Consider the following 143,737-nt stretch of genomic DNA (forward strand, 5'->3'; position numbering starts at 1 on the left):
AAAGTGATATGTCAAAAAATGAATGGAAGAGTGAATTTAATAAGTTTGATTTTTTGTTTTACTCTTCTATTCATTTTTTGTCACTTCACTTTATATGAAAATTTTTGTAAGATTTCTTTATAAGTATAATATTATTGTTCAAATATTATGTATAGAAGAATTGCATTACAATTACCATTCTTAACAACCTTCAAGAATTAATATGAAGGATATATTTGTTCAACATAATTACTGTTAACACGTTTCAAATCAATAAGGTTTTTTAAACAAGCTCATTTAAATTCCTTTTAACGCCATTCAAACTTGAATTTTCATCAACAATCATGGATTATGGAAGAAATGGATGCCGAAGAAAAATGAAATTGTAGAAAGATTTGGAGTGTGGTGGAGTGTAGGGGTGTCAAAGGAGTTGAGTTGCAAGACGAGCGACTCAGCTCATGCAGGCGAGCTGAGTTTGAACAGTCAATGCTCAGCTTGAAAAGCTCGTACGTTTCAGGGAGTTCGAGGGTATATGTGATTTTTGAAACTAATAGGGGACGATAGTTATTTTATAGTTTTGAAAATTGACAAACACACCCTGAACAATCAACACTAAAACCTAAACCCATCTGTCTTTTACGCCAAGCCATTGCTCCAATCCTCTTCTCCTTCATGCCGTGAAGCCTCGTGATTGTGCGACCAGCTGCACCTAGCCACCCCACCATCTATTGCCACCTCCATTTACCCCCAATCATCCATCACTTGTCGATCCCCACCATCTCTGTTCTAGGTTTAGAAGCTACAACGGTTTTTTATCTTATTAATCAACTTACACAAATCGCGTGATTGTCCTTTTTGTGCCCATCGACAGATTCTGGAATTGTTGCGACCCCCCGTCACCATCATGTGCTTCCTTGATCTTCCCTTACCAAACCCCCTCTTCCATCGTTCTCATTGAACCCACAAATCGTCAACAATCGAGTAATTACTGGAACGAGCGGCCGTTCCTCTCAAGTCAGATTCTGACCAACTGCTACCACCAAATTCCAACCTGCCACCACCAAAAGATTCATTGGCCTCCCCTTTTCAAAATCCTAATAGCCAGGACCCAGTTTGCTCTTCGATCGTCGTTGGCTACTTCTAGAAGTCTTGTGTGATTTTGTGTTTGGGTTTTGATTGGAGTAATTTTGAAGTTGTTGGGGCGAAACAGTTTGTTTCTTTGGAGTGTTTGGTTGAATTGAAGCGTTTTTGTGTTGATTGAATGATTTTTTTTGACCTTTTTTCCTACTGCTTTGTGCACACTAGGTGTTTTAAGAATTGCCCCAACGAACACCCAACTTTATGCATGCACGAGCTTTTGCTGAGCTCGAGCCCCCTCGATCTAGAGCTTGCTTTTACTGTGTCGAGCTCAACAATGTGGGAGCTGAGATGAGTTTGAACAACCAAAGCTCAGCTTGGCTCGTTTCCACCCCTAGTGGAATGTGGTTTTGAGCTTAAAATGCGTACAATTGAAAACACAGGTTTTTTTTTCCCATTTCTTTGCACTTTAATGCACTGTTTTAAAACCTGGACTAGAGGGCAACCCATTCTGCTACCCGGGTCATGGGTCAATCGGTCGAACCAGTTGGACCAGTGATGCCAGCAATAATTTTATTTTTAAAAAATTGCATATCAATCCCTTAAATTTTAGTATATTGCAAAAATACCTCTAAAATTTTTCAAATTAGTCCCTAAATTTTTTATTTATTTCAAAGTATCCCAAAAAATTACCAAGTAATCCCTAACTTTTGACATATCTCCAAAACACCCCTAAAAATTACAATTAGTCCCTATAATTTTGAAACATTACAAAAAATCCCCTAAAACCTGAACCGGACCAGAGAAGCAATTGGGTCCCGGTCGGACCAATCGGTCTTATGCGGGTTTTAAAACATAGCTTTAATGTTAAAGACTCGAGAGTAAAGTGAATTTTTTTTTTTTTAGGAACAAAAAATGTTAAAGACTGCCATACAAAGATGTGCTCACTAAAACTTTTGATAAATGAGCCAATGTTTTAAAACCCGGCCTGACCTGGCCGGTTTAGCCTATTCAACTGAGACCTGGAAGCTTCAACGGGCCAGGTTTACATTTTTCCTATTCACCCAAAACCCTAGGATTTTGGAAGATGATCGGCGAACAATTGACGATCGGGATGTTGGGGCTTTTGAAGAGAAAGTGCCGGTGAATGCAATGGTGGTGACAAAGTTGATTTCTGGTGAGTAAATCGATCAAAAATCGAACAAAACTGGCAGCAATAACAACCGGATTTTGCCGGCAATTGGCAAGGCTAACAAGGGGTGAGGTGGGTTTTGGTGGGGAGGAAGAGAGGAGTAATTTCTGGGTGATGGGGAGGGTTGTTAACGCCGGCGTCGATGAGATCTGGCCCTCTGTTTTAAAACCTGGACCGGATCAGTCGGTTTGACCGGGACCCGACCTTAACTCTGGTATGAGTTAACATGAAAACCGTAAAAGGCATAAAACCCGCTTTAGACCGATGGAACAGTACAAAACTGTGGGTAAAACTGGTCTGGATCTAAAAACTGTTCACTATTTTGGGGTAATCTGTGTAAACTCTTAATAATTTAGCAGAAGGATGAAATATCTTTGGCTTGGCTAACACACTCAAGCCGTGGTTTTTCATTATATTTATATCTGGACATTTGAGCTATCATGCGTATAATAAGGAAATCAATCTAATTCAAAATGAGGAAACAATCATATACAGATTTGTAGGAGAAGGTTACGCCAACAGCTGGATCATTTTGAATCAGTAACAGAATGGATGGAGTGAAGACTGGGTGCAGATGCTCTTGGATTTTCTGCTGAAGATTCTGAAGATGTTGATAGTCTAACACCCCCCTCGAATTAATGGGATTTTGACAGACCATTAATTTGCTCTTTAGATATTGAAAACGTTGTGCAGTTTGGTCTTTGGTGAAGACATCCGCTATTTGATCCACGGCTGAGACATGTTGGACTTTAATATCATTGTTGCGAACTTTTTCCCGAATAAAATGATAGTCAACTTCTACGTGCTTCGTTCTAGCATGGAACACCAGATTTGAAGCGAGTGCAATTACCCTAATGTTATCGCACCATATAGTTGGTGTGTGAACTAGACCAATAGCCAATTCTTTGAAAAGCATTATGAGCCAGTATACTTCAGCTGTAGTAAGTGCCATTGATCTGTACTCCGCTTTGGTACTCGAACGAGAGACCACATTTTGTTTCTTGGAGCTCCAAGAAACCAAATTTCTGCCCAGAAAAACGCCATAGCCGCTAGTAAACCTTCTGTCGTCTGCATTGTCTGCCCAGTCCGAGTGGTAGTAGGTATGTAAGTGTAGAGGAGATGGTGTGTAGAATAGCCCATGATTTACAGTGCCCTTTAAGTAGCGAAGAACTCGCTTCATAGCCTGCCACTGTGGAGTTCTTGGCTGGTGCATATGTTGACATAGTTGATTAACAGCATAAGAAATAGCAGGACATGTTATTGTGCAGTATTGTAGTGCCCCAATGATGTGTCGATAAGTAGAAGGATCAGATATTAAGTCTCCTTCTATACTGGACAGTTTGGCACTGGCCACTGTAGGCGATGCAAGTAGCTTGGCACCAGTCATTTGAGTCCAGTATAAAAGATCACAAATATACTTGGTTTGATGTAAATGTAGTCCTTGTGAGCTCCTATCAGCCTCCACACCTAAAAATAAGACAGAGAACCAAGATCCTTGACATGAAAAATACTCTGCAGATGTCGAATGAGTTTGGTAATTTCTGAGACGTTAGATCCTGTCACCAAAATATCATCTACATATATTAAGACAAAAATTATGACATCATCAGTATGTAGAGTAAACAGAGAGTAGTCATTGACAGATTCTTGAAAACCAACCTCAATAATTTGCTGTGATAATCTGCAAAACCAAGCTCTAGGGGCTTGTTTAAGACCATAAAGAGACTTGTGTAATTTGCAAACATAGTTTGGGTTGGTTTCATCAACAAAACCTCTTGGTTGTTCCATAAACACCTCTTCATCTAGAAGCCCATGTAGAAATGCATTCGACACATGCAATTGTCGGATGGGCCAATGAAAATGAACTGCAATAGCCAAAACTAGTCGAATCGTAGTTGGCTTAATCACTGGTGAAAAAGTTTCATGATAGTCCACACCACTCTTTTGATCATACCCTTTGGCCACGAGTCTGGACTTATAACGTTCAATACTGCCATCTGATCTCCTCTTAATTTTGTATACCCATTTGTTCCTGACAATGTGTTTATTAAGTGGGTGAGGGCATAGAGACCACGTCCCATTTTTCATCAACGCATCAAATTCCCTTCCCATTGCAGCACGCCATTGTGGATCTGAAACTGCTTGAGTGTAGGATGTTGGTTCAGGAGTATCCAAGAATGCAGAAAAAGCTTGCAAAGGATGTCGGGTATTGTAGAATAATTTGATATCAGGAAATGATTTTGGGCGAGAGTGACCTTTTTTTGAACGGGTTTGAATTTGAGTGGAGGTAGGCTGGACACTTGGATTGTTGGAGGTATTATTGGGTTCTAGCCGTACCGATGGAGAAGGAGATATTGGTGGAATGACAATTTCTAGTTCAATGGGATTCTCAAAATTTAAAGTGGGAGGAGGATGAGAATTATCATTGGATGCACGAGGTGGAGATTGTTGGGTAGAGTTGGATGCCATAAGAATTGGCATTTGAACTGAAGGGGGAGAGAGATCATTTGGAGATAGCACATCTGCAGAAATGTTAGATAATAAGTTACTAGATAAAACTGAACTAGGAATTATCAGTGGGTCACCTACAGGAGGATTTGTTCTTCGAGATGTGGTGGACTCGGCTAGTTCCTTAGCTGGGAAAGATTTCTCATCAAAGATGACATGTCGTGAGATGTATACCCGTTTAGTGGCTAAGTCAAGACACATATATCCTTTTTGACAGTTGGAATAGCCTAGGAAGAGACACTTTTTACTTCGGAATGCCAGTTTATGGTCGTTATATGGTCGAAGGAGTGGATAGCAAGCGCATCCAAAAACACGTAAGAACTCATAAGTTGGCTCAGTTTTATGAAGTAAAAAAGTAAGGTGTCATATTACCTAAGACTTGGGTAGGAAACCTGTTTATTAAAAACACTGAAGTAAGGAACGCATCAACCCAATATTGGGGGGACAAACTTGATTGAGGTAGAAGTGTTAGTCCTATTTCTTGGATGTGTCTATGTTTCCGCTCGGCAATTCCATTTTGTTGAGAAGTGCGTGGGCAAGTCAACCTATGAAATATTCCTTGTGCAGTCAGAAAATTTTTAAATTGGTTGGAAGTAAACTCTCCACCGTTATCTGTTTGTATTTGCTTGATGGATGAGGAGAAAATTTTTTCTGCAATGGTTTTAAATTTAACAAAATTTGCAAACACATCAAATTTTCTGTGCAAAGGATATAGCCAGGAATATCTCGAATAATCATCAATAAATAAAACATAATAGGAACAACCACCAGTTGATCGTACAGGGGAAACCCATACATCAAAGCGGATTAATGCAAGAGGAACAGAAGACTTACGACTAGACTCTGGGAAAGGTAGTTGCTTAGCTTTGCCAAGTTGACAAGCGGAGCAAAACTCTAATTTATTTGAAGGACCTTTGACAGAAAGTTTATTTAAATGAAACAAATGTTCTAAAATCACACTAGAGGGATGCCCTAGTCTTGAGTGCCAAGTGTCTGCATGAGGTCGAACCCCTATTGTTGCTGAAAGACATGTGAGGTTCTTATGAGAAATTTTGCACCCAGCTAGTGGATATAAGCTGTTTTCAACCACACCTTGAAGTAATATTTTGCCTGTCAGGTTCTCCTTCACGATAAAATCATTAGCAGTTAAGATAAAGTAACAATTATTATCTAAACAAAATTGATTGATAGAGATAAGATTGGAAGCTGCTTATGGGCAATGGAGAATTTTATCTAGATGAAAATGGGATTGGCCGAAGTTAAAGGTGGTAGAACCAGTAGTTAGAACTTGCAAACTTGAACCATTTCCGACAGTTACAGTTTCTGATGCACGAAAGGGTTGCTGATGAGTGAGATTAGTTGCATCTGATGTAATATGGGCATTAGTGCCGCTGTCCATGTACCAAACTTGATGATCAAATGTGGCATTAGTCTCAGCCACCATTGCTGCGAGATCTTGAGGAGGAAACCAACCCTGATATGAATAATCAAAACGATGAAAACAATTAATAGCAGTATGGCCAGATTTACCACAAATTTGACAAATCGGGCGATTGTTGGGGAGCTGTGTAGGAGTAGATCTGGTCTGCTGGTGTGGCCGATAATTAGAGGAAGCTGCATTCTGCGTTTTGGTGGGAGGGAGTGGAGGTCCTTTCTTTTTCACATAAGTAGGGGCCTTAGACTTGTTTGCAGCAAACGCAAAATGAGTACTATCCGTGCCAGGAACAGAATGATGAACATCCAAAAGATTTTCATAGTCCAGCAATTCGGCTTGAAAGTCTTCGAATGTGAAGTCAGTTTCAAGGGATGCAAAATTAAAAGAAGTGATAAAGGGTGTGTAGGATGATTGCAGTCCACCAAGAAGAAAGGAGATCAAGTCTTGATCATCAACAGGCTTACTAGCTGCTGCCAATTGATCTACAAGACTTTTGGCATTTTCAAGATACTCGGAACAGGAATTGTTACCTTGAGTCAATGTCTGAAGTTGACGCTTAAGATGGGATATGCGGGAATGTGATTGAGAAGAAAAACGAGTTTGCAGGGCAGTCCAGACTTGCTTAGATGTTTCCAAACCATAAACAGTGGAAACAAGTTTTTCTGAAAGAGATGCAAGGATCCATCCAAGGAGACAAACATCTTTCTTCTGCCAAACAACATAGGCTTTTAATGAACTAGAGGCAATATTTTTTGGAGGATAGGCTGCAGTACCATCAATGAAGCCAACTAAGTCGTGACCTCGGAGGAAATTAAGGAATTGCATTTTCCATGCCAAATAATTATGGGATCTGGCTAGTTTAACAGAAATAGTGGTGGTAGATGGTGGTAGGATAGGTTCAGGGATGGGGGTGTCGTTGGTGTTGGTGTCGGTGTTGGCCATTTGGATGATGCGGAAGTTGGAGAAAGGATCTTTTTAAAAGCGTGAGCTTATAGGATGTTAGGCTGATACCATGTAAACTCTTAATAATTTAGCAGAAGGATGAAATATCTTTGGCTTGGCTAACACACTCAAGCCGTGGTTTTTCATTATATTTATATTTGTACATTTGAGCTGTCATGCGTATAATAAGGAAATCAATCTAATTCAAAATGAGGAAACAATCATATATAGATTTGTAGGAGAAGGTTACGCCAACAGCTGGATCATTTTGAATCAGTAACAGAATGGATGGTGTGAAGACTGGGTGCAGATGCTCCTAGATTTTCTGCTGAAGATTCTGAAGATGCTGATAGTCTAACAATCTGATCCCTAATTCCTAAACCAGATTTGCAGCACCGTTTCATTCTCTATTTCATTGCGCCAGCAAGAATTCTCCATTTTATTCCAATATCATTTTCATCTCCAAAGACCAAAGTGCATCTTCTATTTTCATCTTCTATTATTCTTCACTTACTCTAAAATATGTCGTGTAAAGAAGAAGTAAGAGGAGGGGAAGGAAAAAGAAAGAGAAGAGGAGACGAAGAAGAATAGAGGAAGGAAGAAGATTAGAAGAAAGAGAAGAGGAGACGAAGAGAAAGAGGAAGGGAGGAGAAAAAAAAAATTACGAGAAAAAGGGGAAAGGGATAGAAGAAAGAAAGAAGTGTCGGGAAGAGAAAAAAAATGAGAAAGAAGAAATTGATGGGGAGAGAGAAAAAAGGACAAAGGTGAAAGTGATGGGGAGAGAGAAGAGAATAATTAGTAATAAAAGTTGCAGGTTATTTCATACATACAGAAACTCATGCGCCAATTTTAAGGGTATATTTACAGGTTTTCAAACTTATAAGGGCTGAAAAATCATTTAGAGATGTGTCTGTTGTATACTGATCAGACTGGCCGGTCCAACCGGTTGGACTAATCAACCCGAGAATCAACCCCTTGACCTGGTTAAGGAGCTGTCTGATTTTTAAAACAATAATCTAGCTTGGAATGCCGACGCTGGCGTCGATGAGATGAGATTTAGTCGAAATCAAATCTATTTCGGTTAGATCTTAGGTATATTTTAAGAGAAATAGACTCAAGAAATGATTGGGATTACATCTGGGATGTTGCCGCTGCCAACCAATCACTGACTGATTTGTATTTAGAGTATGTTTACTAAATTTCAAACTTTTAGAAGCTTAATTATAATTTTTAGAAGTGTATTTGCTAAATTTTAAAAGTTTTTGTCAACTGGTTTAACCAGTCAACCCAAGACCCAACAACTTTGCCGAGTTTCACCCCAGGTTGGGTTTTAAACCATTGAAATGAGCATGCCTTCAGGTAATGACCAAATACAGTTTAAGACTAAATTATTCCCTTGCCCTTCAGGTTTTCAGTACTACATTTATAAATTATGTACAAAAGCCCACTGGGTGCAAACTGATCTAGTGTTGGGACTCAAAAAATTTATATTATCTGTTTTGGGAATAAATATTACATGCGTTACAAATAAAAAATAGGTCAAATCCAACTCAAAATTTCTCCTATAAAACTTTCAAAGCAGGTGGATTACTCAAGAGGTTACTTTGCTTTTCCTCCTATTCCTTTTTGTTCCACAAAACTGGACTAAAATGACACCCAAAGAATTTGATCGATTGGATTGGTCTTTCATCTGGATGCTCCAGCAGCAGCATGCCTATCGTATTCACCTTGCTCTTCTTTGGCAAACTCTTCAATCAATTGACGTTGTCTCTGGGTCAGATTCCTACATGGAAACGCTTACAAAATAAGACATTGACACACAAGCAAATATGGTGTCCAGCTAAATTTGGGGATGGGTACAGATACTATCAGAGTGTAAAATACTGTCTGAAAACATAGACTTACGTTGGAATGCTGACATTGTAGTGCACATATTGATCGCCAAATGCAAAAGAGTTTCTTGTTTTAATCCCTGAAAGATAAAACAATCATACATATAGTCAGATAATTGGCGTATTGCATTTGCTATAACATCCTAAAGCAGAGAAAATAAACACATTATCAGAAATGATCTGCAAAAGGAAAAAATACACATGAGAAACCATGTAAAGAAATAAATAATAAAAGGAAGCATTAATGTAATATTCAAACCTTTGCTCTTCAGAACCACCTTCTGACCTGGTTGGGTGCCAGGGCGTACCTGCAGATATAATATAAATTTTATTTTACCGAAACAGATGGAAGAAAAAAGTATCTACAGAAACCAGTCATATAAGATAGTCAATACATAAGATTTCAACAAACCTTAAGTACAACATCTCCGGTTAGAGTTGGGACCTGAATGGTTCCTCCCAAAATTGCCTGTACATTAACAATCCAATGGACTTCAATAAATATTAAAGAGATTATAGAACACATAATTAAAAAAACAAAAAGCACACTGTTTTAAGTTAAGAAGGAAATCCCGCAGGCTTCAGTACAAGAAGGAAGACAAAATTTTATGAAGAACTAGATATCACACACTCTTGAGATCTTCATAGATTAGCATCTCATTCTTTGTAAAGCCAAGAAAAATACAAGAAAACAGTTTACCTGAGTGACACTCAAAACAGCATCTACATGAATGTTAGCACCTTCTCTACGGAAAACAGGATCTTCCCTGACCTGCAGGATTAAAAAGAATACAACAAAGGTTTGCAATTTAAGGAGTAACAAAATAAACTCACTCTAACTGTATGACATAATAAATAACATAAGAAGCTAAGAGATTAACCTTGATGGTAACATAAAGATCCCCAGGTTGATTTCCATCAGGATCTGCTCCACCGCTTCTGAAGACCTTTAAAGTTTCGTTGTTGTCAACTCCTGAAGATACATTCAAGTAAACTCGCATAACCAAAGTAAGAAAAGAACAGAAAACATTCCAGGATGCATTGCACACTCAGATCTCTGACATAAAACTCACAACAGAAAAAACTTGGGTGTATATTAGACAATCATGCATAAGAAGATGCAGATACAAACATTCGTTTGCAAGCAGGCAAGAGATGGACCCAGTATCTAAACGTATTGAAACAAAAATGATGAACTTCTAGGCTCTAGTAAAGCAACCATCAGTGCTTCAAGATTTAAAAAGTACCCGGCATAATATCCAATTTCACTGCCTTTGATCCTTTCACCACTCTAGTTCCTTTGCAAGCTTTACACAAGCTCTGATACCAACAACAATAATAGAGTTAAAAAGATGCGGATAAAGGGCATAAAGAAAACACTTACACTAATGTCTTACAAGAATAGATGTTGTTCAGGATAGTATTTGACCCATTTGATGTGGAAAATTAGTTTTTCACACAGCAACCACCTTATCATAATTAAATTATCAATTTTAAAACTCTCTATAATCTTAAAAAGTAAGTTTAATCCATAAAGCAGTCTCCAGCACAATATGCACAGTTAAGCCACAAGCTTCAATTAAGTAACTGATTAGCATAACAAGATTGCAATATACAATGCTAAATATATTAAATATGCAATTAACCAAATCTTTTAAAATGGTTACTTACCATTAAAAGCATTAATTTTCCAAATCAGTAATATGTATCACACTGCTTTCTACATTAATTGCTTAGCCCAGTGGATTAATTTTTTTTTTTTTTTTTTCACCCACACATGTATATGAGTATAGGTTTCCTTTAATTCCAACACCATTTACCCTTCTCAGATTAAGACATGATGTACTTTATTTTACAAAAATCTGATCCAAAATGATAAATGTCACCTCTAACCCGCATTTATGAGATAGGCAAGTGGCAAATAACTAACAAGATAACTACTGCTCCTCATGTACCAAATAGCAGCATCAAATAATTTATGCAATCATGCCAAGAAAACAAAACCAGTTTAATTGATGGTCACATGGAGGCAGATCATATTTGTTCATATATGTTTTAACAAAAAAATTTACTGAACATGAGATCACAAAGCAGGTGTAACATACCGTTACAATTTGACCCCTTCCACCACACTGTCGACAAGTTTGATTAATGGTAATAAAGCCATTTTGTATAAACTCCTGCAATGTAACAAGCATATAACAAGCAACACAAATTTGTTATATCTGCCTTAACAGTTATAATCATCATTTATAAATATTATAAAAAAAATAATACAGACAATAAATGTGAGGTGTATGCACATATGTCGGTTTGCACGTTATCTGTAACTCTAGTAAGACTCACCATGCCTGAGCCCTTACACCGCCTACATTTTTCAGGTTTAACTCCAGGAGGGACACCTTCTCCACCTGCAAAATGCCAAAACAGTATAAGAAAACAAAACTAAATTGGGAACCTTTCTTTCTAATCTAAATTAGGATCTAACAGATAATATGCATACCGCAAGCTTCACAAGGCAACTCTGTTTCAAATGTGACAGTTTTGGAACACCCCTGTACAGCTTCCATGAAAGATAGCTCAACTGCAACCTATTCATTGATGACATGTCAGTGATTCAACTTTCAAGCACAAAACAAAGCACTGAATACGGGAAAATAAATAAGAATGATCACCTTGACATCTTGGCCACTCATTCTGTTGCTGAAAAAATCTTTCATGTTGAAGATCTGGCCATTATAGACAAATAAACACCATAAGCATGAAAATCGTATTAGACTTCAACAATTTAACTCTGAACAAACGAATCATTAAATGTTAACTTCAAATAAAATATGCACAAAATATTAGGTTTCTAAGTAGAAAGAGGAAGGGAAATAATTTGACACAATAAAGAAAAAAAGCTTCAGAAGAAGTTGTTACATTCTCCATATTGAAGATGTCCTCGAACGGATTCCCAAAACCACCATTATGCCCTGGACCACCATTAGTTTCTTGGTGCACAAATGCTTCATGACCAACCTATATGACACACACACAAGCAATGCTAATAATTGCTAATAAGGTCTTTGAGTAAAGGAATACGGAAAATCATGAAATATTATAAAATCTAACATAAGAAATATAAATGAAAAAATTAGCTGAGTAACAAAGTCTATTTCTAAATTGAACTTAAGAAAAAAATATTTTAGCCAAAATGTTGTAAACAATAATTTGCAACTTAACCAAAGGTAAAACAAAAATTAAGATGAGCTACCTGATCATAGATGCCACGCTTCTCCTCATCTTTCAAAACCTAGAACAAAACAAAAATAAAGGTTTCAGTAAGTCAATCATGTAAATGCAAAATAGGCTAGGGCAATGTTTCCAATTTCCATGATCCTAATTAAGCAAACTCACCTCGTATGCCTTTGAAACTTCTTGAAACTTCTTTTCAGCTTCAGGGTCATCTTTGTTTGTATCCGGATGGAGCTTCTTTGCTAGCTGCAAATAATAACAAAATAAACAATAATTAAGTTCATGAAACACAAGAGAGTAAACTAATTGTGCAAGTCAGCCCTTAGCCTGGAAGCAAAAACATACCCCATAGTAAGCTTTCTTTATTTCAGATGCAGTTGCATTCTTGCTCACACCAAGCATATCATAATAATCTCTTGCAGACATAGAAGCTAAACAAGCACGAAAACCAGTAAAAACTTTCAGTAATTTTGTTTCTAACAATTCCATTATGCAGAATAGAAAAACAAAGACTAAACAAAAAACAATAGAAGCTACTAATTACCAGTGCCATGGATTGACCTCGTTGCACCCAAATTGCTATTCAGAAGACCAAACAGCAAGCAGTTTCGATGATTATTAACTGCAATTAGCACAAAGTCAGAAGAAAACAAAGATTACTGTTTTAACAATACTTCAATCCAACACAAGGCCTTCCTTCACCAAAAAACACACACACGCATACAACACTATACAATATTTCAACTTTCATTTAAAAAAAGAACGAAAAATTTGAAAGATAACCGTTTTTAAAAGCGGAATTTCCCGTAACCCAAACTGGGTTACAAGCACCAGTATTGAAGCTCCTGTGACTGCCGCCAATTACATTCTTCAATACCTAGAACCAATCAAAACGTTAACTTCCATATAAAAAAAAAAAATTAAAAAACAAATCTAAAACTGGAAAAGAGTGAAGAAGGGAAAGAAGGGCACATACTGAATAATTTCGAGAATCCTCAAAAAGTCTCCGAGAGAATGAGTGAAGAAGTCTAGTTCGAACCATCTGTGAATGAGTCTCTGGCACCTGTTCTCCACGTGGATGTTAAAAGATTCAGGTGTTTTTCAATGTAAACCCTAGAAAAACCCTAGCTTTATTTTGGAGAGAAAGAGAAGGTTCTAGTAAATTAATTTTAATTAAAAAAATTTATTTTAAGAAAACCCTTTCCCAATCTTGTTGGACACAGAACTCCTAATTTTTATTTTTTTTAATTATATTTTTTGTGCTTGTGTTTTTAATACATGTATGGGCCACCACAAATCTGAGGGATGACATCAATTGGGCTAACATTCTTGGCCCAATCCTTTTCATTAGTTCGCATCACAATTTTTTGGTCCCTGAGATTTGGTATAATTACATCAAACCCAGTATGATCTGAAAGTAACACTTAGGTTGTTTGGTGTTAGGGCCAAAAGTTGTCCTTGGCCTAAATCGGAGAACGGGACTGAATGAGGAAGAGACTAGGCCCAATCTTGATGCGGCCCTATCAGGATTAGACCCATTTTATACGAGATACAGTCGGTCCAAACCATCGAGTCCGGGCCTCCAAATCCCAGTGTACTTCTTGGACCTATGAGCAAGTCCAGAGCGCATGGCACCTACAGATCACTTTCCTATTCCAGATCAGTCTCCTATTTGAGGTTACCTTCCTATTCAGGTCACTTTCCTACTCGAGGTTACTTTCCTGTTCAGGATCACCTTCATATTCGAACACTGGTAAGACAACTCACCGCCGCCCTAATTCTCCAGGGTTTGTATCAGAGTCATACTAGGACTCCTACTCCCACCAGGACTGGGAGACTAAACAGTCACTAAATAAGCAGAGGTCAGCCCTCTCACAAGGGAGATGAGACTACATTACACCTTCACATCCGAAGCTCCCATTTGAGAGTTTTACATCACTACTGTAGTCATAGTCTCCTACTAAACTTCCGGTAACCTCTTTACTCTCTAGCCCTCACTATACTAGCCTCTTTCAACCTTGCTAACTTGAGCGTCGGAGTGCCTACGACAAACACCACCCCGGTATTTCTCGTTCGCTTCACGCTCATTTCTCTACATGTGCAGGTGTAGCGGATCGCTAGTGGCCTCAACCTCACGGGATCAGACCCCCTTTCGTACATATAGATTTTTACGTCTACACTTGGTATACTAGGGTTGATGATCGCCATATTCTTCTCCGTTCTCAAGTGAGAGTCGAATCCATATCTGCCCTCCATGTTGAGATATTGTAACTTGTTTCTTATTTGTTCTAAAATATAAATATAAGGGTGAGAACTAATTTAAGGTTATAAAAGAATGGAAGAACATAAAGTATATAATGTAAGAGTTATGAATTTCTCTTATCTGTAGATGTAAACAGAGTATGACAAACTATATAAATATCATATCTCTTTGTATGATATGATTTTATTCCTATATTATTAATTTCGAATGCATGTTTCTAGCTACACCATCTCATAATACTCCATTCATAAATTGGACAATTGGAAAGCCGAAGTTGATCTCTAGATGAGGATGGAAATATCCCTTAAAATTCGTTCTTGAATATTAAAAAAAAAAAAAAAAATTCTTTTAATTTTTGATATTTTGTGTTAAATAATGTGGGGTAGTCATTTACTTCATCATGTATAATTAAAAGAGTAAGCAAAATGTTTTTATTTTATAACCAAAGCTGCCCTGGTTTAAGGTGCTCTATACAAGAGATTATAAAATCAAGTAAGCTTTTTAGCTTTAAGCGATGAGGCAGTCAAGCCTGGAGAAGACTGAAGAGACTCATGATTTGGGGTTTCTTTATAACTCTCCACTTTTATGAAAAGGCTCAACTCCCTAAAGAAATATGACGATCAGAGCTGAAAATCACACAAGGGTTTTGGCAGCATAATATCAGACCAGAGGACCCATGTCAAACATTAGAAATATTGAAAACTTGTACTGTATGTTGAAATGACTTTACAATGAAATGAACTACCTAGAAGAATATGTTTACCAGTTGGTCCAAACATAATTAATAAGGTTAAAGTAACAAAGAGAATAAAGTACAGGAAAAGCATCTTTGGTAAGGTCACAGATCCTTGAGCTTTAGGCTTTGTGGATTTGCTTTCTTTTAGTTCTCTTTGTTTCTTGCTTGCTTTTATGATATTGGCATTGCTCCCCACCCAAGGAAGGGATTTCATAGACTCCCACGACCAACATGCCCCATTTTGTCTCATGAGCGGCTAAATCTAGTGTGAATGCACAACGAGTAACAGTTCTAGCTACAATGCAGCATTGTATAAAGTTTACGTTCATGTATCCATACACCAATGTACTTTAGCAAAACTATAGTGGATAATTTCTACTTTAAATAAAGCTTATACTTTCCCTCCATTTTCCTCTTGTTCATCTTTGGATTACTACAGAAGTAACAAAGAGCTTCTCCTTCAAAGCATTCCTTACTTGAACAAGAGAATAGAGAGGCTACTATTGTGAGTAAAAGAGAACCTTAATTATTCTTTCTTTTTGTTATCTCCTATCTTCTTGAGTAGAACTTCTTTGCTTCAGAATTGAGATTGAGATATCTTGTAGAGAACCACTTCCTTTTAGTTTCACATACAAAGAAAAGGAACATGAAGTTAGTGGTGGAAGTAGTGGATGCTTATAATCTTATGCCTAAAGATGGACAAGGCTCAGCCAGTCCATTTGCAGAAGTTGATTTCCTTAACCAACTAAGCAAAACCAAAACTATTCCAAAGAACCTCAATCCTGTTTGGAACCAAGAACTTTTCTTTGATTTCGACAAAACCATAAACCATAACCACCATTACATTGAATTGTCTGTTTATAACGAGAGAAGGCCAATTCCTGGAAGAAATTTCCTTGGCCGGGTGAGAATTTCTTGCTCAAATATTGTCAAGAAAGGTGAGGAAGTTTACCAAAGATTTCAGTTAGAAAAGAAATGGTTTTTCTCGTCTGTCAAAGGTGAGATTGGCCTCAAAATTTATATTTCACCAGAACCGGAAACCAAATCTCCACCAAAATCACCCACACCTGCAACAAGTAATCCTTCTCTTCCTACCTTAACTGCAACTTCCGTCCCACAAAACACTAATTCTGACTGCAGAACTTCAGTTGCTCTTCCTAACTCAGAACTAGCCGTTGTTAATGCTCCAGAAACTCTCACAGAAAAAGAAATTCCTTCAGTTGCTTTAATCCAGAACTTTCCCTCTCCGACTGAGTCTAACAGTGGAGCACCTGCTAAAAAGCCAAAAGTAGAGGCAATAGAACAGATACACAAACACCAAATTTTGCAGCGACCGAGCTTGTCTGTGGAGAAAAGACCACAAGGTGTCCCGTTCACAATGCAGCCTGTCAATCCGCAAGGACATCCTGGTGACCTAGATGACTACGATCTGAAGGACACCAATCCCCAGTTGGGGGAGCGGTGGCCAAATGGCACGGGATATGGAGGAAGAGGATGGATGAGTGCAGAAAGATTCAGTAGCACTTACGACCTTGTCGAGCAGATGTTTTATCTTTATGTTCGTGTTGAGAAAGCGAAAGACCTTCCTCCCAGCTCCATTACTGGGAGCTGTGACCCTTATGTTGAAGTAAAGCTTGGTAACTACAAAGGAAGGACAAGGCATTTTGAGAAGAAAATAAATCCTGAATGGAAACAGGTCTTTGCTTTCTCCAAAGATCGTATTCAGTCATCAATCCTTGAAGTTTTTGTCAAGGACAAAGAAATGATAGGCAGAGATGATTATCTTGGAAGAGTTGTTTTTGATTTGAATGAAGTTCCAACTAGAGTTCCACCTGACAGCCCCTTGGCTCCTCAGTGGTATAGACTAGAGGACCGACGTGGTACAGGAAAAGTAAGGGGAGAGATCATGGTTGCAGTTTGGCTGGGAACTCAAGCTGATGAAGCCTTCTCAGAGGCTTGGCATTCGGAGGCTTCGTCAGTCTATGGAGAGGGGGTTCTCAACATTCGATCAAAGGTGTATGTGTCTCCAAAGCTGTGGTACCTAAGGGTAAATGTGATTGAAGCTCAGGATGTGGTGCCAGACGACAGAAACCGCCTCCCAGAAGTTTTTGTAAAAGTTCAGGTTGGAAGCCAAGTGCTTAAAACCAAGACATGCTCAAGTCCAACTACTAACCCACTCTGGAATGAAGATTTAGTGTTTGTAGTAGCTGAGCCTTTTGAGGAGCAGCTACTCATTACAGTTGAGGATCGAATTCATCAGTCAAAAGAAGTTATGTTGGGGAAGACACTCCTACCACTGAACATATTTGAGAAACGGCTAGACCACAGGCCAGTTCATTCTCGTTGGTTCAATCTTGAAAAATATGGCTTTGGAGTCCTGGAAGCTGACAGGAGGAAAGACCTCCAGTTTTCAAGCAGAGTTCACCTTAGAGTTTGTCTTGAAGGTGGATATCATGTGTTGGATGAATCAACAATGTACATCAGTGACCAGAGGCCAACAGCAAAGCAGCTCTGGAAACAGCCAGTTGGGATACTAGAAGTGGGCATTCTAGGCGCTGAAGGTCTCCTGCCAATGAAGATGAGGGATGGAAGAGGAAGTACAGACGCCTACTGTGTTGCTAAGTATGGTCAGAAATGGGTCCGAACCAGAACAATTCTCGACACATTCAACCCCAAGTGGAATGAGCAATACACATGGGAAGTTTATGATCCCTGTACAGTGATCACAATGGGAGTCTTCGACAATTGCCACTTGGGTGGAGGTGAGAAACCAAATGCTGGCAATGGAGCAAGAGATTCACGGATAGGAAAGGTACGAATAAGGCTATCAACCCTTGAAGCTCATCGAATTTATACACATTCTTATCCACTTCTTGTTCTTCATCCACATGGAGTGAAGAAAATGGGTGAGCTTCAACTAGCAGTTAGATTCACCACTCTTTCTTTAGCTAACATGATATATGTTTATGGGCATCCCTTGCTGCCTAAAATGCATTACCTTCATCCTTTGACTGTGAATCAAGTAGACAATTTAAGGTACCAAGCCATGAATATTGTAGCGGTGAGGCTTGGCCGAGCTGAACCACCTCTGCGGAAAGAGGTGGTGGAGTATATGCTTGATGTGGACTCCCATATGTGGAGTATGAGAAGAAGCAAAGCTAACTTCTTTCGCATTATGTCTCTCCTTTCGGGTATGATATCTGTAAGCAGATGGTTCGGTGAAGTATGCAAGTGGAGAAATCCTATCACATCAGTTCTAGTTCACATTCTGTTCCTAATAATGATTTGGTATCCGGAGTTGATTCTCCCAACTGTGTTTCTGTACATGTTCCTCATTGGACTATGGAACTATAGGTTCCGGCCAAGGCACCCACCTCACATGGATACCAAACTTTCATGGGCAGAAGCAGTGCACCCAGATGAGCTAGATGAAGAATTTGATACATTTCCAACTTCCAAATCTCAAGATCTTGTTCGGATGAGGTATGATAGGCTTAGAAGTGTTGCAGGGAGGATTCAGACAGTGGTAGGTGACATAGCAACACAGGGTGAGAGATTTCAGTCACTGCTCAGCTGGAGAGACCCCAGAGCTACTGCCCTCTTCATCGTGTTCTGTCTCTGCGCAGCTGTGGTGCTCTATACAACACCATTTAAAGTGGTGGCTCTAGTTGGCGGTTTGTATTATCTACGGCACCCCAGATTCCGCAGCAAGCTGCCTTCTGTGCCCAGCAACTTTTTCAGAAGAATGCCAGCTCAAACAGACAGCTTACTGTAACACTAACTTTGAAAAACTCAATTCGCTAAATCTCACTTGTTTGGAATTATACTGTAGCTTAACCTGTTTCTTATGCTGTTTTTCATGCTAGTTCAATAAAGTGCTGTATAAATATTACTAATTACTGCAGATGTAAAATACATTTGACTATTAGAGTACTTGAAAGCCTTGTATAATACAGTCATACTGGACACAATGTTTGTCAGCGGTTTTCCTTGCACACTTTTTAATTTTTATCACGTTAATGCATCCAGCTCCAGGGCCAGGTTGGAAGAGTTTATTTGAACCCTTTGGCAAGCTGTTAGAACTCAATCAAGCACATTGCGTAACCCTTCCTCCGTTGTTACATTTGAGTTGGGTGAACTTTGCTACACAGTAGTAACACATAGAAGTGTTCAAAGGCAGCCATATATGATCAAGATGCAATACCAAGAATCAATCGTGCATCCCTAAATAAAGAATGCCTAATCTATTGACAAATCTTTTAAAGAAGGCTAGGAAACAAATATTTATGCAGCCAGGCAAGTCATCAAATTCGCACCAAGTTCTTAAGGCATCCAAACGCAAAACTACCAAATAAAAATGACTCTGATAAGAAAATGACTGATATTAGCGCACAGAAGCTAACTGAGATCATATGAAAAGAACTTGTCACATATTATATATCAGTATAATCATTTGATCATGAAAAAAGAAAAGTAATTCCTTGCACAATGCAACGCCTAACACAATACCAAAATTTAGATGTTTGATACCAATGAAACTCAGTGAGTACAACTGCTAAACTCAAGTCCAAATAAAACATAACAAGTAGGAAATGCCAAGAAATCCTAAAACTCTCCAACATGTTTCTCTCTAAAACACAAGCTCATGAGGTTTCATGCCAGCCTTGAGGGAAAACCTTGCAGCCAGATAAGACTTCAAGTCCGGAACACTCTCAATGGATTTGATCAATGCCGTATCAACTGTCTTCTGATCATCCTTTTTCTCCTGCGGAAGGGCCTTTTTCTCCTACAAATTTTAAATACGAAGAAAAAAATAATGTTAGAAAACACCCAAATATGTTGTACAAACAATACATGTTAGAAAACCTACCTCTTTCTCTGCCTCGAAGAACTCGTTCTCTCCCTTCTTTTTCTTCTTTTCAGCCTCCTTGGCAAAGTATTTGTCGTCAAACTTGTCCACATTCACCCCAGAGATGTCAACCTTGGTGGAAGTTCCAATCACATAAGATTGATTCACACGCCTTAGAGGCACACCATTGATTTTAAATGGTCCTGTACAGTAGCAAGAAAAAATAAGTCAAAATCAACAAATAAATACAACATAAACCAATTAAACTGAAAAGAGTTCTCCAAATCATGGCATCAGCAAAAACTATAATACACTGTCATAAAATTGTAAAGAAAACGACAACAATCCACATGGCCATCATTAATTAATTTCCACCACACTACACATAGTTTAAAAGAGTGCCAACCAAAACCTATTAATAAGCCCATCAAACAATGGCAAAAGTTTCAATACTCTGTAATTAGTATCACAGACTCAACAAAGCGATACAGCCCGCAAAACTCTACATTAAACTTTTTCTTTTATACGCAAAATATACTGAATTAGGACAACTCGCTGATTCAAGTAGCTTAGTTGTATGTAACCAAAAAAAAGGCGTAGATGATAACTCAGACAGAAGGCCCGTAAAGTGAGATTTTCAATACTAAAGTAGGTAAACCCTTCGTTTTTCACCAATATCAAAATTAAATTTCATCACCAATGAAACCTGGCTTATAGCTAAAACAATTGTCTAAAGTACTAGTGTGGCTATCTAGTCATGCAGCCCAACTATCCTCACACAGTGCAGATTGTCTACAATGCGGACTAACTGATTATCTAAAGAAATTCCGGTTAAAAAAAATTCATTATAACAACCCATCTACACAATACTAAAAACAAAACACTTTCACTGCACCTAATAATTTCCATTACAGATTATATAACCAATAAACATTGACAAGACAAAACACAGCAAAAAAAGACAAAACTCACCAGTAACCAAAAGCAACCCAGATGGAAGCTGCTTCAAGAACACAACCCTCTTCCCCTTGAACCTTCCAGCAAGTATAATCAACACTGTACCGGGAGTAATACTCGCTCTAACAACAAAAACAAACCAAACAAATCCATAAAAACAAAGTCTATAGCTACATTAAAAATACACAATTAATCAACAATTGTACCTAAGCTTGGTGGGTTTTGGCTTGCGCTTGTTAACGAGTGGTTTCTTGACGTCATCAGCGGGATAGAACTTGGGGGGCTTCTCAGCTGGAGAGGCAGCTTTGGGCTTGGGGTCATGGCGGGGGAAAACGCCGCCGTTTTTTGCTTTGATGGCCCAGAGACCCCTCTTGTGGTACATCTTGGAACGAGAGAATTTTCCGATTCCTCGGATCAGCTCCGGGTTACGGCTTACCTTCGGCTTCCTCTGCTTCGGTGCCATTGCTGGATTCGACTCACTTGTCTCTCTAGCTGAGTATATGTAACTGCCGAAATGGTAAAACAAACCCTAGGTACTCAAGCTATTTATACGCTGAAAATGAAAACCCTAGAAAAGAACCCCCATTAGAATTTGGGCTTTTTGGGTTTTTAAATAAATGGGCTGGAAAGAAAGCCCAATAATCCACCACTCGAATTAAATTGGACTCTTTTTATTTCATTTATCACCCGCGGGTGACTAAGAGCCTAAGCCCTCTTCACTGGATAAAGTGATAAACCCCTTCTCAAATTCCTTCACTTTCTTCTTCCGTTCTTCGCCAAACAAAAATGGCTTCAATTTCATCTCTCATAATCCCTCCACAAAATCTCTTCTCAACAAAAACCCATCTCACAATCCAATCAAAATTCCCCGCTTTGCAATTGAACTTCCCTAAACTCTCTTATTCTGTATTCCATCTCAAGTCAACCGGCAAAGACTACTCCAATTCGAGACTCTTTGCAGTAGCTGAAGAAACTTCTGTTGACACCTCTTCAGAGGCTGCCAGGAAACTCTACATAGGCAACATTCCCAGAAATATTGATAATGATGAGCTTGCAAAGATTGTTCAAGAACACGGTGCTGTTGAGAAAGCCGAGGTTTTTTCTTTAATTCTTTTTTTATTAATTTAGATTTTATTAGTAGCTTGCATTTACTCAATTTCTGAAAGTTGAAACATTGCTTTGAGTATTATGAGATTGTAATAAGGTTGAATTGTGTGGTTAATTTGTTCAGATTATTGTGTAGTCATTTATGTATTTATTTATATAAAATTATAAATTTCAAGAATGGACGAACTGCAAAATGGATTCAAATATGTTTTCAATGCTTCAAACATTGAGTACATGCTAGTCAATCTGAAGATTGCATCTTGGAACCCCAGATAGAGACTGACAAGGGGCGCCTGAATTTTTATTGACGCCAAGCTACATGAAATAGATTTCCGGAAGTGACATAGTTTTGTTTAATAAGTATATAAAAATCTGATATTAGCATTGTCTCATTTTATTTTATTCCTGCAGGTCATGTATGATAAGTACACTGGAAGGAGTCGCCGGTTTGCCTTTGTCACAATGAAAACTGTTGAGGATGCAAATGCAGCAATTGAGAAACTGAACAGCACCGTAAGACTTGATATTATATGTACTTTTACTGGAATATAGAGACATTGGCAAACTATGCTACTCTTCACTGGATTGCCTAGATCATCTGATGATGAAGGATTGATTAGTTTAATTCTTTTTTATTCTTGCTGCAGGAAATTGGTGGACGCGAGATAAAAGTAAACATCACAGAGAAACCTTTGGCAGCAGTTGATTTGTCTATCCTCCAAGCTGATGATTCTGACTTTGCTGACAGTCCCCACAAAGTTTATGTGGGAAATCTTGCAAAGACAGTAACAACAGAAACACTCAAGAACTTTTTCTCTGAGAAGGGAAAGGTTCTTAGTGCAAAAGTTCAACGGGTCCCAGGAACGTCAAAATCAAGTGGTTATGGGTTTGTTTCATTCTCTTCAGAAGAGGATGTTGAAGCTGCAATCTCGGCTCTTAACAATTCAGTAAGTAGTTTCCTGCGCTTGCTTTTTCATGGTGGATTCTTGGATTTAAAAAAGAGATTTTTGCTTGAACTGATTTCCAGATGGTTCCATGGATATATGTTTTGTCATCCATTTTTTTCTCTAGCTTCTGATTGTCATTGAATCCAGTATTTAAGCATCCTGTTGACATCTATCAATGGTTGAGCAGCCTTTTTAATTGTACTTACATTAACAAAGTGCTTGGTAAGGGATCAAATCATCTTATCAATTGTGGAATTCCTGATTTTATTGTCTGGTTTCTATTCATGAATGTTTCTACATAATTCATGAACCAATCAAGAAGCCTCAAATATATTGCCTATTTGTTAGTGATATATGCTTGCTTATATTTCACTAGTTTCCTTACTGGATTAGATGAGCTATAGCATTAACAATACATGTAAATGGGGGACACTATCTCTGCATCTTGCGTTCTTTGTTATTGATCATTCTTCGACACTTTTTGTTTGCCGCAGTTGCTGGAAGGACAACCAATTCGCGTAAACAAGGCATAGTATGGTTGACAGCGGCATATCTAGGATTTTGGAGAGTGATCAACTTGTATCAATTGTATTTGAAATGTAAAACACACTGAATTAGCATTTTAGTCTCTCAATTTTATTGTTGGATGTAGAAGCTTGTTGGTTATAAGAGAAAAGATTTGAAGAAGTCATCAGGCATATGCTGTAGAATGGTGCCTTTCAGTTCAACAAATCATGTCAAGCTTTGTTCATGAATTCATGTATCACATAGATGGCCAAGGCCATCACCTTATTAATTTAAAGCTACTTTAAAAAAAAAAAAAAAAAAAAATTGATTAGAAGATTTATATATTACATTATATGTTTACTTTAAAAATCAACCCAAATTCGGGCTGTACTTGGTTTCAACTCACAAAGTTTGATTTCTCATTGAACGTAAATGTAGTATCATTATTCATGATTTACTTGGGGTACCACAGTAGTGGATTGTTGCGTGATAATTTTCCTTAAAGACCAATCGAGATACCGCAGTAGTGGGTTGTGTGATAATTTTCCTTAAAGACCAATCGAGGTACGCATAAGCTGGTGATTACACCTCAGTTCTTAAACAAAAAAATAAAATCAAAGATAATAATAAAAGTTTATTAAACAAAAACAAATCAAATCAACGGTAATAATGAAAGTTTATGTTTTTCAGTTAGGCCAACATAGTGTAATTAATCAAAAAATATTTATTTAATTAATCAACAAATATTTATTTTAAACATTATCAATAAGATTTTCCATTTAATTAGGTGGGAAATTTAATAATTTATTGAGCATATCACAAAATTAATAAAGCTGAATGGCAGACATGGTAAATATCTTAGAAAGGAGAGGCTTTTCAATTCACAATTCATTATCTGAATTGGCGCCCTCGTTGAGTTTCCCGCGTCAATATTCCCACTCAATCCAGAAGTTAAAAAAACCGATTCATAAATAACAAATAATAAACCCTAGTAACCGAAAATCCTCTTCCTCTCCCTCTACCTCTCTCACTCGAAGTCTCGAAGAGCCGCTCAAAATGTTCTATTCGCAGACGTTTCTGGCTCGTAAAGGTCCGCTAGGCACCGTCTGGTGTGCCGCTCATCTCCAGCACCGACTCAAAAAGTCTCACTACACCTCCACCAACATCCCCTCTACCGTCGGTTTGTACTATTTTAACTATTTCAACATTTGTTTTTAAAAAGATGTAATAATTTTTTTGATGATCATTTCCTTTTTTTTTTTTTTTTTTTTTTTTTTTTTTTTACTGGTTAGATCGTATTATGTTTCCGGAAGTTCCGATTGCATTGAGATGTCGGGGCATCTTCTGTTAGGCGTGGTTCGGATCTATTCGAAGAAAGTTGATTATCTATCCTGACGTAATGTCGTTTTGATTGGGTTGAGAAAAACTTTTACTCCTGTTAATGTAATTTGCCTGAGGATGCCACGCAAGCTCAGGCTGAAACTATTATTTCTGAAAGAATGGACCTTGATGCGTGGATTTGGATGATCTTATTTATGATGATCACTATGATCATCATTTAGGAATCAGGGGAGATCACATACAGGTTAATATTCTTCGCTTTGTAATTTGGTTGTAGCGAAGTTTTAACATGTGGTCTTACGATTACACATTAAGCTCACTAAAAAGTAGAATGGATTGTACTGATGTATTTTATTGCAAAAGATAAGAAAAGAATAAATTTTCTATTTTTCCGGAAACACGTTAAGACAACTTTTGTCTGTTTCTTCGTATTCTTGTATACCCTTTGAGATGGTGAATTTGACATGCATGTTTGATAATGTTTAGATCAAATTCCGCGCGGAGAGATATTATGTTGCGATATCTTTTGATGAGGTAAATGTTGTTTTATTCTGTTTTTTTTTTTTTTTTTTTTTTTTTTTTTTTTTTTTTTTTTTTTTTTTTTAATTAGAGGTATTGAAATTGCGGTTCTACTGAGTTAAATTATGTGGTGTAGGATGTTATGATGGATTCCACGCGGGCCAGAAGAGTTCCAAATTCGGGGGTTGGACAAAGAGAGAAGTATGTATCTAGTGTTTTTTTTCATGCCTGTTAAGAATGACATTGAAGTGTTCATATTATTTGTTGAGAAACAAGTTTTATGTTTGTTGCTGTCATTGTTACAGCATTCTTCCTGTACCTCCAACGGATGCTGATGCGGGTTTTCAACCCGGTCCAAGTAATCAGACAGAAGTATTTAGTGAGACTGTGGATGATCAAAATACTGGTCTAAGTAATCAGAGAGAACCACTTAGTGAGCCTGTGGACTTGCAACATCCTGGTGTAAGTAATCAGACAGATGTTCTTGATAGAACAGAGGATTTTCGAGAACCTGGTCCAAGCAATCAGACAGATGTTCTTGATAGAACAGTGGATTTCGGAGAACCTGGTCCAAGCAATCAGACAGAAGATCTTGATCGAAGGCAAACTGATCAGATTTCTCCTCCTAGTGTTCCAGAATTTGAAGTTATGCGTGATGCTACCCATGATTTTAGCCCTGCAAACATTCCTGCATTGTTTTCAGATCATGGACATGGTGCGACTGAGCCTTTAGGATCTCCAGACAAGAATTTAAATGAGAAGGAAGTTCATACTCCAAATTTGGAGGATGTATTAGAGTCTGGAGGGGTCTCCTTACAATATCAGCAACTTACAGAACCACCAGCTTCCGCTGTTCCACAAGAAGCACCTGAGATTTTTGATACACATATTTCCCTTGGTAGGTGAATGTTTCTTATCATTTGATATATGCTTGGTGTTTTTGGGTAACCAGACTCATCTTGCTTTTCTTTGAAATGAAATATGCCTTCTTATTTAATTTCAATTTGCTGTTTCAGGGCAGTCAACTCCTGCATTGGCTATCCGATCAACTCCTCCTGTACAGCAGAAAAAACCAAAAGCACGGAAGAGAAAACTTCTCGATAAGTCCATAGTGTTGTCTAATAAGTAAGATTGATCATACAATTCATATTGATCTTTTGCTTCACTTTGTACAGCTAATCATATAAGAATTTGGACAGGTTTATGAAGAAAGCACTTGAAGATTACAGTGATTTATTAAGGAAGAAGAGAAATATGCCTGGCTCTGATTTGGGTGTGTGGAAGTTAAACAACCATGTAAGAAAGGAGCAAGTCTTTCATGAGCCATCATTAACTGGTGAGTTAGTCTTTCCATTTGCAATGCTTATTTCTGCTTGTCTTCCAGGTTAAGAAATTTGGTTTATAAAATATTGTTGTCTGTCTGCCTGTATGCAGGGTTGTGTGAAGATGTCTGCAATATCTTCAAAAAGGACTATATCTCAACCAAACCCCATTTGGTTGCTACTGAGGAAGATATCTCACAACCCATGGCTACAGATTCTCTTGCACCTGAAACAGAACCTATCCTGGAGCCCCTGATTACAGATTCTCCAGCTCCTCAGGCTGAAGCTATCCTGGATCCTGGGGTTGTGCAGTCTCCTTTGCACACAACTGAAACTATCCTGCAGCCTAGGATTGTAGAATCTCCTCATCACTCCACTGAAGCTATCCAAGAGCCTAGTGTGGCACATTCTTCTAGGCCGGTGCCTGAAAATGATATAGAAATTGAAAGATTTAGATATGAGGAAAGCAATATCGGCAATGATAATTTACCTGAATTTATGGCTTCTCCTCCTAGAAAAGATGACTTTACTCCTTTCTCAACTAATACTTTAGGATCTGAGTCGGTGCCTCAGGCAGGAACAACTGTCAGGTCTCCAACGCTATCCACACCAGATGTTGCAGCTTCAACTGGAACTCATGGATCTGAGCTTGAAACACCAAGAACACTTTTAGAGGAGCGGATAGGACTTGAGTACACTGGGCTATCTGATATTCCTGAGTTAATAAATTCTGCTGAAGCAGAAGTAAGTTTTTGTGTGTTTATTCAATCATTCCTTTGGAGCACTTTCTTACAAGATAATTTACTAGTTCATCCTTCTCTTCCAACTGGTTAATTCATTGTTCTATTAGAGTTAAAAGCTTGGATTCAGGCTGCTTAAACATGCAAGGCATGTCTGTCAGACTTGTTGCCTTATCAAGCAAACATTTTTGTGTTAGTGTAAGAGGCAATGTCTCAAGTGTGTGCTGTATGCATGATGTGCTTGCTTGAGCCTTCAAGATTCATTTGCTATATCTTGATACAATAATATATGCATTTGATAATTCTGGAATTATTTTATTGACACTGAGTCTCGGGACTCATGTGTTGAAGCTCTTTCTTGGTTCTCATCCCATTGCTGCTAAATTTGTTACACTTCTGATGGTGTGAACTCTGATGCTGTAGGACCTTAGTTTCCTGGAAGCAGAAAACAATACACCAACAGGTAAGCCAAGTCAGATTTAAGTTCTATTTTTATTGTGGATGTCTCTGTAAAATCTGGGAGGTGCTTATCATTGGTTCTTAAACGACAATGGAAAGTTATTGAATGTACAAACTCATAGACATCCCTTTTTTTTTTTGGCTAATATTTGACATGTTTGTTTATGGCAGGATCCCAAGTAAGTCAAGGAGTTGACTCACTGTCTGTGAGAACCAGGTAATTGCCGCCTATTCTTTTAAGAATAAGAAACTTTCATCGTAACGGATTATTACCTTGACTGGCCTGCTAAATTACTTTATCTTACTATTATGCAGGGCTGTGGCTCAATATCTAAAACAACATTCTCCTATTACTGCGGTCTTAGAAGACCCATCTGGGCAACTCAGTTTGAACAAGATCTTAACAGCGAAAACAAGAAAGTTGTGTGCTAGAATGTTTTTTGAGACGTTGGTAATTTCCAGAAGCTCTCTGTTTAACTGTAATTTGCATGATTCTTGTTTGGGGAAAAATGCAAGAGAAAGTGCTTTAAATATTTGGAGGTACCATATGCATATTATAGATGATATTTTCCAAACCGGCATTTTCCTTTCAAAAAGATTGTTGAACATAAAGCTTTTTTATGTTTTCATATCCTTTTGAAGTTCATGCTACTTGCTGCAAAATGCCATGTATATGTAATTTTCGTGTTCGATTACAGGTTTTGAAGACCCATGGACTTATTGATGTGCAGCAAGAAGAGCCTTATGGTGATATTACTTTAAAGTTGACTGAAACGCTCTCAAAGGCAGATATATGAGGTTATATATAAGTTATCTAACATGCTTGGGGGCCCTTCATTTGTATAAAGGTAGAAGTCAGAGTGGCAGAAAAAGGTTTTTGTAGCATTTGTAAAAATATAGACAACTAGAGGTGATGCTAATTTAATCTAGTCAAATGTAGTGTCTCAGTTATTTAGACTCCTGCTAGAGGTGAACTTAATTTGATTTAATCAACAAGGGAGTTCTAAATTAATGTAATTACTGAAATATTCCTTGGTTTTTCTGTAACTAAATGCTCCCCTTCAATAATATTATGGAATTATTTTGCTTTTTGCTTGAGTTAAACAATTCTCAAACTAGTGCATCAATTCAGAAGGGATAAGTTTCCCTGGCTCCAGTCACAAGGGGCTGCTGTGCTTTGATTTAAAGCATTGTACCGATAGATGCTTTATTTATTTGCTACTGAAGTGCACCATTACAAACCGGTAAACTGTTAATATGGAATTAAAACATATAGCATCCCATCCATCTTGCATATGTGAAAATACAGGAACTTTAATCAGCAGAAAGAAGGGCGTTGATTTTGTTTTCGATATGGGCTTCATGATCTTCAAGGCGACCTTTGATTGTGTCATTCTCCCAGCGGATGAGTGTTGGAACTCCTGTGAGCTTGAACCTAGAGTCGACCCTCCATGGGTGCTGGGGATTCCTCCATGTTGGTCTGTCTCCAACATAAGCTTGCAGAAGCACTATATCATCTGGTGATGCTTCCAGGGTTTTGTATATCACAGGTTCAGCTCTCACACAGTCTAAGACAGATTAAAAAAGAAAATATAGTTTACACCTACTAGTTGAAAAGAAAACAAATAACACCACAATCAACAGTTTAAGCAGTCATGTATCCACAATAAAGTCGGTTTTTGTAGAAGGTAAGGTTGATGATATAACCTTCTTTGCCTTAAAAACAAATGCCAGAATACGAACTGAAAAGTTCATCCAACACAAGATTGTTTGTAGCAGTTGATTATGGGTGCAAAGAAAATAGATAGGTTGTTTGCAGAACACTTTTCACACAGTATGCTTTGCAAAAATCTTTTTACACTAAAGAAATTTGAAGTAAAATTGTAATGCGTTCATTTCAATTCCCATAAATACTATACTTTTCCCCTCCAATGTATGAATTGTCCACTATGGGTATGCTCAAAACACCAAATACATGAGATTAAGAAGAAAGAAAAATAGTTTCAACTAAGTACTTCTATCCTGAGTTGCAAATTGTGTCCTCTTCAATTTTAAATCTTTGCATATAATTCCCTTTAAGTTCTAAAATGTCCTCTGTTAGTCTGTTTGAACTCTCTCCACTCTTTCCCACCTTCGGTACCCCTCCCTACCCAATCTCATCTCCACAGACAAGAAAATGAAAACAAACAGTGATAAACACTTCCTTTAGATTGCTTTCATACAAATCTTAAAGCCAGAAAATTCAATGATAGCAATAGAATCCGTGACCTGACATTGGTGTTTCAGCTGCTAATTACCAAATTGCTCTTCTAAAATCTAATGAATAGCCCAACAACCATAGAGTGCTCCCTCATTTCTCCTTGGAAATTTTTTTGACACATTTTAGCAACACGTTTTGATTCCAATGAAATCATTCCATAATAAAGCTTCCCAAAATTCTTCCATCATATAACAATCTTTCAATTAGATATATTATTACTTTATATCCATGTATCTCTATGACGCCCTTTACTGAAACTACTGGTTAATCACTAAGATTCTCCTTCACATCTAACCCCATTTTTGCACTAATCTTTTGAACCAAAACTAACAACACTCAAAGGTTCAATGCATGATTCTTTATCATAACTTAGTGGAGGACGTATGCTTCTGTATATCTAAATCATCAAAATATTTCAACTTTTGCAGCCATCAACCTACAAACTTGATAATTCAATATCTCAATACCTACAAAGACTAAAATTTATAAATTTAAACTCCCAAATGTAATTGCAAAATCTAAAACAATAAAGTCACAAAAGGTCTATTAAAGGGTATCTTTTACTGCTCCAAATATCATCTTAACATAAATATACCAATAAAAACTTTGACATGTTTGAATAAAAGAAAAACCCTTAAAAAAGGTTAAAAAAAAATACCAGGGCACCAGCTGAGAGAAGTAGAAGGGTCTTTGTCAGCCAAGAAGAGAATAAAATTAGCTTTGTGGTTGGGAGATTCCGATTTGAGCTTCTCGAATACATTATCAAAGCTTGAAACGTTTGCATCTGACAACTTGAGCGGCATTTTTCAGCTTTCTAAGGGCGAGCTTCGGTTGTATTGTTTGTTTGGATGAACAAGAAGATAACTTCAACACAAGCAATTGGGTCGTTTGGCTCGTTATTATGTGCTTTTTAGAATAATATTTTGAAAAAAATAAAGTTGGGTGGGTATTAGATGTAAGATTTGGAAATAAATAAAAATATCTCTCTTTGTTTGTTTAATACACAAACATAGGGAGATATGGCCACTTACCACCACCGGAGGGTGGCCGGAGTCAATGTATCAATGCATGATTGATTGGATCTGGTCGGTCGTGCGTCGATATGACCTTTTTTGGCCAGATCTACAGCTAGATCTAGCCATTGATGGTCAGATCTGACTGCATTGGGTTGTCAACGATGATCAAAGATACGACCGTCATTGATGGTCAATGACGACTATATCTTGGCCGTTCGTTGATGATTGGTCGGAAAAGGCTAGATCGACGCACTATCGGCCAGATTCAATTAGGAGTGCGTTATTATACCAGATTTCGGCCAGCTTCCGATGGTGGTGACCAGAATCTGGTAAATGTGGGTTGCTGTGGTGTTTTTGTCAATTTCTAAAACTTTTTTTGGGTGGTGTTTAGTTAAATTAACAAATTTAGAGGGTTTAAAGGAAATTGAATAATATAGAATAATATTTTGAAAATAAGAGAATAAATGTGTATTTTGGATAGAATAGGGAATAGAATACTAAAAAATTCTCTAACAAACGGAGCCAATACTCTTCTATAGTGAAATCTTTTGTTTAAATTCCTAAAATGCCCTTGTTTTTTTTTTTTTTGTTTTTTTAACTAATGCGTTTGAGCCGGTGTATACGCATCTCCACTAATTTTCCGAGAAGACTAGCGTAATAACCCATCGTCATGATCCTCACTTAAATCGCAGATGCTCAGATAAAAAATTGAACCCTTGGAGAAAACTAACATAACAACCCACCATCACATTCCTCGCTTAAATTGCGGATGCTCAGACAAAAAATCGAACCTAAAACCTTCTATTGTTACTTTCGAACTTTACTTTTGATATTCTAATTCCATAATTGTGGGTATCATTTTATCTCAAAAAAGAAATTAGTTCTTATGCTTACCTTTAAGAATATGATTCTTAAACAAAAATACAACCAGATAAATAGAATTTGATTATCTTTCCTTCTTATCCATTAATGTTGTACATTGACTATGATATTTAAACTCAGATAAATAGAATGAATGTTTAATTAAATAACAAAATCTGATTATCTTGTTATTTAATAGAACGCATCAAGTGCTAAGCTTCTAAACTTCAAGTATTTAAATGTTCTGCTCAATGACATCACAATGTTTTGCGTCACCTCAATTCATTTTAAAATTATATATACGTGACACAACAAAATTACATTTGCCCTTTTATTAATTAATTTTACACCAAACATATCTATATATATTGAGACAATTTAGCCCAATAATATGTCAGGTAAGCATGACCAGTTTGATGATCACATAAGACGTGCATTTTGTGATAAGAGAAAAAATAAATTGAATTAAGTGTTTTACAAGTAATTGAGCATAACAAATTAGTCTTACTAATTACTGTTAATGGTCTTCAATATGGACTGATGTAGTCAAAAGCAGAGCAGCCATGGTAAAATTTTGTCCTCCGAGAAGTCAAGGCACTCGGTGTAGAAAGTCTTTTAAACAGTCATAACGATGGTGGGGCATAAAATACCAAGCTCAGCCGTTGGACTTTTCGATCAAAAGCAGCAGCCACAACACGGGTCTACCTTGCTTGACACGTTCTTCCACTTTCATTTCTCATTCGAAGACTCTATAAATACGTTTAGCTTCTTGTCAATTCCTCATACTCATCTTATCTTCCTTGCATTAGACCGAGAGTAGTTAAACTTAATTATAGCAGCTTTAAATCATGGGTTTGTTTTCAGTCATTTTGAATTGCTTCATGCCATCCTCATCCTCCAAAGTCTCTGATGATGTTGTTAAAGTTTATTCTTCGGATAAATCCAAAAGCAAATCAAAATCATCTGGAGCTCCACTTGTAGTTCCTTACTTCCCTGTTAACTCTATGCTGTCTCGCTTGTAGTTAACCTAATAGTTTGCTTGCTTTTACTACTACTACTACTACAACAACAACAAGAAGATGTATACCAGACGGGAAAACTGATGAATTTCTATGCTGTCATGATTGCGTTATGGAGTTCACCCTGGAGATAATCAAGCAGTCAGTATTTGGCACTGAATGATGAAGCCAAATTTAAGGAGCAGTAGAAATTAAGACTCCTCTCAGATTGACGACATGACAAGAAAGTCTTTCTAGATTTGATTTATCTCAGATTATTAATTTCCATACCAGGAATGTATTGGCTTTTTATTCCAAGTTAAAATTGTATATGTCAATAAGCACTGTTTGTGTATCCAGACACCATTTCTGGATGCTTGAGAAGCATATTGTAAAACTTGTTTAAGACGAGACTTAATATTACAGTAGAACTCGTGGTTATTGTGGCAAATGTTAATTGTTGCGGCGGCTGTTTTTCGCTATAAATATTTGGAAGATGAGACCTGGTCAAAGCAACCACACAATTCTAACCTACTTGGGAAGCTGCGTGGAAAAATATTTATGAAAAGATCTGGTGCACCTTGTTCACCAAGTTAAATGACTTCAAAAATTTCAAGCTAACACCAGAGGTTTCTTGGGTTTATATGTTATATTTGGATGGATGATAATGAATTGACGGTGAAAATTCAATTAAAACTTTATTTAAATGGAAATAAAATTGTAAGAGAATGAGATGAGTCACCACTCAATACAAAACTAGGGCTTCCCTCAAATCTCCAAAAAGTGAACTTGTCGGCAGCCGACCACCTGAAAAAACTTTAACATTTGTATTTTATTTTATTTTCTTACAAAAATAATGACCTATTTAAATAGTTAAAAACTATTACTCTAAAATGGTTTTTTTTTTTTAATTTTTAACCAAGAATTATAGTATTTTTTAATAATAATGAAAATCTTAGGTTAAAGATCATAATTTGTGGGAAGAAAGATAAAAAAGGTAAAATGATGATTTATCATTAACATAAATATCCTCTTTGATAGACACGTGGGATGTCAGAACTGGCCACGTAATCACCAATCTAATGTCAGAATTCTCTTTTTTTTTTTTTTTTCTCAACGAAAGGCCAAACCCTTTTAAAGAATTCAACAAATATTTAATGTCTCATTGTCAAAAAGGCACCACATTGGGCCTGGTCAAAACACCCCACAGCACAATTACGTATTGGGGAAGATTCCTCGATATTAACCTGCTTATTCTTGGCTTGCTCGGCAAGTTCATCCATTTCTCTTCACACTATAAATACTACCATCTCATTTCTAACACTCTCATCTTTAATTTGCTATCTTTCTACTTTTAAGCAACCCAAGAGAAAAGGAGAAGACTCTTCCATCAGTTAGATCAAGCTTTAATTTTGTTTCTGGTTGAAGAAATTAATTAAGCGTAATGGCTTTGTTTTCTGCCATCTCCAATTGTTTCATGCCATCTTCAGCATCTCGAGTAGCTGATAACGATGCGGTGAAAGCTTCTAAGGATTCTTCTTCCAAAACCAAACGCAAATCATCAAAAAAATCATCTGGGGCTCCCATTGTAGTTTCTTACTTCCCCGTTAATTCCTACATGTCTCGCCTGTAAAAGCAGGATATCTATCTACCCAACGTGGCAGATAAATTTGTGGACCAATATCTCTGGTTCTGCAGCCTCACGAAGATAGAAGAAGCCCAATCATGCGAGCTATTTCAATTACTAATATTATTCGAGGCTATTGCCTTTGACGCCTGATATTTACATAGTCCTGCTGGCTGCTGTAAGCAAAACCATTCTGTAATTTCTCCCACATTTGTACTGTGTATAAAACTTATTAATATTATTGATTGTTCCTTTGTGCCAAAAAAATGAAAAGAGTGTTCTGTTGTTAAACAATGCCTGTTATGCAACGGAAACATAAACTCTAATACTAGTTATTGAATATAATAATAATAAGTAGTAAAGCATAAATAAATAGCCAAAAATAAATGTAAAAATAAAGAATACCAGGAATTAACGAGGTTCGGTATTGAAACCTACGTCCTCTGGCGCTGTAAAAGAAAATTCTATTATCTCCAAACAATATTACAAACTTTTGGGTAATACAATAAATACCCAAAACAAAGGGGAGATACAATAAAACTTGTAAACTAAAGGGTCCTTAAAGAAAGAATTCTAAACAAAAGAAGTATAATGGAATTATAACTTGGGATGCCCAATAACAATGATTTGGGTCCTCATATATAGGCCCCAAAAATTTTTACTTTTCAATCCTAATCAATGTAGGACAAACTAACTTTTTTTCGCCTATTACATATAAGTCTTTAAACCTTTCTCTATTATCATTTCTACCCTATTTGATTTTGCCAAAAGCCATTTTTCAACGATGCCTTCTTTATTTAAGACCAATTAGATCACCTGGAAACTTGCATTTGGCAACAAGAGAAATTAAGAAATAACTGAGTGTTGTACAAGTAATTGACATAGGAACTAATCAATTAATTAATCACCAGGTCAAATCAGAGGAACCGCGTGCAAACGTTTCATTTAACTTGGTCTAGCTACCTCGCATTCAAAGTGACTGTGACGTATATAGTCATGCTTATCATATTATGGTAGATGGTGAAAGACTTAACAAACAATGGATAGATATTCTACATGTGGGTTCATCTATTGGGTTCCCAGTCAAAGAAGCCACTAATTGTTGGTCTCTCAATAATGTCAAATCCTATCTGAGGATCAAGGGATGGCGTCGTTCATGCAATTTCTGCATATGACAAATTATTCAAGTTTTTGTGGCTAGCTAGCTAGTGTTCATGTCTGTTGGATGCCAGTGCTTCTTACTAAGAAGCTAAAATCCAAGAAGATGAGACCAAGGTTCCAAAGGAATCAATCCTCAGCCGTTCTGGATATGGCTCTTGTAACCATTGCTTTGTATTCTTGTATGCTGGCCATCCAATAAAATGCAGAAAAAGCCATCACATAATATATGCAAAACTTAATTCTTTATTTCATAGTCTTAAAATCTTAGCTTCTATAAAAGAGATGGACTGATAGACTAAATATTGAAAAAATAAGTTCGGACTTATCTATATACACATATTGGTGGTTGCAAACTGAACAATCCTAGATGGTAGAGGAATCAATTTAAATAACTACAATTTATATTATATAAATACATGATTCTTCTTCAATTCATAGATCATTTTAGTAACTATGGCTCTTTTCTTGACCATTTGCAGTTGCTTAATGTCTAAATCACTGTCGAGGGTAGCCAACGATTATGGAAGCTCCAGACCAGTAACAGTACAAGCTGCGCGCCCAAGAGAACCAAAATCTCCTGGAGCTCCCATCGTTGTTTTTTATTTTCAAACAAGTAATCAGCTCTTTCACGTGTAATTAAAGACAAACGAAGCCATACGCTTTTCTTTTTCTTTTTTCTTAATTGGTGGGGACATGCAAACGCAGAATGTTCTGCACTTCCCTCGTAGGAAAGTGGAAATTTCAATACGAATTCAATGACGGTAGTCTATTTAGCTCGTCTTATAGTCAAAAGTTTCTGATAAACCTCGTTGTAGAAAGAGATGTTCAACAAACATATGGTCCAAATTCAAAGAATTATAATCCAGTCAAAGTAGCCACTGCCCCACCACGAGAAGTCTTTTCTTGCCATTAACGTTTTATGGCAAAAGCTACAAGTTACCCAACTTACCATCTCCCTATAAATTTGCACAGCGTATTACCTAAAACTTCATTCATAACTAAATTAAACTGCTTGCTTCTAATTCTAATCCCCTTTGATAAAAGTGAAAAAAAATGGGAGTGTTGTCTGTGTTTGTAAGCTGTTTCATGCCTACTTCGGAGTCTTCACGAGTGTCGGATAATAACGGGGGTCTGGGGATGAAAGTTTCTTTACAGGAAAAATCTAAAAGCAAATCAAAATCATCATCTTCTGGAGCTCCATTGGTTGTGCCTTACTTCCCTTCTGCTACACAGTTCTCTCGCTTGTAGAGCATCAAGCTCAGAAATAAGCATTTGGGAAATTGAGAGAGGGGGACATTTCATTGGTTGCTTTTCAATTATTTTATTTGTGTAATTTGAGGATTTGTCTATGCCTTGAATAAAAATAATAGCATATTTTACATTTTTATTTGTAATCTTTATAGTTATGTTGTTGATTGATTATATATCATTGTATCTCCAGTCCAATAAGCTTGGGAGAAGCACTCATCTCTCCCACACGATTTTGCCTCTTGGGCCTAGCCCACTACACAGTTGAATGAGTTGGACTTTGTGATGGCTTAATCCAATGCTTGAAAGCCCACAGACACGTGTATATATATATATATATATATATAGACTAATGTGCTTGTTAAAGTAGAGATGGCTTCGTTTATGAGGTGGTTGATTGGTTTCTCAGCGAAGTTTGTCAAATTTGTGGGAGTAAACGATATATTCCCACCCAAGGTTTGACGAAATCCCAGTTGGTATCCAAGTTCCATTTATTCCAGATTCCCACCTTTAAAATAACACTGTTAATAATTTTTAGGGTAGTGAAAGTGCCATTATCATAATGCTCTTAACTTTAAATTAATAAATTATATTTTAACCCTAAATTACCAAAACTATAATTAACCATCTTATTTTAAAATTACTTCAATTACACCCTCAGTGACTACGCATCGTCTCGGTTTTCATCGGATCTAGGCTGTTTTCGATGGCGGCGAACCCCCTGGTCACCCCTATCACCTTCCCCATCGTCCATTGTCCAAAACCCATCTGGTTCCTGACTCACTAGGCCCTCCAATCGTCGGTGCTGTCAGGCTTAGGTTTTCATCATTCTTCGCTAGATTCCGATAAATTCTGGTGATGAAAATCCAATTGGACATCACCACTACAACCAATGTCTCCAAATCTACAAAACCCCTATGTCCCCAGCAACCGTTTAGTGGCCATTCGCCGGCGGAGACCAAAGAAAACCAAGGGCATGTGGCGGTTGTCGTGGCTGGCGATCGACGAGTGATGAGGGGTTGTGAAGGGTAAAGTTTTGTAGAGGGGAGGATGAGGGTTCAAATGGTGGTGACAAGGGTGATTTTGGGTGGAAGCATAGCCGGAAAAGGGTGAAAAACGTCGGCAGTGATGTTGGCTAACATGCACCGGAGCTTTGTTAGGGGCGTCGATCTGCTAATTTGCGCCTCCTCTATGAAATGACCAATTTACCCCTGAGCCGTTATATCTAATCATTTTTCGTTACTTTAAGGGTGAGAATCTAAAATAATTGGAACTTGAGGTACCAATTTGAGATTTTGTCAAACCTTGGGTGGGAATATGTCGTTTACTCAATTTGTGGACTGAAAACAGCATATGAGGCTTTGCCCTAGTGCCCTTTCTTAAAAAACAAAAAGGCACAAGCCCCGTCAAAGTCCCCAAAAGAACATGTCCCTCTTCAAACCCAAAAAGCTACACAACTCAACTCAACTAGTCTCATTGCCTCTTCATGTTCCCAAAAACACAACTCAAATCAAACTCCAACTCTCAACTCCTTCATGTATTTAGACTCATAACCATCTTTGTTCTTGTCTCTGTGACGCTCCTCCTCCCAAATTGAGATGGCTCTCGTGTACAAAGTCTCCCTTTCTTCTTCTTCTTCTTCTTCTTCTTTCTCCTTTGCAAACACCAAATCTTTTAACCCCGTCAACCCAAATACCATTTCTTGTTCTTTGCATTTCAAAAGCTCTTCTTCTTCTTCTTCGCCTTTTACTGAGAAACACTCGTTAGAAAGATACCAAAGGGACAATTGGCTTTATAATGTTAAACAACAAGAACCCACCTCATGTTCTATCTCCTCTGACCCAGAATCCATAAGACAAAACGACATCGCTTTGCAGCTGCCAGAGTTGAAGAATCTACTTCAGGTGTTGAGAGAGAAGCGAGAGGAAAAGTGTGGTGATGGTAAAGGTGAAAAATGTGGGCCAGGAAATGTGTATTTGGTGGGGACGGGGCCCGGAGACCCTGAATTGTTGACTGTTAAAGCAATGAGAGTGATACAAAACGCTGATCTTTTGTTGTATGATAGGTTAGTTTCAAATGATGTTCTTGATTTGGTGGGTCCAAATGCTAGACTTCTATATGTTGGCAAAACTGCTGGTTACCATAGCAGAACCCAGGTAAAAAAAAAAAAATCACAACTTTTTGCTTGATTTATCTGAAATTTAAATCTTTGTAGTGCTTTTATGAATTGGGAAATTGTTGTATCTTTTTATTATAATTTTGGTTTGGTATTGTGTTGGTTTCATATTGAGGGGGAAAAGAATCATTTCTGGATGGTATTGTTGCAGGAGGAAATACATCAGTTGCTTCTAAGTTTTGCTGAAGTTGGAGCTAATGTTGTGAGACTCAAAGGGGGAGATCCACTGGTAAGTTTCTGTTTAAGATGTGATAAATGATTGGAATTTAATGAAATTAGTTTCGGATTGCAATGCAATGTGCTGTTTAGTCGAGCTTTCTCTGAAGGATACTGTTGGAGTGTATAGGTATTTGGGAGGGGTGGAGAAGAGATGGATTTTCTGCAACAGCAAGGAATTCAAGTGAAGGTTATCCCAGGTATACTGAAGTACATTAGTTTCTCTAATTCTTTTGAAATTATTAAGGGTATGTTTTGCTGTCTCAATTGAAGGTGGAAAATATTGATCATCGTGGATGGAAAGACAAGCACTATAGGATTAACTGAAATTTGTCCTTAGCATTTTCATTTATATCTACTTAGAAAAAAAATTTAAGTTGATTTTAAATTTGCAAAACAGCTATCAGTTTCTGTAACATTTAAATAATATGGATTTCTGGTTAAAAGGTTCAACTTTCTGCTGATTATTGCCAAATTGCCGGCTTGGCTTTGCTGGAAACTAACAACTGTCTCATTGAGATTCATTTGGAATGTAACATTGAGGCTGCAAATAAAGGAATGCGCGAATATTGTCATGCAGAATGACAAATTTTAATGATATAATGCCCTTCTGAATTTGGTGTAAAATCTTTCCACCAAATCAAGAGTTTTCTTTCAATTTATCCTGTCTTCACTCAATGGTAATTATATGATACCATATTCAACTCCTTCCATTCTGACAGTGCCCTCCTTGTTCCGTTGCTGCTATAAGTAGCTTATTGGTCCTGTGGGGAAATAATTTTCTTAGAAGGCAGTGAAGCCTTTTTCCGGTCCAATAGTATGATTGTTGTATTGGCTGTTTTGCAGGTATCACTGCTGCCTCAGGGATTGCAGCAGAGCTAGGGATTCCATTAACACACCGAGGTGTTGCAAATAGTGTTAGATTTCTCACAGGGCACTCAAGAAAGGGTGGAGCAGATCCTCTGTTTGTAGCTGAGAATGCAGCAGACCCTGACTCAACCTTGGTTGTTTATATGGGCTTGTCAACCCTCCCTTCTCTTGCCCTGAAGTTGATGCATCATGGTCTGCCATCAAATACACCAGCTGTTGCAATTGAGAGAGGGACGACACCTCAACAACGTGTGGTAAGCATGATACCAAGTTTTGTGTGTGCATGTCTGTGTTTGTGCAATGTTCTTGGGTGTGCTTGTGTGTAGTCTTTTAAGTATGTTAGTTCTTCAATTAGAAGTCAGGTTTTTATTTACCTTATTAAAATCTGAGACTAGTTTTTAATTTCTCACCCTGAGCTTAATCCTGCTGTGTATGTTTAACTAATCCGTTTTGTTTCATACCAAACACTTTAACTAAAATGATACCAGGTTTATTTTTGTTTATAGCATTTGTAAGGTTGATTCTTAAATCTGTATGCTTGATAGTTTAACATCATTATATGAAATCCATCAAATCATCTAGCAATTAACTCATCAAGCTCTGTTGGAAAAAAAATGTATTCACATGATATGAGTAGATGTTCAAATCCTCCTAAGTGCATAACTAATGAACTATATGTGGGTATACTTGGTAAAAGTTATTACTATTCATGTTATTTAGGCATAGTGTGAAACTTGATTGAAAGTAACTAAAAAGCTTTTGAAAACACTAACTAAATAAATATATATATATAGCAAACAGTTGGAACAAGGTTCCTTTGTAAAAGATAAAGTAGAAGAGTCCCTTTTGATATGGCTTCCAAATGCTTCTTCATCGTTATGAGACATTTCATGATTGATTAGATGCAAAGGTGATACTAATTAAGTCAGCACTAGAGAAATTATATTAAGTATTGTTGCAATTATTTTCTGTTAGAACTCTTGAGCTTCAACCTGAAGCAACTATTTCAGGGATGTACCTTTTAAAGTGTTCCATATCTAGTTCTCCTGTTGTTGGTGCTGCTGGTTTACATGCATTTGCAATTGTGCAGGTTTTTGCAGAATTGAAGGATCTTGCTCATGAAATTACTTCGGCAGAATTGTTATCACCAACATTGATCATCATTGGAAATGTTGTTTCACTTTCACCATTTTGGCCACATTCTTCAAAAGAAGTACCTTGTTTTGCTGGGGCTATATAGACATATCCAAGGCACACAGATGAGTCTACTGTTGTCCGAGATTTGTTTTTGGCTAATAACTCCTTCCATTCGTTCACATTCAACCAGACAAGTTGCAATGCTGCCTGATAAGTCTTCTTGCGGTGAAGTTAGATGCTGCCCCAGATATGGATGCACACTTTGTTTTGGTATTTATTACAATTTTTATATCGAGAATGTGTTGGGAATGAGCTGCACTGGACATACAAGAATCTTGTTCAGTGCTTCGGATCAATCAGACTTTCATAGTGAAGTCTTGATTAAATTTTTCACACCAAGAAAATAAAAAGCACAGCCTTGTCATTGTCATTCCAGCCTTCTGTGTTGGCTTCCTTTGAGTTAAGGATGGGAGCTTTGAGTAGAAAGTTTTGTAGCATGAAACGGAATTTGTACCGTTGTAATTATTTTTAATAACATTATTTAAGGAATGGGCATGTCGCTATTCAATTTATTCCATAAAATCGTTTTTGATCTTTGCATGATTCTTGCTGATAAATAATTTGCTAGAAATGCAACTTTAAGTAGCAGAAAGTGACATAAAATTGCATGACGAATGTTTTACAGGCTTAGAGCTTCCAGATTCACATTGTACGCAAATGGTAAAATGTGGAAACATAAACATTTCCAATATAATCAACGTTATATTTCTGAAAAAATATAATACACACCATCTATATGGAGGTTAGATCCATTAAGGAACTAGGGTAAACTGTGGTCCCAAACGGTCCAATCAAATCAATTTCCTTGAAAGAAAATAGGATTAAGCACATTAAGTAGCATGCATTTATAGTTGGAAGTAAATGCAAAATGCTGGATGCTTTTAATGCTTTTCAACGTTTTATGAAAGGTAAAACATTACAATGAATCACCAATCCTTTTCTCTTCTCTCTAATTCCTCTCTTGTTTCTATTGGGTATATGCTTAAGCTTGACCAGGCTCTTTAAAAATATCTGCCTGTGCGGCTGCCTAATTGCTGTACACTGGCAACTACCAAAACAAACAGGACAAGAAACCTTTGCAGCAAAAGTAGAATTTGAATGTTGACAGAACATTGAAAATGAAACCAAAACCTGGCAACAGCCTGGCATTAGAGTGTCTCGGTCGCAAAGAAAGTTCTCATAATTCAAAAATCCCGGGACCTCTTTTAACTTTCTCCCAAATACAGAAATTATTTCCTTCCAGTTTAAAGGTTCACTAAAAACCATAACATAAAATTGAACTTGATAGACAAAGGTATATAAAAGATTGTAAATAAATAAAATTTCTTTATTATACTTTTATATACGTATACACCTGTGGTACATAGATATGATACAGATTGAAATGGAGGAAGAAGAATCTATTCCTTGTAGAAAAAAAAAAAGAAAGAAAGAATCCTATAAAGAATTAAAGAATGGTACCCTATAGAATTTATATGCAAGAATTAACGTGAGTGTTCTACTTGCAGAAGGAGCATGCTGGCAGAGATCAATCGTAACTCTTCGTAATGGTGCTCCAGAGAACCCTCATTGCCCTGAAAACCATAGGTACATAGTTTTCACAAGGGCTCAAATTCAAGGTATTTGCCGAAAAGTTTTGAACATTTGTAGTGAAGCAATCTGTTGTGGCGTGATCATGTTGTAATTGGAAGCCTCAAGTCTTTGAAATTAGATCACAAGTAGGTATGAGTACGTCCAGCCTTACACATACACTCTGGCACAGGATACTTTGTAACATCCCTTCCAGCTTTACTTGTTCTGAGTTCCGGCTGTCCTAAGGATTCGCTGTGCAACTCCTTTATGATCCTATTGAACTCTGTTTCAGGGAGAGAGGAGTTGAGGAAATAAGGGAGCATGTGTCTTTTGTTCGGGGTTATATACTTCTTGTGCCCTGCATATGCTCGGTGTCCCTGTATTAATAGACAAAACAAATATTAGTTTACAGTGTTGGATGCAAAGACATGAGTTAAGGTTCTAATTCAGACTTGTATCACTAACAATGCTGAAAAAAGAATGATGATGTTGACTATACCTGGATCGCGTGGCCCATATTTCCTCCGTGAGAAGGCATGAAAACATCACTATTCTCTGAAACTATATAGTCAATGGCAGCCATGAAGGAAGCTTTGTTTGCAAATGGTTCTAGTTCACCCGGCATGGCTAGATCTTCCTTATTGTAAAAATGGGGAAATTCTCTGGTTAATGGCAGTAGGGCCTCTTTCCCACCCAATGGTTGCCCTCCTGCCCAAAAGATTTTGGCACTCTTTGGAGCTCCAAGGGCCTTAAGCAACCTAAAAAATCATAACACACGATCAGAACTTCAGTCATCAAATAATTAATATACGGAATAAGGAAAAAGTTAACCAGTTGAAAATTTTGAGCTACTTATGTTAGTATACACATGTCCACATTTTAGGTTTGAATTCTCACCTGGTCACCTCCATAGCATTTAAGGGGCAGAGACCAGCAAGCTTCCGCTCATGGTAAGTCATGTTTGATTTAGCAGTTAAAAGCTCTGGCCTTTGTTTCCTCTCATTATATATTATTTCATCAAACTCGGGGCTCAAACCAGGAAGGCAACCAGTTCTCACCCATACGTCCTTTTCCATTCGTAGATGAAGAGCAAGGTAGGGTCCTTTGCTCCACATCCTCTCTGCAAGCTTGTTACCAAGTTCCAAAATTGGAGGGGCAAACCTCAATGCGTGAAAGGCCACCTGAAGTCAAACAAAGACAATATCAGTATCTTTTGATGATTTTTGAAGAACAATAGACTGAACATCTCAACTGTAAACGCGACAGAATTCTAAGAATTGCATAGAAACAGAACGAGAACTTGATACCTTGCAGCGGAGTTTCTGAAGATCAGAAGGGAGTTCTTTAGAGAGCCTTGAATCCAAACCACGCAGGAGCAAAACCCCATCCCTGTTAAGCTGCAATAACAAAGAGGAGACATGGATAAGCTCCACTGAGAAAATTGTCTAACAATTGGTCTTAACGTAGAAAATGGGCAAGAAATCCCAAAAATAAAACAAACAGGACAAATGAAACAGAGAATTCTACAAACGGCTTGTTCTAAACCAAGGTTGGTCATTAAGTTAGTTAGTTTCGGACAAGGTTTTCAGTTTATTGACAACATATTCCATTGGAATGGCCAATCCGCCCAACATTCAAAATCACTTAACATAAGTGAGACTGTATTGAATGAATCAACAAAAAATGATCTTATGTTGAGAAGTGGCCCATCACTATAAGCTGTAAACTAATTGTTGCCACATTCTTAATAAGCTTCTTCAGTTTAATGTTAAACCTGGCTTAGGAGACAATTAAAATTATCAGACTAATAACATTGTTCAGACTTCATAAACAAATTACAACGTGCAGGCCATTAGTGAATCCTAGCTATTAAATAAAATATTTTTAGTACCAAACTTGCAAGAGAACAAAACCATGTTTATTTACTTTAAAGAATAAACAGAACAAACAATCTTACCCTCCTCAGATAACGTGCACGAATCCACTGAGGAGAAACATGAAGTGGAGTTCGTTTCTCCTCCACCGGCCTTGTCATTATATGAGTTGAGGGCAATGAAGAAACTATTCTCACATCATTGGCAAGAACCTTCTTGAAATGCTCCAAATCAAATATATCAGAAAATTCACTGCAACCATCAAAAGAAAACACCAAAAAGAGCTATTCAATCAGTAACACAAATCATACATAAACCTTCTGAGTTAATGTAATGTTAGTGTTTAAATGTGCTGTTAATTTTCTTTTACCTTTCATCACCCCAAATGACATTGACTTGCAAAATGGGAACAACAAGGGCAGCACCAAGAATCCTAGCCATGACCACAGCGTCAACAATTTGATTTCTTTGCTGATTCATGCCACCTGAGACGACCACTAACAAATATTTTCTTCTGTTCTTCACAACCCCTTCAGTTTGTTTCTTATAATCTCTAGTAAATTGCAAACATGGCTTGTACCCCATGCCATCTGGTTGTTTCCAAAACTCACCGTCTTCATCTGACTCTGCATACCCTTTAGAAATCAATGCTTGTGGTTGACTTACAACCTTCGAAATCCTATCTTCCTCAATGTTTGAAACCACACTCAACTCACCATTACCATTCAAAAACTCATCTTTGAGACTGTTTTGAGCATGGTTTTCACCATTTGAAGCAAAACTTAAAAGGGGTTTTGTGTACCCTTCCGAAAACGAGTCTTGCTGTTGAGTTGTGAAACAAGGGTATGGAGAGAAAGGGATCAAATAATCAAGATCGAAGCCAAGCTTCAACATTCCAAAAAGGCCAAAAAGAAACAGAGTTAAAAACCAGAACTTAGTGCTCTTGTAAGACCTCAGAGAAAAGAACCTTTTGGTAAAGCTCGTTTTTGAAGATTTCTTAGGTGAAACAAGAAGAGTTTGAAGTGAAGAAGACGATAAAGAGTTTATTATTTGAGAAGGAACTGATATGTAGGAGAGCTTCTTTGTTTTAACCATTTTTACAAAACAAAAACAAGCAACAAAACTTTCTTCCTTAAACAAAGCTTCACTTTATGTTTTGGAGTTTGATTTGACGACGAGAAACGTTCAGAGAGAAGAGAAAACGTGTGTTTAGAGAGAGATTGGGCGGCGGGAACGCGAAGTCTAATAGCCTCTGTACGCGTTCTTAAAAAGGAGACGGTCGCTCAATGCCAGAGACTTTCCTTTACATTTTTTAATTAGATAAGTTAAACTGTTAAAGACGCTGGTTTTATTTAAGTGGGATTTATTAGTTAATTAATTAAGCTTAATGGCTACTTTTATCTGGTCAATCCACAGAGTTGAGTTTCAACAGTAAATTTTTATTTTTTTTCTTCTGGATTTGTGATTACATTTAAGACCCTTTCAGGTTCTAGAACCTTTAAGCCATTAACACAATTAATGGTACAAAGTCAATACTTGTGTATTTATTGTGCTCTAATATTCTCCTTATGCTAACTGTTGAATTTGTGCTTTAATTAGGACCCAAAATGTAATATTTTAATCTTCATGATATCTAAAAGTATTTTTCCAATCTGGATACGTACATTTTCATATAATGAATCATCAATGAGAGTATATCACATTAGCGTTTGAAATACGAAGAAGTATTTTTCGTGTTTTTTTAGATACATGGGTAAAAGAGTTGAAATTTTGAAAGTGGGTCATATGGTAAGGTTGTGGGGGGTTTGAATTTGGAAATAACTGTAGGGTTGAAATTGAAAGAAAGAAGGAATATATGAAACGACATAAATCTCGAGAAGAGGTTGTCGTATAGTGGGTAAGGCCAGCTGTACCAATAAAACAAATGGCAGTAAGTCAGCCTGTGAGCCTGCCTCCCTCCATTCCACCACTCTTGTCTATTGTATTATCCCAAGTGCCCCTAACCCTATTCCTGCTCCTACAACTTCCTACTCCTGCCAGCTGGCACCCACTGACATGCTGGCACGTCCTGCTTACGTGGTCGACAGTGACTTCTCTTCATCTGCCACGTGGGTTTGTCATTCCTTTTTCTTTTTCCGTTGCTTTTAGGCTTGTGGGCTCATTGTTTCTTCCTGCAATTGCTTCCTTGATAGGTCACAAGTACCCGGATAGGAATTATTTACCCCCAAAATATTTCAAATATATGATAATCTCCACATCTTTTGCACTTATTTGATTTTAAATTGGATATATTTTATATTTTAATCGAGAAAAAAAAAAAATCCAAAAACCCACACAACTAATCTTACGATGAAATGATAGATTTTTCTAGCATAATTAAGAAATAAGATTAATAAACCTATTGTGACGCTTATATTCTGCATTAAAAAAATGGTTTTCGGGTTGTAAGAGACTAATTCGTGGAGAATTTGATGAATATAAGTTTGAAAAAAGATCCTTAATAGTGCGTTTGTTGAAGCATGAGTAGCTAATAAGGAGATTGCAGGTGTAGAATCGCACAAAGTGAAATAGACCCACAAAATCAAAAGGTTAGATTATGATAATGAAGGTGATGAGGCTTGTTGATTAAGTGATTAATCACTCAAAAATCTTTGTAAATGGGTTAAAAAGATGATATTGAAATGAATAGTCAATATACATATAATTATATATTCATTGTGGGGATGATGACAAAGCTTCCCATTTCCAGGTTGAGGTAGCGTCTGGTACACAACAACACACTACACTCAAATACAAAGAGCTTCTCCAGGCTCCAGCCAGCTGTTAACCCTCTGAATTGTGTCAGCGATTGGTTTAATACTTTTATTCTTATTATTCACTGGCGTCCCACTCTGCCTCAAAAGTCACCACTTTCAGTCTTTCTCTCTTTCTTATTCAGTCCATCAATGGCCTCTGGGTCCCTTACCCCAACTCCTCCAATATCTTAATCTGTATTGATATTATCTCTCTTTCGTTGTTCAAATTCTTTTCTCCTTGGGGCAACTGTATGGTTTGTAATGTTTCAAACGTGTTGTTGCTGCTGAAAGAAACAAAGGCAGCTTCAAATGAACAGGACTCACCAACCGCTGTTTAATAATAATTTTCCCCTATCCTATTCCATAGGGTCCATTTGTTTTAATATTTTCTCCCATCTTATTTCTATTATTTTTAAAATACGCGTTTATTTTCCTATTTTAAAAATATTATTATATTTTATTTAATTATTTTTTAAATCTCCTAAGTTTATTAATTAAACTAAATACTCTAAAAAAAATTTAAAAATTAACAAAAATACCCCTAACACCAAGATTTGTCAAATTTTGGTCACCACCACTGAAAGATAGTCAAAATCTAGTATAGTAGCTTACTATCGACTGGATCTGATCGTTAGTATGCTGATATAGTCTTTTTCGATCAGATCGACCGTGGATCTAATCATAAAAATGTCAGATTTACGATCAAAGATCTGACCTTTGACGGCCAAATCTACAGTTATAGTTAGTCATTAAAGACGGTCAAGATATGGCCGTTGTTGACCATCGACGACAACCATATCTTTGATTGTACGTGGTTAGATCTGGCCATCAATGGCTAAATCTAGCCGTAGATCTAGCTTTTTTCAATCAGATCCACGGTGGATCTGACTGAAAAGGGTCATCTAAGTACACGATCGGTCATATCCAATCGATCGTGTGCCAATACAGCTACTTTGGTCACCCTCTAGTAGTGGTGGCCGGCTGTTAGTATTTAATGGATGGGTATAGGTGTTTTTATAATTTTTAATGTTTTTATTATAAGGGTGTTTAATAAATTAACAAACTTAGAGGGTATTTTTATTAATTTTTAAATCTTATCTCATTATTCCTACCAAACTCTTACTATTTCAAAAATAGTATTCTAAATACTAAGACAAATTCTTACACAGGTCAAATAAGTTAAGCCAACTAAAGTTGCGTAAGCAAAGAGGACTAAACCCTAAAATGTTCCCTTTCATTATCGCGTTAGGTGTTCATGCATTTACCCAAATTCAACTTCCTGTTTCTTTCCCTTAATTCTTCTTAATTTGATAACGAAATTGTAACAAATTTTCATTAATTAATTGAGATCCTTGGACTGTTGAGGTTATAATCTAATGTAACCTTGGCATTTGAAATTGTATATTATTTATGTCTAACACGCATAGAAAGATAAAATTCACATGTTTTATGAATATAAGTCTTTGATGATAATCGAGATCACATAAATTTATACCGAGTAAGATAGTTGAAAGGTTAGCATCATATGCAAATTTTAAAACCCTAATTTCTTCATTTAAAATCAAGATTGTTATAGATGACAATATCATATATAATAATATTTTTTTTTTCAAATTTTTATAATGAAGTTTATTCTCTTCTTAATTAGACAACAAAATTGCATGTAATCTTGGCATTTGAAGTTATATATTAGTGATGTCGAACATGCATAGGTTTAGTTTAGGCATTTTTATTATATTTTTCCTTGGAAAATACAAAGAGAAAAGATATGTTAATTTCTAGTTTGTTTGATACGTACTTAATATATTTCTCTTAAGATTCACATGTTTTATGAATATAAATCTTTGATGATCATCGAGATCACATAAAATTTATATTGAATAAAGCAGTTGAAAGGTTAACATCATATTAGTTTCTTCATTTAAAATCAATATTATTGTAGATGACAATATCACATATAATATTGTTTTTATTTTATTTTCTTATAACAAAATCTACTCTCTTGTGAACATAAGCTGTGCAAAGCATGTCATCACAAGAGTTTACTTTTAAAAATGAGGTATGAAACTAGTTTAAATTAAATAAAATTGATCCTCACATTACATGCCATCAATTATATTTTCATTTCAAGCAAATTGATTTATCATGTTGTCATTTTTTATAGTTGAGGTGTTGTTGTCAAGCATTTGACCCAGCAATATAGCTTATATATTACAAATACAGGTGGGACAAATTATAAAATTAATTCCAATTTTGTAATGGTACAATATTATTAAGGATTAAATTGAATAATTTTGAAAGTGGGCATTCAAAATGGAACCAAACCATCATAGCTTAACAAATTCAATTATGTTGGTGGGTTTATATTTATATTTAATTAACGATATCATATTTCTGCTAACAAACCCAGCTTAACAAATCACTAATTAATACATGGTTTATTTGGTTAGAGTAGGTGTACTAATCGTAATTAAAATAGGTTGGCTATTTTTGGCCACTTTGTGCTTGTTGGTTTTAATGAAAATGGTTTCAATGATATCATTATATTCTAAATATGATTCCATAAGTATTACTATATACATATAAATCTTAAGGGATAAGTAAGGCTGTGCAGCAGGTACAATTATTGATTTAAGTATAGCAATTAATCACCCTAATCAACCAAAGATTTGTTACGGATCAAAGCAACAAACAACAAATAATAAAACCTAATCTTAGATATATTATTATAAAGTCAAAAACTTGAGTTTGAAGCTAATCTCTTGTGGACCTGTGATCATGATAAAAGGGTTTTGCTTTTGTTTAATTTCCAGTTTATGTTACAGGATTCCCTATAGATACCTATTTTTTAAAATAGATAAAATTTATTTATCCATATATCATGTTTACGCATGCATAAGAAGTCTTTCATTTATGTTTAGGAGAAAATCACCTGTTATCAATTTATTATTATGCAATATGTTCAACACTTCAGATTTACAAAATCTAAGCAACCCTAGTCGCCATCTACTCATCTATTCGGTTGTTGAATTTTTAACTCTTGTGTTTAACCATAGCTTGTATTAGAAGTCGAAGTAGGAGGATTAAGATTGAAATGATAAGAAGTTGATAAACCACCAGAAAGAAATTATAATATATATTTTAATAAGAAGTGTTGATTTGATACAATTTTCGAGAGACTTTTTTGGCCGTTGTGGGGGATAAGATCTAAAGCCATTGGCCATGTGGGAAACTGAGATGTCTGTCAAGTTTCAGCCAAGATTTACCGAGTGAAAATCCCCAGGAATTTGCATTAACTAGGGAGAATCCAAGTGGGGTGCTCATTGTCTATGTTGAGGATGATGATGTGGTTTATTAATTGAAATTAAAATTAAAAACCCAGTTGAGTTGTGGGGAGTTTAGTGGACAGGGAAGAAGCCACAAGTTTCTTCATAGATTTAAGAGCTTTGTGTTTTGATTAGTGCCAAACTGCCAATCATGCGAAAAGACATGATTCATGTTTGTGGGAATAAGACAGAGAAGCATAAACCTTACAGTAGCTTCTTTGCTGGCACTTTTTCATATTATATCAAGTCAAATGACAATGCTATCCCTTCCAATTTCTAGCCTTTTTGTTGGTACTTCATTTTTGGGCAATTTGCATTTTCACCCCTATCCATGTGTTAAGGGCAAAACTGTCTTTAACTTTTAGTTGGGGTAAACTGGTCATTTAGTGAGAACTTTGCCAATTGCTTATTGAAACATCCAAAAGTCAATGGTACATACAAATTTGGGTTGTTATATTCTCTATATTCATATCAAGTGATAGATTTCATTACAATATCTCAATCTAATCACGTTATTAGTATTAGAAACAAAATGTATTATCATATGTAACTCATAGACAAGGGGTAAAATGTAAATGACTCTCATTTATATGGGATAATGATATATATAAATTAAATGGGTTCCATTATATTAACTTTGACTGCAAACAAGTAATTAATAGATCCAAAATAAGTTATTTTAAAGGCATCATGTGACTTGAAAATGAAGAAAAAATTATTAGTTTTATTACCTTAAGTATGAAAGAAGACAGGAGAGTTATTGTGTGTGCCCACATCCACTAATAAAAGAGTAGTTGTAACATTGAAGAATGCCACAATACTGCGTAGTCAGTCTCTATCCACACCACACAACAACATCTTTCATTAATTAAATCCATTCAATCTTCAACATAAATTTTTCTGTCAAAGTGTTTTGGGTATCACCCCATGTGAAAATTGGAATCCAATGGTGAGTTTCTGACTGAAATCCCCATGCATGACATATATTTTAAGCTATTCTAGCTGTGTTCAATCAAATTGACAAGTTATTAAAGTAGTGGTTTGTGCCCAACTTGGTGGACAAGCAATAAATCACGAATTCATGATATGCATTACATTGGGAAAAGCTCTTGTTCTTGATTATTAATAATGGCCAATAATGGATTCGACATGTTTTCATGTTTGTGCTTGCTGATAATAAGGAGAAAAATACATGAAGTGGGTCACTTTCTTGGCACTTCTTTTCATATACAAAACTTGCCAAAGCCATAGCCATGGCATTTTGTTGTAATTCACTTGCTTTTTAATGCAACTTGCGATTGAAAGCACAGCTGTGTTGATCAATAATGTAGCCAAAAAGGATAAGGAGCCAAACTTACATTATCTAGGATTGAATTTTTCGTGTATGGACATTATGTTGTTTCTGAGTTCAATGAAGGGTTTTGCTTTTTATGTAATTGGCATCATTTTGAGCACCTTGTCGTTGATAGAGAAATGTTAACCTATTCATTTTGTTATTTTCGAAGTGTAATTGAACTAGGAAATGGTGACTTGAATAAGCTTTTTAAGATCAAAGATTAACTATTACGAAAAGGTTACATAAAAAGACTCTTTATTATTGTCATTATAATCACATATCATGGCTTTCATCAGTCAATTATTTTTGGTGTACTTTAAGTTATGCTTCTAAATTCATTTTTTCCTTAAGATATCCATGACTTGAAAATCAAGTCACATAATAGTTTTTCCCTAAAGTACTAAAGAAGAAAATATCAAAATCACCTGTACGATTGGGAAACAAGCCTACTATGATACCAATTCACTTATTCCATCGAGTTGCGAGCTCACTTTGATATCAATTATCAAATCCGGGTATAATATAGTAGATATTATTTACTTTGAGCCTACGCTAGCACGAGTTTGCTTTTGGATTTCATGTAAGTGTTTTTAACCTAAAGCCTATATCCTTAATAGTTATGGGACCTAACCTTACGGATTGTAATATTTAGGTCCCCAACCCTTGCACAACATGAAATATTTCTCATATTTTCCATGCTAAGTTTGGATGATAAGTGTTGTGTTGGGCCATCACACCATGTGCTACTGCTCTGCTACCTGAAAATGTCTGTGTACACTTGTAATTTAATGTGATTGGCCAAGGTTTAGTTTGATATAAAACCTAGCTATATTAATAATAGGATAATGTTGCTAGCAAGAAATTAACTTATTGAAACCCCAATTGAGGGCCAATTCTGAAGAGAGATGCGACGGGGCACATGGTGATGCAGAGAGAGAAGAGGAAGGGCTTGCTCTTGATGAATTCCAATCATGGGATGGACCTGTTTATGATGATAAGCAAGAAGGAAGAAATAATGCAGTGGGTCAATTTGAATGGCACATTTTGATACACAAAAACCTCCACTTGTTTATCCAATGGCGCCCAAAGCCAATCCAAATTCCCTCTTTGTACATGTTCTCTTAAAACAAAGGGGGCCTCTCAATTAATGGCTCACATGAAGTAGTGAAATACAATTATTGAATAAGGAGCTAGAGTAGTGTCAGATGATCATAAAGTAATTTTGACTAAGAGAATAAGAAAAGAGAACTACAACATAAAAAAACCAAAACACAGAGTGTTTTAAATTGAGGAAGCAATGCCCATGTTTCTTTCATGTGAGTATTGTCTCCCTCCCATGTGCATTTAAATTTGTAGCGTTACTTTATCTTTAAAGAGATGTGGATAGCTTTTGTCCTTCATCTTCATATGCAATGCTACCATTGTTAAATTGAATTATTGAGAATACAACAAATAAGAAGGCTGATAAATGGTGGCATCTGCCTTTTGAAGGAAGGTTTTGAACCATAAGGCTGAGTTTTTGAGATATCTTTGTAACCCATTTGTGAAATCCACATAGGATATGCCGTATTGAATAGTGTAGCCTAATTCCCATTCGGAGTTATCGAGTAATGACCACGCATAGTATCCTCTCAAATCAACACCTTTTCTGAAAGATTAAACAAGAGATAGAGCTTATATTCAAAGATTTGAGAAGCTAGTAATGTAAATACAAGGATTTGTCTCACCATTTTCAGTGATGTAAACAGGGGGATTGTTGTATTTCCTTTTTACATATAGCAATAGATCTTAAATTGCCTTGGGATAGAAGGAATACCCTTCAAAGGAAGTCTGAAAAAACATTTAAAAATTACCAATTAATGACCTGATATTTGCTTTGTTAATGGAAAATTAAATTTGGATTATCTATAGATAGGGAAAGACAGCTTACCGGTTCGCCAATGGGAATCCCATCTTTATACCCTAAGGAAAGAAATTATATGGCCGTTAAGTATATTAAAATTGTAGTCCTTTTTGAGGGTGAAAGTCTCTATCGACCTAACATTAGCTAATTTACTTGCTCATAATTTACTGTATTTTAGGTTTCAATTTTAAATTTTACCGTTAAAAAGTACAATTTAGGGTGATGGGTTTAATGGTAATGGAGCTTACAAGTGAGATTAAATTTGGTGTCAGTTGTGTAACTTAAGTTGACATTGCTAGAATATGAAGAGTCTTCTGCATAATATCCATGATAGTAATTTATTCCCAGGAAATTTATTCCCAGGAAATCGAAGGACCCTTCAAGCATTTTCGTTTCCTCACTGACTATCTTAGTGGTGCTCATAGAACAAAGTTCTCATAAATGATCATCACAAAACTCACCATCCAAACCTCAAATGTAGAGCTCTGGAAGCAGCCCTGCGACACTTATTTGTTCTAGATTTAGGCACCATCCACTCTGTAAGCACTGTTATCCCAATTTTTCCTTTTTGAATATACAGAGTATTCAATCAGAATCCAAGTTCTCACATCCATTAATTTGTTTGGTTTATTATTGTCATGAAATTTCAGTGAAACTTGATTGGACGTTTGCACTATGTTTGAATGGTATGCATGTAAATTAACTTGGTAAGTTTCTCTGTAAAGCTTTACAGCTGCGGCGTGACAAAGAAGTAGATTGTGGACTGCAACATACGGTTCTGTGGCCGGGTTCCCAACCTTGCTATCTTCATCTATATAGCTCGAACAGCGACAAGGTGGTCCGGTACATGATGCATATCCTTTAGAACTAAACAAATTTGGTTCATTTATGTCACCCAATTCTTAACTCGATCACCAAATTCCTTGAAGCATAAGTCTGCATAGTCGCGGAAATCATTTCTACATATATTTCAGAAATTTTTTAGTGTTGTTCTAATCTAATTTTGTGTGACTTACACTATTTCAGGGCTCAAGAATCCAGTGTATTCATCTTCTAAAGCTTGTGGAGGATCATAATGTATTAACGTCACTAATGGCTTAATACCTAAAAACAACAAATAAATCATTAACATTTAACTGTATGAGCAATCAGAGATCACATCTGTGTATACAAGAGGGTGGTTTCAAACTTTTCACCATTTGAGAAAAGCTCATCAATGAGATTGTTGTAGAAGTCGACACCTTTTTGATTTACTCCCCCACTGATCTTTCCCTCTTAAGAACAAACAGAATTTCAATCACAGTTGCCAATTGACCATAAGATTCTTACTAGGTAATATTCTGGACCATGAGATTTAGAATCTGAATGAGTCCAGTCCCAGTTCCTTCAACCGTGCTACATCTTCCTGGGAATTGTTTTATTCTCTTTGAATATGTTCCAGAAGAGAATAGTTGTGTTCTAATACAGACTGAAACAGAACAATCGTACCTTAAAATGGTGATAAAAGTCCTCTGCCAAAGTCTAGTTACTATGATCCCTAATGTTATCTGCCACAAAATTATTAAATCGATTTCTTAAGAACAGCGACTCAGTAACCAACCAGTTACATAATCAACCCGAAAAATCACAAAGTAAAAACATATAATCAAACTGAAATAAGTTGATTCTGGCACCTGGGATTAGAAAGTATTAGGATGTGTAAATATTGTAAATACTGATTAGTTGTTAATCTTCATATTAGTTACAGATTAGTTAGTTAGTTAGCTTCACTAATTACACTTTATGTTATAATTAATTCATTGTAATAGTGGCTATATATACAGCCTGCTTCTATTTTGTTATTCTCAAGATAAAGAAAGCAGTTTATTCTTCCTTCTCTATCTTCTCCACAGCTCTTCTTCTTCTTCTTCTCGACCTTAATATGGTATCAGAGCGTATTTGATCCGCTGCAAATTTGCTTGTTTCTTTTTCTTTCTACGTTGATTGTTCTTGTCTTATTCAATATGGCCACTCTGTCCTCGAATGCTGATGATTCCAATTCTGAAGAGCCTACCAATTCGAATCATTCTGCCATTGATGAACCTTCGAATCCTTACTATCTTCAACATTTTGACAGCCCAGGGCAAGTGCTTGTCTCGCAATAGCTCAGTGATGAGAATTACACCAGCTGGAGTCGCGCGATGCTAATTGCCCTATATGTGAAGAACGAATTGGGATTTGTTGATGGTTCTATTTCTGAACCTAAAGGTACTGACAATAATCTACTCAATTCCTGGATTCGCAATAATAATATTTTTATATCTTGGATCTTAAATTCGGTTTCAAAGGAAATTTCTGCTAGTATTATTTTTGCTTCTTTTGCCCGAGAGATTTGGTTAGACCTTAGGGATCGTTTTCAACAGAGGAACATACCTAAAATTTTTCACCTTAAACGTGAATTGATGAATCTGCGTCAAGAACAACGCTCTGTTAGCATTTACTTCACAAAGCTGAAAACTATATGGGAAGAACTGAGTAATTACCGGCCTAATTGTTCTTGTGGAAAGTGCACTTGTGATGGAGTTAAAAATCTTAACAATCATCACCAAACGGAGTACATAATGTCCTTCTTAATGGGACTTGATGATTCTTTCTCTCAAGTTTGTGGTCAGTTGCTTCTCATGGATCTGATGCCTCCTATCAATCGTGTTTTCTCTCTTATTGTTCAAGAGGAACAACAAAGGAGGACTAATCCTTCCTTTGATAATTCTACTGGCACAATGGCGTTTGCTGTTAAAACAAATGTTGCTAAGTCTGGTGGTTCTAGTTCTCTAAATTCTCAGAATTCTAATTCCAGTGCTCCCAAGAATCAGAAAAAAGATTGGCCTTATTGCACGCATTGCAAGATTCTTGGACATACTGTGGATCGTTGCTACAAGATCCATGGATATCCTCTTGGATATAAATTCAGATCCAACAACAATTATAATGTTGCTGCTCATCAAGTTTCTACTACTGATAATAGATCAGATCACTCTAATTCTTTTGGAGGTTTTGTACAGAATCTGAACTCCAATCAATATCAGCAGCTAATGTCCATGCTTTCTACACATTTGAGTAGCTCAGCAGAGGTCACAAATGCTCCTAATCCTACTCAAACCAACTGTCTCTCAGGTATTTGCTTCTCTGTCTCTCTGAGTCCTTTATTTTCATCCAATCAATTATGGATTGTAGACTTAGGAGCTACTCGACATATTTGTTCACAAGCCAGTGCTTTTGTTTCCCTGCATTCTATTCATCACACAACAGTTACTTTGCCAAATCATTCTTAGATTTTGGTTCATTTTGCTAGTGATGTTAAATTGCATTCTGACCTTGTGCGGAAGGATGTACTGTTTGTTCCTCAATTCAAATTCAACTTGATCTTAGTTAGTGCTTTAGTAATTGGATCTGCCTTTATAGTGAGTTTCCTCCCTGATTGCTTTGTTATCCAGGATCTATCCACCAAGAGGATGATTGGCAGGGGTGACAAAGTTCAAGATCTCTATGTTCTTAATGTTCATTGTTTGAATTCTATTTCCAATGCTTTTGTCAATAATGTTTTTGCTCATATTTGGCATAACAGATTAGGACATATTTCTTTTAAGAGACTTGATTCTTTGAAAGATCAGTTGAAATGTGATGTAACTAGATTACATAAGTTGGATCTAGGCATGGCAATGTTCCCTGGGATTTCGGGGACCCGTCCCGCCCGGCCCCATATGGGGCGGGGAAGCCCCGATTTTTTTGGGGATAGGAGCGGGGGTGGGGGGTGTTTTAATCCCCGTCCTCGGGGATGGGGCAGGGGTGGATGATGCCTTTCCCCCGGCCCGCCCCGTATATAATATATAAAATAAAAAAAATGTATATATATATATACTTTTCACTAATATCTTTATATTTCACCTAATTACACAATTATCCTATCTATATAAACCCATATTTTCCTAATTTCCCTCACCCTAAACAATTGAACAAAAACAAACCCTGACCCATATTTATGTATAATTAATTATGTTTAAACGATTAATTTAAGTGTTTGTCATATAGAAAAGAATTAACTATTGTGTTTGGTAATGCTCAAATTAATTTATGTTTATATAAAATTAGCGGGATAGGGACAGGCCTCTAACATTCCCCTTTGGGGCGGGGAAGGGGAATTCCTGTCATCCCCGTAACGGGGATGGGGCGGGGGTGGGGAATGATTTTGAGGGTGGGGATGGGTACGGTGAATGAGATCCCTGCCCCGCCCCGCCCCATTGCCATGCCTAGTTGGATCCTTGTTATATTTGCCCTCTTGCTAAGCAAAGAAGGCTGCCTTTTGAATCTAATAATCATTTGTCCAAATTTCCTTTTGATCTTATGCACTGTGATATTTGGGGGGCATATCCAACTGTTTCTTATACTGGTCATCCGTTTTTCTTGACTCTTGTTGATGATTGCACTTGTTTCACTTGGGTTTATTTGTTGAAGAATAAGTCTGATGCTGTCTCTGTGATACCAAAGTTTTTTAACATGGTTTCAACTTAGTTTAATGCCAAAATCAAGGTATTTCGATCTGATAATGCACCTGAGTTATCTTTTGCTAAGTTTTTCAAGAGAAGTGCGTTTTGCAATAGTTTTCATGTGTTGAAAGGCCTCAACAAAACTCAGTTGTGGAGTGAAAACATCAGCACTTATTGAATGTGGCTCAGTCATTGTTTTTTCAATCCAGGATTCCAGTTTCTTTTTGGACATTTTGTGTTCTTACGGCGACCTTCTTGATTAACATAACTCCTTCCCCACTATTGAGGCACAACACACTTTTCATTTGCTATACAAAACAGCTCCTGATTACACTGTTTTTCGAGTCTTTGGCTTTTTAGCATTTGTTTCCACCTTAGCTGCTCATCGAAACAAGTTCCAACCTCGTGCTCGAGTTTGTGCTTTCCTTGGTTATCCGCCTAGTGTGAAAGGTTATAAGTTCTATGATGTGGAAACCAAACAACTGTTTCTTTCACGAGATGTAGTGTTTCATGAGGAAGTGTTTCCTTTTCATGCTGTTACTAGTTTTGATCAGGTTACCGATCTGTTTCCAGATTTAGTTCTGCCACATTCTTCATTACAGGCTCCTTTTATTCCAGATCTTGCTTCTTCACCTGTTCATGATCCACTTGTTCCCTCTAGTGATACTTCTACTTCAACAGCCAATATTCCAAAAAATGATATTCCAACAACTACTCATTCTTCATCTGCTGGTGTTGTTCTTCGCAAATCTACCAGGATGATTCATCAACCTCATTACTTGAAGGATTACCATTGCAATTTACTTGCTGGTTCTTTTACTTCTGCTTTCACTTTTGCATATTATCCAATCTCTAACTATATATCTTATCATGACCTTTCAGATTTCCACAAGCAGTTTGTACTCAGTGTATCTTCTCAGGTTGAGCCTCAATACTATCACTAAGCCATGAAATTTCCGTAATGGAGATTGGCTATGCATGAAGAGTTAAAAGCTATGTAGGAAAATAACACCCGGACCGTCACTTCTCTTCCTCATGACAAACATACCATTGGATGCAAATGGATTTATAAGATCAAGATTAAATCGGATGGATCTATTGAGCGACATAAGGCTCGTTTGGTAGCTAAAGGCTATACACAACAAGAAGGTTTGGACTTTATTGACACTTTTTCTCCAGTAGCAAAATTAGTGACTATAAAGGTTCTTCTTGCCCTTGTTGCCTCACATAATTGGCATCTAGCTCAACTCGATGTCAATAATGCCTTTTTAAATGGCGATCTTTTTGAGGAAGTCTATATGGATCTCCCTCTAGGCTATCCTAGACAGGGGGAAGTCTTCTCCATCTCAAGGCAAACTAGTATGCAAGCTTCACAAGTCAATTTATGGTCTCAAGCAAGCTTCGAGACAATGGTATTCAAAATTTTCTCAAGCCTTGATCAAGTTTGGCTTTCTTCAATCCAAATCTAATTATTCTCTCTTCACAAAGAGTCATAGATCCTTGTTTATTGCTCTTCTAGTTTATGTGGATGATATCATCCTTACTAGCCCTTATCTTAAGCTATTGATGAGCTCAAACAGTTTCTGCATACACAGTTTAAGCTAAAGGATCTTGGTTGTCTCAAGCACTTCCTTGGTCTTGAGATTGCTAAGTCCAAACAGGGTATTGCACTTTGTCAACATCATTACACCTTACAATTGCTTGAGGACTCATGTTACTTAGCTTGTAAACCCACTGCTGTTCCCATGGATCCAAAACTCAGTTTGACTACTACTGAAGGTGAATTGCTTCCTGAAATAACACACTATCGACGGCTTGTTGGGAAACTTCTTTACCTCACTTTGTCTCGCCCATATATCACTTTTGCAGTTCACAAGCTCACTCAATTCTTAGCCCAACCTCGCCTTCCTCATCTCAAGGCGGTGCATCATCTACTTCGTTATCTCAAGAACAGTCCTGGTCAAGGGTTGCTGTTTTCATCTAATTCTTCCTTACAGCTTAAAGCATTCTCTGATGCTGATTGGGGATCATGTCCTAATTCTCGACGCTCCGTTACAGGTTTTTGTATCTTTATTGGAGACTCTTTAGTCTCTTGGAAGGCCAAAAAGCAGACCACCATCTCTCGATTCTCAACTAAAGCTGAGTATAGACTCTTTCCTCTACTGCCAGTGAGCTTATCTGGTTGCAGCAACTTCTTCAAGATTTTCAAGTCATAGTTGATTCTCCTGCTTTGCTATATTGTGACAATCAAGCTACAATACATATTGCCTCTAATCCAACCTTTCATGAACGCACTAAGCATATCGAGATAGATTGCCGTTGTGTTTGTAAAAGAGTTGCTTCGGGAATTCTCAAATTGCTGCCCATTCGATCTCAATACCAATTGGCTGACCTGTTTACTAAACCCCTTCCCTCTGCTCAGTTTTTTTCTTTGTTGTCCAAGATGGCTGTAAAAGACATTTACTAGCCACCTTGAGGGGGAGTATTAGGATGTGTAAATATTGTAAATACTGATTAGTTGTTAATCTTTAGATTAGTTACAGATTAGTTAGTTAGTTAGCTTCACTAATTACACTTTATGTTATAATTAATTCATTGTAATAGTGACTATATATATAGCCTGCTTCTATTCTGTTATTCTCAAGATAAAGAAAGCAGTTTATTCTTCCTTCTCTCTCTTCTTCACAGCTCTTCTTCTTCTTCTTCTTCTCGAGCTTAATAGAAAGGTTTGCTTAATAAGCCAACAAGTTATTCAAAAGAGACAAAAACAACCGCATGGCAAAGAATTTTCACATACATGTATAGAGATACGATAGCAAAAAATTGTGAACAGATAAGAAAACTTGATAATTTCTTGGCATTTGCACGATCAAATCAAGTTTCTGAATGTCCATTGGTGCGTTTAAGACATGAATACTAAGAAAGAGAAAGATCTCTGAGCAATATGGACTAAAATCTACATATTTCGCATAATTTTGTGAGAGAGATTAAACCTGGACGTATTCTAGTGAAAGTATCCCACATGCTTGGTCGTTTGCCATCTATATAAGCTGCTCCTTCAAACTGATCAAAAGGGTTCAAAACAAACACAAAATGTAATTTAGTACAAATAGCTAAGTTGTTTTGAACTAATAATGTCTGTCATTAGCAAATTAAAACTGAGCATACGTGGTGCCCGCTCGATGCTATACCAAATATGAAACCTTCTGGAAAGCTACTCCGGTTTAAGCTTCCAGTTCCAGTGCAACCCCAGAAATAATTAAGGGTAAGAAGGAGGATGAGTCCTCGATATTTGATATTCATATCGATGGATGCAACTTAATTTGCTACAATAATAAATCTTAATCCTACTTTCCCATAATAAAAATCCTGACTATGGTCCATTCACGGACAAAAAAAGTTCCCAATGGGAAACTCCAGAATCCAGATATCATATCACTTTTCTCTATACAATTTTCTATTATTCATGTATTCTCTGAGACACATGCATGCTGTCTAGTTTCCAGTAAGATCATTTTTGTTCAAAAGAATTGGCCATGGTAATCATTTTGGTGTTCAAACTAACAGTCAAATTCTTACTTAAGTAGCTGCACAGCTCATCTAATAACAGACATGTTTAAATAATCTAAAATCAATATATGCATGTATTGATTATTCATATCATTGTGTTTCATTCAATTCATTCTCATGAAATTTACAATTAAGATCATGGAACATCACTGATCGGAGTACAATAAAGAAGCAGCAGCGGTGGAAACGTTAGCTTCCTTCTGAAGAAAGTTTTTGAACCATAAACCAGAGTTTTTGAGGTATCTTTTCAATCCGTTTTTGAAGTCAACATAAGTGATCCCAAACCGATAAGTATAACCAGAATCCCACTCGAAGTTATCCAGAAACGACCATACATAATATCCTCTCACATCAACTCCATCCCTGCATTTATGTAAGCCAAAGTCATATCAACTATCACTAATCAGTATCTGCTCCAATTAATTAAATGAACAGGCCAGTGTGCTCACTCGATGGCTTTTAAGAGAGATGAAAGATGTAGACGATGGTATTTTATCCTCAAAATATCATTAGTGGCTTTGTTAACTGTCCATGAACTGCTATTTGCATCAGCCAATCCTGAAAACATAAGCAAATTATAGTAATACACAGCATGAGCAAAGAGGCAACATTTTAATAAATACTCGTATAAGTAGTAGAATAATTTTACCATTCTCAGTAATGTAAATATAAGGAGGGTTGTATTTTTTCTTTATATGTAGCAAGACTCTTCGTATACCCTCTGGGTAAATATAAAGCCAGCTGCTAGAAGTCTGCAAAATTAACCACATCTTTGATGTTTATAATTGAACATTACACCATTATCTTGAACAATGATGTGTTGTGTGTGAGACAGAGAGAGACAGAAACACAGAATTTTACCGGTTCACCAAGGGGAATCCCATTTTTCTCGTCTGTGACAGCAAATTACATGTAGCATTAATGAATGTATGATAAAAAAGATGCAAAATCTTCATAGTTTTTGTCTTACGGGTGAGATTAACTCGGCTGTCCGTGGTATAACTTAGCTCGCTGCTATTATAGGATGTTAAATCTTCTCCATAATATGATGTATAGTAATTTACTCCAACAAAATCAATGGAGCCTCTCACCAGCTCAGACTCTGAATTTGTGAATTTGGGCAGTCGATCGCCTGCCAAAACTTGCATACACTCGGGATAAGTGCCGTAAGCGATTGGATGAAGAAACCTGCATTTAATTAGCATATAGTTAGTATAATCTTCATAATCATCAGTCATACATGCAAAGTAATGTTGTTCACTTGATAAAATTAAGGCCTAGAGGAAACTTGAGGTCATCAAACTCACCATCCAATCAAAAAGTCAAAAGATCTAGAGGCAGCCTTCTTACAAGAAATTGTTTGGAATTTAGGCACTGTCCACCATGTATAAACTGTAATCCCAATCGCGCCCTGCTGACTTGCCTGCAAAACATTACATATATTTTGTTCATTTCATCCCTGATATTTTCATTCTGATTATGTGTATATATACGGATTCATGTATTTGTTAATAATTAAAACAAACCTGGTAGTTTTTTTTATACAATTTGACCGCAGTTGCGTGACATAGAAGGAGGTGATGAGCCACCAGATAAGGTTCAGTACCGGAGTTCCCTTCTGGGCAGCTGCCAATATAGTTTGAACATCGACCAGGTGCATCTGTACCAGTTGCATACCCCGTCATACTAAAGAGATTCGGCTCGTTCACAGTGACCCAGTGCTTTACTCTATCTCCAAATGCTTTGAAGCAAAAATCCACATAATCAGCGTAATCATCCCTAATAAAGAATTAATTGATTGTGAATAACAAGGTAAAATAATAGTACTAAAAAAAGAGAAACGTTTCTTCGACGAAATGGATATATGAATATACGTCCATTCAATTACGATGTGCATATAGATTACACGGGTTGTTTTAACGTTATGTGATTGAACTAGCACACACATGCACCCATCTTATTAAAAAATGTCCCAAAAAAAAAAAAAAAAAAAAAAAATAGGGACAAAACGAAAATATTAACTAGTGACAAGTTAGCTTACACAACTTCAGAGCTCAAGAATCCACCATACTCATCCTGGAGAGCTTGTGGAAGATCCCAATGGAATAAAGTCACAAAGGGCTTTAAGCCTAAATAATATAGTTTTGATTAGATACTGAGGGCACATGTGAAAGCAAACTAATGAGGGGTGAGATGAAGGGAAGGCTAATGGAACTTGACCATTTGATATGAGGTCGTTGATGAGATCATTGTAGAAATCAACACCTTGCTGGTTGACTCCCCCATCAATTTTTCCCTCTACATACAAAGTTCCGATGACAATATCATATATGTATATATATAGGCAGCATGCACTTGGAAAAACGAAGTAATTTAATTTACCGGTTGTGATTATATATATAAAATTTATTGATCTGATAATGTTTCTTTTGCCAAGGATAACAGATAAACTAAGAAATTATTCAATTAATTCGTAGATTATAATTAATATATAAGACCATGATAAAGCAACTATTGTTTGAAGAAATCATCTTACGAGGTAAAATTCTGGACCATGATAAGGAGAATCTGAAAGAGTCCAGACCAACTTCCTTCATCAAAGCAATGTCCTCCTATAATATAATATTTGCAAATATATTTTCAATTAATTAATAAAAGGATAATCTATAAATTGATATTCCTTTTATCTTTCTTTAGCTTTAATCAATAAAGAAATTAATGCCGGCCATATATATAGCGAGGTCATACCTTATAATCCTCGTAAAAATTGTCAGCTACATTCCCATTACTGTGATCCAAAATTTTTTCTGTCAAGGCGCGACAGAATGTGAGTAAACTATCATGGGGAAACAGTAATATTATGTCTTTTTAGGATTATTTGCTTCTCAAACAATGCAAAGAGGCAGAATGTTGAGTTTCCTTAATTCCTTGACTAATACTACATTAACAACTCTCTCTTGCAAACTTTCTTTCATAATTTTGATATAATAATTTATAATTGGTCAGTTTGTAATTAATTAGTAGAACTCATTTAGGACCCATGTATGATCGGTTATGAACTGACCAATTATAAACTGTTACATTAGAATTGTAAGAGAAAGTTTATGAAAGAAGGATATTGATGTAGTATTATTCTTATTACTTGAATTGAGGATAAAAATTTCACAAACTACAGTTCATTCCATCTATTTTACCTTACAGTCTAGCATTAGCTAGGCATTCTTGTCCTTACCTTCATTTTTTTCTACTTATATTGATTACACTCACCTAATCTTTTATGCGCCATGTGCACTTGTCCAATAAGAAATTAAATTATACATGTCACCAAATATACTCAATATTATTTATTGGTCTTACATCATTTTCAAATAATATCTTTGTTCTTTCCATAGATTATAGCCAGTCTGTTTAGATAGCGAATGATTTAGTAGTCAAATTCTTTAATCTTTTATTTTCACTGTTTTAAGAAAGAATAAGAGACCTGACTGATTAATGGCGAATGTGTCCCATATGCTTGGTTTCCTGCCTCCTGATTCTGCTGCTCCTTCATACTAAAAGGAGAAGATGAAAGTAAAACAGATTATTAAAGGTTAATTAATGAATATAATTTTCCTTGTAAGAAACAAATTTTATAGCCTACCTGATAAGCACTTGATCCAGCTCCGAATATAAAATCAGCCGGAAAGCTACTCCGGTTGAGAATAGTAGAGCTCTGAGCCGGTATCATCATACCACCTTTAACGCATATTAATAAATATATGGAGGGTAGAAGATAATACACAAAAGGATGTTTAAGCACTTGAACTTCCATTTTCCAAATTGACCGGTAGCTCAAGACTTATCCAGAATTACTTCCTACCATATATAACATTACAAGAATAAATATATATCCCAATGACTTCAACTTTCTTATAATATATATGAATAATTAGCAGAAATTAAAGCAGCTAGGATAGGAGTCGCTCATGCATGGCAGAGATTGGCATCAGGTGAAGTTTCTATATATAATAAAGAAGATGTCAAAAGTGAATTAATTTTCACGCAAGAATTAAAGAAGAATCAAAAGTAGAACCTTCTTATTACAATTTGGCTACTATAATTAACAGGAGATATAATAAGACTTGCATACCTGCGCCTTCAATTCGCAGCTTCAAGTTAAGAGGTCACTGATTCTGAATGCCTTTGATCTTCACCTTGAACTAGAAAGAAGGAGAAATCATAAGAGAGAGAAATGCAAAAGTATGCTTTATATTGGAGCACTGTTCTCCACTAAATTGTCGTCAACATTTTTCATAATATATATAGTGGGCCTCCAGGCGATGATCTCTAGAATATACTAGCTTATAGATATGAGACTTCATTTCCTCATCAGTTTTAATTTTTATATACTTGTTATGTCTGTAATAGTTGTTTCACTTGTCACCTAATTTGGATTGCTATGATCACCTTCATTCTTATAATTAATTCAGTGAATGCGTATTGCTTGCTCCTGTATATTTCTATTTTATTATAATGCAAGAAAAGTGATCTCATCACTTGTACAAAACACATGTACAAAATTGGTATAGACTATAGAATACGACTCTTACATACTCATTTCATCTAAAGTGTATATATATATATATATATATATNTTGGGAAACTTCTTTACCTCACTTTGTCTCGCCCAGATATCACTTTTGCAGTTCACAAGCTCACTCAATTCTTGGCCCAACCTCGCCTTCCTCATCTCAAGGCGGTGCATCATCTACTTCGTTATCTCAAGAACAGTCCTGGCCAAGGGTTGCTGTTTTCATCTCATTCTTCCTTACAGCTTAAAGCATTCTCTGATGCTGATTGGGGATCATGTCCTGATTCTCGTCGCTCCGTTACAGGTTTTTGCATCTTTATTGGAGACTCTTTAGTCTCTTGGAAGGCCAAAAAGCAGACCACCATCTCTCGATCATCAGTTGAAGCTGAGTATCGAGCTCTTTCCTCTACTGCCAGTGAGCTCATCTGGTTGCAGCAACTTCTTCAAGATTTTCAAGTCACAGTTGCTTCTCCTGCTTTGCTATATTGTGACAATCAAGCTGCGATACATATTACCTCTAATCCAACCTTTCATGAACGCACTAAGCATATCGAAATAGATTGCCATTTTGTTCGTGAAAGAGTTGCTTCAGGAGTTCTCAAATTGCTGCCCATTCGTTCTCAATACCAATTGGCTGACCTGTTTACTAAACCCCTTCCCTCTACTCAGTTTTTTTCTTTGTTGTCCAAGATGGCTGTAAAAGACATTTACCAGCCACCTTGAGGGGGAGTATTAGGGTGTGTAAATATTGTAAATACTGATTAGTTGTTAATCTTCAGATTAGTTAGTTAGTTAGCTTCACTAATTACATTTTATATTATAACTAATCCATTGTAATAGTGACTATATATAGTCTGCTTGTCTGCTTCTATTTTGGTTGACTAATAATAAAGAAAGCAGTTTATTCTTCTTTCTCTCTCTCTTCTCTCGGCTCATCTTCTTCTTCTTCACGAAGCTTAATAGCAATCAAGAAGTTCAGGGTCGGACACGATCCAAGAAACGGGACCATTTGTGAAACGTCCTGCTCCCACCTGTTGAGCCACACTTCTTGCACAACAAATATCATCTCTTTCTTCTTATCCCTGTGGTTCATTTGTCTGTTCATCTGTTGCATTTTCTTCATCTTCCGCAGGATCCTCTTCTTCCTCAGAATTTTCTTCTCGGTAGTTGATTCGACGTTGACTTGCACTCCTCGATCTCCTAGGACGCTTGCTGCTACTTTGTCCTCCATCTCCTAATTTACCACTTGAGATTTTTTCCATTTCTTGTTCTCTACTCTGTTTAAAATCATGCATTATTCTCAATTGTTATATCATAGAGAGTCTCTTCATAAATGATTCATAAATTAGCAATTGAAGCAACAAATAAAAAATAATAACCGCGAAGTGATTACCAACTCAGCTAAAGCTACCATCGGTCCAAAAAGAGCAGAATGAAAATCAAGCAAACAATTGGCAAAAAAAATGGCAGATTGCTCAACTTGATGTGATCACCAAAACACCCTCGAATTTTTTGTTTTTTTTTTATTGGTTAAAAAACACCCTTGAATCGGTAGTCAATTTGTTCGGATTGGAGAGTTTCTCAAGATTCTGGGGTTGATAACGTATAAGTCCAACGATTTATATTTCATCTCCCAAAATCAATTAATCTTCCAGACAAATCGATTAAGTTCTCATTTTTTCTTTTCATGGCAGATAATATACGAAAAGTGAGGAAGACAGAGAATCAATGAAACACGTAAAGGGTCGGTCCATTTCATCTAACATAGAAATTTTCATCCAACTTTAGACACAGAAAATCGGACTTTTATTTCACAATACATAAGAAAATAAAATATTAACACATAACAAGAAAAAACTCAAAGAAGTTCATAACTTTACTGATTTCAACCAACCCTCAAAGGTTTTTTAAAATAAACATTCGTGCAATAAAGACAACATGTTTTCACAAGACAAAAAATGAACAAAACATTTTATTGAATGTGAAAAGAATTTCCATTTTAACTTTAATTGATATATTCACAATTATGTTCTATCTCAAAAATGAAAAAACAAAGAGAAGACTTTTAAGCATACATAGAAAACACACACACAGAAAGAAAAAACAAAACACTTTACCTGATGTCAAGCAAACCCACTTGGTTTTTCTAACAACCCCGCCACAAAAACAAGGTTCTTTGAAGGAGATCAAGAGAGTGGAAATTTAATAGATGAAAATGTGATTTAATGGTGGAGATCAAGAGAGTGGAAAATCCGATGCAATCACACGGCTAGAAATGAAAGAACTTGATTGAAAAATTTAGGCAAGATTATTTTTCTTATATAGAAGTGTTTTTCTATTCAGTTTAACAAGCAGAGCAGAGAGAGAAAGTTGGGTTGGGATTTGATGTTTGAGTGTGTAAGTGGAGAATATCTCTGACATGTCAACAGGGATCTGTCTTACGTCACTATCTCACCGTCCGACGCTCGTCACCAGGACTGCAGAGTCTTTCTAATTTTATGGACCCGAGTTGATTTCTCCAAACTATAGGGATGAAAATGTTATTCTGCATGTTTGGCTTAATATTTTTATTCTTATTTAGATCCTATTCTCCAAATAATGTTTGGCACATTATTCTAGAAATATTACATTATTTTTTAATTATTTGAAGTCCCATAAAGTTATTAATTTTACTAAATACCCCCTAAAAAAAAGTTTAAAAATTAATAAAAACACCCCCATCAACCCAACTTGTCAGATTCCGGCAACCACCATCGGTGATAGCCAGAATCTATACAACGGCCTAACTTTCGACCAGAAATGGCCGGAAGTTCACCGCTGTGGCCTTTTCCGACCAGATCCACCACGGATCTGGTCGAAAAAGGCCAGATCTGGCCGTCAGCGACGGCCAAAGAAATGGTCGTCGTTGACCGAAAACGACGGTTATATCTTTGGCCGTCGCTGACGGCCAAAGATGGCCCTTGTTTGGCCTTTTCCGGCCGTCGACGGCCATAACAGACCGTAGATCTGGCCAAAAAAGGCCATAACGACGTGTTACGGCACAGATCCGACCGGTCTGTGCCATAACGAAATTTTTCGATCAGATTCTGACGGTGGTGGCCGGAATCTAACACTGCAGGTGGTGGAGGTGTTTTTGTCATTTTATATGTTAGGGTCTTTAGTTAAATCAGTAAACTTAAGGGCTTTTTCACAAATTTTTAAAATTTACCTCGTAATACTCCCCTATACAATAACCTAATACTATCCCTAAAATCCTATCCAAAATATTAAACCAAACACACCCATTATCTCTTCTACTACAAGACAAGTTCTTTCAAAACTGAACAACCAATAGATCTTTGGATATAAAAGATTCATTTTCCCAACGAGGAACTTTAGAGAATATATGTAAATATTTGGATTTGTCTTATGTCACTCTTTCGCGCCCATCGTAACCAGGACGGACTGAGTATTTTCCAATTCTATGGGACCCACTGAAGTTTCCAAACTAAAGGCAATAGAAATAGTAACCCTCCGTAGTCCTGTTCAAGGCACGTTCGGAAGTTACTTTAAATGTTGCTCGAATATTAGATATGATCACTTTATATTGGAGTTTTATTATTTTAAAATAATAAAACTAATTAAATTGTTGATGAAAAGAATGACATTTGTTGATGCGTAGACACCAACTTAAACGCAGGTAAAAAAATGCTGAGCTGATTCAGAAGATACATGTGTACGAGAGTATTGAACTGAGTAAAACATAAAGAACGGTATTTAAAGTGGTTCAGATACTTAAGAAAGCGAATCCTATGTCCACTGATATTGTATTAATATATTTGAGATCAGGTCGCGTTCAGCGAGTTGAATTGTGAGAGATTACAAGAGAGAGAGAATATATATATGCTATATCAGAGAGAAATTAGCTAATCCCACAAATGAAAGATAAACCCTCTATTTATAGTGGGATGAATTGAGGTAATGATTATTAAATCAGGGAGTATGTCAGATTGCCGTGTAAATCCTTCTTTGCATCCCATTATTCACTTGCTTAAGTGATTTACTCGATTTTTGCAAGGATTGGACACGTGGATCGCCTCCAGCCTTTCACCAGCCTGGCGCTCACCTACTGCACCGGCAGGAGTATGCTGCTTACATCAGCATATGATGTGGCTTCGTCTAAATGGCTGCTAGACTTATCTAAGCTCTGACCACTTATACTGACAGGGCTCTGCGTCAACCTTACTTTTCCAAACATAACAAAATTAAATAAATATGATTTTTTTTAAAGAACTTTAAAAAATAATTTACATGGAAATGATTATAAAAAAGGGTCATTATAATGTATTAAGAAATTGAAACTGAGCCAACAAAATTAAAAAAAAAAAAAAAATTGGTATGAATATACAATCAATATACCGATGCAGATTTTCAACTTGAGCTCAGTTGTACTAAGAAAAGAAAACGATGGTGGTTCAAGAGTGTCTGAGTAGAGGCTTATCCATCCTGTTCTGAATGTTCATTGGGTGCATTCTTTTTCTTATCCTGTAACCTTCGCATGCTGCACGAGAATGGGAAGTAAAATCTCTCTTCCGTGAAGGCGTGAAGCCGCAATGCAACTTAGCTAAATTACACAACTTCAAATTTCCATGAAGCTCATTACTGTTATTGAGAGTAAATAGGACACCATCTTTCTCCTCTTGAAGGATATGGATATGTCATTGAACTTTAAGTTTATCACAAAGTCCTTATCGTACAGAAAGTGAATCGCTGAACTTTTATGATTATCACAGAAGTATTGGTATAACTCACTGGACACTGGATAAACTGCTGGACTTGCAAACTGAAAGGGGACAAGAACATGGTTTATGTAGGCTTTTTTTTCTCATGATCAATTTTCTTGCAGTAAGGGACTTTTTCTTTTTACCTATATTTTTGTTTTGGCAAACAACTTTGACACAGTCCAAAACTTTCTCAATCACATTGCACCGGTTCATACCAATAGGCAAACTGCAGGAGTGACATCTCTTATTGAATGCGGGGTCTGCGCAGCAGATAGAGCTGGTTAAGTGTCTATTTACACACTGTTCAATTACCATGCAACCACACAAAATTAAAGGCCATCAAAATAGCACGTATTAGACGTCACTAATGGGATTGAACATAATCATACACTGATCAATCGCCATACAAGCATACAAAATTAAAGCAGGTTAAGTGCCCAATTCTACATGTCAGTTGAGTGAAGCATTGTTTCGAATATTGCAGCCATACTTTGTGTTAGGGCATCTTACTTAGATTATAAAACTTTCTCAATCGCCCTGCAGCAGATATATACAACAGGCAAAATGCAGGCAGAAGATTCAATCCATTGGCTGCAGCAAAGAGACCAAACTGTATGCCCTTGATCCTCACCCTGAAATATCATTCAAGCATCAAACATAAAGTGACCTGAAATACACGATGGTCAAGGGCTAAAAGCAAATGGGGCAGTCAAGAAGTTCAGGGTATGAAAAAGTCTATAATACCCTTGTAGACATTTGAAAACATCAATATAACCTTTAAAACAGTTAATTAAACGAAAAAAAAAAAAAAAAACTTATCAGAACGGGGGTTAGGCTCGCATTTTCAAAACTAGTGAGTGTTTTTGTGAAAAGTATGGGGTTTACTTAAGCTATTATCCTATTTTATTTAATTTGGAAAGGTATTTGGGAGTACCGTAGTCTCTTCAGTCTGTGTTTTTTTGTCTCAGCAACTAATCTCATGCAGTTAGTTTTGCCTTAAGACAGCTCTTGGGACGAAACCGTTAGTTTCCAAAGGGAAATGTTAATTTTCTCAATTCCTAAACTGAAAAAAACATATTATTTTGTTTTCTATTCTTAGTAATGTTATAATAGATTCAACTTATCATGTGGTCATTTTCATTTCCCTGCCTGTTCAAAATAAAATATACATTTCAAATGATAAAGCACAGCACTTGTTTACAAAAGAGTTTCTTCAAATCAACATGATCATAATTTCTTTTACATATATATAGCCCTCCTGAAAATTAATTTCTGTTTCATCCATGATGCCTTATGCAAATCTTCAACTTGAGTTGCCTAGAATGACCAAAGGAATAAGCTGGAAGTAGAAGGATGTTAGATGAAGGTTGGTTATCAATCCGGCTTTGAATGTTCTTTGCNTGTGCAATATTCCGTGTTTATGTAAATTTAACATTGAGTGATGATATATACACTTGGTTATTCTTTTATTATTATATCATTTATCTATATATTTTTTATTTTAATATCATTTTATTTTTATCTATTATTTTTTGTTTCAGTAATTTTTATGTAAGAGTTTAATAGTTTATACAATATAAAATAAAAATAATACTAGATATACTGTGCTTCATGTTAAGTTTGACTTTACATATTAGTTTACCTATGTTCTTACCTTTCCAAGCAGCATTTTTGTACAATTTGTACTATTGTTGTCATATCAACTTTTTGTTTTTTTAATGCTTTGACACTGTAAATCACCATCAATTCTTCTTTGCTTCTTGTGACCTTGTCATGTTAGTGAAATTCGTAAATTGAGAGAAAAATAAAAAGAAAAACAAAACTTCAATTTCGTGTATTTGATTGAATGAATACAATACAGTTAGGATTTGCTACTAAAGTGAATCAGTAGCTCAGAGAGTGTGAAGAGACAAAGGGGAAAGTGAAATATAGATACAGATATTCGTTCTCTTTAAGAGAGAAACACAAAACGACAGCGTTTTTGTGTTTGCTTAGTTAAATATTTGCTAAGCCCTTAACTTCTGAATTCTGACACTTTAATCCACATGCCCACTCAAATCTAACTCCCTGGTCCAGGTTTCCATAACCTAGCATTTTAATCCACATGCCCACTCAAAACAAATTGCCTCCAAAAACAAAAAAATTTTTTTTGCAAGTTCTTCACTAAAAACACATTCAGCAGTAATCAGGAGACCAACATTCAATGTCCAGTGCTTCAATCTTCACCAGACTACATTCAGCAGCAAATTTTTGCAAGTTCTTCACTAAAAACACATTCAACAGTAATCAGGAGACCAACATTCAATGTCCAGTGCTTCAATCTTCACCAGACTACATTCAGCAGCAAATTTTTAGCAAGTTCTTCACTAAACCACATTCAGCAGTAATCAGGAACTGCAACTGCATCAGAACATTTCAGCAACTGAACACCAGTAACACACAAACTTCAGAATACATCTGTCCAATGCAACTGAACCAAAACACTGCATCAGAACTGCAATTGCATCAGAACTGCAACTGCATCAGAACATTTCGGCTCCTTCACTAAAACACATTCAGCAGTAATCAATGAACTGCAACTGCATCAGAACATTTTAGATGGACTACACTAGATTAAAACTGCATCAGAACTTCAACTTAACACCAGTGAAATTCACAAGAACAATTGCACCAGAATCCATCATCCAACAGTCACTACACTAGAATTTAACATCCAACGGTCACTGCAACTGAAGAACACCAGTAAAACACCAATCTTCAGCAAGCAACAGAACAACACACACAAACTTCAGAATACATTGCAAACTTCATCATCTATTGAAGCACATCTGCAGATTTTTCAAACAAAAAAAAAAAAAAAAAACAAACTGCAGAATTCATCAACTTCTCAAAATTCATACAAACTACAATCTGCAGGAATCATTGCAGCAGATCAGATTTCTTCAATCAGACATTTAGAAAAACTAGAAATTCCAGATTGCATTTAGAAATATTCCAGCAGACCACTGATTTCAATCAAACATTTCAGCAGAAGATAATACAGTAGAGCATTTAGCTAGAACAGGGTAACTGAATCACAGTAAGTTTTTCCTTCAATTCTTGAAACTGAACTGTAGAGAGTGCCTTTGTTAATATATCAGCAATTTGTAACTTTGTAGGAACGTATTGAACCAACAAATGTTTAGCCAATACTTGATCTCTTATATAGTGCGCATCAATCTCAATATGCTTAGTTCTGGCATGAAATACAGGATTGGCAGCCAAGGCCCCTGCACTAAGATTGTCACACCATATAACAGGTGCCTGAGGAAAAATCAGGCCTAATTCTGAAAAAATATTCTTCAACCATGCAACTTCAGTTGCTGTGTGAGCTAGTGCCCTATATTCAGCTTCGGTGGAGGACAAAGCAACTACCTTTTGTTTCCTCGAGCTCCATTGAATCAGATTGGGACCTAAGAAGATACAATATCCACTAGTAGACCTTCTATCATCAAGATTGCTGCCCCAATCCGCATCAGCATAACACTCAACGTTTAAAGAAGCTGCTGGCCTAAACTGAAGGCCATGATTCTGAGTTCCTTTGAGATATCGAAGAACTCTTTTGCATGCTTGCCATTGTATTTCTGTAGGAGCTTGCAAGTATTGACTTAATTTGTTAACGATGAAACTGATATCAGGTCTGGTGAGTGTGAGATATTGCAATGCTCCCACTGTACTTCTATACAAAGTTGGATCCTTAAAGCATTCACTGTCACCTGCAAACAGCTTGGTACCTACTGCTAATGGTGTAGAACAAGGGTGTGCATCTGCCATTCTTGTTTTCACCAACAAGTCAAGAATATATTTAGTTTGTTTAAGATGCATACCCTGATCAGTTTTAACAGCCTCTATACCAAGAAAGTAGTGAACTGAACCAAGCGTTTTAAGTGAGAATTGAGCATTAAGATCTTTGATCAAAGTGTGGATAAAAGTTGTGTTCCCTCCAGTTATCAAGATATCATCAACATATATAAGAAGATATGTCTTTTGATCACCTTCTTGAAAAATAAACAAACTAGAATCTGCCACTGAATTTTGAAAACCTTTACTCAATAAAGCTTCCTTTAACTTGTCAAACCAAGCCCTAGGTGCTTGTTTAAGACCATACAAGGATTTTTCTAACTTACAGACAAAACCAGGATACTGAGGATGCTCAAAGCCTTCAGGTTGTCGCATGAATACAGTTTCATTCAGAGTTCCATTCAGAAAAGCATTATTGATGTCTATTTGCTGAATATCCCACCCATTTGTGACAGCCAATGTAACAACTATTCTAATGGTGGAAGGTTTAACAACGGGGCTGAATGTTTCAAAATAATCAAGCCCTGGAGTCTGCTGAAACCCTTTAGCAACCAACCTAGCCTTGTACTTTTGTAGAGATCCATCTTGATTATACTTAACTCTAAATACCCATTTATTGCCTACAATATTCATATCACCAGTAGAAGGCACTAAAGACCAGGTATTGTTCTTAAGTAAGGCTGTAAATTCATTGTTCATTGCCTCTTGCCATTCAATACTTTGTAGAGCCTCTTTAACAGAGCATGGTTCAGGAACAACAGCAGAGGTAGAGGAAGATATTAAGCCAATTTTTGGTGGAGGAAGACTCTGGGATTTGGTTCTTGTTGTCATTGGATGGATATTGTGACTGACTAATGGAGGGGCAGCAGTAGACTGTGACAGTTTAGGAACTGTTTCAGGTTGGCAGTGGGAAGAGAACTGATTACTGGTAGAGTTGTGAGGAGGTAAGGTAGAGTAGGAAGTAAAATCCACAACTAAAGGACAATTTTGAGGTGAGTTTGATAACTGAGATTGAGAGTTTGAACAGGAAAAATAATCAGTTTCAAGAAAGGGCTGTAAAGAAGGTGATTTTGAGACAAGAGATGCATCAGAGATAGGAGAAGAGGATTTAACTGCTGAGGTTGAATCATGCTGATCATTTGCTGAGCAGGAATTCGAAGGACCACAAGATACAGTGGCAGGTAGAGATCCATCAGCAGAGGTTGTATCAGCAGAACTTGAGGTTTTAACAGACTCAAAAGGAAAGCTAATTATAGGTGTGGCAGTATGAGACTCTACTGAAATGTTGGAAGTAGAGGTTGATAGATTAAACTTGTCATCAAAAGGAAATTCCAGCTCATTAAACTTAACATTTGGTGTGATATAAACTCTACCACTAGAACTTAAACATTTGTACCCTTTATGAACCAAACTATATCCTAAGAAAACACATTTTTCTGAATGAAAATTGAACTTATGCTGATGATAATCTCTTAAATAAGGATAGCAAGTGCAACCAAAAACTTTTAAAGTAGAATAAAGAGGAGAATTATGAAATAAAATTTGATAAGGAGAAATAAAATTCAGAACAGAAGAAGGCATTCTGTTAATTAAAAACACTGCTGTATCAAATGCATTCCACCAATATTGCAAAGGCATTGAAGCATGAGCAAGCAAAGTTAGTCCAGTTTCCACCACATGTCTATGCTTTCTCTCACTCCTACCATTTTGTTGATGCACATAGGCACAAGAGTGTCTAAACTGAATTCCACAACTGGTTAGATAAGAAATAAGTCCTTTATACTCTCCTCCTTGATCAGAATGTAGACACTTAAGTTTGGTGTTGAATTGTCTCTCAACTAAGTGATGAAATCTAATAAAGGTGGATCTAACTTCACTTTTAGTCCTTAAAGGGAAGAGCCAGGTAAACCTACTAAAGTCATCTATAAATGCAACATAATATCGAAATCCTTCAACAGACATTATAGGGGCTGGTCCCCAAACATCACTGTGCACAAGTTCTAAGGGAGAAGTAGCTCTTGAGTGAGAGAGGGGAAAATTATTCCTATGCATTTTTCCTAGGTGACAAGCATCACAAAAAGGCAATGTAGATGATATGCTGGAGTTCTTAAAGGTGGAGGTTGACTTGGGAAGTTGTTCCATGATTTTGTGAAACACCTCAGCATGAGGGTGACCAACTCTTTTGTGCCAAAGTAAAGCAGGGTTACTGGTTTTACTAGATGTAGATACTAGGGCTGTTGGACAAGGTGCACTAAAGTCATGCAATTTAGAGTGTAATGTATCATTTATCCACAATGTTCTCTCTCAATTCTCTTTCTTTTCGCAGAAGTTGCGACCTTTTAATAAAAGTACGTATTTGATTATTTATTATCAAGAAATTTCCTATTTAAGGATATAAAGTTTTTAATCATATAATTAGATATATTAATTATTGTTAAAATAACTAAATATAATGATGCTTAATTAAAAGTGAAAGATCATTATAAACATAGAGAGGCTATCTTCACTATGGGAATATGGAAACCAATAAACATTAATAATCTTTTGTTTATATTTGTTGGCATTTATTTTATGATTGATTTCTAATTTCCACCTAAAATTTAACTTTAAAAAGAGAAACAAAGCACACCCCGCCACGTTTCCGTCATAGAAAAGCCACCACAATTGTGCAAATACATGCCCAGTAATGGTACCACATCTTCTCTTGGCTGTTGACATAGTTTCATTATTTAACAATTACCACGCAACTGCGTTTCTACGCCACTATAAATAATGGTTACTTGAGCTAGCTAGCTCCTAACCATCTTCAAGAATGGAAGCATCCAAATTCTTATCCTCCACCATTACCCTATCTCACGATCCCAGAGTTTCTTCCTTGTTGCCATGTCGAAAGAACAACTCAAAGAAGCCCTATATCATAAGCATGGGTGCGAGTAGAGGATGGAAGGGATGAGATTATGAGGGAAGGTTAGTGGATGAGAACATGATTGTGCTATGAATGTGCATTCAGGAGAAGAAACTGTTATGAACCACCTTCGAATTGGACGCAGTGGGAAAAGACATATTATGTGCATTATAATGAGGATGTTTGCGAAACAATGGGGTGGTTGCAGAATTATTTGATGAATAAAAGGCCAGGTTTTGCGTTAGGGATGATAGTTATTGTGGCGCTGAGTGTGGTTGTTTCTACTGGGTTTCTCTTGCTTCAAGCTGTAGAGATAGCTAAGATTGTCTTATTTGGGTTTCATTTGATGTAATCTTTACTATAAAATAAAGAATTATCCTTAGCCAGTACGTAGCCACTATATGGTTATGTTGAGGTGTTCCATACTTAAGTTGATACAAGTAGTATTGAGAAATCAAAACCCACCATTTCCTTTCTGACAAATCTTCTTCTTCTTTTAATTGCTTCCAACAACGTTCTCGCTATTTCCTGGTTATCTAAAGTTGTTAAGGATATGTTCACATACGTGGAATATTCATATTTGTCAAACTTATGAATTGTATATATGCAAAACAGTTATGTGAGCACACTTGTTGCCAATCTTATGATTCAACTTGTTTCCTTTGTTGTATGTGTGCACATAAGTTCTATGTATACACAAATTGTCAGACTTGAGTCTTGGCTTGTTTCGTTTAGAGTGTGTGTGCACACCAGTTTGTGCTTTCACTCTCGCTTCAAATATTCGCAATCCAACACGAGTTGCATGTCTTAAAAAGTGAAAAAAATATGGTTTATTTTTGTCTCTCACTTTTTAGGACCTTTCTACATATGTCATAACATCCTTAAGTGGCCCTAGGGAATAAAGTTCTTTTCCCGATTTGTTTTGTGGTCCAAACAAAAAGAAGGAAATTTTTCCTTATTTGTACAAACAATGGTCAATTCCCTTGTTGGCTGACTTGGCACTATATTGTTGAGCAAGAAGTCCTTTATTATATAATACCCATTCTTGCATGTATGAATCTAACCTTTTGACATTTTGTTTCATTGTATTCTAATTCTCTTAGAGTATTTTTCTCTCTTAAAGTTCAAGGTTCATTTCCATATTTTGTGCCAAAACTTCACCATATCAAACATGTTGTAGATGGCTCTTGGAAGGTAGTTCCTTTGCTGATGCTGGTGCGTTGCGTTAGTGCTTGAAGCTTGGTGGTTTACAAGCTGTTCACGAGTGTGTTCCCGGTGTGAAGAAAATCCAAAGGAATTGCTACACGTTAAAGATTCAGAGTGTGGTGCTGAGTGTAAAGTTGAACAGGGAGTTCTTTTTATTGTATTTTAGATCAACTTTGAACTATATCTTATAGTGTGTTTTTAACTTAGTGGATTGCTTCGATCTGGACAAGGTCCCATGGATGTAGGCTAGAAGTTGATTTAGCCGAACCATGTATATGACTGTGTTCTTTATTTTCCGCACTTGTATTTAATATGTTCAAACTGGAAATGTTTAATCTACTTGGTAAATATTTCGTTGCACTTAAAATGGGTACCTTTAACGTGAATTAAATCTCCAACTCTCTTCCTAACAAGTGGTATCAGAACAACTTCTAATAAGTTGCTTCAGTAGATCCTTACCCATTTTACTTGTTTTTGTGTGCATCTGAGTGGTCTGCTTGTTGGAAGAAATTTCATATGTGTTGCATTTTTGTTTTAGATCTGCTGCGTGTCTGTGTGTCCACTGCCATTTGCTGTGTTAGCATGTGTCTGATTGTTTTTCGTCGTGAGTTTCTTCACTGAAGGTGGATATGCTTATAGACAACCTCTGTTAGAAAAACCTAACTATTATACATAGAGACCTAGGATGCATGCTTTCCTTAAGTTTATAGATGAAAGAGTCTGGTCCACGGTTGTGAATGGATGGACAGCCCTGGTTGTTGTTGAAAATGAAGTGTCCAGACCAAAACCTGTTGCTAGTTGGACTTCTGATGAGATAACTTTGGCAAATTATAACTCTAAAGCCCTTCATGCTCTTTTTAATGCTATTAATGTGAACCAAATGAAAGTCATAGCTAATTGTGAGCTTACTAAAATGCTTGGTATACGCTTCAAGTCAAGAATGGGGGAACTAGCATTGTTAAAAGAAATAGACTTAGAAGACTTGTCACTGATTTTGAAAATTTAAACATGGAAAAGGATGAGACTATCACTGATTTTTATGGTAGAGTTTGTAACATTTCTAATGAGTGTTTTGCTTTGGGAAGAACATATTCTAATGATGAACTTATTAAGAAAGTGCTTTGCTCTTTACCCCGGAGGTTTATGTCAAAGGTCACCACCATTGAAGAATGCTTAGATGTGGATGCTATGGACATTGATGAACTCATTGACTCTCTCCAAACCTATGAATTGAACTACAACGTTGGGATAAATAAAAACCGAGCAAAGGTTTGGTTCTCAAACATGAGGTTGATTCTAATCCTTTTGATAATTGTGATTTAAGTTCATAGGATGATAAAAACTGTGCTTTACTTATAAAGAATTTTGTTAAATTTCATAAGAAAAACATGAAAAAGCCTCATAGTAGTGGTTATGACCGAAAACCTTTTGAGAAAAAGGCTTATGACCATCAAACCCCTGATACCTTTTCAAAGAAGTTTCTAAAAGATAAAGAAAAGAAAAATAAAGTTTTCAAGTGTTTTGAATGCGAGCGGCTTTGGGCACATACAATCTGAGTGTGTTAACACACCGGAGGTGAAACCTTTGCTTAAGTTTCGTCAACTTCGCAAAAACATACTGCTCAAGGCTAATGCTCACTGTAATTCAAAGCAGTCTAGCTAAACAAGCACAAGTATACATAGTTTTATGCATCTATTTCCAAGAGCAATATATCTAATAATTTATGTCATCACTTATAATGAAAACATAACTTGTTAGAAGATGCCTATATGCTCCACTTCATTCCAAAGCCGTCAATTGGTTAATGTACGTGCATGATTTGAGGATGATCGAAAGTTGGTTATTGATAATGAGGAAACCTCATCAGTTCAATATGAACTATCCATCTATGCTACAAAATCAGGCTCTACAATCTACATGCTTTAATTTTTATTCTTACCACCATAATTTTACAAGTACATCAATAATTGATCAGTTTAATATAGAATCCTAAGAACCATCCTAGATTAGTAAATACATAAAGAACTTAAAAACTCTTATCTTTCTACAACTATCAATACATATATCAAAGCTACACCAACATAGTAATTTGCTGAAAGGCTTGCATGGCCAAGATATCTCAGATGGAGTTGACTGAGTCACCATAACTACTTTCACTATCAGTGCTAGTACTCACACTCCCACTGCCACTGCCACTCCCACTACCACTTTCTGTCCCACTACTCTCACTCTCACTGCTGCTGCTTGAGCTTGAAGTTTGTTTCTTTCGCCATTCGGCATTTACCTGAGCTCTAAGAGCTTCAGCAGCATTAGGGCCCTTATCTGCATCGTCATCACTAATATCTACATCAGCAATTTCTTCATCCACGTCAACTTGATGCGGTAAGTTGATATCAATATCAAGACCAGTGCAGAATTCCTTTTCAGAAACATTCCCTTTATTTCCTGTTTCAAAACCGTCATCATTGTCATCAACTATTTCTACATGTTCCTCGGCTTCAAAATTCTCAGCAAATGGTGATAATGTTGATGGATTAGGAAGAGATGAACACTCCACATCCTTCTCACTTTGAGGTTCTGCATCTGAGTGGGGGGAAAATTTAGTTGCTGTAACAAAACTGAGTAAATATACACATTTAAATGAAACTAGAATTAAACACAATCACAATTGCTCCGTTGTTAAGATTCTGTTTAAAGGAAAAAGGTACCTACTTGAAATTTTGCAATCCCTATATGTTTATCACATTTCACCTATATGCAGTGAATTTTGGATCAAATATAGTAATTAAAGCAGGTCAAAATCATTTTATTTTTGAATTTTATGTATATTTACAAAATTGGTGTAATTTTCATCCAAATTGCTTACTAGGCAAAAATGGATGTGTTTCTGGTACACAAATTTGAACAGGAAAAACAAGACCAAGAATCAGAACACTCTGATGCAGAAATCAGAGAGATCGACTAAAGACCAGTGGGCTACTAGGACGGTGAAAAAACTATTTCTATGAAAGTAGAAAATCAAAGAAATTGAGTCTTTCTATTCAGATTAGCCACAGACCAATTTGACATTAACTAAAGCATATAGGTCTTCAGTGCAGTGACTAACGTTTTTACGTTATCCATTATGGCAAATTGATGAAAGAAATGAAAGGAACCATACCTAAGTTTGTTGAGTTTCCAGTGTCAATCTGTTCCACCTGAACCTGGAGATTGTATACAAAATGGCATGAACAGAAAATTCATTATAAATGTCAAAATAGAAGCAGTTGCAGACAATCTACACTTGTCATCTATAAATCTGAAGAAAGAAGAAGAAAAATTTAATATAATTCCTGCAGTATATGATACAGGCATCCAGAGAATAACTACACTAAGTGTAGTAATCACACACAAAGTTTCCAGATGTCACAACTCACATGGATGATTCCAACCAATTAAAGTATATCTTTTTTCAGTAGCTATTTCAGCACCTGATGATGGATATTAAATCTGTGTCGTGTGGAAAGAAAACCTCTAAGTTATAATGGATCTTCATGTCAAGCAATTTAAAATTATATGAACAGGATGGCAATCCTAAAATACTTAGTCTCTGTCTCACACGTCAACTCAGAGGTAAAATCAAGTAAAAGAAGCAGTCCAGTTTAGAATTGTGAAACTGAAAAAATAATCTATAGTATTCTTCAATGATATTTTCCTACAAGATGACAAATCAAGATCACTCTTCACATGATCGTATCCATAAAAAAGATATAAAAATCTGCAGGCTCACCGTTTGATGGACTATGCCTGAGCTCAAAGGCTGCAGTTTTGATCCTTTACCAACTGCAGTAGAGTGAGATTCCACCACAGGTGTGACCAAAGTAGTCATGGTTGATGCGGCTGCAGCTGAAGGCTCACCGGGTATACGAACATGCCTCAATCGCTTCACAGCTCGGTGCAACCGCTCCAATCGAAATATCTCACCATCAAAAAATAAAACTGCATCGTTGTCCTTATCCCTGTAATCTTCACCAACGCCCTCAAAAATCACCTTAAGTTTTCCCTGCTGATTGTTTTGAAATTCTACCGTAACCCTGTTATCCTTGCTCTTGTGGAGTAAGCCAGGTTGGTTACGATCAATAGAAGCTGGTTTAAATTCATCTGGGAAAAAAAAAAAAAAAGAGAAAACATATCAATAGCGTCAGAGCATCTACTATACAACAAAACCCGACTACTTAAACCCTTATGAAAATGATCCTTTGAGCTTGATTCAGACGATTCCCTCAGATGTTAGCCTACCAAAAAACCATTGAAACATAATCTTCTCTTTTTTCTCGAAAAAGCAATCTTGGCACCCAAAAAAATAAAAATACTAATATCCAATTGTCATTTTCTAAATATAAACTGTTGTAACACTTCCAAACTAACATAAATCTAAAATTTACAATGTCTACTTGCTCCCTTGAGCTCACTCTTAACGTTTTAGAAACCAAAACAACATTACACCTACAAAAAGCTCAAATTTTTTTTTTTTTTCATTTTTTACTTAGTTTTCCCCTTAACCAAATATAACCCAGAAAATATTTTGAGCTTTCTTGAAGAACACATAAGTACTTACAACGTAAAGTGCAGAACTTGGGAGATTGACCATTGTAGCGGTGGTCTCTGAAGGAGGAGCCAAGAGTAATGTTGTACCAGCAATCAGACGCTGGAGAAGAGCTTGGCTCTTCATTGTTGTTAGCCATGATTGAAAACTTTCCAATTCATGAAATAAAGGACAATTGGAGCAGAATTCAACCCTAGAATTCTAGGGTTTTTTTTTCTGGTGCGTTGCAGATGGCAGTTGCCAGTTGCCAGTTGCAGACAAGTCAGAGAAGGGAGTTTGTGGGTAGAGGGTAGTTTGGTCTTTCAGAGTAGTGGAGTTCGTTAATCAGTTGCTTCTGGCAGCGGGTTTACGTTTAATTTTTGTATTAAATTGATGGAAGCACATCATTTTATCACTTTAAAGCAAAAATATTATTTTAGTTTGGGTAAACGACCTGATCCACTCAAGGTTTGGCTAAATGGTAAGTTTCCAACCTTAGTTTCATAAATTCTTAAATTAATATAAAATTATTTAATAAAACAGTCATAGGGTAAATTGGCCATTTTTATTGTAATAAATATGAAATAAAAATAAAAATTTTAAAATAACGTTTCACATCTCAAAATCAACAAAGTGTTAGCGTCGTTATCGCCGTCAACGATCGTTTGGAATTGGTTTAGGTTGATTTTCTCACCAAAATCGATAAAAATCATCACCTTATCATTTTTCAAGTGTTTTTAAGGCTTAATAGCTCTCGATTTGGCCGATTTTTGACACCCAGCTCCATCACATGCGAAAGCCATTCCAGCCTTTTCGGCCTATACCCGGCATCGTTGGCCTTCCCCGACACCACCATCTTCCTCCCCTCAGCCCTTATACAAAAACCCCTATGACACCTTACCCGTTTACTCTGTCAATCGTCGACCACCATCGAAAATCAACCCGTCACTACCCTTTGCTTCTTCGATATCTGATCTCCAAAATCCCCCACCAACCTAACCCTTAGTCTGTCGGTCATTGTCCACCTTTTCTTAAGGTTTCGCTTTTTTTTTTTTAAATAAAAATTGAAGAAAAGGGTGTTATTGAAAGATATTTGAAAGTAAGATGATTTTTTTTCTAATTCTATTAACTTGGGGGTTAAAAAGTAATTTATTTATTTATTTATTAAGGGCAGGATGATAATAACACTTTATATACTGTGTCAAAACCCAAAAATACTAACGGGGTTAAATTTAGGGTGAGAATCTGGAATTTATGATACTATAGGCGGGAATTGTAGATTCACCAAACCTTGGGTGGGTACATGTCGTTTACTCTATTAATTTTAATTAACAATATTAACTATTAACAATATTTATTTATTTATCTATTTTTTTAATTGTCTTAATAAGTAAGAGTACAAATAAAATCTTTTCATTTGGATACATTCATACAAACATATTTATAATAGTATTTTAAATCACAACAATAATAATAATTATTATTATAGAGATATAATATAATAATAGGTTTGAAGTCCAAGTAAAAATAACCTAAAATGATAAAATAAAACAAGGTTAAAGAGTGTTGAATAAATAAATCAAGACATGGTAACTCTTAAAAGTTACTAATTCTGAGTTAAATGTAGTTCATAGATTTGGAAAAATTTAGGTTACAATCTTAACAAAATCTGTTCTTGGAAGAATTATTTTTAAAATATGGGAATAATTTTAATTCCTCTCCTTTGAGAAATAAATCTTCTAATTTGAAATTTTGATAGAAAATTTTTCATTAAAGTTATAAAAATCATAAAAGAAAACCTTCCATAAAACTAATACTCATCCAAAAATTTTGTATTATGAGTTGTACTATTTAATATTATGAATCTCATTTTCAAAAAATAAAAGAAAATTGGGAAACATAGGTAAAAAGATTTGGTTAGTTTCAATGGGTACTACAGCCCCTAATTTTGGGTTAATTTAAGACACCGTTGGGTTCAGAAGCTAACAATATTACCCCCATTTGCCCTTTTCAATGGACAATGGCAGTGTGATAAAAACAATTAGTTTGTCTACCCAACCGTCATCCTGTGTCCCATTGCATCTTCCTTTCAGTTCTCATTAGGACTGTAAATGAGCCGAGAGCCGGCTCGGTAAAAGCTCGTTTAGAGCTCAGCTAGATAATGCTCGGTTCGACTCAACTCGAACTCGGTTCGTTAACCGAGTCGAGTTTGAACACAATGAAGCTCGTGGGCTCGTGAGCCTGGCTCGGCTCGATTAAGCACTGTACACTTCATAGTGTTTTGGTGATTTTTTAAACTATTAGGTCTTAAACTGATATTTTTCAATGAAATTTTTTTAGAAAATGATAGTTCCTTCCCCCCCCCCCCCCCCCGAACTGCAAATTTTAAATAACATGAGTTCCCTATATCTTCTCTCACTTTCTTTTCGTTTCATCTTTGTTCGTCTTTTAGAGTTTTGATTCTAATAATTTCTTCACCTCGGTAAGTTCGCATCGATTCGACTTTAAGTGGACTCTATTTTCTTCGTTTGCTGCTTATCAAATTTTCGATTGCTGTCTTGTTCTTTGGTTACTTACTGTTTTCGGCTTGTTCAATTTGTGCTTGGACTTTTTAGACTAATTTTTCTTTGTTTGGGTTTTTTCGATGATAATAAATACGAATTTAAGGTTTTTTTTTTTGTCATAATTGATGTGTTGACTTTTCTCGACGTGCAGGTGATATTTGAACTTTGGTTTCTGCAAGGAAGATGGAAGATTGGTTCTTTTATTTTATGAGTTTTGTTTGATGAAATTTGTGTGGGATTTTTAAACTGGGGTGAAATTTGAGAATTTTTAATTGGATTATAGCAGTTATTTGTCTTTTGTTTTGTCTTACGTTAAGTTGGTCTTCAATTTTTTTCTCTCAACTAAGTTTTAGTAAAATTGGGTATGTGCTTTCTGGTAAAACATAAAAGCTCGCGAGCCTTATCGAGCTCGAGCTCGCGAGCCCTTATTGAGCTCAAGCTCGATAAGGAATTCACGAGCCGGCTCGAGCTCGAGCTCGAGTCTCAATTTTGAGGCTCGCCATACTCGAGGTCAAGCTCAAGCTCGACACTGTTGTAAACGAGCCGAGCTCGATAAGCTAAAAGCTCAGCTCGGCTCGTTTATACCCCTAGACTTCTCATGGCTGTCTCCATTCCTCATCACTCGCTCCCTTCCTTCACTTCATTCCATAGAAATCGAACCTCACCAACGATTTTCCAACGTCATTTGCGACCAATAACAACACTCACGTATTCACCAAAACTCAATACAATTCAATGCTCAGCCAACCCCAATACCGAAACTCTCAGAACTTGCAAGAACTGCAAAACCCAGTTCGACCCTTTGCTTAATCACCCTCGAGCTTGTAGATTCCACACCGCCCATTTTGGAGGTAACCCACTTCATTTCTCTTTCTCTTTTTAACTAATTTTTCATCTCATTTCATCGTTACTTTAACCTTTTATTGGTAGTTCTATTCTATTGGTAATTTGTTTCCAAGTTCTTGCAGTTAAGTGTTCAATAAAAAATTAAAAAAAAAATTGTAATTTTGATTAAGACAAGGGTTTTAAAGTTTAGGCTTGTCCGTAGAGAATTAGATTTTGTGGAAGAAATTATGTTATGGCCATTAATTGCAATTCTGCATATGATAATCTGGTAACTGATTGACTGTTAATTTTCTCATCTTGCAATTCGTTGAAAATTTGAGCTGAGCTTTTTACAACCCTAATGAATTGTTTATCATATTTTCAGCAGGTTTTACTATCATACATTAAGAAAAAGGGTAAATTTTTACATTGATCTCCTGTAATTTACCGAAATTGCAATGCGTCTCTGCTGTCTTGAGAATTAAATCCTCTTACTATATAATGGGAAATTTGCTGAAAGATGCCTCAAGTTTTAGTTAGGAAGTTGATTTAAAATTATAGTGTTGGCAGAAATGAAAATCTAGATATGAATATAGACGTTATCTATGTGTGTGAATATGAATATAGAAGTTATCTATGTGTGTGTTTATTCATATACATAGTGTATCTTTTGATGGGAGAAGAATCATGGAAAGTCAATCGGTTATTAAGCTTGCAGACTTGCAAGTATGGGAAAGTTTAAATTTGTAGATGTCATCCATTACAAGATAAGTTACCACTCACTATACCAAACCATGAATGTTAGTGACCATAATTTGATTAAGGTTCAAGTAAATTAAACTCTTCTTTTCTTAAATATGGTAGAATAGATTTACTCTGTGATACCTTCCTGTATTTGGATTATTTGTTCCTTATGCTATTTGTTCTTTTTTCTTTTTTTGGCTTGCTGAAGACAGATTTGGTACAACGTATTAACGTATTTTACTACAATGTTTCAGGGGAAACGAAGAGAAAGTTCGAAAGTGTCTACTCAGGAGTCAGGAGGCACCCTGGATACTCCTGAGTCTGGCAAAGTTTTCCAATACTGGCATTGCTGTGGATCTGAGGACCCCTTTGACCCTGGATGTACTGCTGCTCCTCATTCCTCCTATGATGACTGATGCAGTTGAAGATATTCCGGTTTTGATGTGTAATTCACTTCTTTCACCTAGGATTCTTGATTGTTTACTTATTATAGTTGTGGTTCTCAAATGTGCATTTGCACCCAAAAAATAAAAAAATAAAAAAATCCAATAATTTATTTTCAGTTTCTTAAGACTCTCTAGTATTTTCTTGAATATACATGTTTGTTCCAATGCTTAGATGAGAAGCACCACCCTATATCTTGCCACAGAGTGTGATACCGGTAATGTAACAAATTCTTTAGCTTCTGGTGTTGACATTCTGCTGGGAGGAAGAAAACATATTGTTGTGTAGTGTGTGCATAATTATTCAAAATTTTACTTTTCCAGATGCTCTTGTTACCATTAACCTCTGGTTATATGTGACTGCCTTTCCTTAAATATCAAAAAATTTATTTCATAGTTTGAACAGATGTCTTTTGCTGATTTTTCCAGATCATTGTGTCCACTGTTAATCAAATCATTTTGAGGTCTGAATTAATCTGCAGATAACAAGTTTTGGGTAGTAGAAGACGCTATCTGTCCCACCAGAAACCCTTATGCATCCCTAGAATTTTCAGAATTGAAAAATAGCCTCAAAACTTTTACTTAGAGCCACTGGCATCATATAACTCATACAGGGTTTTTCTCTGGAAGCAACTCCCCTAGTTTTTCACCTGTCTATAACTGAACTGGTCTTCGAAATTTGCAGGATGAAATTGATGAGTGCTAAATGGAATTCATATAACAACATGTTAGGGATGAAAACTATAAACAAGCTTCAAAGAATAGGATGGTCTTTTTGATTGATCTTTGTGTGTTCATTATACAGAGTATAAGACTTTGTCAACAAGAAATTACAGATAATACAAATTAATGAAAAATATTAAAAGTTGTCATTGATTATAACTCTGCTAGCTGTTATCAGAGCGGAGAATTTGACTCTTTCTATAGTGGAAACTTGGATTAATATTTCCACCATTACATGAGATTGTTGCTTGATCGTTTACATCTTTCTAGAGACAAGAATCCGTCGATTTTGGAAGTGTCAACTCCACCAAAATTCTCAAAGCTGCTGCAGAAATAATGATTTTGATTATTTTCTAGAGTAAACGACTTTTTCGCACCAAGGTTTACCTTAATCACACTTACCCATCAAAAAAAATTTAAAATATCATTTTTTTAACCCAAAGTTAATATCTTGTCACTATGCAAAGCTGATTTCAACCTATTTTAGTGACAAAAATTCTCTTTATCACCACCATTTGAACCTCTGGTTTGCTCTCTACAAAACCCTTCTCATTCCGACACTTGATTTTCACCGATTGTCTATCACCGCAAACTAGGTTTTCTGTTCTTAGCTAATTTTCGGTTTATTCCAGTGACAAATATTCAATCGATCACTACCATTCAATCCACCGGCTTCTACTTTGCAAAGTCTCTCTTATCCTAGCTTTTGATAACTTACTGAACGTTAGCTGAGAAAGTAAAGTGCATTTTAGATATTAACGGAATATAAATTTTGAGTGAAACAATCCACTGGCTTCTACTCTACAAAGTTCCTCTTATCCTAGCTCTTGATAACTCACCGAGCGTTAGCTGAGAAAGTAAAATGCATTTTAGATATTAACGGAATATAAATTTTGAGTGAAAAAGTAGTATTTTGAAACTTTTTGTATGAAAAAGTGTTATCTGAGGCAAACTTTGGGTGGAAAAAAGTGGTTTACTCTATTTTCTATAATAAACTGAATAGCATACGATATAAATATAAAAAGATAGAATGATATTAGACATTAGCTCAAAGATCATATTTGAGGGAATCGCCATGCCATGTATCTAGTTAACTTATTGAATCATATTAATTGTCAACTCATAATCTTCCTGTGCATTTGATATCGTCATTCTTAAATAAAATATATTTTTAGATCATACATGATGAGGTTGCTTCCACTGTTAAAATTTAGGCCATGTTTGATTCATTTTTTTTTTATCCATATCCCCAATCCTATTCCTCAAATATTATTTGACACATTATTCCAGAAATATTACTATATTTTTTTAATTATTTTAGACCCCTTAAGCTAATTAATTTTATTAAATACTCCCAAAAAAGTTTAAAAACTAACAAAAACATCTCCATCAACCATACTTGCCAGATTTTGGCAACCACCGTCGGTGGTAGCTGAAATCTGTACAACGGCCTACCTGCCGATCAAAAATGGCCGAAAGTTCACCGATCTGGCCGTCGTTGACCGAAAACGACGGCCAAAGATGGACTTCTTTTGATATTTTTCGGTGGTCGACAGAAACATTTGGCCGTAAATCTGGTCTTTTTCGGCCAGGTCATAGCGATGCGTTACGACACAGATCCGATCAGTCTATGTCGTAACAAAATTTTCCCACCAAATTTTGGCGGTGGTGGCTGGAATCTGGCACTGTAAGTGGTGGGAGTGTTTTTGTCATTTTATATATTAGGGTCTTTAATTAAATTAGCAAACCAAAAAGCTTTTTTATAAATTTTTAAAGTTTATCTCGTAATACTCCCTTATCCAACTATTCAATATTATTCCCAAAATCTTATCCAAAATAATGAACTCTTATCCAACTATTCAATATTATTCCCAAAATCTTATCCAAAATAATGAACTAAACGCATCCTTAAATATCCGCATGGTCAACCTGATCATCATGTGCAGATGCCAATGAATATATTTATAATATATCTCTTTCATATTTAATCCTGGAGATTCTGAATTCTAACAATGGACTGCCGCCTAATATTAGTAGTTTTAGTTCATCAATTATTGATTTTATTTTAATAATTCTAGATATTAAATTAAAATAAAAAAGAATTGTTTGACAGTGAAAGAGTTTTGTTTCTTCTTTGACTTTTGAAGTTTGAACCATATTAGGATGATCTATTATATTTGTAATTTATCTTGGAATAATAAACTAATAAAGTATTTAATAAATTTTAAAAATTAGTTGATGTAAATACAAAGTCATCTGAACAGCAGATCATATATATATATATTAAATTAAGAGTAAACGACATGTTTCCATCTAAGGTTTGACGAAATCCTAAGTTGGTACGTCAAGTTTTATTTATTCCATATTCCCACCTTTAAAGTAACGGGAAATGATTAGATATAACGGCTCAGAGGTAATTTGGTCATTTCACAGAGGAGGCGCACATTAGCAGATCACAGCCCTTGATAAAGTTCCGACGCACGTTAGCCAACCTCACCGCCAACGTTTTTCGCCCTTTTCCAACGATTCTTCCACCCAAAATCACCCTTGTCACCACCATTCGAATCCTCATCCTCCCCTCTACAAAACCGTACCCTTGACAATCCCTTATCACTCACCGATCGTCAGCCACAACAGCCGCCACATGCGGCTGGTTTTCGTCGATCTCCACCAGAAAATGACCACTAAACAGTTGCTGGGACATAGGGGTTTTGTAGATTAGGAGATGCTGATTGTAGTGGTGACGTCGAATTAGGTTTTCATCGCTGGAATCGACCAAAATCTGGCGAAAAATGACGAAAACCTAACCCTGACGGCGTCGTCGATTGGAGAGGTCAATGAGTCAGGAATCAGAGGGGTTTTGGACGACGGACGATGGGAAAGCTGATGGAGGTGACTAGGGGTTTCGTCGTCATCGGAAACAGTCCAGATCCGGTGAAAATCGAGACGGTGTGCAGTCAATGAGGGTGTAATTGAAGTAATTTCAAAATAAGATGGTTAATTTTATAATTTTAGTAATGTAGGGGCTAAAATATAATTTATTAATTTAAGGCTAAGGGCATTATGGTAATTGCACCCTCACTACCCCAAAAAATGTTAACAGTGTTATTTTAGGGGTGGGAATATGGAATAAATGAAACTTGGTGTGCCAATTTCGTTAAACTTGGGCGGGAACATGTTCTTTACTCTTAAATTAAAAATAAAATTGTAACTGTTGATATTAGTGACAGGGGCTCAATTCTATAGCAGAAGCATCTGATGAACTTTTAATATAAATAAAATTAGGGGTGTTCGGTCCTGGGTATCCTACACTTTTTAAAGGAAACAGAACCAGAATCGGAACTGATGGTTCCTTGAAATTTAGAACCAGAACCGGAACCGACGGTTTCGGTTCCTAGGTACCCAGAACCAGAACCTGTAACAACGGTTTCGGTTCCGGTTCTGGGTACCCTGTAAAATTACAATGACCCCTAAAAGTTTTTAAAATAGCAAAAAAACCCTTAAAAACTTACAAATACCCCCCACCTGGCACTTGTTAACAAAAATAAAATTACAAATTATAAATTCAAAATGACAAACTCCATTACTTTGTAAAAGTAGATTCTCAAAAGTCAAACCAACTTACTTTAAATGTTATGAAATATAAATATAAATGTATTCACATTACTTTTTCTACAAAAGTTTTTATTAACCCCCTAATATTTAATTTTATTTTATATCAGTCTTGGTTTCTGATTCTTGGTTCTGGTTCCGATTTCTAACTATAGAAACCAGAATCGAAACCGTACAGTAATGGTTCTAAAAATTTAAAATCAAAACTTACATATTGACGATTGGTTCTGGGTAGAAACTAAAATCAAATCCAAAATATCCGCTGGTTCTGGTTTTGGTTTCAACCGGTTCTTTTGAACACCCTATAAATAAATGGATAGAGTAATAAATAAGCGCCGACCTTCGAAGCCAAGGCGTGTCACATCTTACAGGAGAACGCGGAGAAAGGACACGTGTCAACAACCCATCAAGCTCTTTACTCTTAAATCTTAGATCTTAAGTTTTGTATCTATAAATACACAACAGTTTCTCCACATCCATCATCTTCAAACTCAATTCAATCTTTACGCAAACAAGTCTCAACTCTCAGCATTCAAAAATGGAATCAAGTTCTCTTTGTTCTTCAGTACTTCTTCCTTCTCCTTCACGATTCTCCTCCCACAATTCACAGTCTCAAAACAGAAAATTTGGGCAAGTAAAATTAAGGCCTACTGGCGTTCAAGTTTCTGCAAAAGCTGGAAGAGATTCCTGTGACTCAAACTACAGGAGACAAGGGCAGCTGGTAGATGAAAGCATGATTGTGTTGAGGAAACGCATACATGAAATGAAAATGATAGAGAGAAACTACGAGCCTCCGGCGGAGTGGATGGCGTGGGAGAAGCGGTACTATACGTGTTACGATGAGTTAATATGTCAAGGCGTGGGGTTTTTGCAGTCTTATTTGATGAATTGCAGGCCGAGTTTGGCTCTTGGGTTGGTTGCGGTGGTAGCTATGAGTGTCCCGGCTTCGAGTTTTCTGGTTGCATGTCGATTGTTAGAGTTGGCTAATGGAGTTTTGTCTGCAGCCGGCCATGTTGGTTGAATTTGTATTTGCAGAATAGTTTATGCTTGTAAATACAAGAAACTACTATGATATAGGGCATTGATTCTTGTAATTGTATATGTTTGTCATGAAAGAAATGGCAAGATTCTTTGATTATTTGTCTTTTGTTCTAGAGAATTAATTTAATTTTCGATTATTTTCAAATACATGATTGAACTGTTCTAATTTTAACTGATTGTATATCATAAACTCCATAATGACTTTTAAGGAGTTTATAAAACTAAATCAAATAAGTATAAGAGCATTAACACATTAAGCACTTGGTAAAATGAAAGAAATTGATTGTTCATTTTTTTTTTTTTTTTTTTTCAGGAGTGTGATGAAGAAACAGAATATGGGTTAGCCCAGCTCATTTTCTAAAGAACATAGAGGCCTATGCATACAAATGGATTGGGCATCTGTCAGGCCACATTGAGATACAGCCGTCTTGAGTCTTGTTGATGTTGACTTGACTCTTTGTTTTCTTCTTAATTTTCCAATGGGATGGAATGAGAGGAATGCTTAAAATATAGTTCCCAGAAATTACTTACAACACTGTTACCGGGAAATTAGAAAGTGAAAAGTAGATTTCGACTTTAGGACATTTAATTTATCTAAAGTAATTCTCCTATAATTTTCATATCTTTGAAAACAATATCCCAGCAAAAATATTTACAAGAAATAGAGGTAAACCTATTAAAGAATGAGTAATACAACGTCCACAACTCAATCTCACAACCTTCTCTTACAATCCTAATGTGGCAGTTGAGTTGATAATTATTACGTTAGCTTTCTCTACACCCAAGACATAAAATGACTTTGATTAGACACGAACGGTCGTTTCTTAAGGACAAATGGTTGTTCCTTAAGAATGAATGATTGCATTCGTTCTTTCGTAATGAATAAATATTCCTTATGAATGAACGATCGTTCATCCTCAAGGAATGATCGTTCGTCTCTAAAGAATAACCCTTCATGTTTAGTTAAAGTCGTCAGTTAATGTGGTAGTTGTTAAACAATCCAAAGAAAATAATAAAAAGAGGAGGCTAGGGTTTCATTGATATTGCACAATTCAATTGAATACAAAAAGTATGATTTAACCTAAATACAAAGATATATATATATAGGCTAAACAAAGGAAATAATGAAAAGACAAATCTACCCTTAATAAACAATAAAACAAAATAACCCATATTTCTTAACATCTCCCCTCAAACTCACGATGCGGCGGCTACAAGCATCGAGAGTTTGCCAACTAGAAAACGAAAACGGGAAATAGAATGCGACTTGGTAAAGAAATCTGCAATCTGCAAAGAAGAAGAAACAAAGGGCAAGGTAATGGTGCCATGCTTGAGATGATGACGAGTAAGGTGACAATCGATCTCAATGTGCTTAGTTCGTTCATGAAAAACCGAGTTTGAGCAATCTGAATAGACTCTGGTTTGTCACATACATAGGAGTGGGATGGAAAAAAGAAACGCCCATATCTGCAAGTAACCAACGTAACCAACAATCTCTTTGGTAGTAAGATGCCATAGCACGATATTCTGCTTCGGTTGAAGATTGGAAACAATGGATTGTTTCTTGCTCTTCCAAGAAATAGAGAATCACCAAAAGATACAGAAACCAATAACAGACTTGCGATCTGTGGGATCACTCGCCATGATCACATCAGAGTATGCACGCAGCTCCAAGGAAGAGGTGGATGGAAGTAAAAGACTCTGAAAGACTGTACCCCGAAGATACCGCAAAATACGAAGAACAGCTGCCCAATGAACTGTAGTAGGAGAAGCAACAAACTGCTAACAACATGAACAGCATATGCAATATCTGGACGAGTAATAGTGAGATATACAAAACTCCCACAACAGTACGTGTATAAGTAGGATCTGACAAAGTAAACCATCAGAAGAAGAATATTTTGCATTAACCTCAATCGAAGTATCGACAGTCTTATTATCAGTAATCTAGCCCGTTCAAGAATATCTGCAACATATTTCGACTGAGAGAGAGATAACCTCTAGTGGTAGGCTACCTCAATACCCAAGAAATTCATAGAGAACCCAAATCCTTCATTTCAAACTGTGATCTAACTTTGTCTTCAAAACTGAAATACCATCAATATCATCACCAGTAATAATCATGTCTCAACATATAAAGACAGATGATACGACCTGCATCAGTGCAGTTAACAAAAAAAAGCAAACATGCTACAAAGCAAATCCAAGGGAAAGATCATAATAGAAAATTTCTCAAACCAAGCACGAGTGTGCTTGTTTAAGACCATATAACGCTTTCTTCCAGCTTGCAAACATATCCAGAATCATGTGAAACCAGGAGGGGGCGCCATATAAACTTCTTCTTGAAGATCTCCATTTAAGAATGCATTTTTAACATCAAGTTGAGAGATATGCACTGACGAACCGAAGCTACTGCAATAAGAGTACGAATAGTAGTCATTTTTGCAACAGAGCAAATGTCTCCTCATAATCCATACCATACTGTTGAGAGTACCCTTTTGCAACCAACCTAGCTTTGTATCGCTCATAGATCCATCAGAATTAGTCTTGATCTTATACACCCAACGACAACCAACAACAGTCTTACCAGGAGGTAGAGGAACCAAATCCCAAGTACCTGTCTTATGCAAAGCGAAAGTTCCTCATCCATAGCTTGCTCCAAAGAGGATCAAGAATTGCCTCTTTATAAAAGAGGCTCAGAGAGACAATGAATAAAGCTAAAAAAGAAGCAAAAGATGAAGAATAACAAGAATAAGCAAAATCTGGTAACTTTGTGGACTTACGAATGCGTATGGATTGACGTAGAGGTGGATCCACAATCTCAACGAAGCTTGAGTGACCATAGGAGAAGAGGGAGCTTCAGTGTGGCTGGAGAGTAAAGTGTCAGTACCTGCAGAATGATCAGTACTAGAAACCTGAGATGACAAACTATCAGAATCCTCAGAAAAAGGATCTATACGAATTAGATCAGATCTAGTCAAGGTAGAGTAGTGGATGGAATAGAAAAGAAAGGTATAGCTCAAGAAAAACATGACGAGACACATAAGTTTCTGAGTTATTGGATCAAAACACGATACCCCTTTTTACCTTCACCATAACCAGAAAGACACAAATAACAGATCGAGAGGACAACGTGCTGCTTCTACTGAGACGAAGAACAAAACAAGTACAACCAAAAACTTTAAGGAAGAATAATCAGGGGCATACCCATACAACTTTTCGAAAGGAGAAAAACCTGAAATATGAGAAGATGAATTGTATTAATCAAACCTACAGCAGTAAGAACATCTTCACCCCAAAACACACTAGGAACAGAGGAAGACAATAAGAGAGAACTAGCAGTTTCAACAATGGGCCTATGTTTTCTTTCAGCCACACCATTTTGCTCAGGAGTATCTGTACATGAGGTTTGGTGAACAGTCCATCCAATGTAAGCAACTCACAAAATTTATTAGAAGTGTATTCCCCACCCAAATCACACCTAAAACATTTGATAATACAGAATGTTGAGTTTTGACAAGAGCTCGAAAGGCTGTATATATCTCAAAAAATTCAGAACGATGTTTCATTAAATAAACCCAACAAAACGAGTATGATCATCAATAAAGAAACATAATATCGAGACCCTCCTTTTGTGGCAACAGGAGAAGGTCCCCATACATCAGAATGAATCAAATCAAATGGAGAAAAGAAACAGAAATACTTCGATTAAAAGTAAAGCTGAAAATTTTGCCAGTTTACATCCACTACAATCAGAATATCACAAGTTTGCAAATTTCCTAAAGCCCCTGTGGATGCCAAAATCTCAAACGAGAAGACAAATGACAAACGAGAATGCCATAAATAAAAACTAGAAGAAGAAGGACCAAACGAAAGAAGACAAATCAACACTAGTACGCACACATCAGCACTAGACAGCAGCAGCAACTGGCACTTTTAACTCATCCAAAATATATAGTCCTCCCTTCCTACGGCCTGTCCCAATCAGCTTCTAAGACTGTAGATCCTGCACATAACAAGAAAGAGGAAAATGTGACTAAATTACCAGAATCACATACTGCCCACAGAAGCAGATTTAATGTAAGTTTTGGAATATGATAAACATTAGAGAGAGACATGAGGTGTGACAACAGAATCACACACCTGCTAAAGGCATAGGAGTGCCATCAGCAGTCATGACAGATAGAAGACGAAGGGGACACAGAAGCAAAAGATGAAGAATCTGGAGACATATGATGTGAGCCCAAACCAAAACCCAACAGAATGTGACATACCTGAAACTAGGAGTAACTGACCTACGGAAGAAGAAGCAGACATAGCTTGTGGCTGTAAGGGAGAAAACTTCTGAAATTGCTCAGCCAGAGTACTAGGATCGGTGAAAGGACCTGATGAACTACTGCTGCAGTATTAGACTGTGGTGGTTTGTAACCCTGAGTGTTCTATGAGCATTAGATTGTGACTGGTTGCCAGGCTTCCAAGCTTGGATTGTTGCTTGCGATTGATTCGCTGTCTCAACTTAGGACACTGAGCCTTCCAATGACCTTTTTGCTTACAGAACTGCACTCGTCGAAGGCAACCCTTGTGTAAGATTTATTCTGATTATTAAGACTGGCTTCGAAGGTACTGCTAACACAGAGATTAGAAGTCGAAGCAGAAAGAATTCCCTTTTCAGAATGAGACTTAGACGTATTTCTTCAGCCAATAACTCACTGACACTAGTCAACAGAAGGCATTGGAGAACGATGCAAAATTGAACCTCTAAGTCCTTCAAAATCACTACGAAGTGCCGTTAAAAATTGTACCAACCGTTGCTGCTCCCTATGAGCAATATAGGCACCACTGCTTTTAATTCCGCAGATTCTGTAAGAGCCAATTGATCCCAAAGATCTGTCATAGCAGAATAAAACTCATGAACACTCATATTCTTCTGCTGAAGACTCGTATGTCATTCTCCAATTGATACTGCTTTGCAAAATTTGACTGAGTAAATACCTTTGTAGATGATCCCAAACCTCTTTTGCTGTCTCATACTTCGCTAACTTTGTACCTATGGAATGCCCAACAGAATTATATCAAGTAATATTTTTTGCATTGTTTGCTTCCAGGCATCTATCAAAGCATCATAACCCTCCTCATATTCTTAGGTTTCACAGAAGTTCCACTAACATACCCCACATCTTTTTACCCTTAAGAAAATTTCTCATCACAAACTCCAATACGAATAATTCTTGTCACTAACCTCACACTTACAGACTGAAGCGAATCGCCTCTTTCAGTACCATATTCAAAAAAACAAAGAAACCAGAATGCAAAGAAGGAAAACGAAATACCAGATTGCCGAAATTGAATGAATACCAACGAAATATCAGATTGCAGAAACTGAACGAATACCCTCTCAAAATTAAGCCTCGTCCCATGAAACTTTGCTCTGATACCATGTTAAACAATCCAAAAAATAATAAAAAGAGAGGCTAGGGTTTCATTGATATTGCACAATTCAATTGAATACAAAAAGTATGATTTAACCTAAATACAAAGATATATATATAGGCTAAACAAAGGAAATAATGAAAGACAAATCTACCCTTAATAAACAATAAACAAAATAACCCATATTTCTAACAGTAGTGTCAACTCTACTGCTGTATTAGAGTTGTAAGGAAGGTTACGAGATTGGATCTTAAACATAATATTTTGTTAAGGAATTCATCAAGTGTTTCTTAAAAAAACACTATATTTATTATTTCCTTACTATATACACAACGCTGATCTATTTGAGTTAAACATAGTGAGCAAATATATTTTGATTAGATTAAAAAATATATTAAGAAAAATTTAAAAACATTTTTAATGCAATGAATATTATGTAAGTTATATTAGAATTATAATATGCATATTGTAGATTAAATTATTTGAAGTAGTATTTTAAAATATTATTTTTGAAATATTATCATTAGGTGAGAATTATAATATGCATTTTGGAAATTAAAATTAGTTAAGTAATATTTTTGAAATATTATTGTTAGTAGAGTTTGATGGTTATACACGAGCAAAAGTTAAAAATTAAAATTAGTAGATATTTAAGATAGAATTTTGAGAATAGGGAAACAAATATATATTTTAATTCGAAATACGGATAAATAGGAAAACAAATACTTATTTTGTTTTTTAATGTATAATTTTGAAATATAATTGTTAAGTAAATTGATTAGTTATTACGAGGTAGGATTTGAAAATTAAAATAATTGAATAATTTAGAATAATTTTAAAAGTAAGAAATAACGTGGATTTTGATTGGGATACTATTAAATATTCTCAAGAAATTGATTATAAATAACTTAAATCTTGTTCTAGAAAAATAATATATATTTTAAAAGTAAGAAATGAACGTGGATTTTGATTGGATACGATTAATATTCTCAAAAATTGATTAATACTTAAATCTTGTTCTAGAAAAAAGTAATTATTATATATAAACGGACGACCTTGTTTACAGAAGCAGTGTATCAACCCTGTTTTGTCCAACATTTATTTAAGTGCATCATATGAACTTTTTTTTTTTTTTAAATTAAGTCAAGATTGAAAAGACAGTCTAAACATTTTCTTTTTTTGTCGTTTATTTTAATTAGGAAACTCATTAAAGCTATCCTACAACATCCATTATTTTAATATTATAGGTCCTTTTCCTAATGTGAATCTTTGTATAACTTACGATATATTAAAAGCTTTCATAACTATGTAACCTCTCACCACAAATATAGTTTTTAAAATAACAATAAATATCTTTATTTTTGGAAGATCTAGTTATGTTACTAAGTAGAGTGTTGAAATTGTAGTAAGGTTTTTATTTTTTTTTAAATTATTTATATTTAAATTTATAATTCAGTATATAATTTCCAATATTATTTTGATTTTTTTTTTTAAATCTTTTAATTATCTAATTTCTCAGTATTTTGGGTAGAATTCAATCAATTCATTTATATATATTTGTTTTCCTCTTCTTTACATTCTCTTTTCTTTTAATTTTTCTAAATTTTTAATTTGACAATAATTTATTTTTCTTCTCAAAAGGATTTAATAAATTGAGTTTATCATATCGGTATTGTTTTCATTTTTAAAATAAAATACAATATACATTTGAAATGACATAATTCATCATATATTGTAAATATGTATTCTCACATTAACAGGATTCATAATTTTTTATTTTTTCAATAAATGCTTAAGAATTCTGTTGATCTTTCAAATGTTAATTATAAACACTAATCTTATTCTTAGACTTTTTTTTTAAACAAACACATCGTTGTATACTATCATGTATGTCTCAATCAACTATTCTCCTTCTTGTCTTCTTCTCTCCCTATTTCCTTTCTCTTCGTTTACATTTCTCTCTAAACTGCGTTAACACGTTCCCGTCCACGTTTCCAAGAAAATTCACTATCAACTGCACAAATAATCAACCCTACATGGCGTCACACATCTGCTTGTCGACAATGGACACGGTTTATACACGCTATTTTCAGCTCAGTTTTTATAATTTATCACGCAACTTATTCTTATCTTTCCAACTATAAATACTTAACCATCTACCTAATCATTCCGCCAAAAACATTAAACAAACATTACTTCAGCTAGCTGAGAACTGAACTTCACCAATGGAAGCAACTAGATTCTTATCCTCTACCACCATTCTTCCTCCACCATGTCGAAAGAACAGCTCGAAGAAGCCCTATATCATAAGCATGGACGCGAGTAGAGGACCGAAAGGACGAGATTATAAGGGAAGGCTGGTGGATGAGAACATGATTGTGCTGCGAATGCGCATTCAGGAGAAGAAATTGTTGGAGGGAAATTATGAACCTCCTTCGAATTGGATGGAGTGGGAAAAGAAATACTATGTGGATTATAATCAGGATGTGTATGAAGCAATAGGGTTGTTGCAGAGTTATTTGATGAACATTAGGCCCGGTTTGGCGTTAGGGCTGATAGGTGTTCTTGCAATGAGTGTCGCCATTTCTACCGGGGTACTCTTGTTTCAAGCTTTGGAGATGGCTAAGATCATCTTATTTGGGTTTCATTTGCTGTAAATCTTTAGCAAATTAACATAAGGTGTAACCATATAAATGAAGTTGATAACACTTCTTCTACGAATTGATACATTTAATATAATTGTTTTTATTGTTTATTTTCATAATTCATAAACTTCAGGATCGTTTAACGTTACCCAGCAGCACTGGATCTCTCCAAATTGTCTGTGATGTTTACTGAACCGTTGGGGAGAATAACAACTCCTAAACTTCAAATCAAATTTGCTAGGAAAACATTCAATATAGTTTGTTTTTAATTTTTTCGTTTTCATATAGTATAAAATCATCGTGCCATCTTGAGAAAAACAATTAATTAACCAAAGAGACGATCATCTGCTTTCACTGGAAGATAAGAATAGTTGGGTGGATAAAACCAAAGAGGTATAATATTTCATTTGCTAAAAGGAAGTAATTTCCAAGGCAAATAATATTTCCACTTTGTGGTTCATGACTTCATGAGAGCTTATCAACTGTGGTTCAATTTGTCATATAATTCCTAATATACTGATAAAATTGCGGTTGTTCAATCATCATTGCTTCTTATTAAAATTATTAATGCAAAAAAGCTTAAAGCTTACTGGACTCTTTAACCACATATCCTAACACTCATCATACCATTTAAGCTATCCAATAATGGGTTTTAATCAAGTTTACACTTTAGATGTGAAGCTCTAATGACTATTAATCGGATTTTTCCATATTATTTTTCCTATTATTCTACGATTCAAATTATAGTGTTAAGTAAACAAATATTACAATATTAAGTGAATTATTTAAATATAAGGAAAAGTTGAGTTATACATATTGTAAGTAAGAATAGTGTAGGCATATTATTTACGTTTTATTCTTGGTGCATTGAACCCGTTAGGCCGTCACTTCAAAGTTCAAATCCTCTGGAATAATTCCTGTGCCATTATATTAGTTTTTGTGTCTTTTCCCTGTAAAAGTTGCAGCCGGTCAAGATAACTTTAAATATTTGTTTTCTTTACAGGAACTTTCATAAAGTATAAGAATTGAAGACACGGAGAAATATTTCTACATTTCAATTGCACCGATGAATGTAAAGTTGTAAACACATTTCTATCTTCTTGACAAAAACCCTGTAGTTCAGAAGCTAATCACGAGTTTCTGCATGAATTTTTGACAATTAATGTTTAATTTCCGGGTTTATATTAATTAGCTACCATGTAACTTCGTCATCGGTATAAAATTTTATTTTCATTGTAAAACATGTAGAAAGAGCCATTCAAGTAATTGAATTTTGGTAATAATTGTTAATGTTTTGACTAATTAATTGGAAACCATTTCTCAGGTTGTATCTTGCATGCGCATCTCCGCAGGGCTCGGGAAAGATGCTAAATATGGAGACTTTAATTTAAAATAATTAATAAACTTCTAACTCTAAGCAGTAAGCACCCTCTTCATTCAAGTTCGGCTGAAGCTCTTTGTTAATTTGGAAATAAAATTTGTCAAAAAAAGTGATAAAAGTTAATTTCCAAGAGACAGTGTGTTTTATTACCTCCTGAAATACTCATTTCCATCCATATTACATCCATATACTCTAACATGTGTAGATTGATGATAAAGAGATCGAATGAATTTTATATTTTTCTGCTGCATTATTTGACATTAACTTATGATATTGGCCAAATTTTCTGTAAAATCATTGAACCATATTCTGTACACTAATATATAGAAATTGATGGTGTGATTAGATAGAGTCATATAATTGAAAAGAAATGTGTGAGCAATATCGTGATTCATGCATGCTCTCTTTCTTTTGATGCTTGACGGTCAGTGGTCACCAAATTCATTTATATTACTAAGTTGAATCCATGTCGGACCAATAATCATATTTTTTATATGTAAATTAATTTGGTACTATTCTTTTATCATTATATCTATATTTATTTATATTTATTAAGTTTATATCTCTTTAACCATATATTTGTTTGGGCCAATTTGTGCATAAAAATTCATATATAATATATTTTCTATATAAAATAATACTAGTTATACGTATATTGAGATTGACTTTACATATTAGTATACCTGTATTCTTTCATCTTCCTTCTCTCTGTATAAACATTTCTGCACAATTTGTATTATTCTTGCCATACCAACTTTTTTTTAAAGCCCACAGACGTAGATTAGTATCAATTTTTCTCTCCTGTTTGTCATATTCTCTCCCAATTCTGTTTCCATTAAGTCGTTGAAGACTTCCGACTAGAAGTTCTCCCACCTAAAAGTTTACTGTAAAAGGAATAAAGCACACGCCCGCCCCGTTTCCTTCCTGGAAAAGCCACTGCAACTGTGCAAATACATGCCCAGTAATTACGCTATCGTCCACGTCTTCTCATCGACACGGTTTCCAATTTCCGCTTGTCATCTAAGTTTCATATTTTAACACGAAACTTCTTTTCTACGCTGCTATAAATAATGGTTACTTGGAGCTACCAGTCCTAATTAACTATCTTCAAGAATGGAAGCAACCAAGTTCTTATCCTCCACCTCTACTCTTCGTCCCCATCATGAAGTTTCTTGTTTTTCGCCATGTCGAAAGAACAACTCGAAGAAGCCCTATATCTTAAGCATGGGTGCGAGTGGAGGATCGAAGGGACGAGATTATGAGGGAAGGCTGGTGGATGATAACATGATTGTGCTGCGAATTCGCATTCAGGAGAAGAAACTGTTGGAGGCAAGTCATGAACCGCCTTCGAATTGGATGGAGTGGGAAAAGAAATATTATCTGCACTATAATGAAGATGTTTGTGAAGCAATGGGGTTGTTGCAGAATTATTTGATGAAAATTAGGCCAGGTTTTGCGTTAGGGATGATAGCTGTGGTGGCGCTGAGTGTGGCTATTTCTACTTGGGCACTCTTTTTTCAAGCTGTGGAGATGGCTAAGATCATCTTATTTGAGTTCCATTTGATGTAATCTTTAGTATTTATTTTCCCTAAAATATAGAACTATCCTTAGCCTTTAGGCCCTTTACTAGCTGCGATATTGTTATGTTTAAGTGTTCCATGCTGAAGTTGAACTTATTGATCCTTCTCTCAATATGCACAGCGTGGGTCACTGTTATTCTGAAATCTTCTTCAATCACAAAAATTGAGAACTGTTCCTTTATAAAGTTTATGAGTAATGCTAGGTTTACACCACTCTTTTACATCATATTCATTACATCATGATGTGACATATGTCACAACCACACAAATTTTTAATTATTTTGAATTTGTAATATTATAAGAGAATTTGTGTGATTGTGACATATGCCACATCATGATGTAATGAATATAGTGTAAAAGAGTGGTGTAAATGTAGCATTACTCAAAGTTTATTATGACCCAGTTTAATTTATATATAATTATATGTGAAGATAAAAGTTAAAAGAAGGTTTAGATTTGGCAGACTTAGGAAATCAATAATAAGTTGCGGCGAGCTAACACAAAATATTTTGTTAGCAGAAATTACCGTTTCAAAGAACTGTACTCTCTAGCTAACCGGCCACTATTTTTACACTATGATGACCTGCACGAGTCGATTTTAAACAATTAAACACGTTTATTCTTAAAAAAGACCCTCGGCTGGTAATATTTATTAAATTCTCAAGATAATTATACCTTGATCACAACCTTTTCAATGGCTAATCATATATCTTCCGCGCAAATTTCTCAAGTTTCCACTTGAATTTTTCACATTATAATGTCTAATTGCGGGTTTTAATTTGCTGCTATTTAATTTACCTTCGATAATGTCATCATTAATTTAATTTTCTCCATTTAAATGATCTAAAGACAGCCATTCGAGTAGCCTTATGTTGATATGCGATTTTGACACCAACAACCTCGCACGTGCAAAGTGCTAAGAAGGTCTTAGAAATTACGTGTGATTAATTAGGGGATTTGGTTAAAGGTCACAGTAGCATACAAAGACTTAATATAAAGAAGATGATGAGAATTTTTACAGTGGTTCGGATACTTAAAACGTTTTCCATATCCACTGCTTTCTTCTACATGAGTGTTCTTGGTGATTAGCCAAGTAATAAGAGGTCGCGAAAAGCAAACAGAATTACAAGAACTTGGTATTCAGAGCAAATATTAAGTCAATCTCTTTCCCGTAGGTTGTCTTTACTATTTGTTTTGTTGAATTCAGAGAGTTTGATCTCGATTTTGTGAGAGGGAGACCTCTATTTATAGTCGCTGAGTTTAAGATAATGATTATAAGTCTTCAAGTGGGTAGGTGCCGTGCAAATCCTCCCTTGCGTCTTATTGGTTGACAACTTAAGAAATATCCTTAAATTATATGGGGCTTGGACAGGTGTGTAAACCAAATTCATTCATAGACAAAACTTGAGTCGGTTGGGTTGATGACGACTATATTATTTTTGTTTTGGGACGACTTGACAGATTCTGAATTACGTAAAACCGTCTTAAACTCTGATTGATACTCGCTGATGTAAGTTTATGTCAGTTCTGATTTTTTAAACATAACACCTTACATCTTTCTCTATGATAATAACATTACAACAACTTACAAATCTCATGATAAATATTACCTGCAAAACAAGTAGAAATAACTGATCATGGAATAATATTTATACTATACATGTATAATAAAGATATGATAATCAACGTTCGTTAATCCTGATTCCAATAGACATTCGTTTATGCGCACTCAGCCCAACCTTGAATAGAATTTCTCTTCGTCATTGAGGCAGCTAGTCTGGTTGTAATTATTTTTTCAAGGGCTAATAAACAACGATGCATGTGGATATATTGTCGGCTACGAAGAAGTCAAGCCAGAGATAATTAGATAGGTTTCTTTACTTGACGAGATCGAAGTGCGTTTGTACGAGGTATTGAATTTGAGAATTTCTAAGATAAGAATTCTGATTTTACGGCAAACACGTGTGTCTAACTATTTATATTGTGAAGCCGCAATATCTTATGCAATATTTCATTAATCGGCGGTGTGATTGGACAGTGTTCACAAAAAATTAATTAATGATCTCTAAAATTCAATCTTATAGTGATGTCACAATTCAGCCAGTCCATTTTTGACTCAAGAGGATTTGCTTCGTTAAAATAGATCTTCTAGAATATGAACTAATATTAAATTAGTTTTGGTGTCAAGTCTACCGATTCAAAATTAAATTATGATTATCCCGTTCACTAAAGTTCGATTGAACCTCTTCTTTTGTGGAAATTAAATTTGTCAAAAAAGCTATTCAAGCTCTGAAGACTTGTGCGTAAATAATAAAGTAATCACAAATTTTCTTTCAAAAATCCTGATATAATAATTTGTAATTAATAAATTTATTATAAATTAATCAATTATAACCTATCACATCAAATTTGTGAGAAAAGATGATAGGTATATCATTTTTCATAAATTGTATTACTGAAATAAAATCTTTTAATATATTATTTGTACATCTGATTACATTATCTCCTGAATTGAGTACTCATTCCCATCCTTATTTTTCTGCTGCATTATTTGACGTGAACTTCATCATGGTATTGAGTGATGATATATACACTTGGTTATTCTTTTATTATTATATCATTTATCTATATACTTTTTATTTTAATATCATTTTATCTATTATTTTTTGTTTTAGTAATTTTTATGTAAGAGTTTATACAATATAAAATAAAAATAATACTAGATATACTGTGCTTCATGTTAAGTTTGACTTTACATATTAGTTTACCTATATTCCTACCTTTCCAAGCAGCATTTCTGTACAATTTGTACTATTGTTGCCATATAAACTTTTTGCTTTTTAATGGGGAGAACGACTTACACATACCCAAGATTTGTCGAAACGATAAATTGGTATCCAAAAGGTTTTGAAACGACAAATAGGTACCTTCTGTCATGTTCTGTTAGTTATTTTCGTTTGATAATAGTGAAAAGACTAAAATGCCCTTGAAAGATTAATATTTTAGTTTTTTTATATATTTAAAAATTTCTAAAAACCCCCCAGATTTGCTAATTTGACTAAATACCCCAATATATAAAAAATTTATAAAATAACAAAAACACTCCCGCCACCCGTAGTGCCAGATTTCGGCCATCACTGCCGGAATCTGGCCAGAAAATTGTGTTACGACACAGACCCGTCGGATCTATGTCGTAACGCATCGATCTGACCTTTTCCGGCTGGATCTGGCCCTTTTTCGGCCTTGATGGCCAGATCTAGCCTTGACTGCCAGATCTGGCCGAAAAATGCCAGAGTGATGTGTTACGACACAGATCTAACGGTTATGTGTCGTAATACAATTTTTCGACAAGATTCTGACCTCGACGGCCAGATCTGGCCGTTTCCGACTAGATCAGCCACGGATCTTGTCGAAAAATGTCAGATCTACGCGTTACGCAATTTTTCGACCAGATTCCAGCGGTGGTGGCCGGAACTGGCACTGCGGGTGGCGGGGGTGTTTTTGCTATTTTATAAAATTTTTATATATTGGGGTATTTGGTCAAATTAGCAAACCTATGAGGTTTTTTAGAAATTTTTAAATTTATAAAAAACTAAAATATTAAACTTTCGAGGGCATTTTAGTCTTTTCACTATTATCAAACAAAAATCACTAACAGAACATGACGGAAGGTACCTATTTGTCGTTTCAAAACCTTTTGGGTACCAACTTGTCGTTTCAGCAAACCTTGGGTATGCGTAAGTCGTTCGGCCTTTGTAATGCTTTGACACTGTAAATCACCGTCAATTCTTCTCTGCTTCTTGTGACCTGGTCATGTTCCCTCTCAATTCTCTTTCTTTTCGCAGAAGTTGCGACCTTTTAATAAAAGTACGTATTTGATTATTTATTATCAAGAAATTTCCTATTTTAGGATATAAAGTTTTTAATAATCTATTTAATCATGAAATCATATAATTAGATATATTAATTACCGTTAAAATAACTAAATATAATGATGCTTAATTAAAAGTAAAAGAGATCATTATAAACATGGAGAGGCCATCTTTGTTGAGTTTGTTGAGAAGCAAGTTGACGAAGAAGAAGCAAGTTGAGTTTGTTAAGAAGCAAGTTGACGAAAGAAGAAGCAAGTTGACGAAGAAGAAGCTGAGCTGTGAGAATTATTTATGCTGAGTGCTGAGCTGGATGTTTTAGTTAAGAGTTTGTTATTTTTCTGGTTAGAGTTGGTTAAACGATTATTCTACAAGTTTTATATATATGTATATGGATGTAAACGTTAGATTAATAAGAAGATTGTATTTTCTCTTCTCTTCATTTACTTTCAGTTCTTCCAAATATATTCTTAACATGGTATCAGAGCCTTGATCTAAGGCCTGAAATTCTTGTTCAAACATCAATTTTTTTTTTCACCAAGATCTGGTACTGATCTGCCATTAAATTTCAGTTCGGCCTTTGTCAAATCTTTCAATTCTTTTAGTTTGTTCTTCCTCACTCAAACTATTAAGCCAGTTCGACATCAATGGCAACTGAAGGAAATGAAAGCATCTCAACTGGAACTGGTTCTCAGAATAATCAAAATTCATCATCAGTGGACTTCAATCATCCCTTGTACTTGCATCCCTCGGATACTCCAGGTTCTATCTTAGTTTCTTTTCAACTCATTGGAATAGAAAATTACTCACTATGGAGTCGATCAATGAAAATTGCATTACTTGCTAAGAACAAAATAGGCTTTATTGATGGAACTTGTAAAAGAGACACAGTTTCAATTAACTTGCAACAGCAGTGGGACAGATGCAATGCCATTGTGCTCTCTTGGATTATGAACTCTGTAAGTAAAGAATTGTTGAGTGGTATAATCTATGCTTCTAATTCACATCTGGTATGGCAAGATTTAAAAGAGAGATTTGACAAAATCAATGGTTCAAGGATTTTTCAATTACACCGAGACATTGTTACTTTAGCACAAGGAACTTCAACTATATCCACTTATTATACTAAACTCAAACTTTTATGGGATGAATATGGATCTATTATACAACTACCTACATGTGAATGTGAGATGTCAAAAACCTACGTGGAACATATGCAGAATAAAAAACTTTTGCAGTTTCTCATGGGACTGAATGAGACATATGTGCAAGCAAGAGGATAGATCTTGATGATGAATCCACTGCCTAGTATCAACCAAGCTTATTCCATGCTTGTGACAGAAGAGAGTCAAAGAAGCATAACAGGATCTACCGCATCAGAATCTTCCCTGGAATCCATTGTCTTATACTCATCGTCATCATCACAGCAACAGTCCAAGGGAAAGAAAAACTGGAATATTACTTGTGAGCACTGCAATGTGAGAGGTCATAAGAAAGAAAATTTTTACAGGCTCACTGGCTATCCTCCTGACTTCAAGTTCACCAGAAAAAAAAAATCATAAGAAATCAATCTTCAGTCAATAATGTTTCAGCCCCATCTACTAATCATGCAGAGCCTAACAATTCAGGATCTGCTACTCCAATATTCTCTAAGGAACAATATGAAGAGATCCTCAAACTCTTGAACAAATATTCAACTACTTCTACAGTAGATGGAACGGTGAACATGGCAGAAATAAAATGTTTTTTTTATCTTCACTAGGTGAGAAACAATCCTGGATTCTAGATACAAGGGCTAGTCATCATATGTCTCCTTGTATTGATCTATTATCACAATTAACATCTTTACCTGTTTCTACATCAATTCGACTACCTAATGGTCATGTGTCTAAAGTTTCTCATATTGGATCACATTATCTTGCTGCTGACCAGAAACTTACCAATGTTCTCTATATTCCTGATTTCAAATTCAACTTGATTTCAGTTGCAAAGATGACAAGAGATTTGTCTTGTTTCATCTCCTTTTTTCCTGATTTTTGTATACTTTAGGACCTCTTCAGTGGGAAGGTAAAGGGGATTGGTAGAGAAGCCGAAGGTTTATACTTTTTATTGCCTCTCAAACACCATGCATCACTAACTGTGCCTCCACATCTATCGGCTATTCCTAAGGTTCCTCAAGTTTACATAGTGCATGAAGATCCTTCTACTTTGCCTACTAATTGTTGTTTATCTTCTATTGAAATGTGGCATAAAAGACTTGGCCATGTGCCTATTCCCAAATTGAAATATTTTCCTTCAATAAAGCTTACTCAAAATGATATACAATGTGTGGTTGATTGCAGAATATGCCCCTCAGCTAAACAAGTCAGATTACCATTTACTTCAAGTCATACTAGAGCATCTCATCCTTTTGATTTATTGCATATGGATGTTTGGGGCCCTTATGCTCATCCCACCGTTGATCATCATAAGTTCTTTCTCATTANCTCTAAGGAACAATATGAAGAGATCCTTAAACTCTTGAACAAATATTCAACTACTTCTACAGCAGATGGAATGGTGAACATGGCAGGAATAAAATGTTTTTCATCTTCACTAGGTGAGAAACAATCCTGGATTCTAGATACAGGGGCTAGTCATCATATGTCTCCTTGTATTGATCTATTATCAGAATTAACATCTTTACCTGTTTCTACATCAGTTCGACTGCCTAATGGTCATGTGTCTAAAGTTTCTCATATTGGATCACATTATCTTGCTGCTGACCAGAAACTTACCAATGTTCTCTATATTCTTGATTTCAAATTCAACTTGATTTCAGTTGCAAAGATGACAAGAGATTTGTCTTGTTTCATCTCCTTTTTTCCTGATTTTTATATACTTTAGGACCTCTTCAGTGGGAAGGTAAAGGGGATTGGCAGAGAAGTTGAAGGTTTATACTTTTTATTGCCTCTCAAACACCATGCATCACTAGCTGTGCCTCCACATCTATCGGCTGTTCCTAAGGTTCCTCAAGTTTACACAGTGCATGAAGATCCTTTTACTTTGCCTAATAATTGTTGTTTATCTTCTATTGAAATGTGGCATAAAAGACTTGGCCATGTGCCTATTCCCAAATTGAAATATTTTCGTTCAATAAAGCTTACTCAGAATGATATACAATGTGTGGTTGATTGTAGAATATGCCCCTCAGCTAAACAAGTCAGATTACCATTTACTTAAAGTCATACTAGAGCATCTCATCCTTTTGATTTATTGCATATGGATGTTTGGGGCCCTTATGCTCATCCCACTGTTGATCATCATAAGTTCTTTCTCATTATTATAGATGATCATATAAGAATCACTTGGGTTTTCTTAATAAGACATAAGTCAGAAACCATACTCCATCTTCGGAATTTTTTTTTACTGGTCCAGAATCATTTTTCTGCTTCTATCAAAGTCATTAGATCAGATAATGGGGGAGAGTTTTTTAGCACTGCTTACACTGAGTTGTTTACATTCTTGGGCATCATTCATCAGAGTTCTTGCGTTTACACCCCCCAACAGAATGGGGTGGCAGAATGCAAACACAGGCACCTACTGGATGTAGCTAGATCCTTGAAAATCCAAGCAGGAATTCCCCTTCAATACTGGGGAGATTGCATTCTTACTGCCTGTTATTTGGTGAACAGTTTATCCTCTCCTGTTTTAGGCAACAAGTCCCCTTATAAANAAAAGGAAGCAATTTCCAAGGCAAATAGTATTTCCACTTTGTGGTTCATGACTTCATGAAAGCTTATCAACTGTGGTTCACTTTGTCATAAAATTGCGGTTGTTCCATTGCAAATTATACATTAGAATTGTGGGAAAAAGTTGTGAGAAGAGATGGTAAGCATGCCATTACACTTTGATTATACAGAAAAGACAATAAATTCATATCACTCATAAAAGACAACCCAAATGATTGATGTTGGCAGCCATAAATAGAACGTGGTACTCATCATTGTCTTTTTATTAAAATTATTCATGCAAAAAAGCTTAAAGCTTAGTTGAAAATATATAATGAAATTATATATATATATATATAGGTAGACATTTGGGACTGGTCTAAAAACCAGTAAAAAGACCTGACTTTAGGACCGATCTTAAGAGGTTTGGTCCCAAAATGGGACCAGGTCTAAGGAGGAGGGCCTAGTCCCTCCACTGGGCCATCCTCCGATCCCAGGACTAAGCCTAATTTTTTTTAAATATTTTTATTATAGTCCCTTATATAATTACATAAAACCTTATATAAATTTTGAAATAAACATAAATTATAGAGGTTAAAAAGTAATTTTACAAAATTTATTAAAAAAAGAAAATTTCCAAGCCCTGAAAAATTTATAAATTTTATCTCTAAAAACCTATATAAAATTTCGTTTCGCCTCTAAAATATAAAAAAAGATCAAGGAAAAAAAAGAAAATTTTCAGGCCCATGAGCGACCGGTCCCATTTGAGACCAGTCTCAAACCATCTCTCTCTCTTTCTCTATATATATATATATATATTGTCAAAATCGAGGTATTTAAATTAGTTTACGTGTATTTCAACTAATTATCGAAAAAGATTTACAGTCCCTCACTTAAATCTTGAAACCTAGATGAATTCAAACCTGAAACTGTACTCTTTAATCACACATCCTAACACTCATCATACCATTTTAGCTATCCAATTATGGGTTTTAATCAAGTTTACATGTGAAGCTCTAATGACTATTAATCAGATTTTTCCATATTATTTTTCTTGTTATTCTATGATTCAAATTATAGTTTTAAGTAAACAAATTTAACAATATTAAGTGAATTATTTAAATATAAGGAAAAGTTGAGTTATACTGACTTATACATACTGTAAGTAAGAATAGTATAGGCATATTATTTACGTTTTATTCTTGGTGCATTGAACCCGTCAGGCCGTCACTTCAAATATCAAATCCTCTAGAGTAATTCCCGTACCATTATATTAGTTTTTGTCTTTTCCCTGTAAAAGTTGCAGCCGGTCAAGATAACTTTAAATATTTGTTTTCTTTACAGGAACTTTCATAAAGAATAAGAGACACGGAGAAATATTTCTACATTTCAATTGCACCGATGAATGTAAAGTTGTAATTGAATTTTGGTAATAACTGTTAATGTTTTGACTAATTAATTAAATCCAGGATAATATTTTTCGATCTACTTACAATATATAGCTATCATCTCTCCCTGTATTCAATCAGTTTAAAACTTAGAAGGGAACCAAAATACTCAACCTGGAAACCATTTCTCAGGTTGTATCTTGCATGCGCCTCTCCACAGGGCTCGGGAAAGGTGCTAAATATGGAGACTTTAATTTAAAATAATAAATAAACTTCTAACTCTAAGCAGTAAGCACCCTCTTCATTCAAGTTCGGCTGAAGCTCTTTGTTAATTTGGAAATAAAATTTGTCAAAAAAAAGTGATAAAAGTTAATTTCCAAGAGACAGTGTGTTTAATTTGTCTCGTCGAAGTAAAATCTATTTGATTATTAAAATATTATGCGTCCAAATCTTTTTTATACTTCCTGAAATACTCATTTCCGTTCATATTACATCCATATACTCTAACATGTGTAGATTGATGATAAAGAGATCGAATGAATTTTATATTTTTCTGCTGCATTATTTGACATTAACTTATGATATTGGCCAATTTTCTGTAAAATCATTGAACCATATTCTGTACACATTAGAGACAATACATATATATATAAACTGATGGTGTGATTAGATAGAGTAATATAATTGAAAAGAAATTGGTGAGCAAATCGTGATTCATGCATGTTCTCTTTCTTTTATGCTTGACGGTCAGTGGTCACCAAATAATTATATTACTAAGTGAATCCACGTCAGACCAATAATTATAATTTTCACATGTAAATTGATTTGGTATTATTCTTTTATCATTATATCGATATTAGTAAGTTTATACTCTTTAACCTATATTTTGTTGGGCCAATTTGTGCAATAAAATTCGTATATATATTTTCAATATAAAATATACTATTTATACGTATATGAGATTGACTTTACATATTAGTATACCTGTAGTCTTTCTCTTCCTTCTCTCTGATAAAACATTTCTGTACAATTTGTATTATCTTGCCATACCAACTTTTTTTAAAGCTCACAGCCGCAGATTAGTATCATTTTCTCTCCTTTTGTCATATTCTCTCCCAATTCTGTTTCCATTAAGTCGTTGAAGCCTTGAAGGCTTCCAACTAAAAGTTAACTGTAAAAGGAAAAAGCACGCGCGCCGCCGCGTTTCTTCCTGGAAAAGCCACTGCAACTGTGCAAATACATGCCCAGTAATTACACCACGTCCACGTCTTCCCATCGACACGGTTTCCAATTTCCGCTTGTCATCTAAGTTTATTATTTTAACACGCAACTGCTTATCTACGCTGCTATAATAATAGTTCATGGAGCTACCAGTTCCTAATTAACTATCTTCAGAATGGAAGCAACCAAGTTCTTATCCTCCACCTCTACTCTTCGTCCCCTCATGAAGTTTTTCTTGCTTTTCGCCATGTCGAGAACAACTCGAAGAGCCCTATATCTTAAGCTGGTGCGAGTGGAGGATCGAAGGGACGAGATTATGAGGGAAGGCTGGTGGATGATAACATGATTGTGCTGCGAATTCGCATTCAGGAAAAGAAACGTTGGAGGCAAGTCATGAACCGCCTTCGAATTGGATGAAGTGGAAAAGAAATATTATCTGCACTATAATGAAATGTTTGTGAAGCATGGGTTGTTTGCAGAATTATTTAATGAAATTAGGCCAGTTTTGCGTTAGGGTGATAGCTGTGTGGCGCTGAGTGTTTGTTTCTACTGGGGTACTCTTTTTCAAGCTGTGGAGATGGCTAAGATCATCTTATTGAGTTCCATTTGATGTAATCTTTAGTATTATTTTCCCTAAAATATAGAACTATCCTTAGCCTTTAGGCCCTTTACTAGCTGCGATATAGCTATGTTTAAGTGTTCCATGCTGAAGTTGAACTTATTTATCCTTCTCTCAATATGCACAGCGTGGGTCACTGTTATTCTGAAATCTTCCAATCACAAAAATTGAGACTTGTTCCTTTCTAAAGTTTTATGAGTAATGCTAGGTTTACACCACTCTTTTATATTATATTCATTATATCATGATGTGGCATATACCACAACCACACACAATTTTTAATATTTTGAATTTTTAATATTATAATAGAATGTGTTATGTGACATATACCACATCATGGTGAAATGAATATGTGTGAAAGAGTGATGCAAATGTAGCATTATTCAAAGTTTATATGACCCAGTTTAATTTATATATAATTATATGTGAAGATAAAGTTAAAAGAAGGTTTAGATTGGGCAGACTTAGGAAATCAATAATAAGTTGCGGCGAGCTAACACAAAATATTTGTTACAGAAATTACCGTTTCAAAGAACCTGTACTCTCTAGCTAACCGGCCACTATTTTACACTATGATGACCTGCACGAGTCGATTTAAACAATTAACACGTTTATTCTAAAAAAGACCCTCGGCTGGTAATTTATTAAATTCTCAAGATATTATACCTTGATCACACCCTTTTCAATGGCTACATATATCTTTCCGCGCAAATTTCTCAAGTTTCCACTTGAATTTTTCACATTATAATGTCTAATTGCGGGTTTTAATTTGCTGTTATTATTATCTTCGATAATGTCATCATTATTTAATTTTCTCCATTTAAATGATCTAAAGACAGCCATTCAAGTAGCCTTATGGTGATATGTGATTTTGACACCAACGACCTCGCACTGTAAGTGCTAAGAAGGTCTTAGGAATTACGCTGATTAATTAGGGATTTGGTTAAAGGTCACAGTAGCATACAAACTTAATATAAAGGAGACGATAGAATTTTTACAATGGTTCGGATACTTAAAATGATTTCCATATCCACTGCTTTCTTCTATAGGAGTGTTCTTATTGATTAGCCAAGTAATAAGAGGTCGCGAAAAGCAACAGATTACAAGACTTGGTATTCAGCACCAATATTAGCCATCTCTTTCCCGTATGTTGTCTTTACTATTTTTTTTTGAATTCAGAGAGTTTGATCTCGATTTTGGTGAGGGGAGACCTCTATTTATAGTCGCTGAGTTTAAGATAATGATTATAAGTCTTTAAGTAGGTAGGTGCTGTGCAAATCCTCCCTTGCGTCTTATTGGTTGACAACTTAGGAAATATCCTTAAATTATATGGGCTTGACAGGTGTGTAAACCAATTCATTCACAGACAAAACTTGAGTCGGTGTGTTGATGATGATATATTTTTTTGTTTTGGGGTGACTGGCAATTCTGATTGCGCAAAACCTTCTTGAACTCTGATTGGTACTCGCTGATGTAAGTTTATGTCAGTTCTGTTTTTTAAACATAACACCTTACTCTTCTCTATGATAATAACATTACAAAACACTTACAAATCTCATGATAATATTACCTGCAAAACAAGTAGAATAGGAATAATATTATACTATACATGTATAAATAAGATATGATAATCAACGTTCGTTAATCCTGATTCCAATAGACATTCGTTTATCGCACTCAGCCCAACCTTGAATAGAATTTCCTTCGTCATTGAGGTAGCTAGTCTGGTTGTAATTATTTTTTCAAGGGCTATAAACAACGATGCGTGTGATATATTGTCGGCTACGAAGAAGTCAAGCCAGAGATAATTAGATAGGTTTCTTGCTTGACGAGATCGAAGTGCGTTTGTACGAGGTTTGAATTTGAGAATTTCTAAGATAAGAATTCTGATTTTACGGCAAACACGTGTGTCTAACTATTTATATTGTGAAGCCGCAATATCTTATGCAATATTTCATTAATCGGCGGTGTGATTGGACAGTGTTCACAAAAAATTAATTAATGATCTCTAAAATTCAATCTTATAGTGATGTCACATTCAGCCAGTCCATTTTTTACTCGAGAGGATTTGCTTAGTTAAAATAGATCTTCTAGAATTGAACTAATATTAAATTAGTTTTGGTGTCAAGTCTACCGTTCAAAATTAATTATGATTATCCCGTTCACTAAAGTTCGATTGAACCTCTTCTTTTGTGGAAATTAAATTTGTCAAAAAGTTATCAAGTTCTGGAGACTTGTGCGTAAATAAAGAAAAAATGATAGACTTACCGACTGGTGTACCCGATTTTGTGTACCGAATGACGGTATAAAAATCCTGACCGTTGATTAATATTAATTGATATAAAATAAACGTCAGATTGTGCCACGTCATTCGTGTCACAAAATCGATACACACCATTCGGTAACTGTAGCATTACTCATAAAGTAATCACAAATTTTCTTTCAAAAATCTTGATGTAGCAATTCGTATAAATAGATTTTTATAACTGATCAATTATGACTTATCATATCAAATTCGTGAGAAAAGATCACAGATATAACATTTTTCATAAATTGTATTACTGAATAAAATCTTTAATATATTATTCGTGCATCTGATTACATTTCTCCTAATTGAGTACTCATTCCCATCCTTATTTTTCTGCTGCATTATTGACGTGAACTTCATCATGGTATTGAACATTTTTCTTATAAATTATTGAACCATCTATGTTATAAATTAGTGACATGAAATTAGTGACCAGTCGTGTCACGCACGCTCTGACTTTTGGTCTTGAGTTCACGTTCGAAGTTTATGATTTGCTAAATCCCATAATTCTCTTTGGACTTAAAAACACACTTGCTGAATTGATCCGCTCATGCTAATAATTATATACTTAATTTTATGCAATATTCCGTGTTTATGTAAATTTAACATTGAGTGATGATTATACACTTGGTTATCTTTTATTATTAATCATTTATCTATATATTTTTTATTTTAATATCATTTTATCTTATATTTTTTGTTTAGTAATTTTTATGTAAGAGTTTATCACATAAAATAAAATAATACTAGATATACTGTGCTTCATGTTAAGTTTACTTTACATATTAGTTTACCTATATTCCTACAGTAAACAACATGTTCCCACCCAAGGTTTGACGAAATCCCAAGTTAGTACACTGGTTTCATTTATTCTAGATTCTCACCCTTAAAGTGACGGAAAAACGTTTGATGTAACGTTAAAGGGGTAAATTTGTCATTTTACATGGGCGACGCACGTTAGCAGACCACCGCCTCTAACAGTCCTCCGACGCACTTTAGTAGCCGTCATTCCCGACGTTTTTCGCTCTTTTCCAGCGATTCTTCCACCCAAATCACCCTAGTCACCACCATTTGAACCCCCATCCTCCCCTCTACAAAACCATACCATTCACAACCCTCATCACTCGCCGATCTCTGGCCACGGCAACGAAAAACGGCCGATGAACATGAACTCTCGGCCGCGAATGACCGAAAAACGGTTGCTGGGGACATAGGGGTTTTATAGATTTGGGGATGGTGGTTGCATTGGTGGTCCAATTGGATTTTGACCGTCGGAATCGACCGGAATCCGGTGAAGAACACCGATCCTAAGCCTAACGGTGCCGGCGATTAGAGGGGCAAATGAGTCGGGAACCAGCGGGTTTTGGACGACGGACTACGGGGAAGGTGATGAAGGTGACCAGGGGGTTCGACATCGTCGGAAACAGCCCAGATCGGGCTGTTTCCGGTGAGGGTGTATAGTGACCGAGGGTGTTTTTGATATAATTTGAAAAAAAAATGGTAAGTTTTGTAATTCTACTATTTTAGGGGTTAAAACATAATTTTAATTAATTTAGGGTTAAGGGCATTATGGTAATTGTACCCTCTAAACCCTAAATATTCATAACACTGTTACTTTAAGGGTGGGAATCTGGAATAAATGAAACCAGTGGTACTAACTTGGGATTTCGTCAAACCTTAGGTGGGAATATGTCGTTTACTCTATTCCTACCTTTCCAAGCAGCATTTCCAAGCATCATTTCTGTACAATTTGGGATTTCGTCAAACCTTGGGTGGGAATATGTCGTTTAAACTTTTTGCTTTTTAATGGGGAGAATGACGTACACATACCCAAGGTTTGCCGAAACGATAAATTGGTACCTAAAAGGTTTTGAAACGATAAATAGGTACCTTCCATCATGTTCTGTTAGTGATTTTCGTTTGATAATAGTGAAAAGACTGAAATGCCCTTGAAAGTTTAATATTTTAGTTTTTTTTATAAATTTAAAAATTTCTAAAACCCCCCAGATTTGCTAATTTGACTAAATACCCAATATATAAAATTTTTATAAAATAACAAAAACACCCCCGCCACCCGTAGTGCCAGATTTCGGCCACCACTGCCGGAATCTGGCCAGAAAATTGTGTTACAACACAGACCCGTCGGATCTATGTCGTAACGCATCGATCTGACCTTTTTCGGCCTTGATGGCCAGATCTGGCCTTGACTGCCAGATCTAGCCGAAAAATACCAGAGTGACGTGTTACGACATAGATCCGACGATTATGTGTCGTAACACAATTTTTCGACAAGATTCCGACCTCGATGGCCAGATCTGGCCTTTTCCGACTAGATCAGCCACAGATCTTGTCGGAAAATGTCAGATCTACGCGTTACGACACAGATCCGATGGGTCTATGTCGTAATGCAATTTCCCGACCAGATTCCAGCGGTGGTGGCCAGAATCTGGCACTGCGAGCGGCGGGGGTGTTTTTGTTATTTTATAAAATTTTTATATATTGGGGTATTTAGTCAAATTAGCAAACCTAGGAGGTTTTTTAGAAATTTTTAAATTTATAAAAAACTAAAATATTAAACTTTTAAGGGCATTTTAGTCTTTTCACTATTATCAAACGAAAATCACTAACAGAACATGACGGAAGGTACCTATTTGTCGTTTCAAAACCTTTTGGGTACCAACTTGTCGTTTCAGCAAACCTTGGGTATGCGTAAGTCGTTCGGCCTTTGTAATGCTTTGACACTGTAAATCACCGTCAATTCTTCTCTGCTTCTTGTGACCTGGTCATGTTCCCTCTCAATTCTCTTTCTTTTCGCAGAAGTTGCGACCTTTTAATAAAAGTACGTATTTGATTATTTATTATCAAGAAATTTCCTATTTTAGGATATAAAGTTTTTAATAATCTATTTAATCATGAAATCATATAATTAGATATATTAATTACCGTTAAAATAACTAAATATAATGATGCTTAATTAAAAGTAAAAGAGATCATTATAAACATGGAGAGGCCATCTTTGTTGAGTTTGTTGAGAAGCAAGTTGACGAAGAAGAAGCAAGTTGAGTTTGTTAAGAAGCAAGTTGACGAAAGAAGAAGCAAGTTGACGAAGAAGAAGCTGAGCTGTGAGAATTATTTATGCTGAGTGCTGAGCTGGATGTTTTAGTTAAGAGTTTGTTATTTTTCTGGTTAGAGTTGGTTAAACGATTATTCTACAAGTTTTATATATATGTATATGGATGTAAACGTTAGATTAATAAGAAGATTGTATTTTCTCTTCTCTTCATTTACTTTCAGTTCTTCCAAATATATTCTTAACATGGTATCAGAGCCTTGATCTAAGGCCTGAAATTCTTGTTCAAACATCAATTTTTATTTTTTCACCAAGATCTGTACTGATCTGCCATTAAATTTCAGTTCGGCCTTTGTCAAATCTTTCAATTCTTAGTTTGTTCTTCCTCACTCAAACTATTAGCCAGTTCGACATCAATGGCAACGGAAGGAATGAAAGCATCTCAACTGGAACTGGTTCTCAAATAATCAAAATTCATCATCAGTGTTTCAATCATCCTTGTACTTGCATCCCTCGACTCCAGGTTCTATCTAGTTCTTTTCAACTCATGGAATAGAAATTACTCACTATGGAGTCGTCAATGAAAATTGCATTACTTGAAAATCCAAGCTGGAATTCCCCTTCAATGCTAGGGAGATTGCAAATTCTTACTGCCTGTTATTTGGTGAACAGTTTATCCTCTCCTGTTTTAGGCAACAAGTCCCCTTATAAAATGTTGCATGGCACATTACCACCAATTGCTCATCTTCGGGTATTTGGTTGCCTTAGTTATGCAACTCATTTCACTTCCACAGATAAATTTGCTAAGAAAGCTATTCCAGCAGTTTTCATGGGATACTCAGCAACTCAAAAGGGATATAGGTTGCTGAATTTGGAAACTAACATGTTTTTTGTCAGTAGAGATGTAAAGTTTGTTAAGCATGTTTTCCCATTTCTTTTTCAATCTTCTTCAGTAGCTTTGCCTCTTTATCATTCCCCTTCACCTGCATGTCTTGATGATTATGAGTTCTATTACAACCTTTTACCGATTGATGCATCACAGTAGCCTTCTCCACCTGAAAATTCACCTGTACCACCTGCTCCATCTGAGTCCTCTGAACCTGTCCCTTCTCCTGCTATTTCATCACCTGCTATACCTCCTCCAGTCCTTAGAAGATTCTCTAGGACTATTAAACCCCCTATTTGGCTCACTGATTATGTCTCTCCTATTGCTCAATATGTAATCACCAACTATGTTTCTTATAAACATCTTAAACATTCATATCAGTGTTTTCTCACTGCTATCTCTCACATACATGAGTCTACTACATATGAAGAAGCTGTTCAGGATTCCAATTAGGTGGCTACCATGCAGGCAGAATTAGCTACTTTAGAGGCTAACAAAACATGGACTTTAGTTCCTCTTCCACCAGGCAAATCTGCCATAGGATGCAAGTGGGTATTTAAGGTCCAGTATCACTCCGATGGCAGCCTTGAGAGATACAAGGCACGACTTGTAGCCAAAGGATACAGCCAACAGGAAGGCATTGACTATACTGACACATTCAGTCTAGTGGACGTATATAATGCATTTTTACAGGGGGATCTTTTTGAGGAAGTTTACATGGAATTACCTAAAGGTTTTCGCAATCAAGGGGAGCCATTGGTTTGTAGATTGCTCAAATCCTTGTATGGATTAAAGCAAGCCAGCAGACAGTGGAATATCAAGCTGACAAAAGCATTAATCAAACATGGATATCAGCAGAGCAAATATGACTACTCTCTATTTACTAAAAGGAATGGCAATAAGATAGTGATTTTATTGGTTTATGTAGATGATATTTTAATCACTGGAAATGATCAAGAGATGCTACAAGACTTGAAATCTGTTCTACAAAGGAACTTCAAGATAAAAGATCTTGGTAAGCTGAAGTACTTCCTTAGCATTGAGATTGCTAGATCAAAGGAAGGATTGATTATGAGCTAGAGGAAATATGCGTTGGAACTTATATCAGAAGCTGGACTAGCCGATGCAAAGCCTGCCAAGACTCCACTTGAACAGAAGTCAAAACTTACTTCATTCGAATATGATCAACAGTTTGAACCTACATCAGAGGATAAGCTGCTAGAAGATTCATCCGTTTATAAGAGGTTGATTGGTAAGCTGCTTTATTTGACTATGACAAGGCCTGACATAGCCTTTTCTGTTCAAACACTTAGTCAATACATGCATGCACCTAAGAGTCCCACTTAGAAGCAGCATTAAGGTTGTTAGGTATATTAAACAAAGTCCTGGTCTGGGGTTGTTAATGCCCTCAAGTAATGAAATGAAGCTTGTTGCATATTGTGATTTGGATTATGAAGCTTGTCAGATGAGTAGAAAATCAGTGAGTGGATATTGTGTTAAGCTTGGAGAGTCTCTTATATCATGGAAGTAAAAAAAAAACAGAGTACTATAGCTAGATCATCTGCTGAAGCAGAATATAGAAACATCGCAGCATGTGTATCTGAGATAATCTGGTTACTTGGTTTGTTTGATGAATTAGGAGAAGAAGGAATAAAACCTGTGTTGTTGCATTGTGATAACAAAGCTGCATTACAAATAGCAGCCAATCCAATGTATCATGAAAGGACAAAACACATTGAGATTGACTGTCATTTTACAAGAGAAAAAATCCAGCAAGGAGTCATACGCATAGAGTATATTGCAACTGGAAATCAGATTGCAGATATTTTAACTAAAGGTTTAGGTGTACAACAGCATGAGAAATTAATAGCCAAACTGGGTATTAAGGATATCTACAAAGTGCCAACTTGAGGGGGAGTTTTAGTTTGTTGAGAAGCAAGTTGACGAAGAAGAAGCAAGCTGAGTTTGTTAAGAAGCAAGTTGACGAAGAAGAAGCTGAGCTGGAGAATTAGTATGCTTATTGAGTCGCTGGATGTTTTAGTTAAGAGTTTGTTATTTTCTAGTTAAGGTTGTAAAACGGTTATTCTACAATTTTATATATATGAATAGGATGTAAACGTGGGTTAATAAGAAGATTGTATTTTCCTCTCTCTTCATTTACTTTCATTTCTTCCAAATATTCTTACCAATTTTCACTATGGGAATTGGCAAACTAACACTTAATAATCTTTTGTTTTATTTGGCATTTATTTTATTGATGTTCTAATTTCTATTTCCACCTAAAATTTTACTTTGAAAAGAGAACAAAGCCACAACCCGCCACGTTCCCGTCCTGGAAAAGCCACCGCAATTTGCAATACATGCCTAGTAATGGCACCACATCTTCTCTTGGCTTTTGACATGGTTTCATTATTTATAATATTACCACGCAACTGTGTTTCTATGCACTATAATAAATGGTTACTTGATAGCTAGCTCTCTAACCATCTTCAAGAATGGAAGCATCCAATTCTTATCCTCCATCTCTATCTCACCATCAGAAGTTTCTTCTTGTTGCCTTGTTGAAAGAACAACTCAAAGAAGCCCTATATCATAAGCATGGGTGCGAGTAGAGGATGGAAGGGACGAGATTATAGGGAAGGCTAGTGGATGAGAACATGATTGTGCTGCGAGATGGCATTCAAGAGAAGAAACTGTTACAAACCACCTTCTTGATAGTGGGAAAATACTATTATGTGCACTATAATGAGGATATTGCGAAACAATGGGGGGTGCATAATTATTTGATGAAAAAGGCCATGTTTTGCGTTAGGTGATAGTTATTGTGGCGCTGAGTGTGTTTTTCTACTGGGTTCTCTTGCTTCAAGCTGTAAAGATAGCTAAGATCGTCTTATCTGGATTTATATGGTATCTTTACTATAAAATAAAGAATTATCCTTAGCCGTACGTAGCCACTATATGGTTATGTTGAGGTGTTCCATACTTAAATTGATACATAGTACTGAGAAATCAAAATCCCCATTTTTTTTTGACAAATCTTCTTCTTCTTTTAATTTTTCCAACAAGTTCTCGCTATTTCCTGGTTTCAAAGTTGTTAAGGATATTTTCACATACGTGGAATATTTATATTTGTCAAACTTATGGTTGTATGTATGCACAAGAGTTATGTATGCACACTTGTTGCCAATCCTATGATTCAACTTGTTTCCTTTGTTGTATGTGTCACATAAGTTCTTGTGTACACAATTCACACGACTTTAGTCTTGGCTTGTTTCGTTGAGAGTGTGTGTGTGCACACAGTTGTGCTTTCACTCTCGCTTCAAATATTCGCAACCCAGCATGAGTGCATGTCTTAAAAATGAAAAAAAATATATTGTTTATCTTTGTCTCTCACTTTTTAGGACCTTTCTACATGTCTCATAATATCCTTAAGTGGTCCTAGGATAAAGTTCTTTTCTCGATTTGTTTTGTGGTCAAAACCAAAGAAGGAAAATTTTCCTTATTTGGACAAACATTGGTTAGTCCCTTGTTAGCTGACTTGCCATATTGTTGAGCAAGAATCCTTCATTATGTAATAACCCTTCTTGCGTGTGTGAATCTAACATTTTGACATTTTGTTTCATTGTACTCTGATTCTCTTAGGGGGTTTGGTTCAGATGTTAGATTACTGGATTGTTGATTACTGAAAGATAGATTACCTTGGAAGATTATTGGGAATCTTTAGAAAAATGTGTTTGGTTAGTTGGTGGGTATGTTTATTAATATGTTTGGTTATGGGAATAAATTAGTGTGTATGTTTTTAAATTACCAAATTGTCCCCTTTTTCAATATTAATAAATATATTATATTTTTGAATAATTTCTTTTAACCCCCAATATTTTAGATTTAGTTAAACACCCTCGCTTATATAAACTTTAATTATTATGAAATCACCCCCACACTGCCTCCGCCACACCGCAGACCGGAAGTCTCCGAAAGTCCCATCACAGCTACTGTGACCAAGAGGCTTCGATATGGCCGTTTTCGGCCTATTGATGGCCAAAAATGGCCATATCAGCTAGATCGGCCAAAATGGCCAGATCTATTCTGGCCATTTCGGCCAGATCGATGGATGACCGCTAACGGATTCCAGTCTCGCCAGATTGCTAGATATGGCCATTTTTGGCCATCAATATGGCCGTTTTCCTCGTATGGCCTGGCCATATCGAAGCCTCCCGAAGTCTCCTACCGAACTCTTTTTTTTAGGGACTCCGGTGTTTTTTCTGGCAGCGGCCCATGGTGGTTCGCTCTGCTTCGCGGTGTGGCTGGGTGGCAGTGGTAGTGTTGGCTGGGTGGCAGTGATGGTCTTAAATTATTTTAAATATAGGGTATTATGTTCAAAATTTTAATTAAATAAAGGTAAAATTGTAATAGATATTAATGTAAATTTGTTTTAAGTAGGGGCATTACTGTCCAAAATTTTTATTAATAAGGAAAATTGTAACAAAAAAAGATAACCCTGGTAATCTCAGAATACCGAAAATGGAGGTAATCAGATTACCTCCATATTACCAATAATAACCACTATTGGTATTTTAAAATTACCGGTATCTTATATTATTGACAACCAAAATGGTAATAGTAAATAAGATACATTACCCTAGTAATCCCATATAACCCCAATCAAATGCCCCCTTAGATAATTTTTCTCTCTTAAGGTTTAAGGTTCATTCTATTTTTGTGCCAAAACTTCACCATATCAAACACATTATTGATGGCTCTTGGAACGTAGTTCCTTTGCTGATTTGGTGCGTTGTGTCAGTGCTTGAAACTTGGTGTGTCTACAAACTACTCATATTGAGATTCATGCATTTTGGACATGGAACAGTTAGAAAAAATGATGGAAAGATGATGGATGAAGTGTAAACCAGACATAACACTAAGCCCAAAAAAGTTCAAGGTAGGTATGAATTTGCCTACTCCTTTGCTATTCAACACTTGAATCTTCTTTCTTGGAGTCTTAGTTCTTCAAGTGAACTTGGAGAACCTCAAAATGTGATCCACACAAGCCAAAGATGAAGAGAACCGAGAGAGTGAGAGAGTGCTTTTGTTTTAATTCTTTCATTCTATGAAATATGTATAACACTGGTTTATATACCATGGCACAAAGTGTAATTTTAAATTGTCTTGGGAAGTCCTCAAAAATTTAAAATTAATCTTAGAAAAAGCATTTATGTCAAGTCCTTGGTTTAATGGTTAATTCATAATTAGCTCAATTTTAATCCCATTAAATATTCTAACTCTTTAAATAAAACAATATACTTTTGTTCTCATATTGAATCCATTCAATAATAATATTTAATAAATCCTTATTATCCTTGGTTAGTGTTAGCTATCGATGGATAATCATTTCTCATCAATACATTAATTCGGATGCAACTTTTACATCCGAACATTATAAAATATGATTAATGATATGGGAGGAATGCTTAAAATATAGTTCCCATAATATCTTACAACGTTGTTACTTGGAAATTAGAAAGTGAAAAGTAGATTTCGACTTTAGGAAATGTAATTTATCTAAAGTAATTCTCCTATAATTTTCATATCTTTGAAACAATATCCCAGCAAAAATATTTACAAGAAATAGAGGTAAACCTATTAGAATGAGTAATACAACTCCAACTAATCTCACAACCTTCTTTAAATCCTAATGTGGCAGTTGAGTTGACATTGTACGTTAGCTTTCTCCACACCAAGACTTAAATAGCTTTGATTAGACATGAACGTTGTTTCTTAGGGACAAATGATTGTTCCTTCAGAAGGAATGATTGCTTCGTTCTTCGTAATGAATAAAATATTCCTTATGAATAACGAACTTCACCTCAAGGAATGATCGTTCGTCTCTAAAGAAGACCCTTCTGTTTAGTTAATTCGTCAGTTAATGTGGTAGTGTCAACTCTACTGCTGTATTAAGTTGTAAGGGAAGTTATGAGATTAGATCTTAAACATAATATTTTTTTAAGGAATTCACTCAGTGTTTTCTTAATAAAACACTATAATATTATTTCCTTACTTATTATACAAACGCTGATCTATTTGAGTTAAACATAGTGAGCAAATATATTTTGATTAGATTAAAAAAATATATTAGAAAAATTTAAAACAATTTTTAATGCAATGAAATTATGTAGTTTAATTAGAATTATAATATGCATATTGGAAATTAAATTAGTTGAAGTAGTATTTTTAAATATTATTTTTGAAATATATCATTAGGTAGAGAATTATAATATGCATATTTGGAATTAAAATTAGTTGAAGTAATAGAATATTATTGTTAGTGAGTTTGATGGTTTTACGAGGCAAAAGTTAAAATTAAAATTAGTAGAATAATTTAAGATAGATTTTGAGAATAGGCAAATATATATTTTATTCGAATACGGATAAGATAGAGAAAAACAATACGTTATTTAGTTATTTAATGTAGTAATTTTGAATATAATGTGTTAAGTAGATTGAGTAGTTTTACAAGTAGGATTTAAAATTAAAAAATTAAATAATTTAAATATATTTTAAAATAAGGAAATAAACGTTGTTTTTTGATTTGGATACGATTAAATATTCTCAAGAAAATTGATTATAAATAACTTAAATCTTGTTCTAGAAAAAAGTAATTATTATATATATAAACGAGACGGACACTTTTTTTACAGAAGCAGTGTATCACCCTGTTTTGTCCAACTATTTAATTCATGCATATAAACTTTTTTTTTTTTTTTTTAAATTAAGTCAGATTGAAAAGACAGTCTAAACATTTTCTTTTTTGTCGTTTATTTTATTAGGAGAACTCATTAAGAGCTATCCTACAAATTCATTATTATTAAATTATAGTATAGGTCCTTTTCCTAATGTGAATCTTTGTATAACTTAGATATATATAAAAGCTTTCATAACTATGTAACTCCTCACCACAATATAGTTTTAAAATTAACAATAATATCTTTATTATTGGAAGATCTATGTTATGTTACAAAGTAGAGTGGTAATTGTATGTAAGGTTTTTTTTTTATTTAAATTATTATTATATTAATTTATAATTGAGTATATAATTTCCAATTTATTTGATTTTTTTTTTCTTTTTTTTAAATCTTTAATTTCTAATTTCTCAGTATTGGGGTAGAATTCATCAATTCATTATATATATTTTTTTTCCTCTCTTTACATTCTCTTTTCTTTTAATTTTTCTAAATTTTTAATTTGAATAATTATTTTTCTTCTAAAAGGATTTTAATAAATTGAGTTTATCATATCGGTATTGTTTCATTTTTAAAATAAAATAAATATACATTTGAAATGACATAATTCATCATATTTTAAATATTATTCTCACATTAACAGGATTCATAATTTTTTATTTTTCAATATGCTAAGAATTCTGTTGATCTTCAAATGTTAATTATAAACACTAATCTTATTCTTATCTTGCTTTTTTTTTAAACAAACACATCGTTGTATACTATCGTTGTCTCAATCAACTATTCTCCTTCTTGTCTTCTTCTCTCCCTATTTCTCGTTCTCTTCGTTTACATTTCTCTCTAAACTGCGTTAACACGTTCCCGTCCACGTTTCCCAGAAATTCCTCACTTCAACTGCACAATAATCAACCACATGGGTCACACATCTGCTTGTCGACACTGGACACAGTTTATACACGCTATTTTCACTAGTTTTTATAATTATCACGCAACTTATTCTTATCTTTCCAACTATAATACTTAACCATCTACCTAATCATTCCCCAAAAACATTAACAAACATTACTTCAGCTAGCTGGAACTGAACTTCCACCATGGAGCAACTAATTCTTATCCTCTCCACCATTCTTCCTCCACCATGTCGAAAGAACAGCTCGAAGAAGCCCTATATCATAAGCATGGACGCGAGTAGAGGACCGAAAGGACGAGATTATAAGGGAAGGTCTGGTGATGAGAACACATGATTGTGCTGCGAATGCGCATTCAGGAGAGAAATTGTTGGGGAATTATGACCCTCCTTCGAATTGGATGGATGGGAAAAGAAATACTATGTGGATTATAATCAGGATGTGTGTGAAGCAATAGGTGTTGTTGCAGAGTATTTGATGAACATTAGCCGGGTTTGGCGTTAGGCTGATAGGTGTTCTGCAATGAGTGTCCCATTTCTTCCGGGTATCCTTGTTTCAAGCTGTGAAGACGGCTAAGATCATCTTATTTGGGTTTCATTTGCTGTAAATCTTTAGCAAATTAAAAATAGGTGTAACTATATAAATGAAGTTGGTAACTTCTACGATTGATACATTTAATTTATTGTTTTTATTGTTTATTTTCATAATTCTTAAACTTCAGGACGTTTAACGTTACCCAGCTGACGGATCTCTCCAAATTGTCTGTGATGTTTACTGAACCGTTGGGGAATAACAACCTCCTAACTTCACCATTAGTATACGGCATCAAATCAAATTTGCTAGAAACATTCAATATAGTTTGTTTTTAATTTTTTTTCGTTTTCATATATAAAATCATGTGCCATCTTGAAAAAACAATTAATTAACCAAAGAGACGATCATCTCTTTCATTGAAGATAAGAATAGTTGGGTGGACAAACAATTTCCCCAAGGCAAATAGTATTCCACTTTGTGGTTCATGACTCTCAGAAAGCTTATCAACTGTGGTTCACTTTGTCATAAAATTGCGGTTGTCACATTGCAAGTTATACATTAAATTGTGGGAAAATTGTGAGAAGAGATGGTAAGCATGCCATTACACTTGATTATAAATTCATATCACTCATAAAGAAACCAATGATTGATGTTGGCAGCCATAAATAGAACGTGGTACTCATCATTGTCTTCTTATTAAATTATTCATGCAAAAAAGCTTAAAGCTTAGTTGAAAATTATAATGAAATTATATATATATATATAGTATATATTATTATTATATATATATATAATATGATAGACATTTGGGACTGATCCAAAAACCCATAACAAGACCCGATTTTAGGACTGGTCTTAAGAGGTCTGGTCCCAAAATGGGACCAGGTCTAAGGAGGAGGGCCCGGTCCCTCCACTGGGCCATCCTCCAATCCCAGGCCTAAGCCTAATTTTTTTTAAACATTTTTGTTATAGTCCCTTATATAATTATATAAAACCCTATATAAATTTTGAAATAAACATAAATTATAGAGGTTAAAAAGAAATTTTACAAAATTTATTAAAAAAAAAATTTCCGAGCCCTGAAAAATTTAAAAATTTTACCTCTAAAAACCTATACAAAATTTCGTTTCGCCCCTAAAATATAAAAAAAGATCAAGGAGAAAAAAGAAATTTTTCAGGCCCATGAGTTGGGATCAGTCCCAAACCAACTCTATATATATATATATATATATTGTGATAATCGAGGTATTTGAATTAGTTTACGTGTATTTCAACTAATTATCGAAATAGATTAACATAATAATCTATTGTTACAGTCCCTCACTTAAATCTTGAAAGCTAGATGAATTCAAACCTGAAACTATACTCTTTAACCACCCATCCTAACACTCATCATACCATTTTAGCTATCCAATTATGGGTTTTAATCAAGTATGTGAAGCTCTAATGACTATTAATCAGATTTTTCCATATTATTTTTCCTATTATTCTATGATTCAAATTACAGTTTTAAGTAAACAAATATTACAATATTAAGTGAATTATTTAAATATAAGGAAAAGTTGAGTTATACTGACTTATACATATTGTAAGTAAGAATAGTATAGGCATATTTTCAATAATGCTAGGGACACCGAAAATTTTACACCGAAAATGTGTACCGACCTACGTGTAACACGCATCTGATTTATTTAATAACTTTTTTCTAGTGAATGACCGTCCATCAAATTTGGACGACCGTTCACTTACATGGACGCTCGTCCTTATTATATGAACAGGCGTCCATATATAAGGGACCGACGTCCCCATTTAAAGGACGCCCGTCCCTGATTAAAATATAATAAAAAATTTTATAAACATTAGGGACGACCGTTCATAAATTTTGGACGGCCGTCCCTTATGTTTGGACGGGCGTCCATTACCTTTGGACGCGCCCGTCCATGCTTTAAAAAAAAAAAAAAAAAAAAAAAAATTTCTAAACCTCTCTTTTGACTTTGGGGGGGGTCTTCTTCTTCGTTCATCCCCTATCCTGGATTCTCATGTTAGTTATTAGATTACTGTCAGTGGCATAATTGGCATTCCAACATCACCATATAAATCTGGGTTTCTTGATTCTCTCTCTCTCTCTCTCTCTGCTGTATGTGCGTAGCTATTCTGCCATCCTCGCCCATGAAAATGTATTTTAATTTGCATATTGTTCGTATGAATTATTGTGTTGTTATATGGTTGGCCAAGTCTCATTGTTTTCTTTTTTCTTCTGTCAGGCTGCCTGTGAGGAATTGAGAAATAGAGAATGTTTCTAAAGCTTCTAGAGGCTGTACTTAAGACTGGGAACCGCATGAATGTTGGGACAAACCTGGTGATGCTCACGCCTTTAAGCTTGACACACTCCTCAAGCTTGTTGTGTCAAGGTGCCATGGAATGAAGACGAAGTTGAATCTTGTGCAGTGTTTGACCAAAAAAATGGCGGAAGAGAAGTGGTGATTTGACCAAAAAAATGGAATGTAACAAATAATGCTCGTTGTTAGTGATTGATATTGCCAGTTTCAATAAGCAAAAGAAAGGAAGCAATTAATGCAATGGCAGAATAAAGAAATAACATGAGAATCCAGGAGATGGAGAATGAAGACGAGAAGAAGAAGAGCAAAGTAGAAGAGGCTTAGAAATTTTTTTTTTTTTTTTTTTAAGCATGGACGGGCGTCCATTAGGTTTTGGACGGGCGTCCATTCTAATGGACGGCCGTCCAAATTTATGAAGCCTGTCCATGCTTAAAAAAAAAAAAAAAAAAAAATTTGTTTTGGATGGATGGCCGTCACACGTAAGGGATGGCCGTCCAAATTATGAACGGTCGTCCCTAATGTTTAAAAATTTTTTATATATTTAATCAGAGCGGCGTCCTTTAAATGGGACGCCCGTCCCTATATATGGACACCCGTTCAATAATATGGACGGCGTCCATGTGAGTGAATGGTCGTCCAAATTTGATGGACGGTCGTCATTAGAAAAAAATGTTAAACAAATCGTTCATATAATATGGACGGAGTCCATGTGAGTAAATGATCTCCAAATTGATAGATGGTCGTTCATTAGAAAAAAATTATTAAATAAATCAGATAAGTATTACACGTAGAGTCAGTACATATTTTCGATGTAAAATTTTCGGTGTCCCTAGATTATTCGGCATATTATTACGTTTATTCTTGGTGCATTGAAACCGTCAGGCCGTCACTTAAATATCAAATCCTCTGGAGTAATTCCCGTACCATTATATTAGTTTTTGTCTTTTTCCCGTAAAAGTGCAGCCGGTCAAGATAACTTTAAATTTTGTTTTCTACAGGAACTTCATAAAGAATAAGAATTAAAAGACACGGAGAAATATTCTACATTCAATTGCCACCGATGAATGTAAAGTTGTAATGAATTTGGTAATAACTGTTAATGTTTTGACTAATTAATTAAATCCAGGATAATATTTTTCGATTTCTACTTAAATATTAGCTATCATCTCTCCTGATTTAATCAGTTTAAAAAAGAAGGGAACCAAATACTCAACTGGAAACCATTTCTCAGGTTGGATCTTGCATGCGCCTCTCCACGGGCTCGGGAAAGGTGCTAAATATGGAGACTTTAATTTAAAATAATAAATAACTTCTAACTCTAAGCAGTAAGCACCCTCTTCATTCAAGTTCGGCTGAAGCTCTTTGTTAATTTGGAAATAAAATTTGTCAAAAAAAAAAATGATAAAAGTTAATCCAAGAGACAGTGTTTAATTGTTCGTCGAAGTAAAATCTATTTGTAATAAAATATATGCGTCCAAATCTTATTTTATACCTCCTGAAAAACTCATTCCGTCCATATTACACATATACTCTAACAGTGTAGATTGATGATAAAGAGATCGAATGAATTATATTTTTCTGCTGCATTATTTGACATTAACTTAGATATGGCCAAATTTCTGTAAAATCATTGAACATATTCTGTACACTAAGAGACAATACATATATATATAGAAACTGATGGTGTGATTAGATGAGTAATATAATTGAAAAGAAATTGGTGAGCAATATCGTGATCATGCATGCTCTCTTTCTTTTGATGGCTGACGGTCAGTGGTCACAAATTCATTTATATTACTAAGTTGATCCACGTCAGACCAATAATTATATTTTTACATGTAATTGATTTGGTATTATTCTTTTATCATATACGATATTTAGTAAGTTTATATCTCTTTAACCATATATTGTTTGGGCCAATTTGTGCATAAAAATTCGTATATAATATATTTCATATAAAATAATACTATTTTATAGTTATGAGATTGACTTTACATATTAGTATACCTGTAGTCCTCACTCTTCTCTCTGTATAAACAACTGTACAATTGATTATTTGCCATACCACTTTTTTTAAAGCTCACAGGCGCAGATTAGTATCAATTTTTCTCTCCTTTTTGTCATATTCTCTCCAATTCTGTTACCATTAAGTCGTTGAAGCCTTGAAGGCTTCCGACTAAAAGTTTCTCCCACCTAAAAGTTAACTGTTAAAAGGAATAAAGCACGCGCCCCGCCACGTTTCCTTCCTGGAAAAGCCACTACAACTGTGCAAATACATGCCCAGTAATTACACCACGTCCACGTCTTCCCATCGACACGGTTTCCAATTTCCGCTTGTCATCAGTTTAATATTTAACACGCAACTGTTATCTACGCTGCATAAAATAATAGTTACTGGGAGCTACCAGTTCCTAATTAACTACCAGAATGGAAGCAACCAAGTTCTTACCTCCATTACCTTCGTCCCCATCATGAAGTTTCTTGCTTTTCGCCAGGTCGAAAGAACAACTCGAAGAAGCCCTATATCTTAAGCATGGGTGCGAGTGGAGGACGAAGGGACGAGATATGAGGGAAGGCTGGTGGATGAAACATGATTGTGCTGCGAATTCGCATTCAGGAGAAGAACTGTGGAGGCAAGTCATGAACGCCTTCGAATTGGATGGAGTGGGAGAAAAGAATATTATCTGCATATAATGAAGATGTGTGAAGCAATGGGGTGTTTGCAGAATTATTTGATGAAAATTAGGCAGGTTTTGCGTTAGGGATGATAGCTGTGGTGGCCCGAGTGTGGCTATTTTCATGGGGTACTTTTTTCAAGCTGTGGGAGATGGCTAAGAATCTTATTTGAGTTCCATTTGATGTAATCTTTAGTATTTTTCCCTAAAATATAGAAATATCATAGCCTTTAGGCCCTTACTAGCTACGATATGGTTAGTTTTAAGTGTTCCATGCTGAAGTTGAAATTATTGATCCTCTCTTCAATATGCACGGCGTGGGTCCATGTTGTACTGAAATCTTCTTCAATCACAAAAATGAGACCTGTTCCTTTCTAAAGTTATTATGACCCAGTTTACTTTCTACAACTCCATCGACCCATTCAATTAAAAAAAATTTGCCTTGAAGTGTTCGAATACGAATCATTGTAGCAAAAACATTTGCTCTTGCGTTTAAGGCAACTCGGTATATATTTATATATAATTATATGTGAAGATAAAGTTAAAAGAAGGTTTGGATTTGGCAGACTTAGGAAATCAATAATAAGTTGCGGCGAGCTAACACAAAATATTTTGTTAGCAGAAATTACCGTTTCAAAGAACTGTACTCTCTAGCTAACCGGCCACTATTTTTACACTATGATGACCTGCACGAGTCGATTTTAAACAATTAAACACGTTTATTCTTAAAAAAGACCCTCGGCTGGTAAGATTTATTAAATTCTCAAGATAATTATACCTTGATCACAACCTTTTCAATGGCTAATCATATATCTTCCGCGCAAATTTCTCAAGTTTCCACTTGAATTTTTCACATTATAATGTCTAATTGCGGGTTTTAATTTGCTGCTATTTAATTTATCTTCGATAATGTCATCATTAATTGAATTTTCTCCATTTACATGATCTAAAGACAACCATTCAAGTAGCGTTACGTTGATATGTGATTTTGACACCAACGACTTCGCACGTGCAAAATGTTAAGAAGGTCTTAAAAATTATGCGTGATTAATTAGGGGATTTGGTTAAAGGTTACAGTAGCATACAAAGACTTAATATAAAGGAGACGATGAGAATTTTTACAGTGGTTCGGATACTTAAAACGATTTCCATATCCACTGTTTTCTTCTATATGAGTGCTCTTGGTGATTAGCCAAGTAATAAGAGGTCGCGAACAGCAAATAGAATTACAAGAACTTGGTATTCAGAGCAAATATTAAGTCAATCTCTTTCCCGTAGGTTGTCTTTACTATTTGTTTTGTTGAATTCAGAGAGTTTGATCTCGATTTTGTGAGGGGGAGACCTCTATTTATAGTTGCTGAGTTCAAGGTAATGATTATAAGTCTTCAAGTGGGTAGGTGCCGTGCAAGTCCTTCCTTGCATCTTATTGGTTGACAACTTAGGAAATATCCTTAAATTATATGGGGCTTGGACAGGTGTGCAAACTAAATTCATTCACAGACAAAACTTGAGTCGGTTGGGTTGATGACGACTATATTATTTCTGTTTTGGGGCGACTTGACAGATTCTGAGTGACTCAAAGCCTTCCTGAACTCTGATTGATGCTCGCTGATGTAAGTTTATGTCAGTTCTGATTTTTTAAACATAACACCTTACATCTTTCTCTGTGATAATAACATTACAACAACTTACAAATCTCAGGATAAATATGACCTGCAAAACAAGTAGAAATAACTGATCATGGAATAATATTTATACTATACATGAACAATAAAGATATGATAATCAACGTTCGTTAATCCTGATTCCAATAGACATTCGTTTATGCGCACTCAGCCCAACCTTGAATATAATTTCTCTTCGTCATTGAGGTAGCTAGTCTGGTTGTAATTATGTTTTCAAGGGCTAATAAACAACGATGCATGTGGATATATAGTCGGCTACGAAGAAGTCAAGCCAGAGATAATTAGATAGGTTTCTTTACTTGACGAGATCGAAGTGCCTTTGTACGAGGTATTGAATTTGAGAATTTCTAAGATAAGAATTCTGATTTTACGGCAAACACGTGTGTCTAACTATTTATATTGTGAAGCTGCAATATCTTATGCAATATTTCATTAATCGGCGGTGTGATTGGACAGTGTTCACAAAAAATTAATTAATGATCTCTAAAATTCAATCTTATAGTGGTGTCACAATTCAGTCAGTCCATTTTTGACTCGAGGATTTGCTTAGTTAAAATAGATCTTCTAGAATATGAACTAATATTAATTTAGTTTTGGTGTCAAGTCTACCGATTCAAAATTAAACTATGATTACCCCGTTCACTAAAGTTTCGATTGAACCTCTTCTTTTGTGGAAATTAAATTTGTCAAAAAAGCTATTCAAGCTCTGAAGACTTGTGTGTAAATTATAGAGTAATCACAAACTTTCTTTCAAAAATATTGACATAGCAGTTTATAGTTAAACGTAATGTATTAAGTAAGATATATGTGAGACACATTATTATAAGCTGATTAATTATGATTTATCATGATAAATTTATAAAAAAAATTATGAGTATAACATTTTTTGTAAATTGTATTGCTGAAATAAAATCTTTTAATATATTATTCGTCCACATCTGATTACATTATCTCCTGAATTGAAATACTCATTCCCATCCTTATTTTTCTGCTGCATTATTTGACGTGAACTTCATCATGATACTGACAATTTTTCTATAAAATTATTGAACCATCTATGTTATAAATTAGTGACATGAAAATTAGTGGCCAGTCGTGTCACGCATGCTCTGACTCTTTGGTCTTGATGTTCACGTTCGAAGTTCATGATTTGCTAAATCCCGTAAATCTCTTTTGACTTAAAAACACACTTGCTGAATTGAATCCTCATCATGCTAATAATTATATACTTAATTTTATGCAATATTCCGTGTTTATGTAAATTTAACATTGAGTGATGATATATACACTTGGTTATTCTTTTATTATTATATCATTTATCTATATATTTTTTATTTTAATATCATTTTATCTATTATTTTTTGTTTTAGTAATTTTTATGTAAGAGTTTATACAATATAAAATAAAAATAATACTAGATATACTGTGCTTCATGTTAAGTTTGACTTTACATATTAGTTTACCTATATGGTGCGTTTGGTTCAGAGAATGTTATATTATTGAAGAATGTTGTATTGCTGGAAAGATATATTACTAGAGAATCTTTAGAGAAATGTGTTTGGTGGGTTAGAATAAATTGATGAGTATATTATAATAATATGTTTGGTTGGAAGGATAAATGAGTGGGTATGTTATGTAGATTACTAAATTGCCCTCATTTTTAAATAATAATATAATATTATTTTTATTATTATTTTATTCTATTATTTTTTAAATTATTTCTTTTAACCCCCCTATATTTGAAATTTTACTAAAAAACCCCAACCATATACAACTTTAATTTGTAGCAAAATCACCCCCACTCACCCAAAGCCACCACCAGCAGACACCACCACCAACGGAAGCCGCTGTCATGGTGCACGACCAATCGGATCTGGCTGGTCGTACGTCGATCAGGCCTAATCCGGCCAGATCTGGCTGTGAATATGGTCGTTTCACGGCTAGATCTAGCTGTTAATATGGCCATTTCACGGCCAAAGATGTGGCCGTGAAATGGCCACAGATCTGGCCGTGAAAAGACCAGATCTTGGGCCATGAAACGACGATCGTTTCACGACCAAAGATTTGGCCTTTTCACGACCAAATCTATGGCGTTTCACGGCCACATCTTTGGCCATGAAACTGCCAGATCTGGTCGTTTCCGGCCATGGATCACAAATCCATGGTCGGAAATGTCCTTATCGGCACACGATCGACAAGATCATGCCGGTCTTGTGCCGATATGACGACTTTCGCCCGTGGCCAGCAGTGGTGGCTAGTGGCCGACGGTGGTCTTAGATGATTGGGGGTATTTTGTTAACTTTTAAATTTTTTTGTGGCGGGGGTGTTTTAGCTAAATTCTCAAATGTAGGGGGTCAGGGCAATTGTTATTTGGTAGACATATGAGGGCAAATATGTCCTAAATGATAAAATATTAAGGGCAAAATAGGGTCAAAATTAAGAATACCTCGATAATCTTATATTAACATCCTTTAGGAAAGTAATCTGATTACCCCCAATATTACCAATAGTAAACACTATTTACAATAAAAGATTACGTAATATTTTATTACTTGACAACCAAACGAGGGAATCTTGAAAATTAAATAAAGATTACAAGATTAATCTTATATCACCCTGAACCAAACGCTACCATATTCCTACCTTTCCAAGCAGCATTTCTGTACAATTTGTACTATTGTTGCCATAAAAACTTTTTGTTTTTTAATGCTTTGACACTGTAAATCACCATCAATTCTTCTCTGCTTCTTGTGACCTGGTCATGTTCTCTCTCAATTCTCTTTCTTTTCGCAGAAGTTGCGGCCTTTTAATAAAAGTACGTATTTGATTATTTATTATCCAGAAATTTCCTATTTTAGGATATAAAGTTTTTAATAATCTATTTAATCATAAAATCATATAATTAGATATATTAATTACCGTTAAAATAACTAAATATAATGATGCTTAATTAAAAGTGAAAGAGATCATTATAAACATAGAGAGGCTATCTTCACTATGGGAATATGGAAACCAATAAACATTAATAATCTTTTGTTTATATTTGGCATTTATTTTATGATTGATTTCTAATTTCCACCTAAAATTTTACTTTGAAAAGAGAAACAAAGCACACGCCCACCAAGTTTCCGTCTTGGAAAAGCCACCGCAATTGTGCAAATACATGCCCAGTAATGGCACCACATCTTCTCTTGGCTGTTGACACGGTTTCATTATTTAACAATTACCATGCAACTGCATTTCTACGCCACTATAAATAATGGTTACTTGAGCTAGCTAGCTCCTAACCATCTTCAAGAATGGAAGCATCCAAATTCTTATCCTCCACCATTACTCTATCTCACCATCACGGAGTTTCTTCCTTGTTGCCTTGTCGAAAGAACAACTCAAAGAAGCCCTATATCATAAGCATGGGTGCGAGTAGAGGATGGAAGGGACGAGATTATGAGGGAAGGCTAATGGATGAGAACATGATTGTGCTGTGAATGCGCATTCAGGAGAAGAAACTGTTATGAACCACCTTCGAATTGGACGGAGTGGGAAAAGACATATTATGTGCACTATAATGAGGATGTTTGTGAAACAATGGGGTGGTTGCAGAATTATTTGATGAATAAAAGGCCAGGTTTTGCGTTAGGGATGACAGTTATTGTGGCGCTGAGCGTGGTTGTTTCTACTGGGGTTCTCTTACTTGAAGCTGTAGAGATAGCTAAGATCGTCTTATCTGGGTTTCATTTGATATAATCTTTACTATAAAATAAAGAATTATCCTTAGCCAGTACGTAGCCACTATATGGTTATGTTGAGGTGTTCCATACTTAAATTGATACAAGTAGTACTGAGAAATCAAAATCCACCATTTTCTTTTTGACAAATCTTCTTCTTCTTTTAATTTCTTCCAACAACGTTCTCGCTATTTCCTGGTTATCTAAAGTTGTTAAGGATATTTTCACATACGTGGAATATTTATATTTGTCAAACTTATGAGTTGTATGTATGCACAAGAGTTATGTATGCACACTTGTTGCCAATCCTATGATTCAACTTGTTTCCTTTGTTGTATGTGTACACATAAGTTCTATGTGTACACAAATTTCCAGACTTGAGTCTTGGCTTGTTTCGTTTAGAGTGTGTGTGCACACCAGTTTGTGCTTTCACTCTCGCTTCAAATATTCGCAACCCAGCATGAGTTGCACGCCTTAAAAAGTGAAAAACATATTGTTTATCTTTGTCTCTCACTTTTTAGGACATTTCTACATGTGTCATAATATCCTTAAGGGTCCACTTGAGAGTTTCATGGTAACAGTTATGAGGATAAACCACTGTAGCGGTTTTGAGGGTAAACAATCGTAGCGGTTTTGAGGGTAAACCATCGTAGCGGTTTTGAGGGGTTTTTAGTATCGGTTTTTAAAACACCCAACCTGTGCTTGGGAGTTTATTTTCTAGCGGTTCTAACAGTTTTTTAAAATGATAAATTTACATATATGCCCATAAAAATACCCCAACTCTAACTAGTACTTTGGAGTTTTGTTTTTTAATTATTAGGTAAGAGTTCCTTATTTGTTTTCTACTTATTAATATTTTATAACTTCAAATGTGATAACGTCTTCTTATCATTCTTCGCCATTCTTTGCAGTATCTGGAATTATTGAAAAATTGTAACTCTACTTCCCCAAGAAAGCATCTAGAAATGAGATTTTAATATATATATATATATTTTTTTTTTATGATTGCTTAAAATTGTTTTATATTTAATATGGTTGAAGATGTGCATAATATGGTTAATTTTTTTTTTTTTTTTTTGGATGTAATTGGGATAGTTTTATAATGGATAGGGTATTTGTGGAATAAAATTTTAAAACCAACCAAAACACCCCGATTTGGGGTGTTTTATAAACCCCTCAAAAATACACTACACTGGTTCTGGGGGGTTTTTGAGCCAGTTAAAACCAGTGCATAAAAAATCTGACAAGTAATGGTTTAAAAACACTTCAAAACCAGTTTGATTAAAAACCCATCAAAACCAGTGGAAAAAAAACTCCCAAGTAGACCCTAAGTGGTCCTAGGGAATAAAGTTCTTTTATCGATTTGTTTTGTGGTCCAAACCAAAAGAAGGAAAATTTTCCTTATTTGGACAAACATTGGTTAGTCCCTTGTTAGCTGACTTGACACTATATTGTTGAGCAATAAATCCTTCATTATGTAGTACCCCTTCTTGCGTGTATGAATCTAACATTTTGACATTTTGTTTCATTGTACTCTGATTCTCTTAGGGGGCGTTTGGTTCAGGAATGTTAGATTACTAGGAATGTTGGATTAATGGAAAGATAGATTACCTTGGAAGATTACTGGGAATCTTTAGAAAAATGTGTTTGGTTAGTTGGTAGGTATGTTATATTAATATGTTTGGTTATGGGGAATAAATTGGTGGGTATGTTATTTAAATTACCAAATTGTCCCCTTTTCAAATATTAATATAATATTATTTTTATTATTAATTTTGAATAATTTCTTTTAACCCCTAATATTTCAGATTTAGTTAAAACACCCCCGCTTATATAAAACTTTAAATTATTACGAAATCACCCCCACCACCGCAGACCACCGCCGAAAGTCTCCGAAAGTCCCCATTAGCAGCTGACCGTGACCAAGAGGCTTTGATATGGCCGTTTCCGGCCATATTAGGCCAGAAATGGCCAGATCTATTCTGGCCATTTTCGGCCAGATCGATGGATTTGACCGCTAACGGCCAGATCCCTGGCCATTATTGGCCTGATCTATTCTGGCCAAATCTCGTCCAGATCTGGCTGGAAATGGCTAGAATAGAGCTGGCCTGATATGGCCGTTTTCGGCCATCAATATGGCCAGAAACGGCCATATCGAAGCCTCTCGAAGTCTCCCACCGAATCTTGTTCTTTTTTAGGGACTCCGGTGATTTTTCGGCAGTGGCCCATGGTGGTTGGCCCGCTGTCGGCGGTGGTGGCTGGGTGGCAGTGGTGGTGTTGGCTATGTGGCAATGGTGGTCTGTAAATTATTTTAAATATAAGGGCATTATTGTCCAAAATTTTAATTAAATAAGGGTAAAATTGAAATAGGATATTAATGTAAATTTGTTTTAAAGTAGGGGTATTATTGTCCAAAATTTTATTAGTAGGGGTATTATTGTCCAAAATTTTATTAATAAGGGATAAAATTGTGACAAAAAAAGATAACACTGATAATCTCAGAATACCTAAGAAAATGGAGGTAATCAGATTACCTCCGATATTACCAATAGTAACCACTATTGGTATTTTAAGATTACCGGTATCTTATATTACTTGACAACCAAACATGGTAATCAAATAATATAAGATGACATTACCCCAGTAATCTCATATAACCCCCAATAAAACGCCCCCTTAGAGTATTTTT

At 35.5% G+C, this 143,737-nt stretch overlaps 13 protein-coding genes, 1 long non-coding RNA gene and 1 pseudogene across 19 annotated transcripts; 8 read left to right on the forward strand and 7 right to left on the reverse strand.

The window, feature by feature from the left end:
- Positions 1-8,496: 8,496 nt before the first annotated feature.
- On the reverse strand, positions 8,497-13,892 carry LOC116113912 (chaperone protein dnaJ GFA2, mitochondrial-like). Its single transcript, XM_031400069.1, has 19 exons — positions 13,809-13,892; positions 13,239-13,325; positions 13,046-13,139; positions 12,807-12,884; positions 12,608-12,693; positions 12,425-12,508; positions 12,282-12,320; positions 11,948-12,046; positions 11,701-11,754; positions 11,529-11,616; positions 11,372-11,436; positions 11,131-11,205; positions 10,273-10,345; positions 9,907-9,998; positions 9,726-9,797; positions 9,438-9,494; positions 9,285-9,333; positions 9,039-9,105; positions 8,497-8,916 (listed from the first exon to the last, which is right to left on the reverse strand). The coding sequence occupies exons 1-19, from the start codon at positions 13,890-13,892 to the stop codon at positions 8,820-8,822; spliced, it is 1,440 nt and encodes a 479-aa protein (XP_031255929.1). The 3' UTR covers positions 8,497-8,819.
- Positions 13,893-15,871: 1,979 nt separating this feature from the next.
- Positions 15,872-19,222, forward strand: LOC116113945 (FT-interacting protein 1). Its single transcript, XM_031400104.1, has one exon. It carries the CDS (start codon positions 15,908-15,910, stop codon positions 19,034-19,036), a length of 3,129 nt encoding a protein of 1,042 aa, XP_031255964.1. The 5' UTR covers positions 15,872-15,907; the 3' UTR covers positions 19,037-19,222.
- A 452-nt stretch (positions 19,223-19,674) lies between these two features.
- LOC116113922 (60S ribosomal protein L6) lies at positions 19,675-21,599 on the reverse strand. The gene is made up of 4 exons (XM_031400075.1): positions 21,274-21,599; positions 21,083-21,189; positions 20,132-20,313; positions 19,675-20,047 (listed from the first exon to the last, which is right to left on the reverse strand). The coding sequence occupies exons 1-4, from the start codon at positions 21,528-21,530 to the stop codon at positions 19,892-19,894; spliced, it is 702 nt and encodes a 233-aa protein (XP_031255935.1). The 5' UTR covers positions 21,531-21,599; the 3' UTR covers positions 19,675-19,891.
- Positions 21,600-21,831: 232 nt separating this feature from the next.
- On the forward strand, positions 21,832-23,933 carry LOC116113936 (30S ribosomal protein 2, chloroplastic). 2 transcript variants are annotated; one of them, XM_031400095.1, is made up of 4 exons: positions 21,832-22,162; positions 22,586-22,687; positions 22,822-23,121; positions 23,613-23,933. In XM_031400095.1, exons 1-4 carry the CDS (start codon positions 21,854-21,856, stop codon positions 23,652-23,654), a joined length of 753 nt encoding a protein of 250 aa, XP_031255955.1. In that variant the 5' UTR covers positions 21,832-21,853; the 3' UTR covers positions 23,655-23,933. The 2 variants fall into 2 exon arrangements, with proteins under 2 accessions (XP_031255955.1, XP_031255956.1); XM_031400096.1 differs by having other exon boundaries at positions 23,616-23,933.
- A 687-nt stretch (positions 23,934-24,620) lies between these two features.
- Positions 24,621-29,102, forward strand: LOC116113913 (sister chromatid cohesion 1 protein 3-like). The gene is given in 14 exon segments (XM_031400070.1): positions 24,621-24,808; positions 24,921-24,953; positions 24,956-25,072; positions 25,075-25,103; positions 25,456-25,503; positions 25,625-25,689; positions 25,794-26,386; positions 26,505-26,613; positions 26,688-26,824; positions 26,923-27,548; positions 27,974-28,013; positions 28,181-28,226; positions 28,325-28,460; positions 28,708-29,102. Coding segments are annotated over 14 exon segments (2,202 nt in total). The 5' UTR covers positions 24,621-24,684; the 3' UTR covers positions 28,807-29,102.
- Positions 29,103-29,185: 83 nt separating this feature from the next.
- On the reverse strand, positions 29,186-31,189 carry LOC116113891 (thioredoxin-like protein Clot). The gene is made up of 2 exons (XM_031400049.1): positions 30,928-31,189; positions 29,186-29,577 (listed from the first exon to the last, which is right to left on the reverse strand). The coding sequence occupies exons 1-2, from the start codon at positions 31,070-31,072 to the stop codon at positions 29,324-29,326; spliced, it is 399 nt and encodes a 132-aa protein (XP_031255909.1). The 5' UTR covers positions 31,073-31,189; the 3' UTR covers positions 29,186-29,323.
- Positions 31,190-38,487: 7,298 nt separating this feature from the next.
- On the forward strand, positions 38,488-42,174 carry LOC116113938 (uroporphyrinogen-III C-methyltransferase). Its single transcript, XM_031400098.1, has 5 exons — positions 38,488-39,336; positions 39,508-39,585; positions 39,703-39,772; positions 40,419-40,696; positions 41,533-42,174. Exons 1-5 carry the CDS (start codon positions 38,779-38,781, stop codon positions 41,680-41,682), a joined length of 1,134 nt encoding a protein of 377 aa, XP_031255958.1. The 5' UTR covers positions 38,488-38,778; the 3' UTR covers positions 41,683-42,174.
- Positions 42,175-42,952: 778 nt separating this feature from the next.
- LOC116113928 (O-fucosyltransferase 20-like) lies at positions 42,953-46,371 on the reverse strand. The gene is made up of 6 exons (XM_031400086.1): positions 45,456-46,371; positions 45,169-45,337; positions 44,519-44,608; positions 44,109-44,392; positions 43,711-43,969; positions 42,953-43,588 (listed from the first exon to the last, which is right to left on the reverse strand). Exons 1-6 carry the CDS (start codon positions 46,178-46,180, stop codon positions 43,352-43,354), a joined length of 1,764 nt encoding a protein of 587 aa, XP_031255946.1. The 5' UTR covers positions 46,181-46,371; the 3' UTR covers positions 42,953-43,351.
- Positions 46,372-53,976: 7,605 nt separating this feature from the next.
- LOC116113914 lies at positions 53,977-62,415 on the reverse strand (annotated as a pseudogene).
- A 201-nt stretch (positions 62,416-62,616) lies between these two features.
- On the reverse strand, positions 62,617-66,798 carry LOC116113923 (beta-glucosidase 17-like). Of its 3 annotated transcripts, none has more exons than XM_031400077.1 (14): positions 66,668-66,798; positions 66,179-66,273; positions 66,020-66,089; positions 65,287-65,345; positions 65,075-65,150; positions 64,759-64,836; positions 64,580-64,667; positions 64,065-64,317; positions 63,846-63,961; positions 63,509-63,726; positions 63,400-63,431; positions 63,188-63,290; positions 62,988-63,096; positions 62,617-62,901 (listed from the first exon to the last, which is right to left on the reverse strand). In XM_031400077.1, exons 2-14 carry the CDS (start codon positions 66,266-66,268, stop codon positions 62,685-62,687), a joined length of 1,509 nt encoding a protein of 502 aa, XP_031255937.1. In that variant the 5' UTR covers positions 66,269-66,273; positions 66,668-66,798; the 3' UTR covers positions 62,617-62,684. The 3 variants fall into 3 exon arrangements, with proteins under 3 accessions (XP_031255937.1, XP_031255936.1, XP_031255939.1); XM_031400076.1 differs by having other exon boundaries at positions 66,179-66,393; XM_031400079.1 differs by lacking the exons at positions 64,580-64,667; positions 64,759-64,836 and having other exon boundaries at positions 64,065-64,279; positions 66,179-66,393.
- A 14,945-nt stretch (positions 66,799-81,743) lies between these two features.
- On the reverse strand, positions 81,744-84,734 carry LOC116113926 (lisH domain-containing protein C1711.05-like). Of its 3 annotated transcripts, none has more exons than XM_031400084.1 (4): positions 84,420-84,734; positions 83,592-83,962; positions 82,983-83,025; positions 81,744-82,399 (listed from the first exon to the last, which is right to left on the reverse strand). In XM_031400084.1, the coding sequence occupies exons 1-4, from the start codon at positions 84,544-84,546 to the stop codon at positions 81,942-81,944; spliced, it is 999 nt and encodes a 332-aa protein (XP_031255944.1). In that variant the 5' UTR covers positions 84,547-84,734; the 3' UTR covers positions 81,744-81,941. The 3 variants fall into 3 exon arrangements, with proteins under 3 accessions (XP_031255944.1, XP_031255943.1, XP_031255942.1); XM_031400083.1 differs by having other exon boundaries at positions 81,744-82,405; XM_031400082.1 differs by having other exon boundaries at positions 81,744-82,429.
- A 2,835-nt stretch (positions 84,735-87,569) lies between these two features.
- On the forward strand, positions 87,570-89,047 carry LOC116113886. Its single transcript, XR_004125483.1, has 2 exons — positions 87,570-87,801; positions 88,774-89,047. It is a non-coding gene; the product is annotated as an uncharacterized LOC116113886 (long non-coding RNA).
- Positions 89,048-93,779: 4,732 nt separating this feature from the next.
- LOC116113944 lies at positions 93,780-94,435 on the forward strand. Its single transcript, XM_031400103.1, has one exon. It carries the CDS (start codon positions 93,836-93,838, stop codon positions 94,316-94,318), a length of 483 nt encoding a protein of 160 aa, XP_031255963.1. The 5' UTR covers positions 93,780-93,835; the 3' UTR covers positions 94,319-94,435.
- A 10,472-nt stretch (positions 94,436-104,907) lies between these two features.
- On the forward strand, positions 104,908-105,363 carry LOC116113916. Its single transcript, XM_031400071.1, has one exon. It carries the CDS (start codon positions 104,908-104,910, stop codon positions 105,361-105,363), a length of 456 nt encoding a protein of 151 aa, XP_031255931.1.
- A 4,527-nt stretch (positions 105,364-109,890) lies between these two features.
- On the forward strand, positions 109,891-113,017 carry LOC116113917. The gene is made up of 4 exons (XM_031400072.1): positions 109,891-110,253; positions 111,293-112,024; positions 112,130-112,249; positions 112,661-113,017. The coding sequence occupies exons 1-4, from the start codon at positions 109,891-109,893 to the stop codon at positions 113,015-113,017; spliced, it is 1,572 nt and encodes a 523-aa protein (XP_031255932.1).
- Positions 113,018-143,737: the final 30,720 nt, after the last annotated feature.

This window comes from Pistacia vera, unplaced genomic scaffold (assembly GCF_008641045.1).
Source record: "Pistacia vera cultivar Batoury unplaced genomic scaffold, PisVer_v2 Contig692, whole genome shotgun sequence".
Classification (NCBI taxonomy): Eukaryota; Viridiplantae; Streptophyta; class Magnoliopsida; order Sapindales; family Anacardiaceae; genus Pistacia; species Pistacia vera.

Bases quoted from the DNA above. Each gene is read 5' to 3' on its own strand.
- LOC116113916 (XM_031400071.1), top strand. From the start codon at position 104,908: ATGGAAGCAACCAAGTTCTTATCCTCCACCTCTACTCTTCGTCCCCAT.
- LOC116113891 (XM_031400049.1), bottom strand. From the start codon at position 31,072: ATGCCGCTCAAGTTGTCAGATGCAAACGTTTCAAGCTTTGATAATGTA. The intron at 29,578-30,927 runs GTATTTTTTTTT...AATCTGTCTTAG, and splicing joins TTCTCTCAGCTGGTGCCCTG to ACTGTGTGAGAGCTGAACCT.
- LOC116113938 (XM_031400098.1), top strand. From the start codon at position 38,779: ATGGCTCTCGTGTACAAAGTCTCCCTTTCTTCTTCTTCTTCTTCTTCT. The intron at 39,337-39,507 runs GTAAAAAAAAAA...GTATTGTTGCAG, and splicing joins GTTACCATAGCAGAACCCAG to GAGGAAATACATCAGTTGCT. The intron at 39,773-40,418 runs GTATACTGAAGT...GCTGTTTTGCAG, and splicing joins TCAAGTGAAGGTTATCCCAG to GTATCACTGCTGCCTCAGGG.
- LOC116113945 (XM_031400104.1), top strand. From the start codon at position 15,908: ATGAAGTTAGTGGTGGAAGTAGTGGATGCTTATAATCTTATGCCTAAA.
- LOC116113944 (XM_031400103.1), top strand. From the start codon at position 93,836: ATGGAATCAAGTTCTCTTTGTTCTTCAGTACTTCTTCCTTCTCCTTCA.
- LOC116113928 (XM_031400086.1), bottom strand. From the start codon at position 46,180: ATGGTTAAAACAAAGAAGCTCTCCTACATATCAGTTCCTTCTCAAATA. The intron at 44,393-44,518 runs GTATCAAGTTCT...GTTTGACTTCAG, and splicing joins TTCAGAAACTCCGCTGCAAG to GTGGCCTTTCACGCATTGAG. The intron at 43,589-43,710 runs GTATAGTCAACA...CTATTAATACAG, and splicing joins ATATGGGCCACGCGATCCAG to GGACACCGAGCATATGCAGG.
- LOC116113936 (XM_031400095.1), top strand. From the start codon at position 21,854: ATGGCTTCAATTTCATCTCTCATAATCCCTCCACAAAATCTCTTCTCA. The intron at 22,163-22,585 runs GTTTTTTCTTTA...TTATTCCTGCAG, and splicing joins GTGCTGTTGAGAAAGCCGAG to GTCATGTATGATAAGTACAC. The intron at 23,122-23,612 runs GTAAGTAGTTTC...TTTTGTTTGCCG, and splicing joins TCTCGGCTCTTAACAATTCA to CAGTTGCTGGAAGGACAACC.
- LOC116113926 (XM_031400082.1), bottom strand. From the start codon at position 84,546: ATGGCTAACAACAATGAAGAGCCAAGCTCTTCTCCAGCGTCTGATTGC. The intron at 83,963-84,419 runs GTAAGTACTTAT...TTTTTTTCCCAG, and splicing joins CAAGTTCTGCACTTTACGTT to ATGAATTTAAACCAGCTTCT. The intron at 82,430-82,982 runs GTATGGTTCCTT...GTTTTGTTACAG, and splicing joins TGGAAACTCAACAAACTTAG to CAACTAAATTTTCCCCCCAC.
- LOC116113912 (XM_031400069.1), bottom strand. From the start codon at position 13,892: ATGCGCTCTGGACTTGCTCATAGGTCCAAGAAGTACACTGGGATTTGG. The intron at 12,509-12,607 runs GTATGTTTTTGC...TATTATTTGCAG, and splicing joins TAAAGAAAGCTTACTATGGG to CTAGCAAAGAAGCTCCATCC. The intron at 12,321-12,424 runs GTGAGTTTGCTT...GTTTTGTTCTAG, and splicing joins AAGTTTCAAAGGCATACGAG to GTTTTGAAAGATGAGGAGAA.
- LOC116113922 (XM_031400075.1), bottom strand. From the start codon at position 21,530: ATGGCACCGAAGCAGAGGAAGCCGAAGGTAAGCCGTAACCCGGAGCTG. The intron at 21,190-21,273 runs GTACAATTGTTG...TTTTGTTGTTAG, and splicing joins CCAAAACCCACCAAGCTTAG to AGCGAGTATTACTCCCGGTA. The intron at 20,048-20,131 runs GTAGGTTTTCTA...TAAAATTTGTAG, and splicing joins TCTTCGAGGCAGAGAAAGAG to GAGAAAAAGGCCCTTCCGCA.
- LOC116113923 (XM_031400076.1), bottom strand. From the start codon at position 66,349: ATGGAAGTTCAAGTGCTTAAACATCCTTTTGTGTATTATCTTCTACCC. The intron at 65,346-66,019 runs GTCTCTTATTCT...GCGCCTTGACAG, and splicing joins ATTCGCCATTAATCAGTCAG to AAAAAATTTTGGATCACAGT. The intron at 64,318-64,579 runs GTAAGCTAACTT...ATTCTTTATTAG, and splicing joins TTCTTGAGCTCTGAAGTTGT to GGATGATTACGCTGATTATG.